This window comes from Hydra vulgaris, chromosome 13 (assembly GCF_038396675.1).
Source record: "Hydra vulgaris chromosome 13, alternate assembly HydraT2T_AEP".
Classification (NCBI taxonomy): Eukaryota; Metazoa; Cnidaria; class Hydrozoa; order Anthoathecata; family Hydridae; genus Hydra; species Hydra vulgaris.
This window is the reverse complement of record NC_088932.1, coordinates 54,332,501-54,440,000: the sequence shown is the minus strand read 5'-3', so window position 1 is coordinate 54,440,000 and position 107,500 is coordinate 54,332,501. Positions and strand designations below refer to the sequence as shown.

At 27.9% G+C, this 107,500-nt stretch overlaps 2 protein-coding genes and 2 long non-coding RNA genes across 5 annotated transcripts in view; 2 read left to right on the top strand and 2 right to left on the bottom strand.

The window, feature by feature from the left end:
• LOC100213563 (lymphocyte-specific helicase) overlaps positions 1-10,203 on the top strand; it is a 52,348-nt gene extending 42,145 nt beyond the window's left edge. Inside the window, exons 12-15 of the mRNA XM_065816882.1 lie at positions 2,877-2,996; positions 9,178-9,294; positions 9,368-9,527; positions 9,605-10,203. Of these exons, the coding sequence (XP_065672954.1) occupies positions 2,877-2,996; positions 9,178-9,294; positions 9,368-9,527; positions 9,605-9,867 (660 nt within the window). The 3' untranslated portion in view covers positions 9,868-10,203. The remainder of the gene's footprint in view (positions 1-2,876; positions 2,997-9,177; positions 9,295-9,367; positions 9,528-9,604) is intronic.
• Positions 10,204-21,762: 11,559 nt separating this feature from the next.
• LOC136090219 (uncharacterized) lies at positions 21,763-22,524 on the bottom strand. The gene is made up of 3 exons (XR_010643265.1): positions 22,301-22,524; positions 22,142-22,198; positions 21,763-22,006 (listed from the first exon to the last, which is right to left on the bottom strand). It is a non-coding gene; the product is annotated as an uncharacterized LOC136090219 (long non-coding RNA).
• A 24,785-nt stretch (positions 22,525-47,309) lies between these two features.
• Positions 47,310-84,177, bottom strand: LOC100206116 (haloacid dehalogenase-like hydrolase domain-containing 5). 2 transcript variants are annotated; one of them, XM_065816872.1, is made up of 9 exons: positions 83,574-84,177; positions 78,918-79,030; positions 73,268-73,358; positions 68,284-68,320; positions 67,816-67,984; positions 51,405-51,450; positions 51,173-51,318; positions 49,329-49,405; positions 47,310-48,153 (listed from the first exon to the last, which is right to left on the bottom strand). In XM_065816872.1, exons 1-9 carry the CDS (start codon positions 83,904-83,906, stop codon positions 47,933-47,935), a joined length of 1,233 nt encoding a protein of 410 aa, XP_065672944.1. In that variant the 5' UTR covers positions 83,907-84,177; the 3' UTR covers positions 47,310-47,932. The 2 variants fall into 2 exon arrangements, with proteins under 2 accessions (XP_065672944.1, XP_065672945.1); XM_065816873.1 differs by lacking the exons at positions 73,268-73,358; positions 78,918-79,030 and having other exon boundaries at positions 83,574-84,023.
• Positions 84,178-98,552: 14,375 nt separating this feature from the next.
• The window catches only part of LOC136090178 (uncharacterized), a 20,708-nt gene continuing 11,760 nt past the window's right edge, over positions 98,553-107,500 (top strand). Inside the window, exon 1 of the long non-coding RNA XR_010643227.1 lies at positions 98,553-98,671. This is a non-coding gene — a long non-coding RNA (uncharacterized LOC136090178). The remainder of the gene's footprint in view (positions 98,672-107,500) is intronic.

Here is a 107,500-nt window from a genome sequence, read left to right as displayed (position 1 = left end):
TATGTTAAAACAATTATAATTTTTATATAAGAAAATGATGCATTCATGACTTAATACCCACTTGAAAATATTTTTAATGCTAATTCAGCATTTTCTACCAATTTTTGTCTAATAAAAGTTTACACTTTAACAAAAAAAGCATGGAGGAGGTAAGCATTATAAGGTTTGTCTGATTGGTATGACCTCAGGTGATGTTAAAGGAGAAAGACTTTCAATGTTTTTAATTAGAAAAATAAAATCTCCTGAATGTTTCAAAGGTGTAAAAAAAATTCCTTGTTGCTAAAAGGCCCAACCTAAAAGTTAGATGTCTGCCGAATTATTTGAGGAGTACAGTATCGGACAAAACATGGTAAACAAACTCAAATTCAAAACAAAAGTTGATCAAAAACTAAAAAAAACTAGTAAAATAATTAACATATTATTTTTTATGAAGTTTATTATGTTGTCAGCAAAATTTAAAACTTTTGAACCATACTAAAAATCACTAAAAATGTTTTATAACACATTTTCCCTAACAAACTACATTTTTCTTTGGATGAAACAAGGTGGATATTATTTTTCAAAAAACTTCAAAAATAAACTTAATATTTGGTAGGAGTTTCTTTACTTTTAATTACTGCTTTCATTCTTCGAGGCATAGACTCAATTAATGAGTCAACAGTTCTCATATCAACCTCTTGCCAGGCCTTCTCGATTTGTTCAAATAATTCCTCACTGGTCTTCACATTTGCACGCTTAATCTTATTGTCAATTATTTTCCAGAAATTTTCTATGGGATTCAAGTCAGGACTTTGCAGGCCACTCTATTATGGTGATATTCTTGTCCTTGAACCATTGTTTTACAATTTTTGACGTATGTTTAGGATCATTGTCCTGTTGAAAAATCCGTTTTAGGGGCATCTCCCATTCAGCATGTGGTAACATAACATCTTCCATTATATCTTTGTAAACAAAGCGGTCCATAATTCTATTAATTTTGTGAAAAAAACCAGTTCCTAGTGCTGAGAAACATCCCCACACCATAGCAGACGTTTCATGTTTAACACTCTTCTTGGTATATATTTTAGTATTGAATCTGGTGTTCTTCGGTCTCCAGACTCCCTTCTTGCCATCGCTTCCAAAAAGGTTATATTTTGATTCATCACTAAAAAGTATGTTTTTCCACTGGTCTACAGTCCAATTTTGGTGTGCTTTGGCAAACGCAAGTCTTAGCTTTCTATTCTTAAAAAAAGTTAGTGGTTTCTTGGCAGGCATTCGAGAAAACAATTTTGCTTTGTTAGCTCTTCGTCGCACATTACGATTAGAGATTTGTAGTTCTAGTTTTTTGGTTAATTTTATGGATGACAAAAGTGTATCTTTTTTAAGTCCTTTAACAATTATTCGATCTAGTCTTAGTGATGTTTTTCTTGGACGTCTGCCCCGATGGTTTGTTTTATAGCAGTCACGAGATCCAAATGATTTGACAGTTTTGCTTACAGTCGATTTATCCATATTAAATTTTCTACAAATTTTAGCTTGACGTTTTCCGCTTTTAAAATCATTAATAATATTTTCACATAAAACACTTCTTAATTTGTCGTAAGTCATTTTTAGTTGCAATTTACGCCATATTTCACAAGTTAAATCTATTTTTAGCTTAATTGAAAAAATAATTGGTCAGACTTCCAATAATTGGTCCAAAATCTATTTTATTATTTTAGAGTAATATTATGATAAAAGTGAAAGCAAAAGAATATGGTAAATTGAATAAAGACAATGAAATCATATAAAAAAAGCATCATTTTCATTTGTCCACCTTGTTTTGTCCAAGGAAAAATGTAGTTTGTTGAGAAAATGTGTTATAAATTTTTTTGTGATTCTTAGTATGATGTTTTAAATTTTGTTAAGAACATAATAAACTATTTAAAAATTATTATGTACAATTGTTTTACTAGTTTTTTTGAGTTTTTGATCAACTTTTGTTCTAAATTTGAGTTTGTCCACCATGTTTTGTCTGATACTGTATGTTGAAGGAATTATTTGAGGAGTAGGTTAAAAGTACAAAGATTTCAGAATATAATAGCTGCTTAATAAGAGTTAGTTGTTCTGCTCTTCCTAACAATCAAAAACTTGATTGGGTAGAGCTAATCTTTCTTCACTGAGTACAACCTTATCTTGCAACCTATTGATCTTGCAGTGAAAAAGCTCTCGTAAAATAGAACAAGATACTTAAGTTTTTTCTCTTAACTGCGATGCTTATGCTAACTAAGGCATGGAATTCTATTCGGACCAAACCTTCATAAATTGTTTCAAGAAATCAGGAATATCATTAGAAGCTAAGGAAGAGCATATAAATGACAATAATGATTCTAACTTAGACTTTGATGAAGAGGAGGCTGTAATAGGAAACTTAAAGATTTTAATTGTTCAAATCAAAATTTGATGCAGATTTCAACCTCACAGTCGACGTGTTAGCCATTATATGCCATTGATATGCAGCCCTCAGAATAATGAGGTAAATAAATTTACGCAAAGAAGTTACCAGAAAATATAGAAATGAGGTTTTTTGTCAACCACAAACACTGTGAAGTCGGCATTTGTGAATTCTGTCTCAAAATTTGAGGGCTGGACATGAATTTACAAACTAATAAAAGACAATCTACAGTTATTGACTTTTCTTTGAAAATGTAAGCATTCAAAACACATAACATATATATTGCATTAAGGCCTAAGAGTCACTATTTGTTTGTTTTTTTCATTATTTGTTACTTTGAACAGAATATCTGTCAACTTTCTATAATTTGAAAACCTCTTTAATTCAAACTTTTAGTTTTCCCCTTAAAATTTTACTGTAGTGTAAAAATAGTTAAAGCTTTTTTTTTTTTTTTTTTTTTCAGGTTTTAATCTTTTCTCAAATGACACAAATGATGGATATTTTGCAAGACTATTGTTATTTGCGTGGTTATGGTTACTGTCGTATTGATGGAACTATGTCAGTTTTAGATCGGCAGGAAAATGTATGACTTTATAATTTTTATAATTAAATTTATCTAATTTGGATTGTATTGAACCTGATTAAAAAATGAAAAAAGCTCTCGCACTTTTTCTTTTTTTAATCAGGTTCAATAAATGCAAATAAAAAATTGTGTGTAAATGTTAATCTTTAAAACCTCATTTTTCAAAACAAAAAAAAAATTTTTCAAGAAAAAAATTATATATATTTTAGCAGTTTTTTTGAAAAATTTCCAGTTTATAACAGCATTTTTATTTTGCTTTATTGTCAAGTCCTTTTTTCAACTTTTTTTTGTTTACTTGGCCACCAGCATGAGCATCAGATTTAGACCATCCAATTTGAGTATTCGAATACTTGATATTCGAATATATTTGCGTGTTTTTTTACTATTTGATATTCGAACATTTTCTCCAATATTCGAATAATTTCAAAAATGTAAAGGCAGAGTAAGCTTTTAAAAAAGTACTGTTATTTTCTCATTTTGCAAATGAAAAAAATATTTCTCTTTTTGCAAACGGAAAAAATTCTTAGAATTTTTATATAACCTTAAAGTGGAAAACTTAAATTGCATTTTTATATGGTTTTTATTTTGTGTGACATTATTTTTGTTTGCTTTTAGAAAACAGTCGTTTATTTAGATTGCTTAAAAATATAAATACATATTTGTTCCATAAAAAAAAATCTTAATAATAATCTTAATAATAATAATTTTTAATATTTTGTGAATAAATAAATATAATATACAATTAAATAAATATAATATAATATGCAATTTGTGGTTGCATAATTTGAAGTGGTAAGTTAAAATTTTTTAGATTTTCTTAGATAATTCATCTCTGGTTTTTTTAGCCATGTCAAAAAAATCCAAGGTATGGGAGTTTTTTAAGAAAGACGAAAAAAATATTGGTGAAGCCAAATGTGGTAGGTGCAACACGAATATAGGATGGAGAAGTTCAACTACTGCTATGATTAATCATTTGAAGCTACGACACAACATATTGATAATTAAATTGGTATCAAATGACAATGATTGAGAAAATAATATTCCTAAGAAAAAACAAAATACTGAAATAAGTAATATTTGGCCATTTGTAAAAAAAGAATCTTTAAATGAAATATTGTCAAAAGTCGCAGCTTTTGATGGAATGGCTATCACAGCAATGAGTAAATCCCAAGCTATAGCTGGTTACGTGCAACAAAAAGGTTATAAAGTGCCGAAAAGTCCGACAACTATTTCAAAATGCATCAATAGCTTTTATAAAGAAAAATGTGTTAAAGTGCGGGAAAAATTTGAAAAATTAAAAACAGCAAATCGTAAATTTGCTATTACTGTGGATGAATGGACAGATTGTACTATTTTACGTTATGTAAACGTAACAGCTCATGTGATTGGAATAGACTCAAATACAATTGAATGCTATGTTCTGGGTTTAACGGAAATAATTAAACAGGCAAATGCAGAAACAATTAAACATTTGGTTGAAGCTAAGTTAGCAGACTTTGGGATTTTCTTAAAAAATGATGTTATTGCATCTACTAACGATGCAGCAGCCGTAATGAAAAAATATGGCAATATATTAGGTGTTTTAAATCAACTAAATCAACTTTTAATCACGCGCTTCATTTAGCTGTGATGGATTGTTTTTATATACCAAAAAGTTCTATTCACAATGAAGTGTTTGACGATACCAAAGATTTTGTTGATGAAGATTTAGAAGAAGATTCCACAGAAGATCAGTGCTCTGATTACAATTTGGTGTTTATTGAGGAAGATGAATATGATATGGTGTTAGATTTTAATCAAATTATTAACAGGTTAAGAGGTGTTATAAGAATGTTTAAAAAATCGGCTACAAAGCATTCTTTTTTGCAACAAAATATAGCTCAAAAAATGGGTTAAAAAAAGTTAAAATTAGACATAAAAACACGATGGAATTCCTTGAGTGTAATGATTCGACAATTTTTCATTCTATCAGAATGTGTTAACAAATCCTTAGTCGAATTGAATATTGATCCAATTCCAGAAAATGATAATTTTGCGCTACAAAACCTTGTTGATGTTCTGGCACCAGTTGAAACTGCTGTTACTGAATTAAGTAAAAATGATGCAAATCTCATAACTGCTGAAGGAGTTTACAAATTTTTGTTTGAAAAGTTGCAAACAATGCAAACTAATATAGCAAAAAAACTGATACATGCGATCAAAATAAGGATGGATGAAAGAAGAGATCCAGTTTTAATGGCATTGATTATTTATCTGCAGGGCGGAAATATAATAAGTTCTAACGCTCATTTTAAATATGCAGATAATTTAATAGAATAAACATCACCAGTTGCAGTCGGATTGCAAAAAGAACTCCAAAATGCAATAAGTTCTATTACAGAACCAAAAAACTGTCATGTTAGCAATCGCAGCGCAAATATATTGAATTGAAGAAAGAATTTCGTCAATTGGATTCTTTTAAAAAACGGTCGACAACGCTTGACGTTTTGTATAACGCTTTAATAACAATACGCCCTACCTCAACAGCTTCTGAAAGAGTATTCTCAACAGCAGGTGCAATTAAAACAAAAAGAAGAACAAGTCTAAATTTCGAAACATTCAATTCTCTTTTATTTTTAAAATATGTTTTTAGAAAAAAAAATACATATATAAAATAATAAAATCGTTCAAAATAAAATAGAAAACACTTTTTTAATTAGATTATTATTATTTTTTATTTTTTTAATGTCTTTTAACTTTTTGATAAATTATTCGAGTATTCGATTACTCGAATATTTTCAGATTTTTCTATTTGATATTCGAATAGTTGAAAAGCTCGAATAGTTGGATGGTCTAATCAGATTGTATGACCTGTAGCCTCTAACAGTCCTGGATAACTTTTTCATATATTTCAGCATATTTCTCTCATTGCATCTTTAACACAACTCAAAAACATGTTAAATAAATTAAATGTCTGATTGGCATCATCCTAATTCACTTCTTCACATTTCTAACAGGCTTCCCGGCTACGTTAAACAACCTGACAGTGCAGCAGCATTAAAGTTTGCATTAGGCAAAAGAAAATGTAGTTACCTTGTTGATTTTGGGTTGGAACCATACCATGTGAAGACAGCTTATCTCTAAAGTCATCTTTTTTTTTCCACTAATTTTTGTTTTATTACATAGTAAGAGTGTGAATCCTCAAAAATGAACAAATAGATTGTGGGTACTTGAGTATAAACTCTGGTTTTAAAAGCTAGATATATTGATTAAAAATTCCTCTGATGCCCTATTTCACAGAATTTATTTGACAAACTCATAAAGCAACAGGTGTTCAATCTTGGAAAACTTTGGTATCAATGAATGGTCCTAATGTAAATTGTGAGGTTTTTAAAAATTTTAAATAAACATAGAAAGGAAAAACAATATTCTAGTATTATTAATATTGTCCGATGCAGTCTGCACATAGTGGTGTGCACATAGTGGTGTGCACATAGTGGTGTGCACATAGTTTCACACATTATGGTGTCTTACAATCTGCAATAAATTCCCAAAAGTCTGAGTCAGCAAAAATATTTCATACAATTGTAATATAAAAATATTTCTTGTTCTACTGTGCAATAGAACAAGAATTTGGCGTAAACAAGCAATTATTGGTTGAAAATCTGCTAGAGAGGTTGCTTGTTTCTCAAATAATAAGTTATGACCACATCAATTGTCATGAATTGTTATTCATCAATATGAGCTTCACAGTTAGCATACAGTGGGTAGAATGCAGTGTTGATAAATAACAAGGATCAATTAATGGTAGATGAAGCAGGCAGAAAACGTAAGTTTATTGGAAACAGAACAAAAATGTTGCATCAAGATTCTCAAATCTGATGTTGACACGTTGTGCATTAAAGCAGATTAAAAGAGAGGCTTTAATTGGGGATTATCTTGTTAAAAGGATAAAAGAGAGGCTTGGGGATTAGGGATTATCTTGTTCTCCTGGTTTATATTAAACTTCTAGTTATAATGGAATTCCAAATTTAAATTAGTATTTAGAGAAAACATAGTTTTCCGTAAATACTAATTTAAATGTATATTTTTGCAACATATTTCTTTTTTAACTTTTTCAGTCATTAGCCATACAAAAAATACAGTAAAGTTTCATAAAAATTAGGAAAGCTATCAGCTTAGAGCTTAAATTAGAAAAATATAGAGTATTTTTAAAATATGACCCGGACAATCCCTGTTTATTATCTGTGCAAAAGGAAATTCCTTTAGAAACACAATTTTAGATGAACATTTTATCTTCTTTTTTTTTCACCTGTTTTTATCTTCTTTTCTTCCTCATTTATCAACCAGGCTATCTTCTTAGTCCTACTAAGGTTACAAGCGTCCTACTAAGTCCTACTAAGGTTACAAGCGGTTAGTTATAGGAATCATAAGATTCATAGCCTGAAGATTTAATTTCCTAAAAAACAAAAATTATGGCATGCTCTGCGGATCATTTTTAAAATAGAAGTCAACTAGTTTGCAGTGCAACTTGCTATTACCTCAAGTACATCAGTTGTTGAATGTCCTATCATTGATGTCTTCTTATCAAACTTAGGGGCCTCCATTTCAATGTTGTACAAGGGTAATTCAACACGATGCATTTCAGCTTCATGGTTAGCCAGTATTTCTGCAGTCTTTTCTAGAGTGCTCTCATGGACCTCTTTGTTTTTTTACCAGTAAGAGCCTTCATAAAATAAGAAATGTGTTCCTCCAACATGTGTTACCTACAGCAAATCCAGAAGCAAGATAATGTTAAGTAAGTTTTAGTAATGGCTCTAGTATATACTCTAAAGTTTTAAAACCAGTTGTGTCACAGCATATAGTATCTGAAACAAAATGTCATAATACTTTAACATAATGCTTATACATTATACTTTAGGAGATTTAAGATCACATATGAAACTACTCCAAAAAGGACATCATTTGTGTTGTAAATATCAGGAATTGTAATACTGATGACTTTTAAAAGTATCAGTAACATTTAGAATCTCCTCCATGTCTTTGATCTGTTTTTTATTGAAGCAGCAGGATAAGCCTTTTTCTCTACAAAGTCTCTGTTATATCTTGCATTATCTGGTCTCTCGGAAAGTATAATTACTTTATTAGCTATATAATTAAATCTTTATTTATTCTTGTGTCATTTAATCCTTATTATTTTAAATAATTTTTCATTCTTCATATTACTTAGATCTCCAATCTTCTTGAACATTCTTTTGTAAATAGAGTTTCTCAACATAGGGACATACTCAAAATCCACATCTGCTTTATTGCAGGTGTGAATCTTGATTGGGTGTGTCAGGAATACATCTTTGTTGCATTTATAATCATCTGTATTCTATATTATATCAGTCATTATTGCAATAAAACGGGCTTCATTGCGAAAAAACCAAATACCCAAACCTCTCCTGAATTTGTGCAGCAACAATTTTTTTTTGGAGAAATAGTAGAGAGAAACATACCTAAAAAATTTAATACTTCTTGACACAAACAGTAAAATATAAAAATTTCATTGTACAATAAGTAAAGATGTTTTGATAAACTTAATATATCTTTATGTATCTTATGCTAGAGAGCTGGTTTGCGGGTCACTGGTTGATAGGATATTTAAGATGAAATAGGAGTCTTAGATTTATCTGTATCTTCCTCTTTTCTTTTTTATTCTTGGTTAAAATTATATAACATTAAATTAAATAATATTTGTTTAGTGAAACATTCAAGAGATATTTTTCATCGACAATTATAGAAATGTATTTCCAAATTATTAAATTTTTTAAATGTTGCAATTATTCCACGATTATTCCACTTGTCACATTTTTTTGTGCAAAAAAGAATATATGCACACAATGTGTGTGTATATATTTATATTTGTATATATATATAAAATATATATATATAATTTATATATATATATATAATATGTATATAATATATACATATATATGTATATATGTTTATATGTATATATATATATATATATATATATATATATATATATATATATATATATATATATATATATATATATATATATATATATTAAATTTATATTGTTTTATCTTTATTAGATAAAACAATTATAATGATATAAATTATTGTTTAAAATTAAAGTAATAATAAAGTAATGAAATATTATTTATTTGTACAAATTTTTGCATTTCAGATTAAAAAGTTCACAGACGAAAAAGAATTATTTATATTTTTATTAAGCACTCGTGCAGGTGGTTTGGGGTTAAATTTGATGATGGCTGATACATGTATCATTTACGACAGTGATTGGGTAAGTGTTATGGGAATAATCTTCAAATATTTTATTAAATGTTCGATAGTAAATCAGTATTGTGTATTTTTAGAATCCGCAAGTTGATCTTCAGGCGCAAGATCGATGTCACAGAATTGGTCAAACAAAACCAGTGGTTATTTATCGTTTTGTAACTGCAAACACTATTGATCAAAAGATAATTGAACGAGCTGCTTGCAAACGAAAGCTTGAAAAAATGGTCATACATGAAAGTAAACAATGTTTTTTGATTAAAATTTTTATAAAAATCAAAAGAATTATTGGATACATATATATTTTTTTCTTTTAGAAAATTTTAAAGGAGGAGCTCTTGCTTCAGCTATTTCTCCTCGTGAATTATTAGAGTTGCTTCAATCCAAAGATGCTAGTTGTTTTGATGCAGGTAATGTTATTTCAGACGATGATTTAAATAAGTTGCTTGATCGTTCAGATATGGCGACAGTGGCTGGTAAAAGAGATCAAGTAAAGAAAAATAAAGAAAAAAAAGTTGACAATAATCGTAAGATATTTAAGGTTATAGAGAATGTCTTTACGGATGATATCATTTTTTAAAAAGTAGGTTTCAAAAGATATTCTTTAGTATCAAAAGGTTATCATTCGAAGATCAATAGTTATAGAGAATGCTTCAACGTATGATCACATTTTTCTAAATGCATTAAAAAATCTTTGCATTTTGCTTTTTAACGCTATCTGTTTGCTTCTGAAGGTCCGCTCTTTAACCTGAAGCTTCTTCTGTTGGCATTTAGTTGAATTCCATTAGGAACTAATTAACCTTTCTACTTTTATCTCTTTTTTTATTTGTATCCAGTTATATTTATTTGTAGTTAAGTTTATTTAGTTACTTTATAAAAATGTAAATCTTGTAAATAAAAGTGTTGATAGTTTGCATTATTGAGGATTGTTAATAGTTATAAAGTAAACATTTTAAAGATGACCAAAATTTATTTATTACAGCAATGCTAATTAAAAAATAGTTTATTTAAAAATCGAAGATCAAAAAAACAAATATCAAATATTTGTATATTCAATTACAAAATATTGAATATTTCAGTATTGGTGCAACAACTGATTTTAAAAATCAAATAATAAAAAACTAAATCTTTTTCATACACTTTCCAAAAACGAAAAATTTTATTTATGAAAAACTTTTTTATTTAAAATAAAATATACTTAAATAATTATGTATCGAGAAGTCTAAATAACGAAAAGGTTATAAAGTAATTAACATTTAAAAGATTCCGTCAAAAGCGTTATATACCACACAGTAAACTATTTACAAAATGTTATAGCAATACGAAATAATAGTAAACTCGATTATTTATAGCAAGAGATGAAAACTTGAATTTCAAGATCTGATTAATAGCAATTAACTACCTAAGGTGGTACACCAGGGAAAAAATTAAACTTAAATGTCGTTTGAAATGTTTCCCTTTGATGATTATTTGTGTTAATGTAATGTTAAAAATATTGTTATAAGTAAAAAGAACAAAAAAAGTCTTGACTCCAAAGCATGACATCTTGATCTAGTAAAAGTTTATGGATTGAAATACCTTGTTATACTCCGATTGACCCATGCGTTTTCAAAATTTTTGAAAATTACTCTATTACAAAATCACTTGGAAAATTAAAAATTTTACTCTTCTTTAGTAGATTTATAGCAATAACTTTTTATCTAACCAAGTTCAAAAAAAAAAAACATGGGTCAGCCTTACTATTAGTAGTAAAAATAAACAAGTCCTGAAAATTTCATGTCGTAAACTTTAATTTTACTTAAATTATCGGTTTCGAATTTTGAAAAACGCTATAAAAAAAGCAAGAAATGGAAAAGAATAGATCATTTCGAAGTGTTAAAACTGCTAAAAACCATGTTGAGTAAATACGAAAAGCCCATCCTGTGACTTTATTTTTAATCATAAGGAGAAAATAACACTGACAGACTGCTTTTAAAATCAAATTTTGTAACGTAGAAAAGTTAATCAAAACGAAACAATATTAATGAGTTTAATGACTGATTTCGATACTATTGACAGTAACTAGTTTTTTAGCACTGGAACTGATGAAGATAGAGAAGTTAGTGACTGAAAAGTAGCATAATTTTTATTTAGACGGAATCTATTTTATTTTTCTTTTAATTTGTCTAGAGCAACAACAAAAAAAACAAGTAACAAAATTGTATTTATTAGCATTTTCTATATATTAGATATGGTTTGTGATTACCAAAGCAGCAGTTTAGATCGGGAATAACAAGAACAGTTTTTTCTTGATGACTTGAATGCTATTATCTCGCATTTAATGTTAAATAAACAAGTCTACTATTAAATAACTTTTATAACAAGTGAGCAACCTGTTGCTAGAGAGTTTGATATGGTAGCGCGGCTTAAGTAAGACAAAATTAGGCTATACATTAAAAGAATAAACTTTTTTGTTTTGTTTTTCAAAAAAGTCAACTTAAAAGATCAATCTTTTGTAATATTCAAAAAATTCAAAAAATTTTTTTTTTGCCTTTTCTTATCCTGGTGTATCAAAAAAAAATTACTTAAAATTTAACTAAATTCTTATTTCAAACTTTTAAAATCAGATCTGCGTTTTTACAAAAACTGGTAATCGAGTTTTATCTAACACATGAGCTAGCTCTTCTTTTTTTTTAGTTTACAATTATTAATCTATATTATATATATAAATATTAATAATTAATTAGTAATATAACAATATATAAACTTGGTATCTGAAAGAAAATCCAAATAATCTTGTCGCCAGAACCATATAGAATAAATCAAATGTGTATATATAATAAAATAAAAATACAATTGATTTAATAAATATTAACAACGTAGAATAAACAAAAACTAAAAATAATTTTACAAGTTATCCAGAGTGAAAATAATTTTACATTTCAAAAATATTTATATATATTGCCAGTAGAAAGAATAAAGTTTTTTAATTTAGTTTTAAAACGAAATTGACAAATCAAAATTTGGAACAACAATTTTCTTCCGAAAATACGGATAGTTTATACAAAATTGATGAAACTTTGTTTGACAAAAGGGTTTAATTAATAAATTATCATTTCGTAAAGTATATTTATTTTTAGCTTTATGGGTAAAAAGATCTTTAAAAATGAACAATGGTTGTTAAATTTTACAACAAAACATAAAATATTATAGACATTGAGTTCGTAAACGTTAAGTGCTTTAACGTTTTTAAGTAAAATATTTGAATCAGAAAAACGATTTTCAAAACATATTAAACGCATTGCGTGTTTCTGACTATGGTAGAGATTTCGTAACTTACTTTTAGAGGTACTTCCCCAAAACAATATTTACATTATTTATATAGCTATAAATAAATGAGTAGAAGAGTTGAATTAAATTTTGTTTACTTAGATAGTATCTGACCTTGTATAGAATTCCAATACTTTTGGCCAAATTAATAGAAATAAAATCGATATGATACTCCCATGTAATATTTTCATCAATGTAAATGCCTAAAAATCTTGTGACCGACTCCTTTTTTATTTCAATTTTATCAATAAAAAGTTTAGGTAAATTATTTGGTAAAAAACGCTTTTTTGCGAGGGAGTGGAAAAGGATCCATTCTGTTTTGTCAATGTTTAAAGTTAACTTGTTGCACTTAAACGAGTTGGAGATGTGATTGAGTTCTTTATCCATATTTGAAAAAAGCTCATAAATGTCACTATTTAACAGAAATAAATTAACATCGTCCACAAAAATGATACTCATAAGGTTAGAATTTTTATTTAAATCATTTATTTAGACTAAAAACAAAAGTGGGCCTAGAATAGAACCCTGTGGAACACCACATTTTATGTCAATTAATTTTTCATTTTGAAAATAATCTCCATAAAAAACAAATTCTTTTCTATTTGTCAAGTAACTTTTATACCATTTTATTAATTTGCCATTAATTCCGTAAAATTTGAGTTTTTTTAGTAGAATTTTGTGATCGATCGCGCTATGAAGCGAAAAGCTCAAAAAGTGGCCATAAGTGGAATTTTTTTAATACACCATTTCCATTAATTTTTTATTACTACTTATTAGAAAAAATGTCAAATGATAAGAAAAATATATATTTTGGTTCTCTCATGTCTACTAGTCAGAAAAGCATTTTTTCTTACCTAGTTGAAGGTAAAAACAGTTTGCTAAAATTCGCAAACTTTTTTTACTTTTCTAGTTTTTATTTTTTTACTCATTTAGATGAATTTATTGTTTTTTTTATTGTAAAGCTTTATTTAGGCATTCTTTTATCTTTTTCAAAAGTAAAAAGCCTTAAATATTGATTATAGCTTTTGCCAAACGAGTAATTAAAATATTAATTTTAATTACTCATTTGGCAATATATAAAATATAAATTTTCCGATAAATATTGTTGAAAATACAAAAACGAATCCAATAATGATGAAAACAGAAAAGGCCCTTGCATTAAAGATAATTTGCAATCTCAGTGATTTACAATATCAAGTTATTAGAAACTCTTCACTGAAACAGAATGCAGAGATAAACCCTTCAGTCAAAGTAATAATTGATGCAAAATCCAAATGTTATCCAGAAAATTTGGAAATTTTAGAAACGTCTGCCAAAGGTTATGTTCACTCAAGAATTATAAAAATATCTAATACAGAGTGTCTAGATGGATATAACCTGTGGAGTTCCACAGAGATCTATACTAGGACCCTTATTATTTCTAATTTATGTTAAAGATCTCCATGAAGTCTCAAAATTAACAACTATAATGTTTGCTGATGATACAAACCTATTCCTATCTAATAATAACATCAATAAACTTTTTTCTGAAATGAACATTAAACTAACAAAAATATCTGACTGGTTAAGTCAAATAAACTTTCACACAACATTGACAAAACTAAATGGATTTTCTTTCATCCACAATTTAAAAAACATTTACTTCCAAGTAATATGCCTCTTCTTCATATTGATAATATTCAAATAAAATGAGTAATTTTCACAAATTTTCTAGGTACCATTGTAGATGAAAATCTATCATGGAAGAATCACATTGGACATTTATGCAACAAAATTGCAAAAAGCATTGGAGTTTTATATAAAGCAAGAAGTGTTTTAAACAAACATTCATTAACTCAACTATATTACTCTTTTATACACTGTCATATAAATTATGCTAATATTGCATGGGGAAGTACCCATAAAAGTAAATTAAAGCCACTTTATTGTCAGCAGAAGCATATTACACTTCTTACAAATTTCAAAAAGCGTTTTACTCACTCAAGGCCACTCTTATTTAACATGAATGTTTCTAACATATCGCGAGGTTAGAATTATTTTGTTTTAACTCCATGTTTTTCCAAACTGAGAAAATCAAATTAAAAGTTTTAAAAGGACCTGTAGACCACTTAAACATAAAAGACGTAAACAAATTAGATTCATTTTAATTTCCCATACTTGCTACCACAGTTTAAAAGTAAATACTTCAAAAGATATAATGTGCAGGTATCTGAATTACCACATCCTGATTTGGAGATAAAACAATATAATACACACTTATTTTATAAAATACAACATTATTTTGTTCTATCTCCATTTTTTATATAAAAGTATAATACAAATTAGTATTTTGTATATATATTGTATATATTGTAGCAAGGTAAAGAACTGTTTGGCATATCTCTGTTTTATTGGAATAAAATCTTACTTTAACTAGTAAAAAAACTTTATAAATGCAATATTTATAAAGTTTAATTATCTAAAGTATGTACCAAGATTTTTACAAAAAAATAAAACTTTGGTTGAAATAAGCTCCAAGAACATATTATCCAAAATACATTTCACAGTGAAATGAATTTCAAAGAATAAATTCAGCAAGGTAAGCACATCTAGGTAATTCATTAAAAACAACAATTTCAATAAGAAGCCCATTTAACACCATAACATAAACATAAAACATAAATATTTTGACATTAAAATAAATTATTTTAAAATACTATTATAAAGTGTTATGTCTACAGCAGGCATATACTTGAACATACTTTGAAGGTCCTTAGTTTTATCATTAGAAATTTGAGCACACTGGTTTAAGACAGAAGCCATTGGTACAACTGCAAGAGGTCTTGCCACAGCTAATGAAGATCGTGGATTGTTAGGAAGACGCTTAATTCGTACTTCTGAACAAACATCAGTAAATGACTTTCTGTAGTATATATGATCTGAAAACTCTGCCCTGTAAATCAGATGCTTTATTTGGGTATAGGGAACAAGGTTATAATTAAAATAGCCTGCAATAGCTGAAAAATGCTTAAAATCCAATCTTTTCATTTGGTAGACAGAAAAAAGATTTCTCTTTTGAATATTAGCAATTGCTCTGATTAAACCAAGTGGACTAAATATTTCAAGAGGAGTTAGTGCTCTATCAATTTGACTATGTATATTGTCAACCTCTTGTATACTAGAATGCCCTGATTCACAGAACTTTTGCTCTATTACCCTGATTTTTGAGTAACGTATAAAAAACTCACGTAAGGCAATGGACATGTGACTATTTCTATTTTGAGGCACGCAGGAATCAAACCATAGTATGAGTTTATTAACATCTGGGTGGTCAGCAATTATCTTCTCTAGCAAGCATGTTACCCTACTTGCAAGGTCATTTCCTGCACGACCTGAAATGCTTTCATGCCAAAGCATACAATAACCTTTTTTATTTAGGGAGCAATGCCCAGTTAAATTATAAACTGAGAGTTTACGTTTGTAAAAAAATGCTCCTATGTTTGATTTTGGTAAACTTATTACATTTTCAAGGTCAATGCATACTACAGCTACATTTTTATCCTTAAGTTTGCGGTCTTTTTCACGTTCTGCTCAATTTTCATTCTTCAACATTACATGTTTGGAAAATTTTTGGGTTTGCTCCTCAGTTGGATTTACTACATTATGGTATTCATAACATGTATCACATAAATCAGTTTTTGGCTTTTGAAATTCGATGTTAAAGTCATGCTCAAATATGAATCTATACATATGCTTCTTAACAGGGGCAATATTCTTTTCTTTGCAATAGGTAGAGTAAAGTTCATACATTTTATTAAGATTTAAAAAAGCTTCAAAATATTCTTTTTTTGTTCTTTTACGACAGTAGTGTGATGGTACACGTGGAAATTCATTGATATGATCTTTAACACTTTGTTTTGATCTTTGATCAACAACCTTTTTGGTGTGTTTCCCCATTTTGAAAAGGCTAGGCTTCCAGTAGCATCATTCTTGTTTTCATGATGATAATAAACTCTTCTACTACTTATATTTAAAGTAGTGAGGTAAAATTCTTTACAAACTCGAGTTTGCAAATCACCAACAAAAAAGTTGTAATAAAATGAATATATTTTTCGCGAATTTTCATTGATGGTTCGATGACGTTTCTTCTGGAGTCATACAGAAGTTCTACTGTAGAAATGCTTTTTTTGGGTATCATCCATAGACCAAAAATCAGAAAATATATGTGCTCGTTCTTCGTCACTGATATGTTGTCTACATTTAAATTTACAAGAATTTAAACAGTCTTTTCTTGTGGTTACAGACTTGCAGGGAACATTTTCTCCTTTTCTATTTTTATAAGCTTGACCAGATTGTCTCAACTGCTTTCTTACATTCTGTATCTAAGTTTTAGGTTAGCCATTCCAGACAATTTTTTTATAATTCAAAAAAGCATATATAATTTATATCATTGTATAGAGCTTGACCTGACTTAAAAAATGGTCATTCGACCTTTGAAGTTAAGCCGATCCAAAGTTATAGAATTTTTTGTAGTGCAAAAATTGATGATTTTTTGACGAAAGGTATTGGGCTTAAGTATGGAAAATTTGCAGTGTTATGGCACCGAAAAAGAGAGTATTTTTGGATCATATTGACTTTTGAATTACTTTTGAACCGTTATTACATTTGATTTGAAATTTTCCATATTGATTCAACAACTATAAGAAAATAAAATACAAAAAAAATTTTTTTTAATTCTGTTGGGATTGCCCAGAACTGTCTATTTTACAGACTGAGGGTTTTTACTTATTTACTTAGTTTTGGTGCCATAATGACTCTTGAATAACTCTTAAACTGTTATTGCATTTAACTTGAAATTTTCCATATTGATTCACTAACTGTAAGAAAATAAAATACCAAAATATTTTTATTTAATTCAGTCGGGATTGTCTAGATTTGGGCATATAACTTTGAATATATTTGATATTTTTCAACCGTTATTAAATTTGACTCGAAATTTTTCATAATGGTCCCATTTTTATTCATCATGATGAGATTAACCAGAATCATCTATTTTACAGACTGATGGTTTTCACTTATTTACTTAGTTTTGGAAAATAAAATTTGGGGTTGTATTATTATTACACCATACAAATATGCCAAAGGAATCATGGAATCCAAATCATACATCATTTTGAAATTATTGTATAATTTACAGACCGGTCAGTAAATTACTGCAAAAAGGCATTGAAATCTGTCGAAATTATTCAGAATAACCTATTTAACAGACAGAAGATTCTTCAATAAAGTTAAAATTTAATTTTTAATGAAAATAACTTACAGCAAACGAACTTTCTGAAACTTGGAGTACTTACAACTGCAATAGGCAGGTATAACAGCAGAAATTATATCTAAAAATGTAAAAATATTATTATTAGAAACACAGATACACAATAACGTGTTAAAAATATTTTGTTAATTCATTTTAAAAATATATAAATTAAAAACATTTAAAACTAAATAAGCATAAAATAAGAAACTTACTCTTTAAGATTGTTTATGTGAACCAATGAAAACGCCCAAGATAAAAATAATAAAAGTAACATAAAAAAATGTTTTTATTCTAAAATTTCTTGGCTTTTAGTGAATGATTAGAAGTAGCAAGTTTCAGTAACGAAACAAACTAATAATCATTTTAAACAATAGACACCATTGAGAAGGTAAGTTAAGTTGTCTATCAACACAAAACATCACAACAATAACATCACAACTATATCATCACAATCACAAAACACACAGACCTTGTGGCACTAAACGCTCCTAATTCACACTAGTGTCGCTAAGTAATGGGTTAACTTTTAACCAAAACTAGTGATCATCCTGAAAAGCTTAAAGGTGGCTCTATTTGCATATGACATAAGAAACATATGGATTTCAATCATCTTGTTTTAGAACTGACTTGCTAACTGTTCTTACAGAATGGTACTACATAGCATTATGGTACTACATAGCATATAGAGGTGGTTAGGCAAATTCTACTGTCGTCTGTTAATTGTTATCTAGCTATATAAACTTCGTCTTGGCTCTTCCAGTAACTTCCAACTTTAAAAGTAGTTACCTCCTGATGCTTGCTCTACCCCTACTTCTATCCACAATAGTGAAATTGTTCCCAATCAAATTACTGTTTTTTTATCTTCTGATTTAATTTTGAATGATGACTTTTCATGCTCTGTTTCCTTTCATGCTAATGATGACTTTTCATGCTCTGTTACCCCAACTTCTATTGCATACATCCCTTTAGGAAATGGTTCTAAAAACTTTCTTATTAAAACGCAACTTAATTAAGAGAATCTCCCAGTTTCCAATTTGGATACTACCTATATTATCTGGTGATTTCACCTATCAAATAAAGAAATTTGTAACATGTAATTGACGTTTTTAAAGAAGGTAGATATATCTAATGGTCTAATTATAAGCAAGGTTTTTGAGTCTTTAATTAACAAACACTTATGCTCTCCTCTTGAATCTAATAACTTTCTGATCACTAAGGATTTCAATCGCCTCGTTTTACAGCTAATACTACCATTTATTCCTGCCTTGATAAGAACGCAACATTCCCTGATTGCTTGAAGGGGGCATTTGAGCTTGAAAAGGATCTCACTTCTGCTACAGCATGAGGTTCACAGTGGCTGGTGAACTTTAACTCATAGAAAACTTAATTTTTTTCAGCTAATCGTTATCGCCATAATTTATATCTTCCTATATTTATAAACAGTAATGTGCTCCATGAGTCATTTACCTTTTATCTTCTAGATTAACTCTTACTTCCGATCTTTCTTGGAAATCATGTATTAAATCCACTGCAAAATTAGCATCTGCTAAGTTGCATCTCTTTATTGTGCTTGCCACTTTCTTACTCTGGATTTTATTCTTTATCTCTATAAATCTCAAATCCTTCCTAGTATGGGATACTGTTGCCCTATCTGGGGCGGAACTCCCAATAATGCCCTTTCTCTTTTAGACAAGGTTCAAAAATGCATTGTAAACATAGTTGGACCTGCTCTTGCAGCCAACCTCCAACCATTATCACATCATTGTAATGTTGCTTCTCTTTCTCTTTTTTATAAATATTATAATGAACACTGCTCTAAAGAGCTAGCGTCTCTTGTACCATATACTAAAATTCATTGTTGTGTTACTCATCATTCTATTAAGTCTCATCCTTTTAATGTGACTGAAATTGTTATAGTTACAAAGACAAATAAATTTCGAAAAAAAATAAAAAATTAAAGAGAAATGTTGCTAACAAAACCTCAGATAAAAGGGTGACACAAGGTTAATAATAAAAATACAAATAATTATAGAATAGCAAGACCTGCCTCTGTAGCCAACCATTGTCGCATTGTCACAGTGTTGCTTCTCTTACTCTTTTCTACAAATACTATAAAGGGTGCTGTTTTAAGGAGCTAGCGTCTCTTATGCCATCTGCTAAAATTCATTCTCGTATTACTTATCATTCAATTAAGTCTCGTCCTTTTACTGTGACTGTCCCTAAGTGCTACAAAAACTCTTATTTGTGTGACTAATCATTCAGCATCTTTTTACTGTATATGTTCCTTCATGGTGTAAAAACTTTTTTTTCTTTAACAAAACATAAATATACATATAATGACTTACGCGTGCATGAATGCTGTGCCAGAGAACAGAGACATACATATAATTCCAAAAGAACACAGACATACATATAATGACTTACAGGTACATAAACAGAAACTTACATATAATGACCAGTATTATCACATGAAAATCAGGCCACAGTTCCAAAAGAAGACATGTGTATATTTCTACATATATTCCTAAATTATGGATAACATGTAAGCCACAAAAAACATGATGCATTTGAGAAGTTTTTAATTTTTCATTTAAAGGAAGTCGATCATAATTTTTAACAACAAAAGGTAAATATGCTTCTCTCCAATGTTTAAATTGGCTAAAAAAACTTGAGTTAAAGATTTAAATGAAAAAATAAGCTTCCGAAGATCATCCTCATAGTTTTCCTTTTCAGGAGAAAATATTTGAGACATTACAGTGAGTAAATTTTTTAGCTCTCCAAAATAAGATTGTGCCTCGCCTGAAAACATATCTTCTATCCCAAACGTGTAGCTTCCAGATGACGTTGTGACTTGAAAACTACCAATCTCTCTAAAATTATACTTTGTGCCATCTGTATGAAGAACATTGTGTGTACTATTCAATATAGCCTCTCTAACCTGAGCTTTTGATAAAAGGTTCATTTCACTAAAAAATTCAGCAGCCAAAGATTTTTTTGGAAGTGTGCCAAATGAAATTCCAGCCATTTTTTGTAGTACAGTTCTAATAACAGACTCAACATTGTTAACAGAAACATTTTTACTTTAAAAGGTCATAATATACAGAGCGAATTTCATCATTATATCTACCTCCTTCAAAAACATCAATTACATTTTTTTCAAAAAAGTTAACTCTTTCCTTTAGTTCTTCTGAAAGATTTTCAAAGTAATTTAAACTCTCCATTAAGATTGAATCATTTGTTTCATCAGATGTTTTCGAAACAGTGTTTTCAATTTTTTTCTTAAAATACCATGCCTTTTGTCGATCTGATTGTGAACGTTTTATAGCCAAATCAATTTCTTTTTCTAATCATAATTTTTTTTGCAACAATTGCTTAATCCCACAATCCTTTCTAACTTCTCTTTTATTGACATTTCTGACATTATATTTTGACAAGATTGCTGGATATTTTCTTTTATATTCATTACATCTTTTATTAATTTGTCTATTTTGTAATTTAAGATGATTAATTCTCTGTTTGTATTTTTTTATTTGATAGGTTAAATCACCTGATAATATAGGTAGTTTTTTATTCGAACTGGAAACTGGCAGATTCACTTCATTAACATGCGCATCAAGAAGAAAATTTTCAGAATCATTTCCTAAAGAGGTGTATACAATAGAATTTGGGGTAACAGAACACAAAAAATCATCATTAGCAATTTGCAAGTTTAAATCAGAAGATAAAAAAACAGTAATTTTATTTGGAACAATTTCACTATTGTGGATAGAAGTTGGGGTAGAACAAGCATAGGAAGGTGACAAACCAACAACATCCGGAAAAGCACCAATAAAAGATAAAGCAGAGCTTAAAATATACTTTGTTAAATCAAAATTTTTGGCACGATTTAATTTTGCAATGAAATCCTTTGACTCTTGAAGACACTTGATCAGCATAACTCTAGATATAGGGTATTTAAACAAGGATGTAAAAAATACTGAAAGATTCGGCCATGTCAAGTTAAATTTATCTTTTTCTTTAAAAATTTGTAAAAAATGGCGATTGGTTAAAACCAAATCTGGATTTTTGAGGGATACAATGCCTCCATTAATATTCAGATAATCCAAAACAGTGTCAGAGACTAAAATTAAAAGTAAACTTAATTTAAGTGACATAAAGAAAAATAAGGGGTGGATTACTTTGGTTTCAATAAATAGAATTATTAAAATGAAAAAAATTTGTGCTACAGTATTACTAATTTATAATTTTGACTTACTTTCTTGACTTATAGATGGAGTAACCATTTTGGTGAGACTATTGTTAATGTCAACACCTAAAAAAAAGGAATTAAAATAATTATTACAAGATTTCATAGTATTTAATCAACAAACAAAGAGAGCCAAATAAATATAAAAAGAAATAAAGAATTTCTTACACAACTCCAATTTCGTAAGCTTCTGTTGAATACTATTTTTAGGTTTTTGTTTTGAAAAAAACAGTTTAAATAAGAGCAACCTGTAGTTAAAATAGTAAAAATCAAGATTTAAACTTTCTTGAAGAATGCAGACCTTTTACCTGGGAAAAAGTAGAAGATTTATTTTCATTTGATTAAAATTTTAAGAATTATACTTTCACTTTCAATTTAATGTTCATAATTTAACTAAAACAAACGCAAAAATCAAAACAGATAACGTCATTAAATACGCGAAGAAAAGCATATATATATACACATAATTTATATATGCAAATCCTTAGTACCAATTCTTTAGATAAGCTTAAATAAAGACTTGTTTTAAATAGAGGAAAGGCTAAACTTGCAATTTCCACCTGGACGTTTTTCAAAAACACTTTTTTTTCTATATAAATCAACCTTGAAGTTTTTAAACGCTGAGAACTAAAATGTTTTGTATAAATGTTAAAAAACGTCCAGATTCCATTAGATTCCTCGTCCTTTTATTAATAAATATGGAAAGTTTCATAAAAATTAGATGTGTTTAAGTTCTAAGGAATCCTTACCTTCAAAAGCTTCGTTTTAAAAAAACGTTCCCGCGGCAAGTTTTTTCATGAAAAGTGGTCTCAAGGTATGGGTAATATATAAATGAAGCGATACAAAGCTTAGTACTTTCTATATATGGTTGGAAAGAGATTATGTAACACTAACTGATGCAAAAAACCTCAAGGCGCTGGCTTAACTATACAAAAAGATATAAGAGAGCAAAGTTTATGAAAATTACGTGTTTTTTGTCAAACGTCAAATGTTTTTTGTTAAGCCGTGGAATCGGTATTTAGGTGCTGACTTTCGTTTCCTAGTTTGGCCTCCATGTGGGGGCAGACGACTAGCTGATGCTATTACAAGTGCACCATTAGGATATCCAAGAACAGTCAGATCAGTTTCTAAAAAAAAATAATATATATATACATAATAATAAACAAATAACAATAATACCCAAACCATGAACAATATATATATAAGAAAGTTCAAATGTAATAACTATGACCTATGAAAAAAAAACATTAACTATAAAAAGAAAAAAAATTTATCTAACTCAAATTTTTTGATTTGTGGAGATAGAACAAAATAATTCTAACCTCGCAATATATCGAGTAAATGTTTATAATGTTCTTTGTTTTATGTTTAAATGTAAAACCAACTCATCTCCAGCTTCCTTTTTTGATTTATATTTTTTAAAAGAAAAAAATAAATTTTCTTTAAGAAATAATAATTTTATTAAACAACCAAAATTTCAAACAAACTTTGGTAAATTTTGCATTTCTATTCGTTGAGCTTTTTTATGGAACCGAATAATTTTAGAAAATTTTGATTTTTCTCATGAATGGAATTATTATATTTTCAAAAGAAAACTAAAAAAAGTAGTTTTCTCAATTGAAAATATATTTATATACTTTTAATTATACCTAGTTTTGTCATCACTTATTTATATTTTACTTTTATGCAATATTGATTTAAAGTTTATGTGAGAAACTATATTTAAACACCATTATTTGAATTTTGTTAAAAGTTGCACTGACATTATTTGTACAGTAGTCATTTACTATTTATTTAAATAAATAATAAATTTAAACAAATTAAAATAAAAACTAAAGTAAACAATTGTTTACTTTAGTTTTTATTTTAATTTGTAATATTTGTAAATAATTTGTATTATGAACGGTATACACTTTTAATATTGAATTTAATTTTGTAATAAAAAAAATATATAAAAAGATAAAAACAAAAAAATAAAAAAAATAAAAAAATAATAAAAAAAAAAAAAAATTGATGTATGTGAATGGATGTATCTGCAAATATTGTATGTATGATACTTTTGGAAGTTAACTATTCTTTGACAGTGGTTTAGCATTTTTGTCGGTGGAAGCGTAAACGTAAACGCACCAACATTTGATAAATTCTTCTACACAATCTTTTGGACAACCTTAAAGTGCATTTGGATGTACCTAGTGCAATCATATTCTCATTATTTTCGTTTATTTATTAATTAACACTTAAGATTAGTGTAATTGTAAGATACATTTGAGTAACAAGAAGTGATCGTATAGATGCGAGTATGATATTATTATGATATTATTGTTTTCGCTTGAGTCACGCGGTTCAGAAAAATTAGTATTTTAATTCAAGCCATAACTAAAGAAAAGTTTAAAATTTATATTTATTTTTGTTTTTTCTAAAATCTAAATTAAGTTCAAAGTTCTTCAACAACGGTTCTCGGTGACAAGACCTTCTTCTTTGAGTATCCGCGTTCTTTATTTTTTTTTTTTAACAATTTCTTTGCATCAAATTTTTCTTATTAATATATTTGTAAATATTGTATTAAATATTGTAATAAAGAACAAAAAAAAAAACAGAAAAAAAAAAAAACAGGATCGGAAACAACTGGAAAATTCTATATGAAAGCTGGAATGGATGGAGCTTCATCTCAAAGTGTATACAATCAAAGGTTTGATGACACAGATCATTCAACAGGAGTTGAAAACGAAAACTCCAATTGCTCCGTTGAAACTGGAAATAGGGGCCATCACTGTATGGTCAAACCCAATGTCTTCAAGCCCCCGCTTTTGCAGGCCTCCTCACCTGCAATACCAAAAAGAAACAAAAGAGTCAACAAGAGCTGAAAAATTAGATGTTAGGAAGCAAATAGAAAGTCTTCAAGATTTTATACTTGAAATTCCCTTCTCTAACCAGAAAGCAAAAATAAAAATAAAAATTTGTTTTGTTTTTTTGTTTAGGTTTCCCCAAGAAGTCCTAACGATCTTGATTTGAAATTTGAGATAACCATGTTGGATGGCAAGGCAGTGAATGCTATAACAGATACAAACTCAACTCAATCTTGCAATGTTTGTTCTGCCAAGCCTAATGAAATGAACAAGCTGGATATAATTAGAGAAAAAGTTTGCAATAAGCAAGCTATAGCTTTAGGATTATCCACACTGGACTGTTGGATACGAATTTTTGAACTCATTCTACACTTGGGATATTAAAATATACCAGTCCCGATCTCCAGAAGATAAATTATCTGTAAAATCTCAAAAAAAAGAAATCGAAAGATAATAATACAAGAAACACTGCAAGGAGGGCATTTAATGAATCTTTCTCTGAAACAATTTTTTCAATTTTTAATGAATTTAATGAATCTTTCTCTTAAAGAACAGGAGTTAGTTTAGACATCATTATAAGACTAAAAAACATATTGAATGCCGTTTGCAGTGGATTCCACATGAACTTGGATGCTTCTAAAGCATACTGTTATAAAGAGCTGATAGTGGAAACCTATCAGAGCTGATAGTGGAAACCTATCCTTGGTACATTATGCCACCTACACTTCACAAGGTTCTGGAACATGAATTTTTAATTGCTGAGCATATGGATCTTCCCATTGGAGCGTATTCGGTGGAGGCTCATGAAGCACAAAATAAGGCCATACGAAATGCAAGACTCAATCACACATGCAAAATATCTAGAATTAATGTGATGCAGAACCAATTCCATTATTTACTAATAAGAAGCGACCCTGTCATCTTTTTGATTGCTTTCAGGAACCCCAAGACATTTTCTGGTCCCAACCTTGCTCCTTACGTACAGAACCTCCTCAGAGGAGATGAATAGTTATTTTTTTTCTTAATAAATGTTATCTTTTAAAATTTAAACATTTTCATGTAAAAGTTCACTTATCAGTATATATAATCAGGGATTACATATTAATGTTTAATAAACAAGGTAAATATTTTTTTCACTTAGAAAATATTTTTAGAATAATTTCTAGAATCTAAAAATTAAAAAAAATTGCATTGAAAATTCAAGGGAGGAGGGAGAGGGAAGAGGGAGTAAGGGGAGAGGTCTACAACTTAAAAAGTTTTCAATTACCCACTTTTTAAGTTTGTTTTTGAATTGGAACAAAAATTTAATAAAAACGTTTATTACTTTACAAAATTTTGAGTTTTGGCCGCATTTTGACCATTTCGCTTCACTGCGGATCGTGTCGAATGCTTTTGATAGGTCAATGAGAATACCTAGTGTATATTGTGATCTACCAAATGAATTGGAGATTTCACGAATAAACTGTGTAATGACTTGTTCAGTTGAATAATTTTTTTTAAAAACGAATTGATTTTTATATAAAAGTTTATTTAGATTAAGGTAATTGTATGTTTTATTGTATATAATTATTTCTAAAATTTTCGAGAAGGTTGAAAGAACTGAGATAGGGCGATAATTACTAATATTTGATTTTTCTCCATCTTTGTAAATTAGAGTAACTTTGTAAATTAGAGTAACTATTTTTAATTGGTCGGGGAATACACCTTGCTGTATAGATGCCCAGAAGACTTAATGAAGAATACATTTTAAATTTTCAAACCAACCTATGACTATGTTGTCATTTATTTCGTCCGCACCCGTAGTTATGTTTCTTTTGAGAGATTTGTAAGCTCTCTCAACATCATCAAAAGATAAGTTAAAATATAAGTTATCTATAAAAAGCGAATTATTTATAGGCTCTAGGAAATCACTAAATATTTTTTTCCGTAATAGGAATCTTATTTGCCAATTGAGTTCCTATATCAATGAAATATTTATTAGCTCTGAAGCAAGTACTAACTTTATTCAACTCTATATGTACACTACCGTTCATTATTCAAATGACATTAATTTTTCTTTAAATGCTATTTTTTATTTAATTAGTTTTTATGTTTATTTTTGTTCTATTAGATTAAAAAAACAAAAGTATTTTAGTTAAAATCCTTTGATAAATGTCATAAGAATAATAAAAAGGCTAATGTGGGCAAAACTAAATAAAAAATGGACCATCAATGACTGTAAACGTGAACCAACGTCTCAAAGTTTGAAGAGATGTTCAAGTTTTAAATGCCTCAACTAAACAAGGATTTTTTCCAGAACAATTAAAAATTGCCAAAGTTACACCTATTTATAAAGAGGGTGACCAATCTCAAATAACTAATTATCGCCATATCTTTGTGCTCTCTGTATTCTCAAAAATCCTAAAAAGAATTATGTGCAACAGAACATATAAACACCTTGACAAAATTAACCTACTCTATGTTAATCAAGTTGGTTTTAAAAAGGATAGCTCAACAGAGCGTGCAATCATCCAATTTATAAATGAAATTTCAAAATCTTTTGAACAATCAAAATATACTTTAGGTATCTTTATCGACCTATCAAAGGCCTTCGATACAGTTGATCATCACATCCTACTACTACACATTTTTTCTACTCGAAAAACTGAAATACTATAAAGTAAATAACCAAGTGTTAAGGTGGTTAAGAAGTTAAAGTTACTTAACAAACCGAAAACAATTTGTTGTTGGTAATGACAACTATGACAACAATTGTTTAAATTAAACCTGTGGAGTTTCACAAGGTTCAATACTCGGACCCCTCATTTTTTTAATCTATATAAACAATCTAAATAAAGCTAATAGTCTAATGAGCATCATTTTCGCTGATTATAATAATTTGTTCACCTTTAAGAGTAATATTAGCGAGCTTTTTGCCACCGTAAATAAAGAACTTTAACTTTTTTCCCACTGGTTCAAATCCAATAAATTAACATTAAATATTGACAAAACTAAATGGACTCTCTTTCATTTGCTTTATAAAAAAATTTTTTCTCTCAAATTTGCCTCAAATCTTTATTAATGAAATTGAAATAAAAATTATTAAATTTCCGTTATTAAATTCTTAGGTGTTTATCTCGATGAGAACATAACTTGGAATCAACATTAATTAGGTATGCACTAAATGTGTGTATGTATTTCACCATAAAGAATTTTTTTATAAAATTAGACTTTTACAAAATGTATATACACGGCTGGGGCAAGAAGAAGACAAAATTAGTCTTATCGCCAAGCCCTTTCAAAACAAGAATATAAATAACAAGAAAAAAAGTATTACCGTTATTACAATGTAATATATGCATAAAATACAAATATAAATGCAAATATAAAAAAAAAATTTTTTTTTTCAAAATTTTATTTTTTTTCAAACTATTATTTTTTAAGATTTCGAATTTAAAAATAAATAAAAAGGAGATAAAACATGAACATCAAAGAAAGGTCAAGATTCAGATTAAAATCAAAAATAAATATGATCAAAAATAAAGTAAATAACAAGTAAATAAAACGAGTGATTACTCCTATTTAAAAGTTTCAGAAGAAGTCTAGTTCGTTGTCAATTATCAAAAGTTTATTTTTTATTTTATTTTTAAATTGATTAAGGGAAGGAATTTTTTTTAACTCATTATCCAATAACGTATTGCATAATTTAGGTCCTCTAATTGCAATCGAGAGAGAGAGTTGCAGAATAATATGCTTTTGGTTGAATATAATTGTTATTTGAATATCTTGTTGGGTATAAATGATTTATTTTTTCAAAAAATGAGTTAAATAAAATGAGTCATTTTAATATCTACTTTGAACATGAATATAAGAATATGATATAAATTAAGTTAAAATAGGGTCATGGCACCACCTACCGCGACTTTAAGAAAACTTTTAACTTCAAAACTTCTTAACTCCAAAACCATAACAGATTTTTATATAGTGTTTTTGAATTAATATTTTATACTCAATTATTAACTAAATTATATAATTCGAATTTGAATGAAGTTATTTTTTTAATTTTATTTTTAATTTTTTGTAAGATCTAGTACGTTTCTTCACCTACCGTGATAAAGCACCACCTACCGTAATCGATTCTTCACCTACCGTGTATGAAAAAAAAATCGTATATTTTAGTTTTACTTTTATATATTTAAATCAAGAAACAAATACATAAATTTAATATGATTACAAAACAAAGAAGACATTCGTAATAAAATTATCCACCAAAGCTTTTTTCTGAATTTAGATTTTTTTTTTTTTTAAATTTTTTTTTTTAATGTTTTTTTTTTTTTTGCCTTTTATTTTTATTTTATTTCGTTACAGCTTGTTTTCTTTTGTAACAGGCTGTTTTTTTTTAGATTTTTCTTGTTTTTCTTTTTCTTTTAATTCTTTTTTTTCAGCAACTTTATTTTTACGTTCAATTTTTCTGATATCTTTTTCTTCCTTTGCATTTTCTCTAGTTATTTAAATCTCTAACCATTTGGCTGAAGTTACAACGCTCGGTAATCGTTCAACTTGTTTCAGCCTTTTTTTCGTTATTGGTTGTTTTGGCCATAAAAGAAAGTCGCGTAATGGGTTTATATCTTTTATTATTTGTTTATTTGAATCTGGTGGATCTGCTGCTGATTTACTTTCACCGGATTCATCAATTATTACGCTTTTTCCAAATTCGCTAACATTACTAGATACGATTTCATTTTGCGTACTGCTAATATCTAAATACGATTCTTTATCGATTTCATTGTGCAATACATTATTGTTGGCTTCTATTAAATTTATGGTTTGTTTGGACCTATCGTTAAATTTTAGTTTTTTCCAAAAATTAAATAATTCTCTGAAGTCAGTTTTACCTCCCCATTCTTTATTTCCAGTTTTTTCAAACTGTAGCAATACTTCAGGTGCAACGTTGTCTTCAAATAAGTTTCCCACGTTATTATGGCTTAAAAGATTTGTTTCATTATTATCAATTGTGGAATTTAATTTAACACGTTGAATTACTTTTTTATAATCAACGTTGTTCGCATTAAATGGAAACATTTCTGTCGACCTAAATCCGTTAATAATATTTTTTTTCATACTTGGATCCATAACAAAATTATTCAACGACATTGGTACATTTTCTTTGCAAATTTCATTAAAATCGTTATCCAATTTAAATTGCCGACAAATGTTCTGCCTTTTTTTTTTCATTGGTCCGAAAACTGACACATCTAATGGTTGTAAGATGTGTGTATCATTAGGAAACAACGAAATCAAATGAATTCTTTCCGAAGAGCAATACATGCTGAGCTCTTTAGACAGATGCGAGAGGTGTCCATCCATGAACATATATATAGGCAATTGTGTATTAATAGATTTCAAATATGGTACTAACACATTTGTGAAGTACTCATAAAAACATTTGGCGGTCATCCAGCCGCTGTCACTTTTACCGAGTCCCCAACCTGGTGGTGCAGCAGCAGCAATAGTTTTTGGCATTCGAGCATACTTGTACAATGTTAATGATGGTGCAAATTGACCATTTGCATTTACGCAAAATAGAGTTGTAAGGTTTTCCTTATCGCTGTTGTTGCATTCTTCATAAACATTTCTTCCTCTAATGCCAATTACTTTTCCAGTTTTTGGTGCTAACTCAAAGCCAATTTCGTCTAAATTAAAAACACGAGATGGATCATTAAGGTATTGCACATCATCGCCTAATAATTCATACACCTCATTAAACCATTTTCTTATCGATGCTTCAGTTATAAGACCTCTAGCTCGACTAATATGCTCTGCTCGTTTTTGCGATAATTCCTTATGACGACGCATAAATTTATAAAACCAGTTTTTACTTCGGATATCATCATTAAATGGTGTTTTTATACCTCGCCCTTTAACTATTTTTTGTACCGCCTTAATTAATAACTTTTTTGTAATCGCAAAACCCATGTTAGCGCACTACATTAACCAAGCAACCAATTCATTCTCTATTTCTTCTCCAAGATATGATTTAAAGCCAGAGTTTTGCCGTTTGGGTTGGCTTATACCAGATAATTTATCGCATAAGGTACTTTCAGGAACATTAAACTTTTTGCTGACACATAAAATTTTTTCACCTTTATTTAAAGCTCTAAGTTGTTCTTCGGAATACAATAGCTTTTTTGATATTTTTTTTCTTTTTTGAACCTTGCATCTTTCTAATCGAATTCATTTCACATAATAAATAAAGTATGAAAAACATATCAAATAAATACTCCCTAGGGTTAAATTACCTTTAATTGGTAATTGAGTTGAACTGAAATGGTTTTTTTAGAGAGAAAACTTCACAAAATAAAACGCGTCCGAAAAAATATTTTTATAAACGCTAAGTCAAGGCGTACTTTATTACAGGCCTATTCACCGTGCGGATGACGTCATAAACTGGAGGCGAACATTTTGTATGTCCTATATTCATTCTGTAACATAAAGTCGAAGTGCTTGCTAAATTATTTAGTCAATTTTAAAATTTTTAGTTTACTTTGTTATAAACATGGGTCGTAAATGCTGTGTCACGAATTGCAACGGCAATTATGGTAAAAGTTCCAAAGAAAAAACTTTTCGTCTTCCTCGAACACCAGAAGAAAGAAAAAAGTGGTTGGCTGTTATACCAAGAGACAACATACCAGATAAGAAAAACACCGTTGTTTGTGAAAGGCACTAGCCTGTTGAATACATTTCGACAAAGATTATGGCAAAAAAAGACCATGTGATCCTCCACCTGTGTTCAAGTGTGTAAAACCACGTTTAGTACCTAAACCATCTGGTTGTTCCAGAACAACTTCAAGATCACATGCAGCAACTAAAAATGTTCAACCTGACGAGTTGTCTGCTATTAATTTAAAAGATGCAATAAAATCGTTTAATGATATGAAAAAAACATAGAAAACTATAATTTTAATGGAATTGATATATTTAATATTAAAACAGAAAATCAAGTTTTGATTCAATCGTTAGAGTATGTTCATGACACAGGTGTTTCATTGTTTCTTCAAAAAATAAATAATAATTTTCATTATGAATAAATTCACTTTGGAGTCAAATGCTTAATAAAAACACTCTCACAGAACAGAATTACCATATTGAATAGATGGTCGTATATTGAAGAAGCAGTTCGATTTTTAAATTCATATGAGTAAAGCAGTAAAAAAAAAATTATTCAACAGCAACTTTTTTCAATGAACGATAAACCTGTTACAGATAAAAAGTATTTTGTTGAAGCAATGATTAGAGTTTTTGAGTACTTTGCAATTTCACGTGCTACATATAATTGTCTTCGAGAAGACTTTGAACTTCCTAGCATTACAACATTAACAAAACTAACATCAAAAGTAAAATCTATTCATGGGGATATTTATCTACAAAAAATTTTTTCAAACTTAACAGACATTAGACATAAAAACTGCATTCTTCTATTAGATGAAGTTTATGTAAAGACTATGTTGCAGTACCATGGGGGAACAGTTTTTGGAAAAGCAATTAATAATCCAAATGTTCTTGCAAATACTGTTTTAAGTTTAATGGTTATTACTTTGTTTGGTGACCTAAATTTTATGTAAAATGCTTCCTGTGTGTGACATCGATTCGAATTTTCTTTTTGAACAAACTACTTTTCTTTTATCTGCCATAAAAGCAGCTGGTGGTCATGTTATTTCTATAGTTTGTGATGGTAACAGGGTAAATCAAGCCTTTTTCAAGAAATTTGAGACAGATGGCATACCTTGGCGAACAAAAGATAATATATATCTTCTGTATGATTTTGTACACCTTTTCAAAAACATTTGCAATAATTGGATAACTGAAAAGTCACAAGAATTTGAATTTTTTGTTAATAAAGAAAAAAAAGTTGCCAAATGGTCTCATATTGTAGCATTGCATGAATTAGAATCAAATCAAATGATTAAAATGTCTAAACTTACAGATGTTGCTGTGTTCCCAAAACCAATTAAAAGGCAAAAAGTTTCAACTTGTCTGAAAGTATTTTGCGAAGAAACAGTTTGTGCTTTAAAATGTCACCCAGAGTTAAAGGATGTTGATGATACTATTTCTTTTCTTTCAATAATAACTGAATTTTAGAGAATTGTTTATGTTCATAGCCTTTATGCAGATGTACATATGCGTGATCCGAATCGGTCTGCTATTTTCTCTTCTGATGATTTTAATCTTCAAAAGCTGTTAGATTTTGGAAAAATGGCTAAGCAAATGTGCTCTTCTCAAATAGTTAGTTTTAAAAGCTTCACTAAAGATACTTCTAAAAGTATCTGTCATACTTGTAATGGTCTTGTGGAGTTATCAAAGTTTCTCTTATCTACAAGTCATAAGTATGTTTTGCTTGAAACATTTACAACTAATCCTTTATAAAAGCAGTTTGGAAAACTGAGACAGGTATCAGGAGGTACATATTTTATCACTGTTCAACAAATACTAGAGAAAGTGGGTATCATAAAAACAAAACTACTTTTGCAATTAGACAAATATGGTGTTGATCTTGATTTTACTACATCAGGTCATTCTTGTGAAAGATGTGGTTTTTACTTAAATGAAGAAAAATGTTTGATATTTGATAATTTGCCAGAATTAGAAAATATATTATCTATAGATGTCAAAATGACTCTAATTTACATAGCTGGTTAAATTGTCTGAAATGACAAAGATTCAGATGATTCATATTTTTATTATGAGAAATTTAGAGATTTTACTGAAGAAATTAATCGTGGAGGATTAACTATACCTGGTGATTTAGTTTGTCATTGGGTAATATATTGCTATATTATGTTTCGTGAAGTAGCTGATAATACGTGCATATCTTCTTTGTGCAATCTAATGATGCTTGTATCAGAATTCTATAAATTAAATATGAACAGAAACCATGGTGTTACACTTTCAAATGTTTTCTTTAAGAACTATTGTAATTTATATTCTCCAAGGTCTGAAAAAGAACCGAAACAAAAACTTTTAAAACTTAGATAACAAAGGTCAACAGCAACTGCTTTTTTGTTAAATTGAACTGTTAAATTTAAATAATTATACTGTATATAACTATAATAGAACAAAAGAAAAAAGTATTATTACTTTTTAATATATTTTAAATGTATTTTTGTTGTTTATTATTATTTCTTCCTTAAAAATTAATTTTTATGTTCAGTTCAGGTTATTTTTTATGTATTTTTTGTTTAAAAAACTCGCCTCCAGTTTATGACGTCATCCGCACGGTGAATAGGCCTGTTATAAAGTAAGCCATGCGCTAAGTGCTAACTATTATAATTTTCGTAATCACCTACCGTGCAAAAGATTAAACAATGTTATACAAAAAATACTTATATTTTTTGATAAAATTTAAAATATTAAATGTTTTTACGACTATTTTGAACTTTTATCAAAAAAAATTATATAAGTTTTAAGCCGTAAAAAAACTAGACAAACTTTTTTTTACTGTTAAAGATTTTCTTAAGAAAGCAATAAAAAACATTTGCGGGTAAGAAAACATTTCAAATCTTTAAAAATACATCTTAAAAATTATTTATTTGTGAAATAAGTTAGTTTTGTATAAAACAGTGCTAAAAAAATAAATTAAAAAAAAAAAAAAAATTTACTGATTTTTTCAAAAACCACGGTAGGTGCTTCTTCACGGTAGGGGGTGCCATGACCCTACGTTGAATATTTTGAATTTATTAAAAAGAAATTTATTGTGCGAGAAGCAATCCACATTTCCAATAATTCTTACAGTGTTTTTTGTTTAATCAAAAGCTTTTTATTTTTAGATACATTAGTGCTGCACCAAGCAACGTTAGCGTAATTTAGATAGCAATGAATGAAAGAAAAATAAATAAATTTCAAACAAGTTTGGTTTAACAACTGTTTGGCTTTATATAAGAGGCCTATATTTTTTGAGATTTTATTATGGATTATACGTATGTGCTCTTTCCACGTTGCATTTTCATCTAAAACTACACCTAGAAACAACAAAGAACGCTATCTTTTGACATAAGAGTTATTAATTAAAAGCTTAGGAAGTTTTAAGGGAAGTTTGTCTTTATCATGAAGACAATGGAAGAAAGTATACTTTGTTTTTTTAATATTTACGGACAATTTATTCGATATAAACCATTCGCTTAGATTCGCAAGCTCTTTGTTCATTGTTGCAAAAAAAATATTAATATCTTAATTAGAATAAAATACATTAGTATCGTCGGCAAATTTTCGGCAAATTAAGTTTAAGATATTAAAAAAAATTTAATCAAGTCATTTATATAAATGAGAAATAAAAGCGGTCAAAGAATTGATTCTTAGGGGACTCCGCAGTTAATTACCATAAAATCTGTTTTTTCTAAAGTCTCTATTTAAACATTTAAACATTGGAGTTTTATACAAAGCTCGAACTTATCTCAATTAGAAAAACTTAAGACAACTGTATTTCTGTTCTATTCACTGCTACATTTAATAGGACATTTTATTAATTTTTTTGTAACCTAATAAATTAAGATAACATACAATTCAAATAGATTTTCTTTTTAGTTTTTATCCCAATAGTAAAACTTTACTATCTTATATCGAAAAGTACGACCACTCGAACAATTATGGACGGTAGTGTACATATAACTGCCAAATGTCACAATAGGACACAAAGAAGTTCAAAATATCAGCATTCGTTAATTTAATTTTGCAGATAACTTACAAAACTCATTTATCTACATCTAGCGCAAAGGTTTTGTGGCTACTGACTTCATTTCCTTTTTTTTTCTTCAAAAAGCTAAGAGTAAAGAGGTAATAAAACTACTGTTGATTTTTAAAATTTATTAAGTATTTTATCATCTGCCCTTTCTTCTTAAGCGCTTTTTATATACGTTTTGGCATCCTTTTAGAAAGTTTTTAAAGTATTTCAGAAGCATGTCCTGAATTCATGTTCTTTATTTCCTCATCACTTTTGGAATCAAACTGGACGACTTTTTGATCTTATTTTTTAAAAACGTTTTCTGAACTGTAGCTGCGCCACTCCAACAAATTAACTGCTTTGGTCAAATTCCATATCATTGATTGTTACCATATCATTGCTTTAACGTATGGTAACGTGCGGCATCTTGCATAAAATAAGTTGATTAATAAATTTTAAACGGATCCAAAAGTTGGTTTTAAAATTTGTTCAAATTTTATTGTTCCATTTTTAGGAAGAAAGTATAATGCTTATCTTTCCTGTTTCCCACTAAAGCAACCTCAAACCATTATGTGGGCGCAATGTTTGACAGTTCTATGCGTATTTTAAGAATTTGGCCCTTACTTATCTGTAATAAACGTCGTCTAAACACATGAAGCTAGACCGTTGCTCTGCTGTCCATTTGGGTTTTACCGATAAAATTCAGTAAATAATAATTTTTACAATACTAACACGAAAAAGTTGCAATAGAATCAAAAAAATCCTAGATTTAAATTATTTTATTTACATCATTTATATCATTCCTAAAGTAACTAGCTGAAGAAGTGATTTCAAGACTTAATAGATTTAGTTTCCATTGGTAATAGCTCTTACATTTGATCTGCATTGTCCAAAATCAATGTGATAATTTTCCAAAAAATCGCAAGCAATCCAGTTAGTTAAATGTTTGCAGCTTGTTTAAGAAATAACCATAAAATTACTTTTAGATTATTACTGAACATTTAAAAACGTTTTTCAAAGACGCCTCTTTGAAAAATTGAAGTTACATAGTTATTATTATTCATCAAAAACACACATATGGGGATCTAAGCTTGACAGGACTTTCTGGATCTCTGCCGGCATAAAAATCTGCAGTTTTTGCAGTAAATTGTGATCTGATTTTTGTGTAGAAACTAGTGCAGCTTGAAAAAATGCGTTCGAAATCTGTTGATCTGTTGATGTTCAAGATTTTCTGTTCTTTTACTCGTATTTCGGTACAACAAAACTTTTGCTTAAGCTATTTGAATTGATCAGCTAGATTTAGCTAGTAGTGGTCTCATCATTAGAAGTAAATCCAAAAAGTCTAAACATAAGTTTTCCAGCAAAATTTAAAGTATTTTTTAATGGAACAACTAAAGGATTTTTTAGACACCTTAACAGCTGCATTACATTTCCGTTAATTTTTTCATCGACGCGCTTTTTAAATTTGAATGCAATAAAGATGGGATTTCTGTATTCATAGCAAATAGTTTTGCAACAATGAATTCAAGAACAGTATCTGCTATCGATAACGTTCTCAGCTAAAGAATTCCACTGCAAGTTTTGCTGTATGTAATGAAATTAATGAATCAAAATCTAGCTTATTGATTAAATCAAGAGTATTTAATTCAGTAAATGTCTGGAATAAACATTTCTTAGTTTTTAGCAAAGACGCAGTCATTGAAAAAAAAGAGAAACCCAACGATGACAAACATACTGTTCGATTTCTTTACCAGATTCCTCAGTAACTTTCAAAAAAATTTAATTACGAACTGATAACATTTTTATTATTTTCACTTCTTATCGTGCACTCATCAAAATTTCACGGTAGTCAACATTAATCTCATTGTTTACTGATTCAAAGCTAAAATTATCATCGTAAATTTCATGTTCATCTTTTTCTGAATCACTGTCCGTTTTTTTGGAAATTGGTACGTTTGTGTCTTTATTTTTCTTGTATAACGTGTCGCACGCACCAAGATGAATTGCATGATTAAAGCAACAACGTCCGTTAATTGCATGAGCTTCTTATTGATTGCTGCACCATCTTAAGTAGAACCTACTTTATATCTTTCCATATAACCAAATAAATTCAAATGATCTTTAATATTTTGTATTAAACTTTCAGCTGGTTAGGAACCATAAATCCTAATGAGGCCAATTTTTAGGTTTTCTTACATTCGCTTTCATGCAGGTTGACGCCAATGTGCCGCAAAGATCAGTGACGGATCCAGAATTTTTTGCTATTTGAGATAGCTAACTTCCATGCATGAAGCAAACTTCAAAAATTTGTTTGCTTTTACTTATGTCAAATCATGATTCTTTGCAAAAAAAATCAGAGATGTGCATTCATCAGGGGTTAAGTGGAATTTATTCCCATTTGAATTTTTTTGATAATTTTTTGTTTATCACTTCCTTTTTATCCGAAAAATCTTGATGAATTAAGTTCATCACAGTCGTTGGACTTTTAGGAAGATGATTTCTTCTTTGTTGAATTGATGAGCAAATAAATTTGTTGTTAGTTATTGTATTAATCGAAACACCATCTGTAACTAAATCAGCTACAATTATTTTGAGGCTCGTTTTTCGTAAATAACTCTCTATGATTTTAATTTTTTTATCCGGTGGTGAATTTGAGCTGCTGCTGCTTAACTCTCCGGTCGAATGACTATTGATAGTAATTCCATGACGCAAAATATGAATTTGAAAAGTAGTTGTGAATCCACCGGAGCATGTTACAACAACCGCATCTATTACAAATGTCTTCAACATCTCTTGAATTTGAAATTTTACGCCGGGCAGCAAATTTCCAAACTAATGTCATGATTTCGAAACTAATGACGTGATGAAGATGAATATATTTTCAAAAAATTAAATAGCTGATAGAAACATTGCGAATTATTTTTATTACATACCTATACGTTAATACTTTGTTGAACAAAAATATACACTAAAAATAACCGTATGTTTTTTTAAGGATTAAAAATCTTTAATGTAAAGAACAGGCCATCTTATTTGAATATTCAAATTCTTTATATTTGAATATATTTGCGTGTTTTATTCAATATTTAAACATTTGTTTTGGAATACTTGAATAATTTTGAAAATGAAAAGAAAAAACCGATTACCGAAAACCTCTTTCCAGCGGTTTTCGGTAATCGGTTAAAACCGTTTGAAAACCAATACTGAAAGTAACAAGTGATGAAGATAAAGTCAGCAATGACAAATCTGAATTTGACACCGAATGCAGTTTTCTTGGTGATAGGATGAATGAAAATTAATTATTCAGAGAATTTCTTATATCCTTCACTACATGTTTAAATCTTTACATTTTTGCAGGCGATATATATATTTTTTCTACTTTCATATTACTTGACTTTTAGTTATGATTTTAAGTTGCGCGGATTGCTGTATGCATACTTTTTATTTTTTTAGTCAATTTTTTGTTTTATTTATTTTTTGTTTGGTGACATATTTTTTGTATATCTTCGTTAATATTAGTGTTTACGAAACATTTTGTTTATTATTATTGTTACTACTGTTAAGGTGCATTGTCTGTCTTATTTATATTTTACTCTGAATAATTCCATTCCAAAAGTAAAAGTAAAACATTTGCATCAAAAAAGTAAAAAAATTTGTCAAGTTATTTCGAAAATCTTCTTTCAAAAATGACGTTCCCCAAGAAGAAATTAAAAACAGCACGGTAAAGAGGTTTCGCTTATCCTTGACTACAGTACATGACGAAACAGTCAATTGTTGATGGTTTAACAGTTTTTCAAAGATAAAGGTTCAATCAGAGAAGTATTATATAATATTTCTCCACATTTAATTTGCAGTAATAGTAAAGTAAACATTTTATACGAAATTGTTGCTGCTCTTGAACCAGCGATTAGCAGCAGAAGCCCTATGGCGGCAGAATCCAACTCTTCCTACTGCTAAGGAAATTTTTATATTTTTCGTGAACAGATTGAAATAACGAGACTCAACTCTTTGCATCTTAATGAAGAGTGCAGTTTTGAGACGTTTTAAGTAAAAAAGGCAGAGCAATCTTGTAAGCTTAAACAGATACCTTCCAAATTCAGAATGTTTATCTGACATTGAAGAACATAAAGTTTTCAAAATGCCTTCAAAGTCTTTACTTCATAAGGCTGCATAATATTTGCTGTGTAAAATTTTCACAACGAATCCAGATGACTTAGAATTCATTCAAGAAGTGGATGGCTCAGCAAATCTCGACGAAAATCTACTTATTTAAATATAAACTCGAAGATTCAGCATTCGGAAAAAAACTAGCGCCAAATATTGGTCTATACTTATATATATTTCATGAGAAATATTGGTCTATATTTATATATATTTCATGAGAAATATTGGTCTATATTTATATATATTTCATAAGAAATATTGGTCTATATTTATATATATTTCAGAAGAAATATTGGTCTATATTTATATATGTTTCATAAGAAATATTGGTCTATATTTATATATGTTTCATAAGAAATATTGGTCTATATTTATATATGTTTCATAAGAAATATTGGTCTATATCTATATATGTTTCATAAGAAATATTGGTCTGTATTTATATATATTTCATAAGAAATATTGGTCTATATTTATATATATTTCATAAGAAATATTGGTCTATATTTATATATGTTTCATAAGAAATATTGGTCTATATTTATATATGTTTCATAAGAAATATTGGTCTATATTTATATATGTTTCATAAGAAATATTGGTCTATATTTATATATGTTTCATAAGAAATATTGGTCTATATTTATATATGTTTCATAAGAAATATTGGTCTATATTTATATATGTTTCATAAGAAATATTGGTCTATCAAGCAACTAGAAAGAGAACTGTCAATCTTAAACTTTTTTTTGATGCACTAGACACTAACTCTCAATCAAGTATTTAGTCTGATTTGGCAAACTAGATCCAGAATGAATGACAACTTACATAATAGATTTCTTCAAAGCACAATTTTTATCAATGTAACAATTATCAATAAAAATATTAATACTTTTATTATTTAAGTATTAATATTTTTATTGATAATTGTTATTTTGATAAAAAATTGTGCTTTGAAGAAATCTATAAAGTAAGAAGTCATTCATTCTGGATCTAGTTTGTTAAATCATTCTGGTTCTAGTTTGTTACTGTAAAATTGGTAAAAATAATGAAGAAGCATAATTTATCAGTAAATATCGGTAAAAACAAAAAAAATAAAAAAAACAATCATAGAATCTCATAAATTTTTTTTTGTTTCAAAATAATGTCTTTATAAGATTCAGATCTAATTAGATCTTTATTATTTGTACCAATTTTACAGTAAATTTAATAGTCGGTAAAAGCTTAACCTTTTTTATTTAAAGGAATCCAAAAAAAAGATTTTTAGCTTAGGCAAGAATTTTAATAACAATAGTTTCTGATCTCTTTGTACATTCCATTATTATTTGTACACTCCATTTTTATTTTTACGATTTTGCAATTATATACGATCTGCTAGCCTATATTGCTATTATATTATCTGTCTATAATATCTTAAAGAAATTTTTTGTAAACTTTTTACTTTTTTGTAAATTTTTTATTTTTTTATTTAAACCTTGTTATTCTTTTATTGTTGCAAAACATAAACTCTTTTATTTACTACGTGAAATATTTAACATGTAAAAATGTAACGCGTCGTTTTACTGCGATTTTCGACAACAAGACTTCTACGAATTTCCGCGTTTTATGTATATATATATATACATATATATATATATATATATATATATATATATATATATATATATATATATATATATATATATATATATATATATATATATATATATATATATATATATATATATATATGTATATTAAAAATATTCACTTATAATAGTTATATTAATTTACCTTGTAAGTTTTATGAAATGTCAACGAAATGTTTTAAAGTGTTATAAATACCTAAAAAAAAAAAAAATTTAATGGGATTTTTTTCTCCAATCCAAAAAAAATAATAGGGCCTTTATTCACGTCTGTTAACTCTGCACTTGTTAATTTTTTTAAGCAAGCTGTAGCAAATTTATGAAATAGTAATAAATATACTACAAAATAAATAATAAAAATTGAGAATCTTTATCACTGTATATAGTTCTGAATCACGTCTTCCAAACTTCTAGAGAGCAGATAGCAGTTTGTGTTGAAGTAGTAACTTTATTTGTGCGCTGTCCCAGCGAGCACAGACGTTCTTTGGACGTCTATACAACGTCTTATGGGCGTCACAAGTCCGTAGGACGTTTTTAAAACGTCCAGCGGACGTTCTGTGTCGACTGAGATGTATTACGTCTTTCAAGTCATAAGCAGTTTACGTTGAAATAAATTAATACGTGTGCTGTGAAATACGTTTTACTATTTGTAAGCGAATAGTAGTAGAGAATTATATAAAAAGAGTTTATAATGTAAATAGTTTGATTCACAGTCAGATAATAATATAAAATAACAACTTGGTAAAAAGATTTGACTAGTGTTTCAGGCAACAATTCCCCACAAAACTAGCGAACGCAGTCGTTTGAGTTCTGGTTTCAAAATTTTTAGAGAAGCCGTAGCACAATGGTTAGCGCGCTTGGTTCAGAAACTAGAGATCTCTGGTTTAACACCACCTCTGGGCAAGTTTTACAAAATTGGTTAGAAAGAAGACGTAAATTTCCTTTCAAATGCTCTTCCACGGTGCTCTGTGATAAGACCTCTGTGTAAGGACTTCTTGGGGCACCTAAAACAAAAATTAAAAAAAAAAATAGAACCAAGATCTTCAAGATTTGGAGCCAGTTCTAGTCCAATAAGTGACATTCATAAGGAATGAGGCTTGAAGTTTCTAGTTAAAAGGTCTTTCGTGGTGCTCCGTGATAGGGCTGTGGTACCTTAAGATATTAAAGTCAATTTTGAAAAAAAAAAGTTATGAATTTGATTAATTATTCTTTTGTTCGCAATTAAATAAACGTTTAATTTAACATTTTAACATTAAGTTTCAATAATTTGGCATTATGTCTACCAAGTGGGCCATAACTACGCCATAGCAACTAAACATTTGTAAAAAGTTTGCAAAACGATTACTTTGTAAATAATTATGCAAAAGAGCTGAAATTTTGACATTTTGCTCTTCATAGTAATTAAATTCATCTGAGAAATAGTTTTTGTTCAACGCATTTTAGTTCTTATATTTTATTATATTAATCTTGCTTGACTCGCCTAATTTGTTAGAGTTTTTTAGTTTTTTATACCCCTATTCTAAAATATTTTTTATTTTTCATTTATTTTTTCTCAAATGAATTTTGTTGTTATGTTTATAATATGTTCTAAATTTGATGTTAATAAGACAAATTCTGAGTAATCATTTCACAAAAATTATGCTTACTTTTACTTTTTAATTGGGTAATCGAGGAAAAGATTTTCAAGTAAGAAAATATGAAGAATACACGGAAAAAACGATTAAGTCACATTTAAAAAGTTTTGAGAAAGTATTTATGAATCATTTATAAAAGTCTTGTATAAAGTTAGAAAAATTTTTTTTTAATAAAAATTACAAATTTTTTATTAAAAATGTAAACTTCAGATAAATTAATCAAGAAAATTAATCACTTCTATGATTTATATGAAAACTTTTATAAATGATAAATATACACTTTCTCAAAACCTTTTAAATGTGAAAATGCCGTTTTTTCCCGTATACTCTTCATATTAAATTTTTTTTTTAAGTTTTCCTGATGTTTTTTGGGGTACCACTTTAAAAACTTCTGGGAGCAAAAAAAAAATAAAAAAATAAAACGACGGCCTCTCGTCAATTATCATTAGGCATTACGTAAGTCTTTAAAACACCAACTTACAGCTGCTAGACACACCACAACAAGGTCCATGCTATTACACTGTACAACAATTTTTAACTTTTTGAAAAAAACAAGAACCAAATTAGGTTATCTTTATTAATTCAGACGTGCTGATTCCATATATGTAATCAGTTATGCTGTAGCACGTCACAACTTTTTGTAATAACGATTTAAAGATATAACGTAAGATGCATTTTTCTATACATATGAATAAGTGTATGAACATGTTTATTATCACTTTTAACACAAATTGTTTACTTGTATTTAATTGTATTTAGCCTGGCGTTTGAATGCTGCATCGGGTTCATTGCGCTGCAAATTCCAGCAGTAATCTGCAAGCATGGCTCCACTTTCCCTTGTATCTCCTTCCATTGTGGCAATACTCTGATGAAAGCGCTCGCCATTTTCATCATATACATCTCTATTGACAGAGAAGAAGGAAAGATGGGAATGAAGAAAGTGGAGCTTCAGCGACATGTTACAACCCAGTTGTTGATAGGATGCAATTAATCTGTCTACCAAATCAGCGTAATTTGGTGCAATATGTTTTCCAAGAAATCCCTGGCACACCCGTTTGAATGCATCCCATGCTGCAAGTTCATATTGATCCATCGTTCCCAAAAACGTTTCATCCAGCATCAGTTCTCGTATTTGGGGCCCCACAAAAATGCCCTCTTTAATTTTGGCGTCACTGATTTTAGGAAATTTGGTCTGCAAATACTGAAATGCTGGTTTGTCGTGATCTAACGCCTTTACAAACTGTTTCATGATTCCAAGCTTGATGTGAAGATTGGGCAAGATGATCTTCTCTTTATCCACAAGGAGTTCACGAATGACGTTATGGGAACCAACCTCAAATGTTTCTCGTTGTGGCCAACATTTCCTTATATAATGTTCTGATTTCATCCTGCTATCCCATTTGCAGAGGAAACACATGTACTTAGTAAAACCAGCCTGCAATTCATTTAGTATAGCAATAACTTTCAAATCTGCACATATGGACCATCTCTGTATTTAATTCTGTCCAGAATAAGTAATATATTCACATAGCTTTCCCTCAGGGTTAACGAATGTGCTATGGGAATGGAAGGCAGCACATTTCCAGTATGCAGTAATACTGCCTTAATACGATAAAGTGATGCGTCAATAAACAAATTCCACATAGATGAATTGTATTGTATTTCTAGATCATCAAACAATCCACTGATGTCATTACAGAAGCAAAGTTCTTCATCCATAGAGAAGTATTACTGCAGTTCCCGTGATCGCTTTCTAAATGACGACACTCTTGCATCAACAGCCAACAGATGCCACTCCTGGAGACGTGAAGCCAGCAATTCACTCTGTTGCTTTGTTAAATACAAATCTCGAACGAGATCTTTCAGGTCAGATCCTGTTATGAAGTGGGGTTTACGCTCTGTATCTTCTGGCAACTCGTAACTATCATCGTCATCAGTATCCTCGTTTGAATCAGAACTGTCCGTGTTTGGGATTTCCGATAGAGGTTCAGGAACAGGGAGTTCAGCCGAATGAGGAACAGGAAGAATAGCTGAAGGTAGATTTAGGTACACTATAGCTTTCTTACCCTTAGAATTGCGACCTGATATGTTAACAGAACAGAAATAGCAATCTGAGCAATGATTTTTGGGTTCACGCCACACCATTGGCACCCCAAATGTTGGTCCTCCACCAGTCCTGTTCGCCCACAACGATAGTGAACTAGCGCACCTCACACAGCATGCATGAGGCGCCCAGTTCTTATCCTGGTCGCCGACTTTGCAACCAAAGTATAGTTCATACAGTTTTTTCACATGTCTTCGTCTGCATCTCTTTAAAGTCAGTTCGCCACAAATGTAGCAAAAGTTGTCGGCTTGATTTTTACAAGTTCTGGGCATATCTTGTTTCAATATACACTGTATTATATCTATATATTACTTAGCTAACTGTAGTTTATCTAAAATAAAACAGACTTACATTTAGTCTAATACAAGGTTAAACAAGTGCAAATAGGTATATGATAAAGAAATGCTAATAAATAAATTATAAACAACTGCTAATAAATATATTAAAAATCACATTGATAACTTTCATTGTGAAAATCGAAAATTTGAAAATGTGAATTTAACCAAAATTGGTGGGTCACACAACAAAACGGACATCATTTTCGTAATCTCCAAATCAAAATACATAAGGGAGTGTCAATGGCATTTCCGTTTTTTTTGTTGTTGTTGTACAGTGTTATTAACAGAAACTAAGAATATTAGCGCGTGTTACAAATTCATGAAATTACTTCAGATGTCTGCAAAACTTTGCACTAGCTGTACACCGTTGCTAAAAATTCATAATAAACCTATGCAGCTAATCCAGAGAAACGGCTTGAAAGTGATGTCAGGATCACAAAAGTATAAGTTTTAAAATCTAACTAATTTGTTTCGGAAAATAAATCACATTTTGTTTTTTATTCTATAACAGCAACAAAGTAAATGACAGCTTTTCATTTTTGTTGCATTTTTATATCATTCAAAAAAGATTTCTTATAATTTCTTGAATCAAGAATCTTGGGTGTAATAAATATTCCAAAAATGATCTTTTTTAATAAATTTTTTTTTTTGTTCTAGGAAACTGGCATACAATATAGCACTTTTATACTAATTTAAATATTTTAAATTTAACTTCGGCGAAAAGGCTATTATTAGTATTATATTAGCGTTCGATCAAATCATCCTGTTAGTTGCTACTTTAAGTAAAAAATAATTATATTTTTAAAATGCCTAGTGAAGCAAAATGATATAAAAAGTAATATGACTTACAAATCATTAAATAAAAATTAACTATAGCATAGTGATTGTTAAACAACAATAATAATTAATACACATAATACATAAACTTCAAAATAAATTATAAAGTTTTAAAAGAATTAAAACATCTTTTTAAACATCAAATTAACCGACTCCGCTATCGCGTGACATTGATATCAACCGTAATAAACTAACTAAATTGCATGAATATTAAAATTTAATATGTAATAAAAATGATTTGATATGAATATTAAATCATTTAATGTGAAAGTTTTTACTAATTTAAATGTGATGAGCATAAAATTTGACATTCTGCTCGTTAGACTTCAAAAGCATAATCTCTTAAGTTTTATTTAAAAGGCTAAGTTCAAATTTTATGCATTTTAGTGATATGCATCACCCCTATTTTTTAATGCCATAATACAATTAAACTAAAAATCTGGTTTTCAAATTATCAGAGATTATGTAAATTAGTGGGATCCCTTAACATGCAGTTTTGATAAGTAGCAATACTTTAGCAATAGCAATAATTTAAGTTTAACTAAAAAACATAAAATCACACAACGATGTTATGTTGTTTTTTTTCATTTTTATTTTTTTATCTTGATCTAAAGACTTTGTGATTTTCATATATTTCACGTCATTATGTAAATAAAAATCATAAGGTTTTTAGATCAAGGCTATTCATCATTAAATCATTAAAAAAAAAAAAAAAATTCATTTTGTATTGATTTTAAACAATTGAATAAACAAGGCCATTTTAATGTTGAGCATTTAAAGCACTGAAGAACAGATACAAGTATAAACCAACTTTTTTTTTAATATTTTGGTAATTTTCATAATTTCTTAAAACCCTACTACCTTAAAAAGTATAGCTAACTATTTTGCAACAATACTTATATAATATACAATATCAATAAAAAATGAAATAACAAGTTGAAACTTGAACAATTTTATTTCTAAATAATTGCTTACTAATGTGTTTTTTATGTCGTGACTGTATGATAAATATAAAAACTTTTTAAAACAAATAGATGTTATTTTTATAAAAATAGCGTTAAAGTATGCTTTGATAAATTATGCTACTAAATAATTTAGTTTTTAAATTACAATTGTTCAAACATTTAATGAAATAAATTTTGCCACAACGTAGTTGTACACTTTGAATTTTATTCTAATGTTAAATGTTATTAATTATGACACGAATTTAAAATATAACGATGAATGTGTAAAATAGAATAAATAGAATAAAAAAACAAAACATGACTTATTAACAAACCTTATTAACAAAAACAAAACATGACTTATTAACAAACCTTAATAACAAAATTATTTAAAAAATATATATAAATAAAGATTTTAAACACTTATTAAAGAAATATATGCAATGTAACGTTTCTAAATATGAGAAATCACAAGTAACTATGGAAACAAACTGCAATTAAAATTGCAAACTATTGTTTCGCTTTTACTTTAATAAAATTAGAAGTGCACACAACAACATTGCTACCGTTACTATTCTGCAAAATATTAACATACTTGCTCTGCAAAATATTACATCAACATATTTGTTCTTCGTTTAGTATAGTATCAACAGCATGTAAAACATCTTCACAAATGTGAGTTGGTATAACTAATTCAGGTCTATAAACTGTATCACGATGCAAGTGGTTTAGATCATTTGGTTCATTACCTGTATAATTTGATACACCTGTTTTTACGAGTATGGATTTCATTCGTCGAGGTCCTTGATTAGAAGTTGGATGTAGCGCATCAGTTACTTAAATAACAATAACACAACAATATGATTAATACTCATTCAACCCGGTTACCAGTTAACCAAAAATATAAAGTTTAAATATCAAAAATGGATTAATAAGAATCAAAAATTTAGCTGGTTAAGATTATTTATTAGTAAATTAAAAACCAAAAACTTGTTGTTGTTTGTTGATTTGAATATTTCTACTTTAATCAGTATATGATTACTTATGTACCAGCTCTGTAACCAGTGCTTGATTACTTATGCAGGAACGGATCCAGGATTTTTTGGTGTTTGGGATAGCTAACTTCCAGACATGGAGCAAACTCCAAACATTTGTATTATGAGATAATGCTAAGAAACTTAAAATTTATTAATGAATATAAGTCTTGTTGAAAATAGTACAAAAATTTTTTCATCAACTTGTTGCCCTCACGTTTTGGGTGATGGGGGTTGGGGATTAAGTCAAAAGACTTTTTCATTCCCAGCCTCCAATTGTCGCAATTTTTTGCAAAGCCTCATTATTTGACATAAGTATAAACAAATAAATATTTGGAGTTTGTTTCATGTCTGGTAGTTAGCTATCTCAAACAACAAAAAATCCTGAATCTGCCACTGTACATACGTATTAGTTATGTAATTGGTATATGACTACTTTTTGTATCAATTATGTAATCAGTATGACAACTTTGCTCAACTCAGTAAAGTACTGTAATCAGTGCATGACTACTTATGCATCAGTTATGTAACCATTATACGATTACTTATGTATCAGTTATGTAATCAGTATGACAACTTAGCTCATCAATAAAATAGACATAAACCTTGTCAGCAAATGGGTAAAAATATATTAGCCTACAGGTAGTGAACTTTTTTCTATTATAATAACATAAAAAATAAATGACAATAATAACTATAACTATAATAAACAATTATTGCAATACTATTAAATTTATATTCTTCAAATAAAATTTATGTTCTTCATCAATTTTTTTTCTCCTTTTGCATGTTCAGCTCTTGAGATCAGCTAGTTGACATAGAAACATTGCCATAGAAACAAAGCATTACAAAATAAAAACACCAGATCTCACCCACTCATGCACGAAGATTCTCAATCTGTCTCTTTTTTTTTAAAGGACACATAAAAAAAGGATTTTTAAAGGATACATAAAAAAAAAAAGAAATATAAAGCATACCAATATCAGAGCCTTGTAACGCCTTTAAATAATTGTTGTATAAATTTGCACCATAAATATCTGTGTCAATATTATCTCTAAATAAAAGCATATAAGTACAATTATTAAAAATACAATAAAAATATTAAATTTTTAGGTATCAAAATTTTTATTACTTTTTTCACTTGAACCTTTATACTTATAAAAACGTTATCAGGATAGTTAGTATTATGGTACCAAATCAGTCAATAAAAAAGTGCTTATATGTTGTATATACTATTATATAGTGTTGTATATACTATTATGTAATGTTGTTTATACTATTATGTAATGTTGTATATACTATTATTATTTAATTTTGTATATACTATTATATAATGTTGTATATACTATTGCATAATGTTGTATATACTTTTATATAATGTTGTATATATTATTATATAATGTTGTATATACTATTATATAATGTTGTATATACTATTATATAATGTTGTATATACTATTATATACTGTTCTATATACTATTATATAATGTTGTATATACTATTATATAATGTTGTATATACTATTATATAATTTGTATATACTATTATATAATGTTGTATATACTATTATATAATGTTGTTTATATTATTATATAATGTTGTATTTACTATTATATAATGTTGTATATACTACTATATAATGTTGCATATACTATTATATAATGTTGTATATACTATTATATAGTTGCCTTTTAAAGTACAAGTACTAACATTTAGTATATAAATAATGGAGTTTTAATTTTTCAGGCATTTCTCTCAGATATAATTTAATTTATTATCAAGATATTGCCTTTTACTTATTTACTGCCTGTTATTTCATCATCCAGCACCTACATTACCTCTAGCATTTTACCAATGTTATCATCCTAGAATGTTTAACAGTCACATATGCACTACAATACTTTTCTTGGTAGATACTTAAAGCATTTGTAGCTTTTTTAGCTTTTTGACTTTTAATCAACTTGTTCTTTTAAAACACAGAATAACGCCTTAGCATGATTTTTACCCTTAAATGTCGCTATGTTAAAATGTTTTTTATTAATGGCATTATTTTTCTTTAATGTAGACAAACCTTTCTTGATATATAATAAATATAATCCATTAAACCCATAAAATTAAATTTTTAGCTTACTTAACCTTTTTATTTTTTATCAAATTTTTTTATTTTTTATCAAAGTATTTGTTATTTTTTATCAAAAATACTCTTTGCACCTTGTGCAAAATATTGAATTCATATTTTACATTTTCATTTGCATTAAATCCAATATTCAAGCAATTTCACCGTTTGACAACATTTTAACAATTTCTATTCTTTTTTTTTTTTTTACATTAAAAACTATATAAAAAAATTATAAAATATTAACAACACTTGGCATTTACATTGCAATGTAAAACTTAAAACTTAACAATAAAGTTAGTCCAGCTATTTAAATATAAATTAAATAAACTACAACTTATTTTAGCAGAATATATATTGACTCGAATAAGAAGAAATTTGTCACTTTTTACTCTTCTTTCTCCTTGTTATTGTTTTTAACCTTATTTTAATTATTTATTTATTTTTAATTTATTTTAAATTTATTTTTAACTATTATTTTTGTTATTCCATTCTACTGGTTAATCTTTTTTTAATTATTTCTTCAAAGATTTTTAATAACACTTCATCTTATTGAAATACCTCCACTTTTCATATTATATATAATTTTTTATAACTTTTTTTTTTTAATAGACCATTATTTATTATTTTTTATTTATAAGTAACTTATTGTTTATTTGTAGTTGCAGCCTTGATGAAAGTAATCTTGAAAAAAGTCAACTTACCCTACACCATAAATGGTCTTAACTGTTGCACCATCTCCAAACATACGCGTTACAAGATTTAACATGATACCTTCAGTATAACGATATGTGAAGATATTTGGCTTACCAAGAACTGCAGTGTATTGAAGAGGTTTCCCATAATATTTCTAAAATAATAAATAAAAATTCTTATTTTCGTAACTCACAATAAACTTTCTTGCACAATAAACTTTCTTGCACAACACAAACTGACCAGAAAAAGTGCTTCAAGACAGAGAAGAAAACCACCATGCCCAAGTCTAAAAAAATTTAAATAAATTTATAGATAACATGTATATACACACTATTTAACACATTTATGTGAAAAGCAAATATGCATATAAACATTTTATGTGAACAACATAAATATATATACACTAAATTTAGCACATTTATGTGCATTATCGTACATATTTCACACACTTAAAGTTTTGTAACTCTAATCCCAACAGCTTTTTCAAAAAACAAAATATATATATATTTTATATATATATTTTAAAGCATAGATTCCTAAAATAATTATAAGCATTTTAAAGCTATTCCTGCTGTGAAGAATATGAATGGATGTACTTTAAAGGTTAAATAGAAGTAGAGACTGATTATATAAGACCATGTAGAAAACTGGGCAATCATTATTTCATAAATGATAACATTAAAGTGATTAATAAAATTTCTTGATTTTGAAAAAGACAGAGAGAAAACAATGGAGGGAATATAAAATGCACATTACAAAAATGTATATTAAAAATAAAACAATAATATAAAAAATTTTTAAAACATAAAAAACATAAATGACTATTTTTAATAAATGTAAAAGCTATAACAGCATGGTTTTATAACGATGATTACACTATGTAATAAAATATTTGTCCTTGAATTAAAAGTGCTTTCTATATCAAAATCAATATATGCTAAATCTAAAGATCTAAAGACTTTGGAAAATAATAACAACATTGTGGAGAAACTTTAATTTTATCACCACAGCACAAAGAAAGTTCTTATTTAGTGAGACAGAACAAAAAAAAATCTTAGTTTAATTTATACTATCTAGTGCTTTACTGTCTTTGTCTATTGCATATTGGAAAACATAGACAGCAAAAATCACACAAAAAGGTTTAGATATGAGTAGAATTTCAAGAGTTGCAAGTGCTCTGTTGGAAGTGTTCTGTAAATCACTTTAGATAGTATGAACTTTGAGTTTCATTCCCTATCCAATTTTGGTAAATTTTTTATGAGAATTTGAACCAACTCTATTTAGTTTTCAGTCTTGTGATTACCCAGGATGTCATGAACAACTGCAACAAAACAAACACATGAACAACTACAATAACAAAGACTTAATTTTGCTAAAGCAAATCTAAAAAATCAAAATTAAAAACTTATAATCCTTTTTTCCTGAACAAACTTGTAACGTTGCACATATAAGTAATTATATAAAATTAAGGCAGGAAATTTCACACATCACTTAATGCAGGGTATAATACTATTTAACATATTTTCCTATAGTACACCGACATGTAGTAATTAGAACTTGGCTGATCCTGAGAGGAATGCAAAAGTATGCCTTGTAGACACATATTTTATGACATGCTTTTCTTTACAATTATCTATTCTTTTACAATCTTGCCTTTACTAAACTGCCCACACGCATAGCAAAATGCATCTGCTGGATGCAGACAACCTCTTAACTGCTCTTCAAATACAATTCTTTTTTTATTCATCAATAACACAAACTGAAATATTGGTTCCAGTCCCCTGTGCTTTTATACTTGTATGACTACTTTAGACATTTCAAGATCATTCTATAAGTTTCTTCAAAGTTTCTTGAAAGCTAGAATACTCTGGAAAATTCTTTGAACTTCTGGACAAATCTAGCTGTTCTAGAATATTCTCAAAAATGCTCAACCTTCACACAGTAAAAACTAGTGGTGTATGAGTTGATCATTTACTTGTAATTTAGCAAACGGAGATTCTGGGATGTCTTGTACAACCAAATTTATAATTAATAATCTTTATGTTAAGACATTTTGACAGTTTCGTAAAGAATAATGCTTTTGTAAAGATGGTTTAACTTACTTTACAATAATAATTATTAAAATATAGTAACAATTTTTGTTTACTTAAAAATCAAATGGTTTATTTTGAAAACAATGAAATATATATGTTTAAATGTGGCTTTTTTTATTTTTGTTATATTTTGAATAATAAAAACAACATTCAATGTTGTTTTTATTGTTAAAAATATAACAAAAATAAAAAAAAATTAAATACCATAAAGTGCTACTTTTATACTTATATATTTCAAATGTTTTTAAAATGTTACATTGTTATATTGTTTACAAACAATGCTGCATTGTTTAACAAAGTAAACCTTTTACCGATAGATTTACTAATAGTATTACTTATATGAACATATTTTTTTTAACATAGGTACGTTTCAATTCTTAACTACCCACTGCAATACGCTAAAAGGTTTATAGATAACTGTATGGTAAACAACAATCAGAGTTTTATTTAAACATAAAAACATTTTTTATACACCCTAAGATGAGGCTATATTCAAGTTTTTTAAATGTTTTAATAATTAGAAATTTAGTTTAGTAGCCCAAAAACTATACAACTGCTTAATGAATTGTTTATTAAGCTTTTTTAGCATAAAACAACTCAAACATTCCGTCTAATGTTAATATGCTTTCAATTTTTTTTTAATATGATTTATATATGTATTTTTATTTTCCTATCTTAAATATGATTATGCAGTAGTGGTCTAGTGGTAGAGCGCTTGCCTCATAAGCAAGAAGTTCCAAGTTTGATCCCCACCATGTCCCTGTTAGTACAGCGCTCAACTTGTTTCTCCACGCAGCAGCCTTGTTTGTTATAGTTTGTGTTTCTGAGTTATAGAGATGAGAGAGGGTTGTAACCACAAAAGTAGCCTCCTCGACTGTAGTGGCCTTCTCAGCCTTGGGGAGGTAAATAATTAAATATATATATATATATATATATATATATATATATATATATATATATATATATATATATATATATATATATATATATATATATAAATTGATAAGAATATCGAAAATTTGTAATTTCAATTTAGCACATTTCAAATAAATGAATAGACATTTTTCTAATAAATATAATATTTTACTATTTATAAATAATACAAGCAATTTTTATAACTTAAAAATATGTTATGATTGTGAAAGTTGACATTAAAATAAATTTGTATATCAACAAAGTGTATCAAATATGATGCAAGTTTTATATAGGAAAGTATAATTACAATCTTCCTTAAAAACTTTAAAGATTCCTGCTTTAATTTGCTTACAATTGTTTTATTAATGTTTACATCTAAAATAAAAAATTGTGCATACATATATTTATAAAATATAATGTGTCTATATATCCATTCCATTTATTTAATGAAAAAAAGAAAATTACAAATTTTTATAATTTTACAAAATTAGGTTAGGTGTTACTCATATAGTTAAAAACTAATCATATTTATATTTATACATATATATATATATATATATATATATATATATATATATATATATACAGTACTGGTCATAAGTTTAGAGCCACCTGTTTTTTTCATCATTTTGCGGCATAAGTATAGTGAGGTTAACATTATAAGCATAACAATGCATATAGTAATTTGACAAGGTACAAATCTATTGATATTCATGAATAATTGTGTATTAAAGCAAATATAAATACTGATTTTCATGAGTTCTTTAATATTATAGCCAATTTTTGAACATTTTAACATATTTTGGTAACTTTATGATGTATTGGTATCAATGTTTTGGTTAATTCAGTTGTTACTTATGCTACTTTTTGGAATGTGTACACTAGTTAGATAATGTATTTAGTGTTATTTTCGTTTTTATTTTAGAGTTTAAGTGAAAATATTTTCTGAAATTGGCAAAGCTAAAAGCCTTGATTCAACTGTTCAGGCCCAGGTGGAGGCTTTGAAGGAAATTAGTGGCTTAAGCCTAAATGGTATAGCCAAAAAATTGAAAAAAAGTCGCCATGCTGTACAAAATGCATATAAGAAACATTTGGAATCAAATACATTCACGAACAAACCCAGATGTGGTCATCCTAGAATGTCAACTTTACGTCAGGATAGAACCTTAAAACGCCAAGATAGAACCTTAAACCTTAAAACCTAACAAATCGTCTCCTTTCTTCCAAAATTTTGTCTCGACAGTGGCACGATGTTGGTGGAACTTTAATATCTCCAAAGTCTATTCGTCGTTGTTTGAATAAACAAGGTTTGAATGGTCGTGTTGGTATTAAAAAGCCTTTTATCTCCAAAATTAATCAGCAGAAGCGCATCAAATTTGCACACAAATTTTTGCATTTTAGTGTTACTGATTGGCAAACGGTGTTGTGGTCTGATGAGTCCAAATTTAATTTAGTTGGTAATGATTTTCGACGTATTTTCATTTGGCGTCGTCAAAATGAATCATATAAACCGGAATGTTTGCAGGGAACTGTAAAGCATGGTGGTGGTAGCATCATGGTGTGGGGTTGTATGTCATCTTTTGGGCCGGGCCAGTTGCTTCAGGTGGAAGGAATCATGAATGGTGCCATGTATAGAGATATTTTGCAAAAGCATTTGCTACCTTCAGCAACAGCATTGTTTCCTGCAACTTTTCCATGGATCTTTCAGCAAGACAATGATCCTAAGCACACGTTCAAAGTGGCTAAAGATTTTCTAGCTGCTAATGGTGTTCAAGTCTTGCACTGGCCACCCCAGTCACCGGATTTGAACCCCATAGAAAATTTGTGGGATGAAATAGATCGCCGTTGTGCAGGCAAACGTGCTAGTAATAAACATGAACTTTGGGACTTTATTTCTGCCGCTTGGACTAGTATTACTGTTGTTGATTGCAAGAAGCTTGTTGACACTATGCCAGCCCGGTTGGCTGAAGTAATTAAAAATAAAGGTGGACCTACTCATTATTAATATTTTAATACTCATTTTGGTACTAATATGTTATAACAATATATTTTGCATGTTTCAGAAATATATTATTTTGCTGCACTGGGGTTATGGCTTTATAATCTGCAAAAAACTAAAAAAAATGGATTGGCTCTAAACTTATGACCAGTACTGTATCTATATATATATATATATATATATATATATATATATATATATATATATATATATATATATATATATATATATATATATATATATATATATATTATTTGTAGAAAAGAGAAAGATTGTTTACAATGCGTTTTTGCACCTTATCTAAAATAGAAAGGGCATCGTTAGAAGATCCGCACCAGATATGGCAACAGTATTCCAAACAAGGCCGGATTTAAAATTTATAGAGATAGAGAATAGATTCCGAAGTAAGAAAGTGACGAGCTCAATAAATAGATGCAGCCTTAGCAGATGCTAATTTTGTAACTGAATTGATATATGGTTTCCAAAAAAGATTGGAAGTAAGAGTTAGTCCTAGAAGATGAAGAGTAGATGATTCATCGAGTACATCGCCATTCATAAATATAGGAAGATCTAAATTATTGCGATAAAAATTGGCTGAAAAAATTAGATTTTATCTGTATTGAAGTTCACCAGCCAATGTGAGCCCCATGCTGTTGCAGAAGTGAGATCCTTTTCAAGCTCAAATACCCCCTCCAAGCAATCAGAGAGTTTTGGTTTCTTATCACGATAAGAATAAATGGTAGTATCATCAGCAAACAATGCCACCTTAGCTGTGAGAATATCTGGAAGATCGTTAATGTAAATTAAAAAGAGTATAGGGCAAAGGATAGAACCTTGAAGTTACAGAATAAGAGTGCTGTCCATCGAGGTCAACTTTTATGCTATGATTGGAAAGGAAGGAATCAATAATCGTAAAGATGTTACCAGTTACACCATAAGAAGAAAGCTTATGGAGAAGACCAGCATGCCAAACTTTATCAAAAGCTTTTGAAATGTCAAGAGCGATGGGCTTAACCTCTCCACCTTCATCTAATGCACGATAAAACCTATTAGTTATTACTGTTAGCAAATCAGCTGTAGAACGAGAAGATCGAAATCCATATTGATGGTCAGAAAGTAAGTTATTAGATTCAAGATGAGAGATTAAGTGTTTGTTAATTAAAGATTCAAAAACTTTATTTATCATAGGAAGAAGACTAATGGGACAGTAGTTAGACGAATCAAATCGCTCTGCAGAATTTTTGAAGATAAGGATAATGGACGCCGCTTCCCAGCAGGCTGGAAAACTAGACTCTGATAAGCACTTGTTAAATAGTTTTGAGAGTAGAGACGACAACTCCGGAGAACACTTCTGCAAGACAATAACAGGTATCTTGTCCGGGCCACAAGCTGTAGAAGAGTCTAGGCAGGAAATCACTTTAGATACAGAAGCTGGAGTAATACGAATGTCAAGCAATGGATCAACCTGTTTGTTGGCAATAACAGGTAGAACGCAACTAGTGGAATCAAGAGATGATATTGATGAAAAGTTTTTAGCAAACAATTCTGTTTTGTCTTTAGGTGAGGTGACAAAGTCTGAACCATATATGAGAGGCGGAATTAAAGATTTGTCCTCATTATTGATACTATTAAAGATTCTCCAGATGTCAGGAGAGCCTAATTTTTGAGATTAGATACGAAATTTCATGACCTGAGAATAGCGGGCTTTGGTGTTAGACAAAACCTTTTTACAATGGTTTCTTGCGATAATAAACAGATGTCTGTTTTCTGGAGAGTTGTTTTGCTGATAAATATGGAAGTAATGGTTTCGATTGGCAATCGCAGCAGCACAGTGTGAGGAAAAGTATGGAGGAGAGTGAGGCTTAACCTGGAATCATCGAGAGGGAACAAAAGATTCCATGCCAGCCTGAATCCACGAAGTTATGTAAGATGCGCATTTGTCAACAGGAAGACAAAAGATTTCTACCCAAGGGCCATCACGAAGAAAATTACGGAAAGAATCCAAAGTTTCACGACAAATGGGTGAATTCTTACGAATGTAAATGCCCAGGCCAAGCATGTGACTATTGGAGTCTTAATGAATTACAGGAAGATAACCATCAACACTAAGATCGCAAGATGAGACAGCTGAACTCAAATTAGTCTCACAAAGAGCAAGTAGGTCTAGTGAACTTTGCAAGAGATAAGACTCAACAGAAGAAAAGTTACTTCGAAGACCACGAATATTAGTGAATGATAGGTTAAAAGAACTTGATGATGATAATGGTTTTTTGTGTTTTATAGTTTTTGGTACTTTAATCATTTTTAAATTAGATTGAAGAACTTGACTCAAAGCATAGATAGTACTTAGAACACTGTTTAATAGCCCAAGTAATTGCCTCATTACTACTAATAAACCCTAAGCCATAACAAAGGGCTCCAAATGTGGCCTCCGCAATGCACACCAAAAGTACAAACAGGGACTCCATCTATGCGAAACATGGCACATTTATACTTTGATATTTTTCAGCTGTTGATGGAATCAGCCTCTCTGAGAGCTACCACAGAGTTCAGAAAACCTGACTACCAGCCAGCCTCAGAACCATAAAACTGAGTTTTAGAGCTGTACTCTCATTAGGAGATAATAGAATGAGTTGCCTAGTCAAAAAAACAGAGACACAAGCAAAACCCATGCATTGAGTCAAGAAGATCCAGCATTCAACATCCTAAACTGGAATCAATGTATTAAAAATACATCTGGGCCAGCCTAATAGATGAAGAAGGGGTGGGAGGCTGGTCAACAGATAGAATCTGTTTACCCCTTAAGTCTTTGCCTAGGAGGCCTTTTACAAGACAGTAGCCGGATGCATTTAACATCTGCCCAAAATGATTATTTTTATCGAGACACCATCTCTATCACTGTCTCTATCGAGACACCATCTATTTTCTTAACTTTTAAAAATAATATTATTGGTCTTGTTTACTAATCAATTTATGCTTTAAAAACTGTTTAAGATAAGAAACTAAAAAAAAAATAAAACCATTTGATGTTAGGGAAATTTTCACATCTACAGTTGTTATCTAATATCAAAAAAATAATATCAAAAAGCACAAAAAAGAAAAGCATTCTGTGAAAAAAAAAAAAAACCTGTTGTACAACACTTGATTTATTCAACCTTCTTTTCAGGTTTTACGTATATTTCAGAATTATATATATATACAGAACTTACGTATATTTCAGAATTATATATATATATATATATATATATATATATATATATATATATATATATATATATATATATATATATATATATATATATATATATATATATATATATATATATATATATATATATATATATATATATATATATATATATATTTATATATATATATATATATATATATATATATATATATATATATATATATATATATATATATATATATTTACAGAATTTACGTATATTTTAGAATTTACGGGTATATTTTAGCAACAGTGCACTATTATGACCTTAAAATGAAAAAAACACATCAAAATGGATTTCATTTAAAAATAAAATAGTCCCTTTACTTTACATATGTATATAATTAAACAAAATGTATAAGCAACCACTAAACACCTTTTTAGATGTCTTAATTAATGGAATTTGGTGAAAATTCCAAAAATCCATAATAATAATTCCAGTACTGTATATGCATATATATATATATATATATATATATATATATATATATATATATATATATATATATATAGAACCCTGAGATGTTGTCCGAAAGTTTTTTCCATATTTTGTTGACAAAAAGTAAAAAGTAAAATGCAAGACCGGAATTTTTTTTTTTTATAATGATAGACTGCCTGCCCCAACCAAACCCTCAGTCGATATAGCAGCACTCCCTTGCGGGTCAGGCTATTTGTCAGTCGATGTAGCAGCACTCCCTTGCGAGTCAGGCTATTTGTCAGTCGATGTAGCAGCACTCCCTTGCGAGTCAGGCTATAAGATAGTCGATATAGCAACACTCCGCGCTTGATTTACAGTAAAAAAAATAAAAATAAAAACAATTTATTAAAAAAAATAAAAATAAAAACATTTTATTAAAAAAAATAAAAATAAAAACATTGTTTATATTGTTAAAAACATTCAGAATGTTTTAAAAACATTCAGAATGTTTTTAAAAACATTCCGGTCAATTAAATTTGCGTTTTTGTGGTTTTTTATATAACAATTAATTTGTAATTAAATTAATGGTTTTGACTTTCGTCCAACACGGAAATGTTGGACGAAAGTTAAAAGTAATTAAAAGTGATTATGTGTTGGCGTAAGAATCACTTTTTTCCTTCCGCTCTTCCTAAAGCCAACAAACTATAGATCTATATATATATATATATATATATATATATATATATATATATATATATATATATATACATACATATATATATATATATATATATATATATATATATATATAATATATATATAATATATATAGATATATATAGATATATATATAATATATATATATATATATATATATATATATATATATATATATATATATATATATATATATATATATATTATATATATAGAGAAAAAGAAGCAACTTTACAACAATGTGATAATGGTTGGAAGTTGGCTGCAAGAGCAGGTCCAACTATCTTTACAATGCATTTTTGCACCTTGTCTAAAAGAGAAAGGGCATCATTAGAAGATCCTAATTTACATACGAATTTGAGATTTATAGAGATAGAGTAGCATCAGGAGTTAGAAAGTGTTTAGCTCAATAAAGAGATGCAACTTTAGCAGATGCTAATTTTGCAATGGACTTGATATATGGTTTCCAAGAAAGATTGGAAGTAAAAGTTAATTCTAAAAGATGAAGGGTAGATGACTCATCGAGTACATTACCATTCATAAATGTACGAAGATCTATTATTGTGATAAAAATTGACTGAAATAAATTGAGTTTTATCTGAATTAAAGTTCACCAACCACTGTGAGCCCCATGCTGTAGGAGAAGTGAGATCCTTTTCAAGCTCAAATGCCCCCTCCAAGCAATCATAGAGTGTTGGCTTCTTATCATGACAAGAATAAATGGTAGTATCATCAACGAACAATGCTACCTTAGATGTCAGAATATCTGGAAGATCGTTAATGTAAATTAAAAAGAGTATAGGGCCAAGGATACCCGTGAGGTTACAGAATAAGAAGAAGAGTGCTGTCCATCGAGGACAACTTTTATACTACGATTGGAAAGGAAGGAATCAATAATCTTAAAGATGTTACCAGATACACCATAAGAAGAAAGCTTATGGAGAAGACCAGCATGCCAAACTTTATCAAAAGCTTTAGGAATGTCAAGAGCGATGGCATTAACCTCTCCACCTTTATCTAATGCACAATAAAACCTACCAGTTATTACTGTTAGCAAATCAGCTGTAGAACGAGAAGATCGAAATCCATATTGATTATCAGAAAGTAAGCTATTAGATTCAAGATAAGAGATTAGGTGTTTGTTAATTAAAGATTCAAAAACTTTGCTTATGATAGGAAGAAGACTGGTGGGACGGTAGTTAGACGAATCATATCACTCTCTGGAATTTTTGAAAATAGGGATAACAGATGCTGCTTTCCAGCAGGCTGGGAAACAAGACTCTGATAAACACTTGTTGAATAGTTTTGAAAGTATAGACGACAACTCTGGAGAACACTTCTGCAAGACTATAACAGGTATGTTTTCCGGGCCACAAGCTGTAGAAGAGTCTAGCAGGAAATCACTTTAGATATAGAAGCTGGAGTGAAACAAATGTCAAGCAATGGATCAACCTGTTTGACAGCTATATCAGCAGTGTTCCCACAAAAAAAAAAATCAAAATTCCAAGACTTTTGAGGACCATTTTCCTACTTTCTAGGATTTTTGCAAAAAAATTCCAGGACTTTTACAGGATATTTTTTCCGAAATTGCTGGACTTTCTAGGATTTAGCTATATAAAATTCGAAAAATTAATGTTTTTTTTTTAAATAAACCGTTTAAAAAGATATAGAATAAAAACTTTATAACCTATATATAATTTTTATAATATATATATATATATATATATATATATATATATATATATATATATATATATATATATATATATATACATATATATATATATATAAATATATATATATACATATATGTATATATATATATATATATATATATATATATATATATATATATATATATATATATATATATACATATATATATATATTGAAAATAAACTCGATTAAGACTTTTTTCAAACTCTAAAAATGAAATATTTAGTTATTGGCATTTTTAATATAACAATAATAAAGTATCATTAAAGAATAATGCCAGATGGAAACTACTGTCTAGTAGTTTCCATCTGGCATTATTGGAAATTGATGAGTTAGATCTGATAGAAAAAAAGCTGAATAAGATTCAGCTTTTTTTCAATCAGATCTAACTCATCAATTTCCTTACGCTTTGCTTTACATAACTTTTTTTGTTCATTTGACTCTTTTAAAAGCGCAATCTCACTTTACTTTTCTGCATCAAATGCAAGTTTGTCCAACTCATTAGATAACAACTCAATTTGATTTTGAAGAAGTCGCCGTTTTGCCCAAACAGCTTTTAACACATCATCAACAATCTTTCGCTCTAACACAACATTGTCACTTTCTTTTTTTAATTTTTGCTTTCTCAAGTCTTCATGGTATGAGCTGCATCCTTTTCTAGCATGTTGCTGCATTTCTTTTGTAATTTTGATGCTTTCAGGAGTTTCTCTTGAAGATGAAAGGTGGTCTTCAATGATACCTAAAGCAACAAGGGATTTCTCTTTCAAATTTTGAACCAAAAGTTGCTTATTTATACTAAAACGATCTATTGATGACTGACCATGCTAGAGCACAAAGACTAATTTAAAAACCTTCCAAACTTCTTCATAAGCTGTATTTTTCCCAATTAAGTCTGAATAAAATTGGTCAAATCGATCATTTTTAAGGTAAAAAAATGATCGACTTGACCAAGTTTTTTGTTGATATCAACAATTTTAAATAGTTTTTTGTATTGTTCTTTCGCAAGCTCTGCAGACTTTGTTGACAGACGATGCAATTTATTAATTTTTGTAAAAGAACAGAAAAACTTTTGACACAGTTACTTCGTTTGCTATCAATGGCCATTTGGATTGGATTTACAGATATAACAGAGCGTACAATGGAAAACTTTAATGGGGACTTGTCAAAAAGATGTGCCAACAAAACTGCTAAAAACTCCCCAGCTTCACTTTTAAATGCAACTACTCTGTAATCGGTAGAAGTCAGATTGGCTTGCTCAAGTTTTAAACAAGAAACAAATCAAATATCAATGTCTGTTGGAGGTTTTCAAACATTCCTATCGTTTATATCAAGTTGAAGCAGCTGATAAAGTGCATCACATTTCTTTAAGACATCTTTGAGAATAAATTGGCTCAATAAGTCTTCGATAATATCACCAAGAATAGTACTCATAAATGGTACCATGGGTTTATCTGTTTGAAACCTTTTAGAAAGGCATTTAATTTCTCAGACACCATTTCAAAGAAATTCAATTTCGCTGGTAAAATTGGATCGTGTATCATAGCTTTTAGTCTTGATGGTTACAAATTTTTTGTAACCATCAAGAAGAGATTCAGATTTTTGTGCACAGTTTTCATTTTTGCACAACCTGTTTCCACAAAATTGAAGTGAATATTCTAGTGTTTTAACAAAATTTTCATAAGTTTCTGCCGTGTCGGCGAATTGTGTAAGAATTGCCACATTGATTTCAAAGCATCATTTATTTTCCAGCCACTTGCTTTTGCACCAGCTTTCAAGCTTCAGTGAATGGTGTGAAGACCACATGTTTCTATATCAATGAGGTATTCGTTGAATGCCTTGAGTAAACAGTATTTAAAACCCAGTGTATCTCAGCTTCAAGTGTCAATGATCCTATAAACAATTGATCAATTGTTTTTGATTTGCTTGATTGTGATATAACTTCAGAATAAGTTTCTAGAATAGAAGTTGGGGAAGTTAAAGGTGATAAATATGATGGTTTGCTCTAAAGGTTTTCTTTGTATATGCCTTTTGCTTCTCATATGCGATGTTAATGCAGCCTCTCCCATGTTAGAAACAGATTTTACTAAAGCAATAGTTACACTTAGCCATTGTTTCATTTATTTTCCGAACCAGGGTTTGAATTGAGTATCATATAACCATTTTTCTTGAAATACACACTCATTCTTTGGCATTTTTAAAATCTATTACACTAAAAAAAAAAAAAAATTTGAAAAAATCTAAACATAATTTTAAAAACTGACTGCAATTTAAACTACACTATAAACATTTAACTAATTTAAAAATAAAAAATATGAAAAATTCTCAATCAATCATATATCATAATCGTATACTTCTTATCATGTCAAGCATTTTCACAGATATATTAAGTAGAAGCAACCAACTATGTACTATACTTTACATTTTGAAATACTTATCTTAATCAAAATATGTTTACATCGGTGAGAGGGAAAATATACTTGATTATAATATTATTTATAAATGAGAACTATAAAATTTAACCTCTTAAAATTTAGTTTAAAATTTTAACTATGGAGCCCATGTTACTTAAAAATATGATTAAAAATTTTGAAATTTAAATCCTTGAATTTAAAAAATTGTAGGGCTTTTCCAGGATTTAAGAGAAAAATGAAAAATTCTAGGACTTTCCAGGATACTAGTCAAATTCTAGGACTTTCCAGGAGTTTCCAGGACTGTGGGAACCCTGATCAGGTAGAACGCAACTAGTTGAATCAAGATATGATATTAATGAAAAGTTCTTAGCAAACAATTCAGCTTTGTCTTTAGGAGAGGTGACAAAGTCTGAACCATACAAGAGAGATAGAATTACAGATTTGCCCTTATCATTGATACAATTAAAGATTCTCCTGAAGTCACGAGAGCCTAGTTTTTATAATGAAGTACAAGATTTTATGACCTGAGAATAGCGGGCTTTGGCATTAGACAAAACCTTTTTACAATGGTTTTTAGCAGTAATAAACAGACGTCTGTTTTCTGGAGAATTGTTTTGCTGATAGATATGGAAGTAATGGTTTCGATTGGCAATTGCAGCAGCAAAACGTGAGGAAAACCATGGAAAAAAGTGTTACTTGACCTGGATTCGTCGAAAGGAAATAAAAGATTCCATGCCAACCTGAATCCACGAAGTTATGCAAGAAGCACATTTGTCAACAGGAAGGTGAAAGATTTCTACAATGATTTCATCATCAAGAAAATCACAGAAAGAGTCCAAGTTTTATCCAAGTCAAGCTTTAAGGTAGTTGTAAGAGGTACTATAATAGGGGGATTCAGATGATGAAGAAGAATGAGATAATAGTTTTAGAGAAATTGAACTGTGATCAGAAGCACCTAAGGGTGAATGCGAAGAAACTGAGCACTTACTAGATCAGAAACAAGACATAAGTCGAGTAGAGAAGGTAAATGATTCGGGTTGTCTGGAAAGCAAGTTGGAAAGATGACAATTTGAGTTAGGGATTGAGAAAGGCAAAAGTTGTGGGCTTTAATGCCTGCAAAATCACTGAAACTATAGCCAAGTCATTCAGTGTGATCAGCATTAAAGTCACCAACAACAACAATATTAGCTGATGGATAAAGAGAGTGGGCTTGGTCAATATGATTAGAAATAACATCAAAAAGAGTGCAGTCTTGAGATGAAGGAGAGCGATATAGAACAAAGAGAAAGGCGATAAGTGAAGTGGTGCTAAACGAAAGCACATAAAAGAATAGTCTGTGGATTCAAACCTAGTTTCCTGACAAATGGGTGAATTTTTACGAATGTAAATGCCCAGACCAAGCATGTGACTAATGGAGTCTTTACGAATTAAAGGAAGATCAACACTAAGATCACAAGATGAGACAGCTGAACTCAAATTAGTCTCACAAAGAGCAAGTAGGTCTGGTAAACTTTGCAAGAGATAAGACTCAACAAAGGAAAAGTTACTTCGAAGACCACGAATATTAGTTAATGATAGGTTTAGAGAACTTGGTGATGACAATTGCTTTTGGTAGTTTATTCATAGTTTTTGGTACTTTATTCATTTTTAAATTTGTTAAAGAACTTGACTCGAAGCATAGATAGTACTCAGTATACTATTTGATATTCCAAGCAATTGCCTCATTACTATTAATAAACCCTAAGCTGTAACAAAGGGCTCCAAACATGGACTTGGCAATGCACACCAAAAGTACAAACAGGGACACCATCCATGGGCAACATGGCACTGTTAATACTTTGATATTTTCAGCTGTTGATGAAATCATTCTCTCTGAGAGCTACCACAGAGTTTGGGAAACCTGACTACCAGCCAACCTCAGAACCATAAAACTAAGTTTTAGAGCTGTACCCTCATTAGGAGATAATAAAATGAGTTGCCTAGTCATAAAAACAGAGACACAAGTAAAACCCATACATTGAGTCAAGTAGATCCAGCATTCAACATCCTAAATATAATTCACGCACAAAAAAGTACTGTTTACAATTAAGTAAAAACTATTATTATACTATTCTTATAGTATAAAACTAATTCAAAGCAGAGACCTTAAAAAAAGAACCAAGGTAAAAAGTTTTAAAATGTCTATAAAATATATTTTTTTCCTTTTTTAATGTAAAATTATAAAACTTTATATTAAAGAGGAAAAAAAAATACACACAAGTTGATATCTATTTGACTATTTAAATTTATACAAAATGTATAAATTTAAATAGTCAAATAGATATTAACTTATTTTTGATTTTTGGAAAGCAAAACAATGACACACTTTTATCAACATTTTTCCCTCATTTATGCTGACAATGAGGAGCTGCACAAAATCCATCAGACATTGTTCAGTATTCTATACCATATTTTAACAGTAAATTTAAGTAAATGAAAAGAAAAATAAATTAAAATTGATTGAATTACGCAATAAAAAAGTTTAAATTATAATTTTTAATTTCTATTTTGTTATTTATGTTTACAATCTGGCTGTACTACACATCCCAGAAGCCTTTGCGTTAGCAATTACAAGAATTTACTGCAAATTTTGCCAAGATTTGCACTGGTAAAAACACACAAATTTTAAAGTAATGCTGAATTGATCACAGAACAGGAAGTACTTTCTATTTGTTTTTGGCAAAATGGGTTTTAAAAACACACTCTTAAGCTAAAGACAACAGAAATAAAAATTACTTATACAGTATTATAGATTGATACATTCATAATTCATATATAAGAATATTATATTAAAGTTAAAATCTCTTTTTAGTATTTGATTCTAAAATACCTGTAAATTTACTAAGAACATCAGTACATTTTGGTTAAGATATGAAATACAGAAAAAAATTACTAAGGCTTTTATTAGTTTTAAAGTTGAGTTGCAAATATTTCTAGGCATTATAATAGTAACATAAAAAGTCAACATTTTTTTTATTGTCACAAAATTTGGGTCTTTTAAATATATTTACTAAATATATACTAAAGTCACATAATTTTTTATAAGGCTATGCATTTTATTCGGACTATAATGTTCAGACTTAAGTGAAGTTTTTATAGATTTTATTTAATTACCTAGGGTTAGTTGCCTCACTCATCCATAAGAAATCTGTATTAATTGCAACTATAGGTAAATAACCTTTGCTTGAGTACAACTTTTTAGGTTGACCACTCGTAAGAAGAAGATCTAGCAGAATTTGAAGACTGCGTTCCCAGTTTATAGGTTCTCCCATTAATAGTATTGCTAAAACAAATATGAATACTAACAAAAAACATTATATGTATGTATTATACAGTAAATATACTAACAGAGAATAAAAAAAATGTATTATACTAACAGAGAATAAAAAAAACATTATATGTATGTATTATACAGTATTTATTCATATATTTTTATATCATAAAGTATTTTTTTGTTTATTTTAGGAATGCATAGAACACAATCATTCTTAATTCTCATATATGACATATAAAATATGTTACATGCAGTAATTAAAAAAGTAAAAACTTCTGATAAAAAAACAAATTAAAAAAAAAACTAACCTTCTGGTGGAGAAAACAATTGTGATAAAGGTTTAGGCTAAAAAAATAGAAGGTTTAAAAAATATTTGAATATTTCATTTGCAAGTTTAGTTAAATTTAAAAAAAAGTAAATAAAGAACTCATTATGAGAATTATATTAAAGAAATTATTTTGGGATTAGAAGTTTTGAAAAACAATGTCTTTAATTGGTTTCAAATTAAAAACTTAGTTATTTTCATACACTACAAGAAAACTTGTAGTGTATGAAAATAACTCAAAAAAAGTCAAGCCACAACAATAATAAATCCCAAACAATTCACCTAATTCAAAACATATTGACAATTGTTAAGTAAAATTGAAAGCAGAAGCTTTTAAAAGGAACCCAATCTGACTAGCTAATAGAAACACCATAAGAAAAGTGTGTTGTCATTAAATAATGTCCAAATATTGTGATTCTACAAAAACTGTTTTTTGCAATAAATAATAGGTGGTCAAATCTTTTTGACCATAACTTTTTATATATATGTATAAATATAAATATAAATATATATATATATATATATATATATATATACATATATATATATATATATATATATATATATATATATATATATATATATATATATATATATGTATATATATATATATGTATATATATATATATGTATATAAATATATATATATATATATATATTTATATATATATATATGTATATATATATATGTATATATATATATATGTATATATATATATATATATATACTATATATATATATATATATATATATATATATATATATATATATATATATATACATATTTTCAACAACTTGGCTACCAACAAGGCTGCAAGCAACGACTATTAGAGTTGGAAGTTACTGGAAGAAAAATATGAAGTTTATAGAGCAAGACAACAACTGACAGACGACTTAAAAGATTGCAAATTATATGAATCAGGAATGCAAGTGATGGTAGCGAATTCCAAAGAACTGATGCTGGAAGAAAAAAACTAGATGAATAAGAGTTTTTGGAGCACTTAGGAACAGTTAGTGTAAAATTTGAGACTTAATTAAATGACGAGTAAAACAAGAATGAATTTTAGTAGATGACACAAGAGACGTTAGCTCTTTAGAGCAGTGCCCATTATAGTATTTGTAGAAAAGAGAAAAAGAAGCAACTTTACGACAATGTGATATTGATTGGAGGGTGGCTGGAAGAGCAGATCCACCTATGTTTACAATGCGTTTTTTCAACTTGTTTTAAATAGAAAGGACATCATTAGAATATCTGCCCCAGATATGGCAACAGTATTCCACACAAAGCCGGATTTAAGATTTATGCAAAGCATGATAAAGAGATGCAACCTTAGCAGATGATAATTTTGCAACAGATTTGATATATGGTTTCCAAGAAAGATCAGAAGTAAGAGTCAATCCTAGAAGATGAAGGGTAGATGACTCATCAGTACATTACCATTCGTAAATAAAGGAAGATCTAAACTATTGTGATAATGATTGGCTGAAAAAAAAATTGGGTTTTTCTGAATTAAAGTTCACCAACCACTGTGAGTCCCATGCTGTAGCAGAAGTGAGATCTTTTTCAAGTTCAAATGCCCCCTCCAAGCAATCTGAGAGTGTTGGCTTCTTATCAAGACAAGTATAAAATGGCAGTATCATCAGCGAACAATGCCACCTTAGATGTGAGAATATCCGGAAGATCTTTAATGTAAATTAAAAAGAGTATAGGGCCATGGATAGAACATTGAGGAACCCCTGAAGTTACAGGATATGAAGAAGAGTATTGGCCATTGAGGACAACTTTAATACTACAATTGAGAAGGGAGGATTCAATAATCTTAAAGACGTTACCTGATACACCATAAGAAGAAAGCTTATGGAGAAGACCAGCATGCCAATCTTTATCTAAAGCTTTAGAAATGTCAAGAGCTATAGCCTTAACCTTTCCGCATTTATCTAATGCACAATAAAACCTATTGGTTATTACTGTTAGCAAGTCAGCTGTCGAATGAAAAAATCAAAATCCATATTGATGATCAGATATATATTTATATACTTATATACATATATATATAAGTATATACTTATATACATATATATATAAGTATATACTTATATACATATATATATAAGTATATACTTATATACATATATATATAAGTATATACTTATATACATATATATATAAGTATATATATATATATATATATATATATATATATATATATATATATATATATATATATATATATATATATATATATATATATATATATATATATATATATATATATATATATATATAAATGTAAGTGTATATATATGAATAAAGAAAATATCTTTATATTATCATGTATAGTATTGTATACTTGAAAGAGTGCTCAATAGATAAACTAGAGCTATATAATATATATGTTGATTCACTTCCCCAAGGCTGAGAAAGCCACTACAGACAAGGAGGCTACTTAATTATGGTTATAACCCTCTCAACTCTATAACTCCAAAACACAAATCTTGATGAACAAGGCCACTGCGCTGAGAAACAAGTTAAGCGCAGTACTACCAGGAACGTGGTGGGGATTGAACTTGGAATCTCTTGCTTATATACTTTTTTAATTTTATTAAAGTGCCTCCTTCCTAACTGATGTTGCAAAACTTGCCCAGAGGTGGGGTTTAAACCATGGATCCTTTGTTTCTGAGGCAAGTGCGCAACCACTGTGCAACGGCTGCTTTACTTTTATATATATATATATAAAAAAAGGCCAACTGACTAGATTTAAAATGTCTGAGAAATGTCTGTAAAGATATATGGGCTGGGATAAAATTATTATAGATGCATACTAATAATGATAATAACAATTGTGTGAAAGGTAGTCTGTGAGACTGTCAAAAGCAGATTGTTTCTATGTGCAGCAACCTTGTTCTTCAAGGTTCGTGTTTTGGAATTATAGGATTGAGATAATTTGTAGTTTATAACTACAAATAAAGTAGCCTCCTTGAATATAGTAGCCTTCTCAGCTATGGGGAGGTGAATCAACATTAAAAATAAAAATAAAAACAACTTATTTTAGAGCTCCAGAAACACAAAAAGCTGTAAAAAGATTTTATAATTTTTACTAAAGATGATTTCTTAGGAATGAAAAAAAAAACAACAAACAAAAATTTATGACAAAAAAACAACTTATTATTGATAATGGTTTTATAATATGATCAAAATATTAGGAAATCATTATGTTTAAAAATACTTCAATTGAAATACATAATTCAATCAATACAAAAAGCAGGGGTAAAGACTTTACTAAACATGATAAAACTTACGATGTCATTTAATTCTTAGATATATTAATTATTTTTCAAAATAACAATAAAATAAAAATTGATATTTAAAGTAACTAAAACATTTTTTATAATCTAAAAATCTAAAAACTAAAAGAACAGATATTTACAAAGATTACAATAAAGAAAAGCTTTATGAGAATGCTTCGTTTAGCATAACTAAAAACATGGCTAAAAGTATTAAAAAAAACATGTCTAAGAGAAATGTCTAAAAACAAAATGTCTAAAAAAAACAAAATGTCTAAAAAATGTTTAAAAACATGTCTAAGAGAAAATAGCTAATTTTATAGCAATTGGAATAGTAACCTTTTAAATTTGAATCAAACCTTTTGCTTAACTTATCCTTAAATAAAAGAGTAAATTTTTTTAAATACCAAGCCAGTAATTGCAGTTAAGCAACAGCCCAATTTGCTGAGAACACTTACTTCGGCAAAAATTTATCAATAAAGAAACAGGATTATTTAAATGTAATGATAATTGCAGCAAAATATGTAAATTCTACCTTTAAGAAATGAAAACACTTACAGCATCAAATAGTACTATATGTAACATAAAAAATCATTAACATGTTTTATTTCTAAAAATAAAAATATTTACACGTTTTATACAAAAAAAAAAAAAAAAATGTTTTGTTACATAAAAAGCCATACTACATGTAATAGTGAGAATTTAAAATGTTTATTATGCAACAAGAAGCTACACAGAAAAAATAAAATTAAAACTTAACATAAATTAACATAATTAACATAAATGGATATTTCCAGTGGTAGAACTGGAAAATCTATAGCCACATTTGATGACCATATGAGCAATTGTTAAAAGACACATAATACCATTGGTATTATGTGCACATAGGGTTCAAAGATAAATAAAAAATTGTATTCTATGAAAAACATGTCCACAACCAAAAATATGACAATATTAATTTCCTGTAAAAGTCATAACAAATCAATAACAACAGTAACTAATCATTATGTTTTCTCAGCATTTCCTGTTTAAAAAAATAAAAATTTTATTATGATAAAATAAGTATTACTGATGAGTTTTTGAAAAGGCTTCTGAAGGTAAAAATATTTAACTAATTATTAAATATTTCACTTTTATTGTAACAACTTTATTTAAAAAAAGATAAAAAAAAACTACTTAATTTATATTGGTTATAAGCATATTTCCAGTTTTATATATATATATATATATATATATATATATATATATATATATATATATATATATATATATATATATATATATATATATATATATATATATATATATATATATATATATATATATATATATATATATATATATATATATATATATACACACACATTTAAGTTGGCACTGACCAACTCTACTTTTTTTTAAACACAATTTAATATTTCACAATTTCAAGTTTTTCAGACATAATAAATATCCTTAATATGTAGGTTGTACCTTACCTAACCCTTAGTTGATGTTCTAAAGCCTCATTAAGTGACTATTTTAGTATGATATATAGTTTTTTTGTTATTTTTCTTCTATTTCTACTTTAATCCTGACCCTTTTTTAGATAAAGCCAGGATTTTAAAAATCAAAGTGAGCAAAATATATCAGTACAGTACCCACAGAAAATCATAAATATTTTATTTTGAATCAAAAGTTATACCAAACTATTTCTTTTAGATCGATCATTGACATCAAGCTCTGGAAAATGATTACATATATCATCAATATGAGATACTTTAGAAAATCCACACCTGTTAAATTAAAGATTATGATCAATAAAAAATCATCTAACCATAATGAAAACAAAAATAAAACATTTTGTCAACAACAAAAAACAACTGGCGAAAAAGTTTGATTTATAGATGATAGATTTTTTGATAAAGATGAGCATTCTCCGTTAAGAAACCAGGTATGAATGTTTTTGTTAGTTAAAAATTCTAAGGTGGCTTTTTTTAAATAGATAACTTTATACCATCAAAAAAGAAAATCATAAAAGTAAAAATGAAAAGCTTTGAAAAATAATTGGAGTCTTAATTTTATTAAACCGAAACTTTAGGTAACAAAAAATATGTAAAAATATTTACAAGTTTATAAAGAAAAAAATGTGCATAATTATAAATGACCATAAAAAAACATGGCTGTGAATGAAAAAGATGCAATCATAAGTTTCTTGTTACCATCAGTTGAATATTAAATGAAAAATTAGATTTTCAAAATGATTTTAAAAATATAAACTTCATAAATGTACCTAGTCAAAAGAGGAAATAATGCAATGTGAATCAGAAGATGAAATGATGCAATGTGAATCAGAAGATGAAATGATGCAATGTGAATCAGAAGATGAAATTATGCAATGTGAATCAGAAGATGAAATGATGTAATGTGAATCAGAAGATGAAATGATGCAATGTGAATCAGAAGATGAAATGAATGTGTTATTACAAATGTTGAAAAAAAATTTTGTTATTACAAATTAAAAAACAATTAAAAAAAAGATAACTGTAAAACAAGTTCAAAATAAACATGTTTTGTTGTTTGAAATTTAATTTTCTAAAGATGGTTCTATACAATCATCTTGATATCAGTACTAGCCTTCATCTGTGTCATAGCAATAGCTCTCTCAAACAGTCTAGTAAGCCATTGGAGTATTTTTGTGCAGTTTTGTTTGTTTATACTATAATAATGGCAGATGAGAAAAAAAGAGTTAATTACAAAAAGTATAGAATCAAAAATAAAGGAATAAAGGGAATAAGCACAGTGTGAAAACAAAATAACTGTAAAATTTTTATATTTTCATATTTTGCAAATGAAAATTTTTTTGCACATATAGTGTCAGAAAATTAATTCGAGAAAATTTTAAAATTTCTTTTTTGTAGAGATCTGTGGAAACCAATTTATTCCGGGTTCTTGATACGCAAAATGATACTGAAAATACCTAATCTCATCATATCAGTATAAAGTATATTTTGCAAAGTTTTTGAAATAAAGATTTATACTAACATATAGAAATATGTAAAATTAAATGTACATACATTGAAGTGTGCATACATTGAAGTGTGCATACATTGAAGTGTGCATACATTGAAGTGTGCATACATTTAACTGAATGTTTTAGTTTAGGTTAGAGTTTTGTCATGACTATAAGTTTATAAAAACTTGAGTTGCTTTTTCTTTTGGTTTCTTTAAGATTATAGTGGAAAAACATAAAGTATTCCCTGTTATTTATTTTTAGTCTACTTCTTGTTGCTTCATATATATTGGCACCAAGGCTAAATATTTTTTCACTATCTATTGATGACAGAGGAGTTGTAAAATATTAAGATGTCATATTTCTTAATTTTTCAAATTGCATCTTACAATTATCCCACCACAAAAATGGAAAAGAGGACAAAGATAAATAGTTGTCTATTTATTGAATAATTTTTAATCTTTAACTTTCTGTGTTTATTTACTGGTGCATTGACAACAGCCTTTTCTAGCTTAATATCTGCTTTGGAATTTTTTCCAAAAAGAACAATATACCTGATATTTCATTAAGCAAAAAGTTATCAAGTCTTTTATTAACATATTTTTTCAGTTGTTCAATCACTGTCATAATTTCATATTTTTTATTTGAAGAAATTTTAATGCAAGAATGCATGGTCTAATTTGCCCATTTTGTGCAAGTTTCTTTTCTTCTGCCACAGCTTTTTGTAAAGTTTTTAAATGGGTCTGTACAAGTTTTTTAAATAAATCCCTATTTTTAATTGGTAAATATATTATTCTGTTCTGCTTTATAAGCCACCAAAAGAATATTTTATGGAACCAAAACAATAACATTATTCATAGCATTTCAAATGAACTGTTCCAACAAGTTGGAACTTAATTAAAGCAAATTAGCCATTCCTTTTTCATTTTGCAAGATGCAACATTTAATTGCTGCTGCATTGATTTTTAGATGTACAAACTAATGTTGAATGAATTTCCTTTGTATAGAGTTAAAATGTCCTAATTTTTAATTGATTTTTGGCTCAACATAGAGCAATGAATACAAAGTTCCAAGTATGGATAAACCATGGAATCATTCCACTGTTTTTTATTCCAGTTTTTTAACTAGTTGCATTATCCTTAACTTAAAGATGAAATCCTATTGTATAAAGGAATTTCAAAAGACTCAAAACCTTTCTGTAAATACTTACAAATATGAACACCTGGCTCAATTGGGAAAATCAATGACTCAAAGAGCAACATTTTCTTGAGTAAATTGAGCTTGATTAATCAAATATGTAAATCCAGTAATAAATAAGAATGCAAAGTTTGTGGTATCAGCTGTCCAATTATCTGTTGTCAACGACAAATAGTTTACAACTAAGAGTTTTATTTTTATTTCTTTTGATCAGTTCAGTGTAAATAGTAGGAACTAAGTTTTTACTAAAACTATGTTCTATAAGGTAGTTTATATTAGGGGTAAGCATCTGTTATCAGTTTGAATCTCATATTATCAGTTTAAAATTTTGAATCCTATATTTTCAGTTTAGAGAAAATGGTTTAAAAAAATATTGAGAAAAACAAGAAATTCACACTAAAATCAGCACTTAACCTAAGACACTCATTAGAATTTGCACAAAAACACTCTGAGCTGCATCAGTCTAAAGTACCTCAAATCAATGCAATGCATAATGCAAGAAAATGCCATGATAATCAGCAAACTTCACCACCAACCACAAAGCTGTTGTAATTCTATGGAATTAAATGTCATCTGTGCAATGCGTGTCAAGATACTGTTTGCCATAAATATCAAAAGTAAGTTTTTTTCTTTCTCAAAAATAATAAATGCTGAGACTCAGTCTCTTGCATGCAATTCTGAAGGTAGTGGGCAAACTTCTTTGAATTAATAAATAAAGGAGACACAGACAACTTTATCAACATTGTTAAATCTTTTATACAAAAAGTAGCACAAAAGTGCATCAATCGCATAATCATCAATCAGAACAAAAATCCAAGACTCATATGGTTAAGATGACTTTCTGAAATCAAATGTATCTTGGTATCACCTTGTCGATCTTACCTGATTTATGTGCTGATGCTATCCTGGGCATAGCAAAATAACAATACCTTTTGGAGAAATATACCTCTTTTGTTGGTTTTAGTCTAGAGAAACTGCAAATATCAATTGCAACACTATTTGCAAATTTTTCCACAGTCATTTAATTGCAACTAGATGGCAAACATTCAGTCACATTTATAAACTGTTTATCAATTCAAAATTAAAATATTAAATGATAAAACTAAAAAACCAAGCCACTCACCTTGGAGGACACAAGTTGTAAGCACAAAAAATAAATCTTTATTGGTTATTCACAAAATATAAACAAATTTACTTACCTTGATGTCTATTCTCAACCCAGAATAGAGAACCAGATTATTTAACTATCAAACTACCACTTTTCAGTAGAATTGATTAATAATAGAATCTATAGAATATTCTAACAGAAAGCCATATACAGTGTTTGAAGTCAATTTAAAATTATACCAATTTACTAACTTCTCATTTGGTCCAACAAATGCAGTATGGTGATGTTAGCAAAGACTTACCAAGAACTATGGTGATATTGTAGGCCTTATTGTAGAGTTCTTAAATCTTACTTTTTAAGTAAATTAAGTTCAATTTCTGCAGTAGAAATTTATTTCTCAGTTTATAATATATATAAATAAATATATATTCTCAGTTTAAGTTAAAAAGTTTGCTTAAAGATCTTGAAATGTTGGAAATATTAATGATTCACAGATAGGTCTTATAGATACTTTTTGAATTTTTATAAATTCTCAATCTAAAAAAGTTAAACAGCTTTTTTAAAAAGTGGGAAAATTGATTAATTAAAAACTTTTTACAAAAAACACCTATGCATAAATAGATAATTTTATTTTATTTTAGCAAGCATGGCTCAACCAGAACTTAACTTAAAGAAACTTAATTTAAGAAATACTTAATTTAAAGGAGTTATATGAAGCAGTTAAAAAAAAAACAAGCATATTTTTAGCAGCAATAATTCTACTTGGTACCAGAGCAATTTCAACCCTTACATAATTTGTAAGTAACACTAAATAATAAAGTGTTACAAAGAATTCTTCATTTGAAGAATATAGTAGAACTCGTCTTTTACTGCTAAAAATTTATCTCTTAGCATCAAACAAACGGAAACATTCTGATTGAGCATATATGAAACTGCTTGAACTGGACTATTTAAGCTTTTTCATTTATGTTCGATCAGAACCATCGAAGCAAATCTAAAACAATAAAATTATGTGATAAAGTACTTGGTTGAAGCATTTAAAACAACAGTATCAACTTGGTAAGTATAACCAAGCAGCTGATTGTTTCACACGTTCCTCATGCTCTGCATTAGTCAAAAACTATCAAACAGTGCATAAGTTGGACTTGTACATTGTTTGATAATCTTTGACTCATAATGCTTTTGTGCATTGTTTCATAATTTTTGACTCATAATGCTTTTGTTTGATAATTTTACTCACTTTTTATTTTTAATGCTCTCTGTTACTTAGACATCACAAGAACAAATCATTTTGTCTGCAGTTGAAATTTACTATACTTTATAGAAGAAATAAGGTGTCATAAACCAGTGCACTATCTACTGTAAACCAAAACTTTAATTCTACAAGGCACCTTATGCTCACTTTATAAAAATGACCCTGCCATTTGAATGCCTCAGATTTTAAAAGCTACTTCCAACATTAACTAAAAATTATTTCTATTTTGACAAACATTTCCCATTCCTATTTGCTTTTCCTTGCTCTGATACTTCTTCTTTGATATTAAAAACCTGCTCTCTTTGCATGGCATGCCTGCATTGATTTATTCTGACAGAGGTAGCTCATTAATACCAGAGAAACTATATGCTCTTTTCTGCAGATTCGAGCCTTTGCAACAAGTAAAGCAATACCTTATACTTCCTAAGGGACTATAATTCATCTAAGAGGGTAAAAGTCATTGATTGGCTTCTAATTAAAAAAATTCAATAACACCCCATCCAGTACTCAGTCCCCATTCAGTACTCAGTCCCCATCCAGTACTCAGTCCAATGCGAGTATTAGACTTCCTATTGCATATACTTTTGTGAATATTTTACACTATCTTTACAATTAAACTTTAGAAATATTTCACTTGTAATGAATACAAAAAATATCAACAACAAAATAAAAACAAATATTGCAATTATTAATCATTATTAATTATTAATTTATATATTAAATTTTTTTTTTTTCATTGATCATTTAATAGCTTAATAAAAAAATATAAATATCAATAATACATTTTAGCAATATCAGCTACATTTCCTTGACCACACACTACCACATGTTTATCGTGAAGATGGCATAAAATTCGTAATGGAGAATGAGAAAGCACCACTTGATGAGAACTTACCTGTAAGAAAAATTACTGTAATCAATACAAATTGAAAACACTGGCAACTGATGACATGATAACAAAATAAAAAAAACATTTTTGTAAAAGCATAACAACATATTGTGCATGTACTTTTTTAAAGTAAATACAACCTCCTTAAAACTGCTATTACGAAGCAGACTACACATGTTTCTTACAAAAATCACAAATCACAAAAAGCAAGGCTATTAAATGCAGAAATAAGTTAGGCAAAAAGTTACCAGGAACACTGTGGATTTAAATGCACTATAACCTACACACCACTTCAGCTTTTTGTTACACCAGTAATCAGATAGACATTTATAGTTTTTTTAAAAGCTTTGCTTTAACTATCATTATAAATTTTTGTAATATATTTTAAATTACTTTTAACTTTTTTTTAAATGTCAAATCAAACCAAAAATTAATTTTTGACCCTATGCTTTTGCAGATTATAATAATTTTTGGTGTGTTATTGAAGGCTTATAAATGATTTATTTTTGAACTACTTATGAAAAAAAACTTTAGAGCTTCAACATTTTTTCAGTCCTTTGATACAAACATAAGCATTTTCTTTATTTTTAATATTATCAATACCTTCCAATACAGAACATAAAACTGAATTGAGTTAATGAATTTACAATGAGTAGCTTTGTTTTAAACTTTATTTTGAAACAATAAAATTATTGTTAAAAGATCTAGGGTCTTTATTTTTATTAATGGTAGATTTCTTTAAAATAGGATTGAAATGTTTTTGTAGATACTTTATTTTGTTTTAAACATTAAAACTATATACTCAAAAAATAGTTTTTAAGTATTTTTTGTTTTTTTTTAAATAAATATTCTAACTTTTATTTTATTGTTCCATTTTTTATTTATTTTTTTTTTATAAATTTTTTATACAATTTTTTAGTTTTTGAAGATTTAAATAAGCTTTAAAAATCTTCAGGGAGTTTGAAGCAATTTGGAGTTTATACAAAAAATTTTTTCTGGAAACAATTTATCAATTCTTAGATAGTATGTATATATAATAGATTGTATGCATTATCTACCCTATATGATTGCAACATCCCAACCAACATTATTATTAAAAATGTCAAAATTTTAATATAAATTTTTAATTGATCAGTCTCCTATAGATAATTTATAGATTATATAGTTATTTTAGAAGGATACTCATTAAATATATGTAATAAAAAAAACTAAAATATCCCTTGATTATACCTGTATAAAACCTTGTCTTGATTATACCAGTCTTGATTATACCTGTTTAAAACCTTAAATTAGTATGTTATCAAGAAGTCTATAATATTTAACATTTTTATTTGAAGCATCACAGAGCATACTGTATCACAGAGGATGCTGAATCATAAAGAATGCTATATCAAGACAAGAAACAAAAAATTAACTCCAATAAAATAAGTAACCAAGTTAGGATTAGAATCACCATGATTATCCTATCTCATACCCTACTGCATTGCAGGATTCTCTTTTTAGACAACACTTTTATTCACTTTTTAGACAACACTAGAAGATAACTGATATGAAATAGACCCAAAAATATTAAACAATAACAATTATAAAAATAATTCCTGTCATCCAAAAGAAAAATGTTTCTCCACTGCTATACATCCAAACCATCCCTGCTTCCATTGCTAAAGTTATTTCTTACCTTAACTTTCCTACAATAGACAACATTCCTATCAAAATCTTGTAAAAGTTTTTTCCAAATCTTTATTACTCTCTAAACTTGCGGTAGCGGTGTAGTGGTAAAGCGCTCGCATCATAAGCGAGAGGTTCCAAGTTCAATCTCCACCACATCCCTGGTAGTACCGCGCTCAATTTGTTTCTCTGCGCACTGGTCTTGTTTGTCAAGGTTCATGTTTTGGAGTTATAGAGTTGAGAGAAGGCTATAATCACAACTAAGTAGTCTCATCATCTGTAGTGGCCTTCTTGGCCTTGGGGAGGAGAACTAACAACAACAAAAAAAATTTAAGAACTTCTTAATTGTATCTTGTCTGCTTTTCCTGCTGTAAAACATCAGAGTACTAATGCCTTTAATTTTTAGTGTTAGTTGTCTTAGTATTAGTGCCTTTAATTTTTATTGCTATTTTATTGCTCAAGACATATCAAAGGTTTTTAACTGTCTAGAAGTCTCTTTACTATTCTTGCTTTTTTTATCTTCTCAATTCCATTCTTTACCTCTATAAATCTTTTATTCATACTTTTACAGAATACTGTTGTCACATTTAGGCTGGTTCTTCTAATGAGACCCTTACTCTTTTTAAAAAGGGCTAAAATGAATTGTAAATGTTGCTTGACCTATTTGAGCTGCCAACTTGAGACCCTACCCCATTGTAAGGTTGCATCTCTTCCTCTTTTCTACAATGATCATTTAATATCATGATCATTATGTAATCAAGTCATCATCACTTAACCTCTCAACAAAAACTTAATCTTGCATGACTCATTATTTAGCTAAGTTTTTTTATAGTAACTATCTCTTTATGCTTAAAAAATATTTTTTGACCTGACATACAACTTAAAGTTTTGACTCCTGTCAACCTCTTTCTCTCCCCCTCATATTCTCCCAACATAATTAGTGGTGACCTGCAATCTTGTTGAGGATAAATTTCTTTAAAAAAGTTCAAACAATCTTGCAACTGTATATTACAAAGTAAACAATGTTCTAAAAGGTGATTTAATTCATTGTTTGTTCATTGATGACTTGCTGTATATGTAGATATATAATATCATGTTATAAAGTTAGAGATTATGCATTTTAAAAGCAATATTTATCAAGAAATAGATTTTTTTTTAGATAGGTCTGCTCACCAAACCATAAAATTGCACTTCATAAATATATGCCAACATGAACCAAATTTTGCTATGAAATGTACTTGTTGCAACTTAGTAACAAGATTTGGTAAATCATCTGTTTGTTACTACCATCACATTACCTAAGATGTTAATAGTTGGACTATTAATTAATTAAGACACCTGCAATGTTTAGTTTGCAATGTTTCTGCCAAAATAATATTGTAAGAATTTTACTAAACATCTTAGTAGTCAAACATCTTTAATAGGTACTTGCAGTACTTGGCAGACACTTGCAGCTTTCAATTTCACTTCTATATTTTTATTACTCCTGTAACTTATAAGTAACACAAAAATTGTAACTTAAAAGTAACAATTGAAGTATTCATTTTTGATTCCTAAATTGATATCTCATCAATTACAGAAAGCTTGCTTATGAATATGAGCCTCAGAGATTTTCAAGTTAAGGATATTGTTGAAAAGAATGATTTTTAAGTAAGATTAATGCTTTACCTTGTGACTTTCAAGAACATATGACACTTAAAATCCCTTATAATGCTATACAAATAACTCTTGGAAACTTATAACTTTCTTATAAACTATTTAAATCTAATGATACTGATCAATAATATTTGCTTTGATTTTGCCTTTAACAAAGTTTTCTTTAAAGGTTTTCTATGACTTAAAAATTAGACAAATATAGAATAGATAATCATTTGATAAAAGGAATTTAAAAGAATCATATTAGATGATACTATACTAAATTAGATACTGATAACTAGGAAGGCTCAGTGCTGGAATCATTACTATTCATTTTATATATTAGGCAACTAATTATGTTGGTTCAACTGCGCTCAACTCATTTCTCCGTGCAGCGGCCTTGTTCGTCAAGGTTCATGTTTTGGAGTTATAGAGTTGAGAGAGGCTTATGCCACAAATAAGTAGCCTCCTCGTCTGTAGCGACCTTCTTGGGCTGAGGAGGTGAATTAACAAAAAAAAAATGATTTTTTTATGAAAAAACTATTTGAGTTGAACAAATACAATTTCTTGGACAAAGCTGTTAATATGGAGCTGTCCTGCAGAACTCATTAAGCAGTACATTTAAGCAGATTCAACTTTAATCTAGATTTACTCTGAACCCATAACCTAAATACAGTGAGTGAACTTCTTAGAGTAAAAAAGTTAAAAAGTAAAACTTTTTTGAGGAGTACAGCTAGTAGCCAATCTTAATATAGTATAAAAATTAATCGATTATTTTAGTATTTTTTTCTGATTTTGTCCTTTTTGCTAATTTTGGTAAAATCAGCTTTAACCATAAAAAAACTACTTATTTTTCAGGACAGATATAAAAACCATATTAACTCTCACCCATTCTATCTTACTAATACTCTTGTATATTTTTCAGCAGCAAGTTTCTTCCTTAAAACTTTAGGTTAATAAATGAAATAGAAAAGTATTTCTAAATGTATATATATTTAAATTTTATAGTTTATGATTGCTGTATATTTTCGAAAATTATTGAGCTATTTTTTATAATAAATTAATATAATTTTCATTGATCTATTAAACTTTAGTTTACATTGAACTTTTTTTGAACTTTCTCTAATTACAATATCTTATTTCGGAATTTTTTCCTTGAACAATAAAGAAATAAAACTTACAAATATTTTTTATTTTAGAATAGGTTACAATTTTTATCTTCTGGAAATAAAAAAATTTGTAATACCTCAATACCAAGCTGATGACTTAATGAACGAGCTTTCTGATCTTCTGTTTCACAACCACCATTAGTTAAGTATATTAAAGGAACATTAAACTTGTTCAGTTTATTAATAGCAGCTTTTGCACATGGAATTGTTTTACTTCCACGAACAAGGACTCCGTCTATATCAAACACAACTCCAACCTTATGTTCTTTACTTGATGCTTTTGACAAGTTTAATTTCGATATGACATCGTTATAAACTATGTGGTTGTTCATACAAAAATATCTTTTTGGTGCTATAACAATTAAACAATATCTTTGAACTAAACACCGCTTTAAAATAGAGGCTATCATTTTTACGAACCAAAGTTTTAAGGTTGAAACTGAATTTTTTGAATCATTTTTTTCTCAAAAATATTTTTTTGTTCAAGAGGATGTTTACAAATTTATTACGCATGCGTATTTGACAATAAATCGATGAACGTTGAAATGAACTTTTAGATGGGTTTGCAAAATACGTAGTAATAACTGGCTGGCGTTGTGAAATAAATTAACCCTCATAACAAACACAGTTATGGCTTACCACACATCCTACCGCACATGGTTATTATAGATATTTACTTATAAATATAAAATATGCGTGCTGACAACTCACTTAACAATCACGTGTTGTATGAGTGATTACGCAGTTATCAATCAATAAGAATCTTACATGCTCTCTATATATAAAAATCATGTTTAATTCAAGCATTATTAGCTAAACTTAGAGTTTAGCTAACATTATTTATACATACATATTAAGAAATTTTAATAGAAGACTGAAAGTCTGAAAGAATGATGGCTGCGCTTTTGCAGGTGCCTAAGACAACAGTTAATGAAATCATTCAGCGCATCTTGTCAACATATCGCGTCAATCCAGGAAAATAAATGACTTATAGATTTCAAGCATACTTTTACTCAGCTGTCTTCTAGAATAAATAATATTGCCCACACAATTTTAAGATGCCGTGCCAAGGACTTCATAACACTGTATAAGAGTGTTGTTAAGTTATCAATGATCTTGATAACTTAATAGCACTGTATTACTGTGCTGTATTAAAACCTCGCTTTTCTCAAAAAAATATTCAAGTTTTACAAAAAATACAAGGGTTGAACACTTAAAATGTGGCGACGTGCCATACATTAGAATGGCTGAGCATTTTATTCTATTCAAGCCCCTTCAATATGTAACATTGAAAGCAAAAGTTTCAAAACAGAGTCAAACCTAAAAGCGTGTTGTAACAAAATAACACTCGTATATAGTGAGTCTGTTGCCTCTTTCCTACGAAAGGTAAAGGCTATAAAACGTATGAATTTTAAAAATTCAAGGAGCCTTTATAAAGTACTAAAATGTGTACTATACTGTGACATTATTATTTTTTTTATGTTTACGCTTCTTATCTTTATAATTAAAAACGTTTTCTAGTAATTTAATGCGTAGATAATACAGTAAAAAAATTTTTTTTTGCCGTAAATACTGAATGGTCGGACCTTTATGGTCGTTACTGTGTAGGTTTATGTATACCATGCAGTGCTCACACTAAAATAAATCATTCTAACGATATTCACTTGCTGTGCGTCTCCCTAAATAATTCAATCGATTAAACGAAGCATAAAATTAAAAAACAAAAACAAAAAAAAAAACAAGCAAATAATAAGATAAACTAAAATATAGTAAAAAAGAAACTTGAAAAAAGATTGTTATTATTTAAAAAAAATAATAATTAAAATAATTATTATTTTTTTTAAATAATAATTATTTTAATTATTATTTAAAATAAGATTAAATTTGTTATTATTTTTTTTTCATAGCTGAATTAATATGCTTATAAAATTAGACTTTCATCTATTACACTTGGAATTTAGATATTTAAGCCCCCGGTTAACCCATTCTTTTATATTTTAAAATATTCAAACTCCCAAGGATATTTTGTTTTGAAACAGAAAAACCGAGTAGTTAAAGTATTTAACCTGGGGTTACCCAGGCAAGTTTAATTTTTTTTTTTTTTACTTTGACAAACAATTTTGATTTTTTAAAGAAACTTGATCAAAAAGACATTACTTATGGTAATATTAGATATTAAACATAAAATTCACAAAAAGTTTTTGAATATATTAAATTTAAATAAGATTAAAAAAAGTTTTTAGACAATATCAAAAAGGAAGAACGCGGGAAACTTGCAGAAGACCAAAAGGTCTTATCATCAAGAACCGCTTTACATTGTCATACATATATGTATATATATACGTATAGAAAAATAAAAATATTTACAAAATTTTTACGTTAAATAGTTACATTATAATTGTATTAAAGTGTAAGGTAACAATTATACAAACATGTATCGTTACTTTTTCTTAATATTACCACGTTTATTGCTAACGCAATGTTTGAAATATATATTAAAGTATATTAAAAAATAAGAATTTATATAAGAAGCTAGCAGTGAACAAATTTAGAAAAAATCAGTAAGTAAATTTTTATACTTTAAAATATTCTTATATAATTTGTGCCCCCCTGCCCCAAACGCGAGAGCAACAAGTTGATGAAATATTTTTTGTACGATTTTTAACTAGACTTATATTCATCGATACATTTTAAATTTCATAGTATATATATATATATATATATATATATACATATATATATATATATATATATATATATATATATATATATATATATATATATATATATATATATATATATATATATATATGTATATATATATATATATATATATATATATATATATATATATATATATATACATATATATATATATATATATATTTATACTACCATCCGTAAGTTTGGACGCACCTTACAAAAATAAATTAAATGCGTTTTAACTCATAAATAAAATTAATTAAAAGTGTCTACATTGGTCTCATCAAAAAGTACTGTGAGAACATAGTTAAGAGAGATTTTTAAAAGAAATATATTCTTACATTATTAAATTTGTTATTATTGACAAAATAAAATAAACAGAAACATTTTTAAGCGATATCCACTTGTATCGTAAAATAAATAAATTTTTAAATAAGATTACTTTTTATTTTATCTATTTTCATTATTAGTTAAACTTTTAAGCTGAGTGTGTTTAAAAAGTTAATAAATCTATAGTTTTTGAAAATTAATGGTTTGATTGATTTTAAACTATCAATTTTCGGTAAGAAAATTTTTTCAACTTAATTACTCATTTTTTCAAATTAATTATTTTATTTTAGTATTCTTATAAGATTCGTTATTTAAAATGGCAAAAAGAGGGCAGATAAATTTAGAAAAATGTATAGAAATTTTGACCCTTCATAATTAAGGCTTTTCTAATCGAGAAATCGGTCGACGCCTCAGCATTTCAGAGTGTTCTGTCCGTAAAACGATGAAAAGAAAAGTAGAAACGGGGTCTTTTTGCGATCGTAAAAAAGTAGGGAGACCTCGTTCTATTACGAAAAAAGAGGATAAGTACATAGTAATTAATTCTTTACGAAATCGTTGACGCACAGCGCCAGATTTAGCAGTTGATTTTAATGAACATCATACCACAAAAATAAGTACAACGAAGGTAAAAAGGCGACTTCTTGAAGTAGGGCTTAGAGGTCGTGTGGCTGTTAAAAAACCATGTCTTACAACCGTCCACAAACAAAAAAGATTAGTCTGGTTCAAAGAACACAAGAACTGGACGATAGAAGAGTGGAATAGAGTATTTTGGTCAGGCGAATCAAAGTTTGAGATTTTTGGGAATAAACGCCGGTCATTTGTTCGTCGTCGAGTAGGAGAAAGAATGCTGGAGCAATGTACAATGCAAACAATTAAGCATGGAGGTGGGAATATAATGATTTGGGGTTGTTTCGGTGGTGGCCAAGTGAGATCAATTGCCAAAATTGATGGGATAATGACAAAAGAAGTCTATTTAAAGATTTTGAAAGAACAATGTTTTAGTCCGTGGAACCGAATTAATTGGCAAACGATTCGTGCTCTAACAAGATAACGATCCTTCAAAAACAAGAGGAAGGATTGTTGAAGATCATGACTTGGCCACCGCAGAGTCCTGATTGTAACCCAATTGAGAAACTGTAGTTGCGATAGGTGCGTCTAAACCTATGGACGGGAACGTATATATATATATATATATATATATATATATATATATATATATATATATATATATATATATATATATATATATATATATATATTTAGGTTATGTTATATAGGTCTGGTCTTCTGAAATATGATTTAGACCGTTGGATGCATTTTTCAAGTAAAAGCCTTTTCTCTACATTTTATACTTTTATTTACTTTTTTAATGATACACACAATAACCATATATGTTATTATATAAATCAGTGGTTATTGACATATGATTTATCAATGCAAACTTACTTTGTATCTATGCACTATCAATACTTTGCAAACAAATGCAAACAAATTGGAACTTGCCGCGACTATTTCGTTACAACTTTTATAAGTAACTTTTATAGCCTTCGTGGTTTTCTTATTGTAAATAAGCAATAAAAATACTGAAACAATATGTTTATTAAATTTAACTATTATATCTATTTATTAATTTTACAGATTTAAGTGGTTCTTTAAGTGATCTTTAAGTGGTTTTCATTTAGTGAATGCATTATTCAGACTCTTTTGTAATCCGAAAATGAAGAGGAATAAAAGTTAGGAGTGTAAAAGGTGCTAGAGATTAAAAAGGAGATGATAATACTCAGTTTGGGAGTTTCAGTAAGAATTCGCAAAACCCCATGCATAAATACTGATGCTGATAAACTGACCAATCTAATTGAGTGGAAATAAATAGATTCAATAAATGAACCACTACTTACCACAAGCCTTTAATGGAAAACTAATCAATAAAATAATAAAAAAAGCACTGGAATATTGTTGAACAGGATACTGATCTTAAAAATATATGGCCAACTCCGCCTATTGCGAGTTACAAAAACATTAAATCAATCAAGAAATTTCTAATCCAGACGGCACATACAAAAACATAAATGAAAAATCTATTATTCTTTACTAAGTTACAATTCCTAGTTGTTGCTATTTATTATTGGTTTACCTTACATCAATTTTCTAGTTTTACTTATATTTAATTAGTTAGAATTAAACATTTTATTGTGCATTTGTTATACGTTAATTCGGTACTTACCTCCATTTAAGCACTTTACAGATCTTTTTCAGTGTTTGGAACAGGAAGAACGAAAAAATATAAACTCATAATATAACGGATAAATATAACAGATGAATATAACTGATGAATATAACGGATGAATGTAACGGATAGGTTTCACCGTTTGAAGGAATTGATTAAGCGTTCACATATTATGAGACATGCATAACAATATAACGCCAAAAATAACGCTCGATGAAATTAGTTGCAATGTTGTAATAAGTGTTTTTCCTGCGATAAACAAGAATCAAAATTTTAAAATCTTTAATTATAACAGGAACTGTTCCAGATAAATTAAAAATTCCAAAAGTCGTACCAACATTTTAAACCGGACCAATAATTCAAACCGGTCCAATATATTAAACCAGACCAATAATTTAAAGCTTCCATTTTAACTAAATCTTATCTCTATCCCACCTGACTTTCTAAACTTTTAGAACGAATAGTTTACAGTAAACTATATAAATACCTAACTAATAACAATATTTTTAATAAAAAACAATTCAGATTTCAAAAACAACATTCAACAGAACATACAATATTAGTATCTCATAAATAAAATAAATAACTCTTTTGATAATAAAAAATTTTCTCTACGAATCTATATTGACCTATCGAAAACATTTGATATTGTTTATCATGGTATACTATTTAAAAAAAAAATAGAAAAATGCATTAAAAATGTTACTGGTTTGAGAGCTGTTTTATAAGTAGACAGAAATGTTTTATAAGTAGACAGAAATATGTTATTACACTGGTTTGAGAGCTGTTTTATAAGAAGACAGAAATGTGTTATTACACTGGTTTGAGAGCTGTTTTATAAGTAGACAGAAATGTGTTATTACACTGGTTTGAGAGCTGTTTTATAAGTAGACAGAAATGTGTTATTACACTGGTTTGAGAGCTGTTTTATAAGTAGACAGAAATGTGTTATTACACTGGTTTGAGAGCTGTTTTATAAGTAGACAGAAATGTGTTATTACACTGGTTTGAGAGCTGTTTTATAAGTAGACAGAAATGTGTTATTACACTGGTTTGAGAGCTGTTTTATAAGTAGACAGAAATGTGTTATTACACTGGTTTGAGAGCTGTTTTATAAGTAGACAGAAATGTGTTATTACACTGGTTTGAGAGCTGTTTTATAAGTAGACAGAAATGTGTTATTACACTGGTTTGAGAGCTGTTTTATAAGTAGACAGAAATGTATTATAAGTAGACAGAAATGTGTTATTGCGGATAAAAGTATCCATTTAATATTGCTTAAAAGTAAATGCGGTATTCCCGAAGGTTCAATTCTAGCTTCCCTACTCTTCTTGTTATAAATTAATGATCTTCCGAAAGTCTCAAACAAACTCTATTCCATAATGCTTGAAGATGATACTAATTTATTTATTCATCTACTTCTACCACAGACCTTTTCGAAACTGCAAGATTGAACTTGAAAAACCTAATACTTAGTTTAAATCTAACAAATTTTCATTGATTACAGAAAAAACAACGCTCTATTCCATTCCAACAAAAGAAAAAAAGCAACCATTTGTTATATAATTGCTAAAAATACAAATCAAAATTATTGAAAGAAAAAAAACAACATAATTTTTAGGGATGCTTATCGATGAGAATATTTCATGGAAAGCCAACATAAACCACCTAAATACTAAAATAAGAAACAATATTTGTATGCTTTGCAAAGCTAAACTAATGTTACCCAAAAAAAGTTCAAAGTATCTTTATTTTTTATTCATCCTAACCTATATAACGTATGGTAATAGGTATAATGGATAAGTACCCATATATCCAATCTAGTAGCACTTTATCGACATCAAAAACATGCTGCGAGAAAAGTATTTAATAAGGATAAGTTCAATCATGCTGAACCTTGATTAAAACTTCTTAATGTACTAAACGTTTACAAAAATATCATCTATCAAAATTTGTAGTTCATGCTAAAATATAAACTTAAAGTTGTCCCATCACATTTTTTTAAGAGAGTTTCTTAAATGCAATAGAAATAGATATGACACTCAAGGAGTAGAAAGTTTTAACGTACCATTAAAAAAATAAAAACACGTTTCTTTATTTCATATATAATATAGATAAATAATAAAAATATAAATAAATAATAAAGCCCTTATCTATACAATTTACTATTAGATTGTTTACAAACTAATATCCAAAAACACTACAATTATAAAATCAGATAACCCGGATTCTCTAAAATATTATTAAAAAAACTCGTTCTAAACATTAACAATTTTACAAACGAATATCAAAGCACAAACTAAAAATTTTTAAGTTAACTTTAAAACAACGTAAATGTTAGATTTTATTTATATTTTGTACATGTCTGTCAATATAACAAGTATAACAAGCAGGGCCGTCCCGAAGTGGTCTCTCAAGAAAGGAGGAGGGTTGTCGAATGTGTTTTTTGCCAACTAGAGAAACAAACAAAAAAAAAAAGATCCTCGATATTTGAAATTTGCCAACTATACTTCAAAACTTGAAACGCTAAATGTACCATTTTTTCAAACATTGTAATTATATATGGCATGTAATTATATATTTATGAATATCAAGTACAGTTTTAATCTGATCTAATAGCTTTTTATGTGACTCTAATTCTACCACAAGACTTTGCTAAACTGAAACTTTTTATTAAGTATAAAAAAATATCTCAAAAGCTAAAAGCGGTTTTTTGATGACAGAACCATATGGTCCTCTGCAAGTTTCCCGCGTTCTTTTAACAGCGTTAGTTTTTTTTTTTTTTTTGTACTAAATTTATTATTTGTAGTGAAAGAGTTCATACTATATTTACAATATTTTATTTTATACATTGTAAATGAATCAGTTTATATTTTTAATCACGTATTTGTAAAGATTGATGAAAAAACAAAAACAAAAAAAAACGTACCATTTGCTTACAATGATGCGTTTTAAAAATTTTAAAATTTGTCAGATCAAAATTTACTAGAATTCAATTAGAGTTTATCCACTATAAGAGGTCATTAGCTTTGGAAACTTTATCAATTAGATAATAAGTGGAAAGTTTCAGAAATACTACACCTAGAGGCATTTTTTAGAACGATGACAAGATAATACAATTTAAATGCTGTTGCTCGAGTTGGATCATAATTTATTTGCCATAAGTATTATTTCTTGCATAGTGGCTTGAAATCAAATCTATAAAGTTGACCGCTATGTAAATCAGAGGTAGATTTTAACTAGAACATTCGACTACTAGATCTTTAAGAGCGTATAAAATATGCTAGATAGAGCTTTTCGGACAAGTTGGTTGCCATTCTGGTATAAAAACAGCAGCCATTATCAATGTGGTAGTTTATGTGGATGCGTTCAAGCAACAACTATATCAAAGTTTCAACATTTTTTATGGTCAGTAGTATGTCAGGTTTGGCTAACAACTTGCATAGGAGATAACTCCTCGACGGTATTTGTATACTTGGGATTTATTATTATTATAAATCCACCTGCCCTTTTGGGTATTCCGTTTTTAGTTAAACAGTTGAGTTCACAAGAAGTTAATAGGTACTAGGTAAACTCTTGAATATAACTTACTACGATAATACGCGTGGTGGAGGTAAGCCATATTTCAGTATAATATTCGATATGTGCGCTTGTGTCTTCATTTGAACTAGGTCATCTTTAAGAAAAATGAAACGTGTGAAGATAGTGAGTACGATCAGCAATTACATTGTGATCATTAGGCTACAGTAAGATCTAAAGACGGTGGCAAGAGGATTTAAATTAATATTACAAGAGACTTGTAAAACTTTCAATAAATTAAGAGAATATGTTGTTGGCCAATGATGTGTTGGCGGTAGATAAAGGGTCAGTGTTAGTCTGTTTGGTTTATACTATTTAGGCAGATTTATTACTTATGTGATACTCTGAGATATGGTGAATGAAGCAGAGTTTGAGACAGACATAAAGGGTATAGTTAAGGCGATTTTAAAATATTAAAGCGTCTGTATGATGTTTTGCTAACCACGACATTTTTCCATTAAATGATCTGGTCTCTATATTATGATAAGAAGATAAAAAAACTTAAGTGACAAAAATTTTTAAAATTTTTGTTTAATATCAAAAAACATTTTTAAAAAGCACTTTAAAGACTCAAAAATGGTGTTCTTAGATTAACAATTAATGGTAATAAAAAAGTTCTGAAAACTGTATAAAAAAGAGAAAATTTTCTTTAAAAATTATAAAAACCTAAAGCAAAAAAAAATTATAACATATAAAATTGTTTGGACATAGTACGTCGATAAAATCATGCTAATTCCAAATAAAAGGACGCGAATAATTCAAAAATTCCTATAACTACAACGAGTTGTTGATACTTCAAACTCTTCTTTTATATTCGAATACCTTAGCCAAAAAGTCCTATAGGACCTATATGATTTTGAAACAAAACAAAAAAAAGACAAAACTTTGATAACTAAAAATTGAATCAAAATCTAAGGTAGTTAAAAGTCATTTGCAATCATTTGTTACATAGTTTTAAATATAATATTTTTGAATATGTGAACAGCATCCAATTTATAAAAAGTTTTAAAATAAAGTTTCGACAATATCTCAAGTTATTTAAATAGTACAAATTGGATAAAATGTTATAAAGACCAATTAATGATATATTACTGACTTGTTTGAGCTTGTAGTTTCTTAGTTGCAAAAGTAAATGCAAACTTAAAATGCTCTTAAGTAAAATTTTTTAAATTATATTGAAATTTAATAGTTTTAATTAAAACAATGAAAATCCCACGTTACATCATTTGTATATGTGGGTGGAAAGATGTTTAATGAAAAGATATAGTTAAAAATAAACAGTACAATAAAATGTGGTTAAATTTGAACTTAAAATAATTTAATAAACTTTATGTAGATTTAAAAAAAAAAAATTCTAAATAGTTCCAAATATTCAGAAAAAAGATTTATTCTAAACAATCCTTAACACGTTAAATAAAAATAAACTTAAATAAAATTATACCAGTGTAATAAATTATATAAAATACATATTTTTTGTATATAATGCAACAACCATTAGGTATTAAAGGTGTTAGATAAACAGTTGTATTATACAATTTGTTGTATTATGTAATTTGTATAGATAAAGGATAATATTATAAAAGCTCTTTATAATTACTATTTTTTGTTTTAAATATATCTGCAAAATGTCTTGAACATTTAGAAACCATTTTTATAGATTTTACTTGCTTAACTTTTGATGCCATTGACAAATCGTTTTTTATGTAATCGCTTTTCCTCTGAAAAGAACGTTCCTGTGTAGTTGATAAACAATTGGATTTAAAATCATTTGTTTTCCTTTCAACATGAAATCGACCAACAATAAATGTATTACTTTCTAGAAAATGACCATCAGTTGATGAGTTAGTTATTTTCAAATCACTTCTCAACATGTTTGTTTTGTTTGATTCAATTTCAACATCCTTTTAAAACTCAACAACTTTAAAAACTCTGCTTTTTTAGATAAATGTTTAATGAAATTATTTTCAAAACGATTTTCACAACTTAAACTATAAGTAGAGTATTGAAGTTAAAAATTTTAACAAGTATTACAATTTTATAGCTTTTTCATTGTAACGTTTTACGTAAGCAGTTGTTATTGTGGCTAATTTTGCGTAAAGTAATAATTTTTGTGGAAATTAATCTAATTTAATTTTAAATATGGTTTCATTTTCGTTAAAATAAACTCAATTAATTGGGGTTAATCAATTAAATTTTTTTTATACGACTAAATAGTCTAACCAACTTCTATGATATGAAAATGTTAGAAAGTATTATATCCTAAACTTGTTTTTAAGTACGTGTTATTTGAGAGCTGGTTTAAAAGATAATGTAATAAAAATTTTAAAAATAACTTAATTAATCTTTCGCTTACACAGACTTTTTAAAATTGACGCTTTCAAATTGCATGCATTTTTGGCCAATTTTTTATTTATTTTTTCTAAAACACATAATTACGCTTAAGGATGTTAGAAAACAAAATATAAAACTACTTTTTACAACTAAAAAATAATTTTAAATCCAAAAAATATTGTTAATATGTTGATTTGACGTATTATTTTTGCAAAATAAGTTTACAAAAATAATCAATTAAAAAAAATTTTAAAAACTTTGTTACAAAGTTAAATATTGTCACTTTTTTCAACATTTGTATATACATTTCTTATTTGAAAATCTTTTCAAATAAGAAATGTATTTTTATTTTTAAAAAAACCTTTTTTCAGTTTTTTATATTCATTTACTGTTTATTTAACTTTTTTATAATAGTATTAATCTGTTATAGTTAAAATCCACGTTTTTAAACGATATAAAAGCAATTATAACAACAATTATTTACCTTAAAATTAAAATGCAGTTACTTTTGTTTGAGCTTGAATAATAAAAACCGAAAATATTCATTGTTGGTTTTTTATGTCATCTTAATACTTTTCGGATAATTATTTAATTATTCTCAGAGACGACAACACCAACCGGCCCGAGGGGGAGTGGGGCACAAATGTGCCCCCACTTTTTTTTCAAAGGACCTTTTTTTTTTTAAAAGAAAATTTTAGATACAGAAGACTTTTTAAAAATTGATGATTGTGTCCACCCAATTCAAAATCCGTGTCGTCGGCCCTGATTACTGGATAGAAAAGTTTAACAATTTTTATTTTTTGTTACACTTGATATAAATCATTTAAAGATTTTTTATTATAAATACTAAAAATGGTAAAATTAGATAATAATAAATGACAAAATGGTATTAAATAATCTTTGAAATAGATTGTTTGTCAAAAAAGAGGTGATAGTATTTGTTCAAAAAAATCTTGTTAAAATTTAAAAATGAAAATATGATAAATAAAGTTGTCGTTCATTTTAAACTCGTTGATCATTTTAAATTTGATGTTGATCATTTTAACTTCGCTCGATTAAATCTTATAAAGGATCATATAATTTGTTACAAGCATTTAAAATTTTTGAATTAAGTTGTTCATTTGCTTAATACAAATCATAGAAATAAAAATGTTATTTCTAACAATACGCTTGTTGAAAATAATTAAAATGATTAAAATCAAATCCTAATATTGTTTTTGAAAATTATGATAATTTTTATTCTTGGAGTACTGATAATGATTCTGAAAAGTACAATTATCCTATTGACAACAATGACAGTGATTATTGCGATCAATCTATTGAAGAAATTACGATCAATATAGAATCAATCAAGAAAATTCGATCAATATATTTCAATAAACTAACGTAAAAATATATATATATATATATTATTAATTTCGCTTTTACTGATATTTTGAAAATGATCAGATAACTATGAAACCAACCTGATCGGGTTTTCTGACAGATAAAACGTAAGACACTAACAATACGTTGGTGTAAAAATCTAAAATTAATTGTGTTTAGATTTTCACGTATGTCCGTGTAAAATGTATTCATAAATTGTAGTTTTGTTAAAAGTCTTGTGAAAATTACGCATCAAGTCGTCTGAAAATTAGGCATTATTTACCTAAATGTTAGGGAAATTACTTTTTCTAAAGAAAACTACAATTTATGATTACATTTTTTGTTTTGCTGTACCTGTCTCTGCATGCTCTTTTATGCCACAACGTTGTGGGCTGTATAAGTCAGGAAAAAATGAAGATTGGAAAGTTCCAAAGGATTTGAAGAGCGGGAAAAAAACATGACGCATAAAAGAGCATGCAGAGACAGGTACAGTAAAATAATGAGACTTAGCTAAATGACGAATCAATCAAGAATTAGTTTTGGTCAATGGAACTAAAGAGAATAGCTCTTTTGCAGTGACTGTGATAGTATTTGTAGAAAAGAGAAAGAGACGCAACCTTATTACGATGGGAGAAAGAGAAAGTTATGCTTTGCAGATAAAGTGGGCTCAACTACGTTTACAATACATTTTTAGACCTTGTCTAGAAAAGAAAGAGCATCATTAGAAGTACAAGCCCAAACATGGCAGCTGTATCACATACAGAGGCGAATAAAAGATTTGCAGAGGTAGAGAATGAAATTAGGAGTAAGAAAATGGGGAGCACGATAAATAAAAGTAACCTTAACAAATGCTAATTTAGCAATCGATTGTGTATATGGTTTCCATGAGAAGTCTGTCTGACTCAGTAAGAAGGTTACCATTTATTAATGTAGGAATGTTGACAGTATTGCAATAGTTGTTTGTAGTAAATAACTAAGTTTTTTTGGAGTTAAAATTTACAAGCGACTGCAAGCCCCATTTAGATACAGAAGTGAAATCAGACTCAAGATCAGTTGTCTGTTCTAAGCGATCAAAAAAATAATTTTTTTTTGTTAAAACAGGAGGTTGGATTTTTGTTAAGACAGTCGTCAGGATTTTCTGACAATTCAACTGACAGTTTCGTCGTCAGCAAATAGAGCTACTTCAGATGTAAGAATGTCAGGAAGATCATTAACTTAGGTAAGAAAAAAAAACAGAGCCAAGAATAGAACCTTGAGGTACCCCAGAAGTAACTAGAAAAAAGAATGTTGGACTTCGATGATGACTTTAATAAAGCGGTTGGAAAGAAATCACTTGTAATGTAGTGTAATATTAGTAATTTTCCCAAATACCCCATAAGAAGCAAGCTTATGTAGAAGACCAGCATGCCAAACTATATTAAAAGTTCTAGATATGTCAGGATCAACAGCACTAGCTTACCGACTCCATCTAATGCACGATAAAACCTTTCAGTCACAGCAGTTAGAAAGTTAGCCGTAGAGCGGGGGACAAAAATAATATTGATTATCTGACAGAAAGTTACTTGATTCATAATGGGGTGTTAGAAATTCGTTAATCAAAGACTCAAAGACCTTGCTAATAACAGATAGAAGACAGATCGGATGACAGTTGGAGGGGTCAGAATGTTCTTTAGAGTTTTCGAAAATTAGAAACACAGATGCCATTTTCCAGCAGACAGAAAAACAAGTCTTAGTCAAGCAACAAAATTAAAACTTATTAAATAGTTTTGAGAGAATTGATGAGAGTTCTGCAGAACACTTTTTTAAGATTATGGCAGTAATGTTGTCTGGACCACAAACAGTTGGAGAATTTAGTTAAGATTTATTGACTTTAGCATTGCGTGAATTAAAAATAATCGAGCTCAGCATCGAACTGCACTTTTTTTATATTGATTTCTTGCAATAATAAATAGGCATTTGTTCTCAAGAGAATTGTTCTTTAAAAAAAGAGAAAAAAATAATAACAGTTAGATAAAGAAACTGCACAAGAAAAGAAAAACCATGGAGTAGAATGAGGCTAGACTTGGAACCAACAAGAAGGAATAAAAGGTTCCATTCCTGCCTGGATCCAGGAGGTTACATAAGAAACGCATTTATCATTTATCAGTAAAAATACTCTGATATTTCACAGCTGTTGATAGAATCAGCTTCTCTGAGAGCCCCCGCAGAGTTCAGGAAATTTTATTACCAGCCGGCTTCAGAACCATTTAATTGAGTTCATTAGGAGATAGTTGTAATTATTTAAATATTGTTACTGATTATTCCAAACTTTACTGATCAACTTATTCCATACTTTACTGACTAACTTATTCCATACTTTACTAATCAATTTATTCCATACACTGGGTCATCTAATAGTGATTGAGAACTTTGTAGAATCATATATAGTTTTTGGTTGAACATAGTTGTTACTCGAAAGTCACTTTCAATGTGAGCGTTTGATAATAATTTAATGGCATGTTTTTTTTGTTGGATAGTTTTTTTTTTACCTTAGTTATATTGGTGCTGCACCAAAAAATGTTTGAACAATTAGGATAGAATGTGTAAATGAGAATTATATGTATTTTAAGCACAATTGTTCCAACAAAAGTTTTAATAAAGGTAAACCAATATTTTTACAATTTTTATTATTAATCACGTTGATGTGATTTTTCCAAGTTATGTTTTTATTAAGAATTAAATCCAAGAATTCCATTAAACTCTTTTCACAATGTGATTACCAATAACAAGTTTTTAAAATGTTTTAGAAGGATTTTATCTCTTTTATGATCTTAGTTTTAGTTAAATATAGACAGTTAATTTATATTTTACAATTCAGTTAGTTTTAAAAGCTCAATTTTGAACGTTTTAAACAAAGTTTTTAGATCACTATGGGAATAAAATCAATTTGTTTCATCAGCAATTAAGATATTTAAACCTGATTATTTAAATCGTAAACATTAGAGATTGGCGTTCAAATGTGTAAAAAATCGTGCGCAACGACTCGAGAAATTTTTTTTTATTCCAATTTTTGAGAAGATATTTTATTCCAACATTTAAGAAAATTTCTTGAGCTCTTTGGTTAACTACGATTCAGTTCGAGAAATATTTGCAACAAGTAGATAAATTTCAATAAATTTTTGGCTTTAGTTGTAAAACCTTCATTTTAGTAAACTTTTACTTTTTTGTAAACTATAGCAATGTAAAATATACTATTTTTAATTGTATTCTATTTTATCAAAATAAACAACAATTGTTAATTTAAAAATTTAATTCGTAAAAAAGTCACACTATATTAATTTTAGTGTTTCACTTGATCAATTTTTATCAAATTATCACTTGCATCCGAACTGTTAAATCTCTTAAATCTCTTAAACTTTTCATAAGCAAATCGTTAAACTTATTAGAGATTTTTAGCAGTATGAACTTCTTTGGAAATGTCCCGTGCTGCTGTTATAAAAATCTTCTTTTACCTTTTTTATATCTACTTTGACTATCTTCTGCCTCTTTTTCTCTTTCTCGATTTCTTTGTCCGTCTGTTTTCTTTCCTTATCAGTTAGCAACTTTAAGTTTCTTTTATGCATCGACAGAGGATAGTTAACTTTAATGCCGGTCAGCTTTAAACTTATTTAATTTTTTATTATTTTTTAATTTTGTAAAAAAACTTTTGTTTAAGTGGATCAGTTTCTCATTTTTTATCTCTATTTTTCTGCAGTACAACACTTTTGAAATACCTAAATGCTTTATTTTTATACATTTTACTTAGGTTTAGACTCCATTTATTATCATTAATAGGCCCCTTGTTGTAAACATTCTTTTCAACGAGTTTGATAGACTTTTTCAAAATTTTCGGGCAAAAAACATGGTGTTTTAGTCCATTGATGTTCGTACTGCTGATGAAATGTTTATGGCGTTCATTTTTAACATGTCGTTCATTTTCAACATGGCGTTCATTTTCAACAGTTATCTCATGTTGTTGTAAGAGTCTTTTTTTCTTTAAGTTCATTTTTTCCAACAAAATCGACCTTTAAGGTACTTCTTAAATAATATTTAGGTTACCAAGAACTGAAATCGAAGTCATCACTTTTCATTTTTACCATATTAAACTTTTCAACATTTTTTGAACATTAACAATTCATTTGATTACTTCATGAATTGTGTAGTACCTTTTTACTTTGCTGAGTTTTCTTTTAATTACTCCAAAATCACGATCATTTGGCTTAAAAGAGTAGCCTCTTTGGGCGAAATTAATGACTTCATAAAAACTTTTTTAAAACGCTTTGTTACTGTTAATGCCATTATAAAATGAATGAGAGTGTTGTTCTTATTTTAAAAACAAATATCTCCAAAGAAATGGAGATTTTCAACTTCACTTTTGTTTATATTGTCAATATTGGGCAAACATCATTACAGTCTTTTCCACCATTTCCTTAATAGCAGAAAAAAACATTTTTTTTTGTGAAAGCTCTATCAGCTTAAATTCATGTTTTGTTGCTTTTTTGATGAACGGACATGTTTTTGCAGCGTTGTAAAAGGCGAAAAAAAAAATTACTTAAAAAAATAAAGCAACAAAATTACTAAATATGGCAATTACATTAATGCAAATAAAAAAGTTGACCAAGGATATGTTTAATGAACTTGAAAAAAAAAACTTTTTGAAAGTTCAAAGACGTTTTTTGTAGACCAAATGTGGATTAAATAAATAGATAGCATTTATTTTAATACTACAATTACACTTATTTTGATAACCTATCATAGTGAACTATCAATCATGATTATTATAAAATGCCCTTGCAAGGTTTTTAAGAGCTCTAGGCAATAGCTTTGCCTTCCCAATTGGACGTCCATAGTACGTACCGTTTAGGTCCATTCTTCCAAGTCCAAAATGGTACGTCTTTGAACGTCAAAAATAGTACGTTCTCGGACGTTCATTGGATGTTCTTTTAGGCATGCATGAATATAAAATATTTTCAAAATGGTTAAAAAAACAAAGTTTAAAGTCAATTTTTCAACTTATTCTATAGCTATAATTATTTATTTATTTTTATTTTATTTATTTATTTTTTATTTTTAATTTATTTTTGTTCCATAGTATACATTTTCGTGATTACATAATAAAGATTCGTTAAGATTGAATATACATATAAATATAAAAAAAATCACAAACATAAATAATAAACAAACTTCTGTAATACGAACTGTAAGAAGAACGCGGGAAACTTGCAGAAGACCAAAAGGTCTTATCATCAAGAACCGCTTTGCATTGTCATATATAAATATACGTATAGATATAAAAATATTGTAAATAAAAATATTTACAATATTTTTACGTTAAATTGTTACATTATAATTGTATTAAAGTGTAAGGTAACAATTATACAAACATGTGTCGTTACTTTTTTCTTAATATTACCACATTTATTGCTAACGCAATGTTTGAAATATTAAAGTAAATAAAAAAAGAAGAGTTTATATAAGAAGCTAGCAGTGAACAAATTTAGAAAAAATCAGTAAGTAAATTTTTATACTTTAAAATACTCTTTTTAATAGTTTTTTTAAAGCCATATAAGTTTTCAAGGTTAATAATATTTTGATTAAGTAATAAAAACTTATTCCAGATATGAGGTGCACGATAAGTAATTTTAAATTGCTCAAGCTTAGTTTTGCATGAAGGCTCTAAAAGGGTACTATTTGTGCGCAACAGGTATTTATACTCTGGCTTTTGTTTATAAAGACTATAGAAAATTGAAGGAGTTTTTTGCATTTTACTATTATACATAAAACTTAGAACATTATATATATTTAGTTCAAACAATGTTAGTAAAGACATCTGTTCAAAAAGAGGCTTTGTGTGTTCTTTTTTATTTTTAAAATTAGTTACTCGTATAGGATGCTTCTGTTTACGATAGAGAGGTTCTAGTTTGCTTTTATAGGTACTACCCCATGCTGTATTACCGTAATTTAAATAACTTTGAACAAAGCTATAGTAGATTTGTTTGAGTAGCGGCTTTTTTAATAAATGGCGTGATCGGTATATTATTCCGATACTTATAGATATTTCACTACCTAAATAGGCGATATGTTTATTCCAATTTAGATTTTCGTCAATAAAAACACCTAAAAATTTAGTAACATTATCCCTACTTATTTCTCTATTTTCAATAAACAATTTTGGAAGAGAAGATTCGACTTCTTTTTTTTTATAAGAAGGATGAAATAAAGAAATTTTTGTTTTACTTGAATTAATAGAAAGTTTATTTGCCCTAAACCGTCCAGAAATTTTTTCTAATTCTTGATTCATTTCTACGCACAGTTCGTTTATAATTTTTCCGGAGATAAAAAAATTGCTATCATCAGCAAACATTATAGTTGAAATTCTTTTTGATGCCCGATAGAGATCGTTAACATATATTAAAAAAAGCAAAGGCCCAAGTATTGAACCCTGAGGAACACCACACTTTAATATAGAAGGATTAGAGAGTTTATTATCTCCATAGTATATAGATTGCACACGTTTATCCAAGTAGCTTTCTATCTATTTGTTCGTTCTACCCCTTATGCCATATATGTTAAGCTTTGATAATAATATTTTGTGGTCGACTGTATCAAAAGCCTTAGAGAGATCTATGAATACACCTAATGTAACTTCTCCGTTTGTAAAAGAGTTTTTTACTTCATCAACTAGGTGAAGGATTGGGTGTTCAGTTGATGTATTTTTTTGAAAGCCGAATTGCTTGGAGTAAATAAATTATTTTCTTTAAAAAAAGTATATACTCTATTGTGCATAAATCTCTCAAGTTTCTTAGAGAATGTAGAAAGTATTGATATTGGTCTGTAATTGCCTATTTCACTTGTATCTCCTGATTTAAAAATAGGTTTTACTTTCGCAGTTTTCAGTTTTTCAGGAAAGATACCTTCCTTTAAGGAGTGTTTAAATATTTTAAATAAAGGAACTTTAAGCTCGTTTTAGCAGTTAATTATAATGTTGCTATTGATATCGTCGATTCCGGTTGCATTGTTTCTTTTTAGGCTTTTAAAAGCATTTTTTCATTCATTTTTATTACGATCTAAATATTTATCAAAAGATTTATTCACACTAGGAACTTGGGATGCAAGTTTAGATCCTATATTAACAAAGAAGTTGTTAAACTCATTTGTAATGACGTTTTCATTATCAATTGTTTTGTGGTTGATTTTTATAGTTTTAGGAAAGCACGGTTTTTTAATTTTTGGTCTACCAATAATTTCATTTAATAATTGCCATGTTTTCCTAGAATCTGTTTGACACTTTTCAAGTAGTTTATTATAATAATTAGCTTTAGCGGGTTTTTTAATTTTCTCAAAGAGACTTGCATAACTCTTGTATTCCGATTTTGTTTTATCGCATTTTTTTAAAGGTACTTTATATATAATCGTTGTTTCCGCCTAGATGATTTTTTAAGACCTTTATTGAGTAAATTTATGTCTTTAAATTTAATTGTTTTTACTACTTTGGGGAAGTGTTTATCATAAAGAAATAAAAAAATATCTATAAACGTATCATACATTAAATTGGTATCATTTGAGGATTCTAAATTTGAACAGTCAATATTGGCTAACTCACTTTTAAAGTTAACCTGGCTATCCAAAGAAAAATGGCTCCTTGTGATTGATTTTTTTTTATTTATTTTAATTTTATTTGAGGTATTTATTGAAATAAATATCGGAAAGTAATCCGATATAGATGTTTTAATTACTCCTTTCTTTAAGGAGATTTCAAATAAAGAATTTGTTAGTATATTATTTATTAGTGTTGCCAAGTTTTTTGTAATTCGGGTTGGTTTATTTATAAGAGGAATTACACCAAATCGAAATAAATTATTGTAAAAACTTTGTGTTTCTTTATTATTTTCATAATTTAGAGCATTAAGATTAAAATCTCCTAGGATAAATAAATTTTTTTTTTCTTGTAAGCTTTTCAAAATAATATTTTGAAGATGATTTGAGAATATTTCTGTTGATGTTTGTGGCGGTTTATAACAGCATGATATAAAGGTATTTTTAGAGTCATTGTTAATGATTTCAATAGAAACAAATTCCCTGTCGTAATCAGATATGCATAGGTCGTTTCGTAATTTATACCGCAAACTATTTTTTATGTAAATTACAACACCCCCGCCTCTTTTTTTCGATTTCCTCTGCAAATGCACTCCTTTATAGTTATTTAATGGAAAAAGCGTGCTTTCGTTAAATTCGTCATCAGTTAACCATGTTTTGCTTAAACAAATAATATTAAAAATAAAATTGCTTTCCTCTAAGAATATTTTAAAATTTTCAAAATTTGCTTTAGCACTTCTAATATTAAGATGAACAAGAGAAAGGCTTTCATAAGGTTTAACATCTTTTAAATACTTATTTATTTCATCTGGAAACATGTAAGGTGTTTCCATACTCATAAATGAAAAGTTATCAATAAAGTTTTTGTCAAGGTCATATTTATCAAAATTGTTTTGATCATTTATTTTAAAAACCTTATCTGAAATCTTTTCAAAAAGACTTTCGTATTCAATCGTTTTCGGATTCATTTTAAAGGGTTTCGTTATTGATATATTATCAATAAAAATATTCAAAAAATAAATAAAAATTAAATAAACCGTAAATAAAATAAGTAAAAAATTACTTTTTATTTGTCTTCCACTTGCGTACAATAAGCTTGTCGTGTAATATGTAAGCAAATTTTCCCGATTTTCTTTCAATTTTCATTTTTTCACGCAGTTCCTTTCTTATTTTATTCGTCTCCATGCAGTAATCTTCGTTAATATATATATTTTTTACTTTTAACTTTGAGGCATTTCTTAAAATTTCCTCCTTATCTTTAAAGTCCAATAATTTCAGAACAATTGTTCTGTTCTCTTTTACACCTTTTTTACCAGCTCTATGTGCTCTTTCAATTTTTACATTTTCTACACCCAAGTACTCATTAAATATTTCTTTTACTTTTTGTTCGCTTTCCAGCCAGGTTTCATTATCATCTTCTTTAACTCCGTCAATTCTTAGATTGTTCCTCCTTGTTCTATCTTCAATTTCTCTTAGCTTACTGTTAATTTTTTTGAGGTCAGTGTTGTTATTTTGTATTTCATCATGGTTAGATTTATTTTTTATGAAAATATCTAACGCATTTTTTATTTTTTTTTTCAATAAGGTCCTCATGAAAATTTAGACTAACCTTTATTTCTTCAACTTCTGTTGCCAGTGTTGATACTTTTTTAGCGTTCTCTAAAATATTTTTTTCTACTTTGTCTAACCTTTCGTTTAAGACTTTGGTGTTTGCACTAACGATACTTATAAAGCTGCTTTCTTGTTGTTTTAGCGCAGCTTCCGTCTCTACTTTGTAGTTTGTAAACAAGTCTTTTATCATTTTTTTAATTTCCACAAGTGTAACTGCCATAATATCAATAATATTTATTACCACTATTAATTTAAAAGTTTTTTGATTAATATATATAAAACATTTTTTTGACCTAAGTTATTATATATATATTTTTTTTTCTTTGTAAATTTTATTTAATTATAGTTATCGAATATTAACTTATGGATTAACTATATAGCTCTATAATAATATCTTTTTATTTAGATAAATAAATTTAACAAGTACGGACTATAAACGGTAATCCAATAGGCAAAATATTTTTCCTTCAAAAAGTTTATTTTGTGAGCGATGAGTCTTTATCTAACTTAAAATAGAAATCAATTAATTCGAACTTCTTCATACTAATAATAGAACTACATTCCTTTATTTTTCAATATAAATTTTGTATGTAATAAATTTATTAGATATTTTATACTATAAATTATAGAGATTTTCAAAAATATAATATATTCAAATATATAATATTTTTGAAAAAAAATATATATTCAAAATATATATTTTTGAAAAAAAAATTATATTATATATAATATTTTTGAAAAAATATATATATTCAAATAAATTAAAAATTTAAAAAAAAAGAAGGTTTTTATAATATTAATTTTGAGATAAAGTATAAATTCATTTTATATTTTAAGTTAAATTTAAAAAAACAAAAAAAAGTTTCTTAATATGAATCAAGTTATGAGAGAAATAAAAATTACGAAATAAATAAAAATAAGAAATAAATAAAAGTAAGAAATAAATAAAAATAAGAAATAAATAAAAATAAGAAATAAACAAAAGTAAGAATTAAATAAAAATAAGAAATAAATAAAAGTAAGAAATAAATAAAAATAAGAAATAAATAAAAATAAGAAATAAATAAAAGTAAGAATTAAATAAAAATAAGAAATAAATAAAAATAAGAAATAAATAAAAATAAGAAATAAAAATAAGAAAGAAAACAAATAAATAAATAAAAATAAGAAATAAATAAAAATAAGAAATAAATAAAAATAAGAAATAAATAAAAATAAGAAATAAATAAAAATAACAAAATAAATAAAATTAAGAAATAAATAAAAATAACAAAATAAATAAAAATAAGAAATAAATAAAAATAACAAAATAAATAAAAATAAGAAATAAATAAAAATAACAAAATAAATAAAAATAAGAAATAAATAAAAATAACAAAATAAATAAAAATAAGAAATAAATAAAAATAAGAAATAAATAAAAATAACAAAATAAATAAAAATAAGAAATAAATAAAAAATAACAAAATAAATGAAAATAAGAAATAAATAAAAATAAGAAATAAATAAAAATAAGAAATAAATAAAAATAAGAAATAAATAAAAATAAGAGATAAAAATAAGAAAGAAAAATAAGAAATAAATAAAAATAAGAAATAAATAAAAATAAGAGATAAAAATAAGAAATAAATAAAAAGGGAGAAAAAATGTCTAGTATTGATTTTTATAATATTGACTTATTTGATTAATTACAACAACAACAAAAAAATAATTAAAACCACTGAGAATTATAAAACAATTTTTAAATATAAAAACTTTTAAATTGAGAACAATTTTTAAACAAAAAAAATATTTTATTAGATAAAGTATTAGTTCTTTGCAAATATAGTTTTTCATTTTGTATATGTTTGTAAGTACATAGCTGAATTTATGTTTAAGATTTTGTTTAAATTTAATTGTTGTGAAAAATGTGTATTGTAAGCACTATACTAAAAATGTGTATTGAAATCACTATCGTTGTGTATTGAAGTCACTGTGTGTTGAAATCACTGTGTATTGAAATCACTGTGTATTGAAAGCACTGTGTATTGAAAGCACTGTGTATTGAAAGCACTTTGTATTGAAATCACTGGTATTAAATTTAATTTTTTCAAACTGAAATTAATTGAAGTTATTAATTTGAAAATATTTGAAATCATTGTGTATTGAAAGCACTATCCTGAAAAATGTGTATAAAAATGTGTATTGTGAGCTTATTCTGCTACTGGTAACATGTAACCCAGTAGGGGAGACCGGGGCTAGTTG

Excerpts from the sequence above, each read along its gene's own strand:
- LOC100206116 (XM_065816872.1), bottom strand. The coding sequence starts at position 83,906 with ATGATAGCCTCTATTTTAAAGCGGTGTTTAGTTCAAAGATATTGTTTA. Across the intron at positions 51,319-51,404 it reads GTCTTGAAGCACTTTTTCTG|AAATATTATGGGAAACCTCT; the intron begins GTCAGTTTGTGT and ends TTATTATTTTAG. Across the intron at positions 48,154-49,328 it reads GTTACAAGGCTCTGATATTG|TAACTGATGCGCTACATCCA; the intron begins GTATGCTTTATA and ends TTGTTATTTAAG.